This window comes from Phyllostomus discolor, chromosome 4 (genome assembly GCF_004126475.2).
Source record: "Phyllostomus discolor isolate MPI-MPIP mPhyDis1 chromosome 4, mPhyDis1.pri.v3, whole genome shotgun sequence".
Taxonomy (NCBI): Eukaryota; Metazoa; Chordata; class Mammalia; order Chiroptera; family Phyllostomidae; genus Phyllostomus; species Phyllostomus discolor.
The window spans coordinates 204,079,336-204,219,873 of record NC_040906.2 but is presented as its reverse complement, the minus strand read 5'-3'; the positions used below and the strand labels follow the sequence as shown (position 1 = coordinate 204,219,873).

The 140,538-nt window shown below is 56.2% G+C and overlaps 2 protein-coding genes across 2 annotated transcripts; one reads left to right on the top strand and one right to left on the bottom strand.

Annotated features, from left to right (window-relative positions):
- Positions 1–37,913: 37,913 nt before the first annotated feature.
- On the top strand, positions 37,914–84,186 carry EZR (ezrin). Its single transcript, XM_028510038.2, has 14 exons — positions 37,914–38,067; positions 38,945–39,037; positions 63,573–63,656; positions 66,618–66,713; positions 67,644–67,918; positions 68,593–68,676; positions 68,821–68,967; positions 75,878–75,974; positions 79,580–79,743; positions 80,002–80,132; positions 80,641–80,801; positions 81,128–81,220; positions 82,771–83,022; positions 83,207–84,186. Exons 2-14 carry the CDS (start codon positions 39,026–39,028, stop codon positions 83,369–83,371), a joined length of 1,761 nt encoding a protein of 586 aa, XP_028365839.1. The 5' UTR covers positions 37,914–38,067; positions 38,945–39,025; the 3' UTR covers positions 83,372–84,186.
- On the bottom strand, positions 83,612–140,177 carry SYTL3 (synaptotagmin like 3). The gene is made up of 15 exons (XM_036024948.1): positions 139,300–140,177; positions 136,321–136,539; positions 124,508–124,572; positions 111,137–111,188; positions 109,265–109,334; positions 107,425–107,503; positions 106,008–106,132; positions 102,600–102,734; positions 98,329–98,507; positions 93,224–93,326; positions 91,055–91,225; positions 88,788–88,893; positions 87,836–87,941; positions 86,142–86,347; positions 83,612–85,171 (listed from the first exon to the last, which is right to left on the bottom strand). Exons 1-15 carry the CDS (start codon positions 139,407–139,409, stop codon positions 85,062–85,064), a joined length of 1,836 nt encoding a protein of 611 aa, XP_035880841.1. The 5' UTR covers positions 139,410–140,177; the 3' UTR covers positions 83,612–85,061.
- Positions 140,178–140,538: the final 361 nt, after the last annotated feature.

The following is a 140,538-nucleotide window of genomic DNA, read 5'->3' as shown; positions in this document are numbered from 1 at the left end:
ATCGGTTAGCCAAAGACGGGTAAGATTCCCCAAGGGGGAACGACCTAAGACAGGCACGATCACTTGGGAGGCCCCCCAAAAGAAGGACTTTGGGGGCTGCAGCAAAAGGGGGTGATGGACCCTTGCTCCTCGGCTTTGACATAGCCTGAATTCTCATCATCTGGGAGAAAATCTCCTTATCTCTTGGTTGCCTTAGTTCCCTTGCTCCACCTAAGCCTGAAACAATGACAGGGTGGTGCAGCTCTGTGCTGAAAAGGGCGGATTCCCCAGGTGATCAGGCCTAAGAAAGAATTTGTAAAATCCTGTGAAACCTCCTTTGTTTAGAATGCTCTCAGTTGAATGAGAAGGGTCCTAGGAGGAAGTTAGTTTGTTCCTCAAAGTCTTACAGCTCTTTGACCCCGACTCAAAATAGACCCTCAGACTTCCTTGTTTTCTATAGTTCCTTACTTCCCCCTAATGAGTACTGTACTTTACCTGAATTATTATGCAAAATGAGCCCAATAAAAGCAGGTTTGGATGGTAAATCGGCGCGCTCCCCACTAGAGGGGGTGGCCATTCCGTCCCTACTTCTCCACAGAAACTAGTCTGTGTCTGTGCATGTGTTTTTTCTCACGTGTTTTTGTCGAGCCATCCACAGCATTCCGTGATCACTGCTGGCCGGTGACCCATACATCATAGATGCATGCATGTATACATACATACATGCATGCATGCATACGTGATGGATAGGGCAGCTTCCCCAAGAGCATGAAAAGCCTCTTAGGAGGGAGCTGGTTCACACAACTAGGAACAGGTTGTCAAGCCAGGGAGACTTTAAAGGCCTGGTGTCTGGCTCTTGTCTAGCGGTTTCCCCGGCATCTCCAAGGACTGGAAGTTTCTGAGGGGGAGCCAGTGGCATTCATCCTAGAGCTGGCCACATAACAACTCACCTGCCGGTAGAAGTGTACCTTTCAGAGTAATTGCTGTACTAAGGTATTTTAAACTAGGTGTCCAGGACTGGAGTTTCTGGTAATAAGGTGGACAATCTAAATTGAAAACACTTACACTACAAAACACCTAAAAATACTGGTTAAAATATAACAAACATATCTTTTTAAATGCATATGTAAACTAGCAAGACCTGACAGTCTCAGTAACCTTGCATTGGGGAATATTAATTATTGGGGTTTGGGGATTTTTAGGAAGTCCCACTTTATTCCTGTAGATAAAGTTTGTCACAAAGTATGTCAGTGAAAAATGAAACCGATAAGTCAGAATTTCTGGAGTCAGCTGCTTTAGCTGATCCATGTTGCTAATGTCGCTGAACCACAAATAGAAGGTGTATACTATCCCCCATGTTCCCGCTCTCACAGCAAAGCCAGGCCTTCCTTCCTTAATAATCCAGTTCCAAAGCCCTCGGGATGGGTGGCCCGCGCAAAGGTGTGCTGAGCAGGGCAGTGGCCTGGCAGAGTCGGGAGAGGAGTTCCGTACAAAGAGAATGAACACATATTGAGGACTAAACAAATATATTGAGGATGATAGGCGTCAAGCTTTTGAAAGAGGAGTTACAGATATGGGAAGGGAAGAGGCTAGAATGGACCAGGTGGTACTGCACTGGAATTAGAGTTACTAAGATGTGCTGATGGGTTATAACGTGTGTGCGTGTACACATATATTTTCTACTTCTGACTACTGAGAGAGACTAGACAGTGATACCCCCAGAACAAGGAACACACCTAGCACCGAAACCCTGGATGCTAACGCCCAGTCCCTGCTAAAAGCGACCGCGGCTCCCTGACTCCAGAGCTGAGCCAGGGAGACAGAAGATGGATGTCTCATTGGCCTGGAAAGTAGGGAAGCTCCCGAAGTACAACAGAGATCAGCCAGAAGGGCTCAGAAGCTAACTGGAAGGGTTCCCACCCGCCAAATCGGGGACAATTCAAGCACCAAAGTATGTAATGATAGTAAACGATTATGAAACCACTGAATAAAATAGAAAACCGTGAGTCTGTACTGAAATAGATAGACACATAGAAGAGACAGCTTAATTTCCAGTAGCATGCCAACCAGTAAATGTCGATGGAATGACAGAATTAGAAAATCACCTTTGGGTAGCCGTCAGAGTAATAGCTTAAGGAAGAAACTTCCACAGACGCTACACCAAGTGAATGAAAGTTTGGTGGGGAATGAGATGTTTGCATAGTCTCAGATAAGTCCTTATTTAAAACGAAGAGCAAATAAGTAAGTTTTTTGGTAGAAAAACCTGACAAATACGCAGGAATCAAGTGTTGAAGTTCACATCCTCGGTGAGCCGTAGTGCTGATGTCCAAGAACTGCGTTGTGCTCAACCATTTCCCAAAATGGCCCAATGGCGGCATCAAGAGTCGATGAAGATATGACTCTTTTAACGACAAGGACCCCAAATTCATGAAGAACCTCTGCTTTGCCAAGAAGCACAAGAAGGGCTTAAAGGAGATGTGGGCAGACAATGCCAAGGCCAGGAGTGTGCATGCCGAGGCTTTCAAGGCCCTGGCAAAGCCCAAGGAGGTCAAACCCAAGATCCCCAAGGGCATCAGCCGCAAGCTTAGTTGACTGGCCTGAGCGGCCCATCCCAAGCTCAGGAGGCTTGCTGGTGCCTGCAGAGCCGATGGTCTCAAGCTCTGTGGGTCAAAGGCCAAGGCTCAAACCAGGCTCTGTCTCCAGCTCCAGTCTGCTTCTAGGTCAGGTTCCCTGCAGGTTCTTAGGCTCCACAAAAGCCCTGGGGTGGAGAGACCTCCACGTGCCCACATGAGGACAGGAGGACTGGTGTCTCCCTGGGCTGCTGTCTGCATGAGGCTGGTGTCCCCCTGCACTATTCGTACATATAAACGTGAGACCAGCGGTGGCCAAAAAAAATTAATGTCATGATAACGGGGCAAATAAAATCAGGCGCCACCTGATAGATAGGATGCAATAACAAAATGGCATTCCTACCAGCAATGCCTAACCTGAATCTAATGATGAGAAAACATCAGGCACGCCCAAGCTGGAAATATTCTACAAATTAGCTGACTCTGTAACCTTTAAAATGTCAGTGTTTTGGAAGACATGGAAAGATTGAAGATTAAAGAAGTTGAACGGTGAAAGAGGTGCCTGATCCTGGACTGGATCATTTGGCCACACAGAACATTATGGGGACAACTTGCGAGCCTCGGGTGGGGCTGGTGGTAGCTGCAACGTGCCGTTGTGGACGTCCTTGTCTGGACAGTTAGACTGCAGCTACGTAGGGGACTGTCCCTGCTTGCAGTCCATTCATACGCACTAAAGGGGAAAGGGGCAAGGGGGAGTCATGCCTGCAACTTCCTCTCCAATTGTTCAAAAGTTCTTTGGATTATTCTTGCAACATCTTGTGTTTTTGAAATTATTTTTAAAAATTCAGATACTCAAGGACTTCGAGCATGCTGGGGCTAATAGGTTTTTACCGCAGCGCTGCGAATGTTCATTGAGCACGTAGCAGGCACCCACTGGGTGCGGCGTGTCCGGCGCCCCCGCCAAGCCCCGCGTGGCCCCCCTGGGGAAGCGGGCTCTGGGAAGTTCGGTCTGGCAGCAGAAACTCACTTTTGAGATCAAGCGCCTGTTGGAGTCAGGATCCGTGGCCCAGGGAACACAGACCCCTCCTTCTTTCCGCGGAAGCATCTTCCCCGGGAGAAGCCGTGACGAGTCCTAAACCGCCTGTTGCCCAAGGCCTCCTCGCTCACTGCTCAAGGTTCTGTCATTTTCTTTTTTTCTTTTTAAGGTTTTATTTATTTATTTTTAGAGAGGGAAGGGAGGGAGAAAGAGAGAGAAAGAGAGAGAAACATCAATGTGCAATTGCTGGGGGTCATGGCCTGCAACCCAGGCGTGTACCCTGGCTGGGAATCGAACCTGCGACACTCTGGTTCACAGCCCACGCTCAGTCCACTGAGCTATGCCAGCCAGAGCTGGTTATATCATTTTCAAGTATACCCGGGGGCAGATCCAGGTGTTAGCGATGCCCCCAAGAAAAATAATATAAAATTATTAACTTAAAAGTTGGCACAAGACCGCGGAGGGGGGCCGTGCGAGTGAGCGGCCCGGAGACTGAAGCCCCGGTTTCCTGTGGGCAGATCCACGTCTGACTCCGCGTGGAACAGACGGACCCACCCTGCTCTTGAGCATCCGGAAGTCCCGTCACCCCTGGGGGGCGGCGTCTTTGAAAGCCGTGCGAATCAAGATGCTTCTGGGACATTTGTCTTAAGATAAACCTAAGCCTTTGTTTGGGATGCCCCTGTAGGCAGCCTCTTGGTGTCAGCAGAGGGACGGTACCCACTTTCGAAGGACAGCATGTTCAGTGGACACCCAGAGTTCCGGTGGCTTGCTAAGCAGGCAAACCCATTTATCTGGGGTCGTGGTTCATACGCAGACACCATAAAGAGGTCATGGGCCACCGCTGTGGGCTTCCGGTGTGATTCACATAGCCAGTCTGGGGAATGTCACAGGGTGTTAAGCCCACTAGCCACTTACTGCGACCTTTTCCCCACCCACACCACGCAGGGAGCATCACCTACACAGAAACCCACCCAGTGTCTGGGCGCGGGTGGTACTGCCAGGCCTTCCCCCACAGGGACCCCCTGCACCTCCACCGCCCACCTCCTCCTGCCAAGACTCAGGGCCCCGTCCTTGGAGCCCCGTGGTCCTCAGAAGGTGGCCCTCCCACCGAGCTCCTTGCTGCCCACGAGACCAGGTTCTGGCCCTTAGGGTGGCACACAGGGGCCTGTCTCCCCTCCCCCCCCTCAGCCCTGGGCCCTCCTGTATTCTAGCCAGGCCAGACTAGCACCCACTCCCACCCCCCACCCCTGCCCAGGGGGGCCATGTCCTTTCACGCTCACCTCTCTGCCCTCACTACCTTCTCTCGATACGGACCGTCCTCTCCCCTCTTCTCCCTCTGCTCTTAGTCCGCTCGGGCTGTGCTAACAAAAGTCCGCTGACTGGGTGACTCTCAACAACTGTCCCCTCTCCCAGTTCCAGGGGCCGGAATCCAAGGTCAAGGCACCAGCGTGGCCGTGCCTGGTGAGAGCCGTCCTCCGGGCTCAGGGCTGGCGCCTTCTCTCTGTGCCCCCACAGGGTGGCTGGGGCCAGGGACCATCATCTCTGGGGGTTTTCCTTCAACACGAATTTGGGGGAGACACACGTTCGGACTGTAGCACAGCCCAGATGTCCCTCCTCTGGGGGGTCTTCCCCACCTCTCAGAGGCAGACTCAGCGGGGCTCACGGGCTCCTGGGGCATGGAGCCTGCTGTTCCCGCTCTGCCTCCGCCACCTTCCGTTTAGCGACACCTTCCCTGTCAGCCGTCCTCGGCTGTCAGTCGTCCCCGGCGGTCTGCGGGCAGCCAGAGGGGGCAGGGCCACAACTTGCCCATCGCAGCAGACCCAGCACCCGTGTGCTGTGCCTGCCCTGTGGCTGCCCCTCGGTTGTTTCAACTTCAGTTATTAATACTAACATCGGCAAGCATTCTGTTTGCTGCCTGCTGGTCCTCTGAGTCCAGCTGCTAAAATGCATCTGTAACCCGAGGAGAGGGTGGGGCCCCCGGGGCCCCCTCCCTGCAGCGAAGGAGAGCGTGAGGACTCCGTGATCCCCTTGCACTGACATTTGGGATGAGGAAGTCCAGGCTGGTACACTGTGGTCGGCCAGAGGTCACGCTGGGAGCCTCCCCAGGCAGGCGCCGCCAGGGGAGGGGTGGGTGGGGCCCCTCTCCTCAGGAAGGTGGGGCCGTCCAGGTGTGCCAGGAGCAGAGGGGACCACGCAGCTTAGTGAGGATGCCTGGCCTTGTATCTCTTCACCTGTATAACCATGACACATCTTTGCGTGTCAGCCACCTCCTTGAAAGAGCAGCACGACGCACTGAAAAGGGCCCTGTGGAAACGTCAGCATTTCGCACCACATCCACGTGAGGAGGGTGGAGAGCGCGGCCAGCTGGCCTCGGGACCGTGAGCCCTGCCCTCCTCCAGAAGGGGAGGAGAGGAAAACAGGATGGAGAAGGCCAGAGGCTCTGGAAAACACATCACTGCTGTTCAGCTTCTGCCCGTTCCACCGGCGCTCACAGTCGCCCTTCCGGAGGCCTGGCCGCGCCGGAGCTCAGCGGCGCCTGGCACCTGCGGTTCAGCTCTGGGTTTGTCTGTGCAAGGGAGCTGTGTGGGGAACGTGGGTGCACCCCTCTGCAGCAGGTGCCTCCGAGTCTGCACTCAGTGCAGCTCCTGGCCGCCGTGGAGGTGGCCGGGGCGCCTGGCTCAGCGGGCCTCCCTGAGACACCAGGGTCGGGAAACCTGGCACCAGTAATCCCACGCCACGCCAAATCTGGTGGCACCTCGAGTTAGGACACGTCCTGTGTCCTGTGACTGAAGTAGAGAGCGTCTGCCATACGGGGACACTTCATGGTCTTGATGGGTCGTTTAGAACATGTTTGAGTGACTTTTCCACCCATAAGTTCGTCCTGAGCAGGGACAGTAAATTCTGCCCAGGAGCAAGGACAGGCTCTCGTCAGCTACGAGAATGAGACCTTCTGTCCTCTTGTCAAGGTCACCGGTTCTCCTGTCCATCCCCCGGGGGCCACACACGGGGAGAACGGAGCTTCTGCCTCGACCAGGAGCCACCTGCTTTGAGAGGTGCTGGCACGGGACTCAGGAATAAGCTGGAGACACACCCCTCCTTCGCTTCAGCTGTTTATAACCACAGCGATAATAATACGGACAAAGTATTCCATTCACCGCCTGCCTGTGCTGCGCCAGGCCCTACACTAAGCCCTTGACGTAGCATCTCATTTAACCCTCACCCCAGTCCCACAGGACTGGCATTGCTGTCCCCGTTTCTCAGGCCTGCCTGGTGTCCCGGCTACTAAATGGCAGGCCCCAGCTTCCAAGTCCCTAAGCTCACCATCCCTGCCCCTCCCCCGAGGGCACCTGGTCGGCCCATCCTGGTCCTCGAGTCGGGGGCAGCTGCCATCACCTCGGACATCCATCCGGTCGCCCACCGCCTTGCGGGGTGGGTCTGGGATGTCTTCACTCCTCCCGTCACCCATCTCACCACCAGGACCCATCTCCGCCCCGCACGCCCCGGCAGGCACACAGACCCACCCCCTCCCGCATGCTCTGTGGTGCCTCCGGTACTAGGTACCCGAAGCGTGATCCACGGACCCACAGCCGTGGCACTGACCGGGAGAAGAGCAGAATCTCAGGCCCTGCCCCACACCCACACTTTCACAAGACCCTAGGGGACTCCGGTGCCCCCGGCCAGTCTGTAAGCTACGCTTCATCGCTCAGCCGGTTTCATGTGGTTCTAGGGCTGTCCGTCACGTGGCCCTTCGTCCTTCTGGAGAGGTTGTAAGTGAAGTGTGGGTTTGCCTCTATTGCTGGAGATGGTCCGAAGTGCTCCTGGGAATAGATCTGATCATGCGGGGTCCGTGCTCCGGAGTGATCACGCGGTAAGCCCTGTTGCATGGCAGCCCGACCCTCAGTAGCAGCCCGAGGACTCAGTGGCCTCAAAGGCACCAGCTCCCTTGGCCTTCACTCGGGTCCTGGAGGTTGTGTAGGGCCCCGCAGGGAGGTTCCAGAAAGAAATGACACTTGGGTTTTTTTTTTAAGCAGAAAGAATCCAGCCCTGCTCTGGCATTCTCCCCCGGGGCTGTCCCCTCTGACCCCACCTCTCAGGCAGGTGTCCCAGGTGCTCGCATTCCTGGGTGGTAGCGCAGCAGCAGGAGTCAAAGAGGGGCCGCCACCCGCTCTGCTCTGGGCCCTGCCCGGTCCAGAGCCCTGCGTCTGCATGACCATAGGCCACCTCCCTGAGTCACTGCGCTTCTCCGGGGCTGTCACCGCTGTCAGACCCTGCCCGCTCACTCTCCTCGCCTCTCTAACACGTGCCCCAGCCTGGACAGAGAGGCCGTACAGTGGCTCCCTCCCGCTTCCCGCGGGCAGGGCGGGGCGCACCGCGGGCCGCTGCGCCAGCCCTCTGATTCACTCCGGGAGCCAGGGCCTCTCCAGGGAGGGGAGGGGCGGGACCGGGACCCGCGTGGTTCTGGAATGCAGGTGTGGGCTGTTCCTTCAGGAGTGTTTGCCCGCCGGGGAGAGCCGGGGGGAGGCAAGCCTGTTACATAAACCGCGTGGAGCGTGTGTGGTGTGAGCTATGCGTCTAGTGCGTGTGTGTGTGTGTGTGTGGTGTTTGTGGGGGTGTGTATGTGTCTAGTGTGTGTGGTGTGTGTGCGTGTTACGTGGTTGTGTGTGTGTGCCCCCGCCCCCACCCCTGGAGGAGAGGGTGGTCTGTTCCGCAGCCTGTGGCGGGCCCGCTGTGTGGCAAGTTCTCTCTGTGAGGAGGGTCAGCATCTCCTAGGGTGCCGTCCCAGGCTTGCCCTTGAGGGAGCGAGCACACGTCCCCCAGGCAGTGCCGTTGGCGGGCAGTGCCCTGCCTGGCTCCCTGACAGGGCCAGTCCCAGGCTTTCAGGGTGCAGGGCTGTGAAGGGGTGACCCTCAGGTCAAGTCCAGGGAGGCCGGGCTCCACCAGCTCAAGCCCAGCTTGAGGACAAGGGAACTCCGGGGCTGAACTGTGCTCAAACTTTGATTCGAGTGAGCCGTCTGCCCTGGCCCAGCCCAGAACAAGGCCAGGGAGAGGCAGATGTGGGAGGGGGCTGCTGGGTGGCGAGTCCCCTCCTGGTGTGGTGACAGCTCCCGGGTAGGACTTCCCTCCCCTGCGCTGTCTCCAAGTGGTGTCGTGGAAGGACTGGGAGGGGGGAGCCTGGAGCCAGCCTGTGTAGTTTCCCGCGCAGTTCCGCCACGGACGAGAGGCAGAGTCCTGAGGCACGTTACCTAACCTCCCCGTGCCTCGGTTTCTTCCTCTGCGACACAGACAGTAATGACATCCACCTCGTAGGGTCCTGGTGAGGGTTAAAGGGATGGGGCGCAGGTACAGGGTTCAGAACAGTAGCCGGCATGTCGTAGGCACTCAGTAATGGCCATTCTTCTTTGGGAACAAGAATCAGTGTCCTCCTGGCTGGCGTAGCTCAGTGGATTGAGCTTGGGCTGCGAACCAAAGTATTGCAGGTTCGATTCCCAGTCAGGGCACATGCCTGGGTTGCAGGCCATGACCCCCAGCAACCGCACATTGATGTTTCTCTCTTTCTTTCTCTCTCTATCTCCCTCCCTTTCCTCTCTAAATAAATAAAAAATCTTTAAAAAAAATGTTGCTTTAAAAAAAAAGAATCAGTGTCCTAAAGGGTGGGGTGGGGTGGGGTGGGGTAGGGAAGCACCTTGCTTCGGACGCCCAAGAGATAAGGTTCGTCCACAGATTCTGCTGCAGCATCTGAAAGGAGAGAAAGCCCAGCACACGCGTCCCTCTCTGTCGTCAGACGTGACCTACAGATTGCATCATGGTAGCAGAGCCCTCACTCCGCTTCAGGGGAGTAACTCGGCTCAGGAAAAACATTAACCCCAGGGGCTGCCCCTCAAGTCTCTGGGCTTCCCCACTTTTAGACTTAACTCTGTGGTTTCTTAGAATTAAACAAATATTAGCATTCTGAAACGACAACCAAGAGTTTTCCATTGATATTTCCATGTAAAGCACGATTTTATGCAGGAAGGGCCGGTTTCTAAACTAAGCACATTTAGAGGTCGTCTCTTTTTACGATGGCCGTGGTACCAATCACCGCCTCACTGTTTTCGGAGCCTGACTTGAATCTACTTGAAATCCGTGTCGTTGGAAGATGGGACACCATATTCATCTTCGTGGCCCCCTTCCCTCACCACCTCCACGAGCATGTACTCAGCATCTACTGCCAGCCAGGGTCTCCAGTAGGTGCCGCCGAGGCTGTCGGGATGCAGGACATCAGGGTCCTGTCCCGGGGTCTCTCGCCAGCACACGGCACGCACACGCCGCACACTAGGAGAGGCTCAGTGACAGGAAAGCAAGTCCAAAAGGTATCGTGACACACTCACGTCAGGGCCAGCTGACTAGTGTGAAACCGTAAAATCAGCCCCATAATATCTCTGAACATAGACACGTTGTCCTCTGCTGGGGAGCTCAGGGGCACCTCAGTCCTCACCTGGGGGAGCTGAGGGGCTCGGAGAAATTCACTCACAAGCCAGCCGGTGGTGATCCGCTGAGCGAGGGGACAAGCCCTGTCTCCTGGGGCCCATGATCTCTCGGGTGGCATCAGAGAGCAAAGTCCAGAATCTAAAAATAGACTAGCATTCCCTTCCATAAACACGGTTTTACTGTTATATCCCGCATTAGTGTAAACTCCGTGTGTACTTTCTGTACCCAGAATATGCACTGCTCTCGTAAAACAAAAAAGGCACCCTAGTCCTTGGGAGAAAAGGGATTGTTGTCACAAGCAACCCGTTGCCTAGCAGCAAAAACAGCCAGGCCTCACACCTCTCTCCCAGGCTGGGAGCCACCCAGCCGCGCCCTCCTGCTCCTGCCTCCCCAGTGGGAATGCAGGCTTCTTTCAGCAGAATGTGTGGTCGGAATAACTGCGCTCATGGTTCCAGTGTAACACACCCCTCACCCTGAAGTCCCGTCCGCTGCTAAGAATTTGATCACACGGTCAGAACCTCGGGAAAAAGCCACAACATAATAACACAAGAGCCACAAGAGGACCGCTGGGCTGGTTCCTTTTTCTTTGCCTTTCTCTTTTTTAGCTACACTGAAAGTTTCTCAGGAGTGTGGCTCTTTTGCCCCGTAGCCAGGGGTCCCCCGGGTGGCCCCACCCCTCTGGCCGGCACACTCAGGGTGAAAAGGGAATCACGTAGCCCAGTGCTGCTTTTCCAGTCCAAACCCGCAGCAAAAACCACGGTCCGTTTCAGTGCCACATCTGTCGCGCTGCCGGATGCCGCGCCGGAACAGGCAGCCCCTCTTGCTTTCGGGCGCTGTGCGCAGCCGCCGCTGGGCACGCTGTTTGCAAGCGGGTTGCTAACCAACCGGCCGGAGAACACGGTGTGTTCAGCGGCGTGACTCACAGATAAGCGGCCCCGCCCAGGCGGACCTCAAACCGGGCGCGCCGCTCGCTTGCTCGCTCGCTGCAGGTGACTCAGGGCTTAACCCTTCTGCGCACGGGAAGGTTCCCCTCGCCTGCTCGGTCCACGGCGTGGCCCACGTTTCCGGGGGGCCGCAAGGGCATCCGCGGGAAGGGGCCTGCTGGTTAGGGAAGAGGGCGGGACACGGGCTTGGCTGGTCTTAGAGCAGGACTCCCGGTTTCTCCATACACGTTTCTGCTGCCCTCAGGGGGTGCTGATCCTGGGGAAATGCAAATTTCAGCAAATGGAGGTAAAAACATGAATGACACGGCCCTAGCCATGTAGGCAGTTTTAAGAAAAAGTTCGGTATTCCACAAGATTAAATATGTCTTTCCACCTCGTTTATTACCCTGTTGAAACCGGCATTTCTCGTGTCTTTTTCTTCTGGGCATTCCGGGGTTTGGGGCCCTAGTGCTGGTGGGCGGCCTGGAGAGTGGGGAGCATTCTGTACGCCCGGGCCGTGGACAGTCCGTGCAGAGGCTGGTAGACGCTGTCTTGGCCAATGAGGGGGCCACAGGAGCCCCCACACGGATGCCTTCGGCCTCAGCCGTGGAGGGCACACTCCCCCCATCGCCTTGTGACAGGAGGATTTGTCATTGCCTTCCCATCTTAGCTTTTTAATTTTATTTTTATTTAATCCTCATTGTGTTTTTCCCTATTACCCTTCAGTCCCCACCTTTTCTCTGCTTAAAATCCGTTTCGACAGGAGTCCCGTGACTTGTGGTCATAGCGAAGGCAAAAATACTTGATTTGGGCTCTGAGAGGTGGGTATAGTTTCGGTATCACTAATGGCGGGCTGATGGTTTCTGCAAGCATTAAGAAGAATCTGGAGACATAAGCTGACCCAAGGTAAAGAGAAAGTGGTTGTTTTTAAAAGACATTATTATTTGAGTGTTTTTAGGTTCGTAGAAAAATGGGAGGGACAGCACAGAGATTTCCTAGGGACCTCTGTTCCCCACACGTGCACAGCCTCCCTCAGCACCAACACCCGCCCCCCCCTCGCCCCCCGCCACTCTGCCGCCAGGGCACGCTTGTTACAGTTGATGGGCCCACGCTGACACATCAGGTCACCAAAGTCCAGAGTTTGTGTCAGGGTTCACTGTTGCTGCTGTACACTCCGTGGGTTTGGGACAAGCCTGTAGTGACATGTGTCCATCAGTACAGTGTCTCATGGAGTGGTCTCACTGTCCTGGACATCCCCTGCGCTCTCTCTGCCTGCCTGCCCCTCCGCCCCACCGAACCCCTGGAAATCACGGACCCTTCTCCCGTCTCTGCGGGTTTGCCTTTCCCAGAATGTCATACCGCTGGGCTCACGTAGCGTGTAGCCTTTTTCAGACCGGCTTCTTTCACTTCATAATACGCATTTCAGTTTCCTCTGGGGCTCTGCACGGCTAGGTAGCTCATTTCCGTGTTAGCAGCGAAGGGTATTCCATCGTCAAGGTCAGTGACGTTCAGCCGGTGTGCTGCGAGAAGTTTTAAAACACGCAGCACCTAACTAACTGTTCAGACTGGGGCACTGACCCCTTTTCCCTTAGACAGTCAGAGAGAAAAACCACAGCAGCCGACACAACCACAGCTGTCCGATGTGAATGAATCAAAGTCATACCTACACTTTTCTGTCGGATCGGCAAAAAACGTGTTTTTGGGGTGTGCCTCAGAACTCTCCTAGTTGGCTTTGGTGTGCCGTGAGGGGGGAAGGGCTGACAGCCGCTGGTCTGGATGCCCGCCACTCATCCCCCCACCCCCTGAAGGACGTCACGGTGGCTGCCCAGCCCTGGCAGTAGTGGATAGAGCTGCTATAAATATCCACGCACAGGGTTTTGTGTGGAAATGAGTTTTTGGCTCCTTTAGGCACATGCCAAGGATCACAGTCACTGGGTTGTGTGGCGAGGATGTTTAGTTTCGTAAGAAAGCACCAAACTGTGTTCCAAGGTGGCGACACCCTTTCCCGTTCCCGCCACCGATGAGTGAGGCTTCCCGGCCCGCCTCCTCGCGGGCACCCGGTGCTGTCCGAGTTCTGGAGGTCGGGCCTCTGATGGGTGTTCGTTCCAGCTGGCCTGTCCCTGGTGGCACCCTTGTGAGGGGCGTCTTTTCACAGTCTCGCTTGGTCCTGAGGTTTGGCTCATTTTTTAACCAGGTGGTTCGTTTTCAGACTATCGCGGGGAAATGGTTGTCAAGGGCAAGTTGATCTCTCCACTTAACCCCCCAGATATGTCGGCTGTGCCTGTGGGCCCCAGGATGCACTGAGGCTCCGCCTCCCGGAATTGTCCCCAGGCCGGTGCGGAGGCTCAAGGGCACAGGGGTCAGGCCAGGACACCCTGCCTCTGTGCCCGTCCCGCAGGGTGACCTCGGGCTGGTCACTTCCCATCTCTTCCACTTGGGTTCTTTTGCAGAAAAATCGAGAGCACAGTAGCCTTTCTGTCTGGACCAGGTCGCACCGATGGAATAAGGTAGCGCTGGCGGTGCCCTCAGCACAGGGCCCGGCGGACGCTCAGGAGCCGGGCAGGGCCTTCCACGCAGGAGGGGTGGAAGGAGCCGTGGTGGTCACTGGAGACGCCGTGGTGGACGAGGCTCGTTTCCATCCCGGAGACGTTTTTAGGCTTCCGGGGGAACAATCGCTTTAAAAACTCATCTGGGTGCGGTGTGGCCAGCGTTCCATTTCCTTGTTTTCCTGGAAATTCACTTTCTGCTTTCACTTGAACGTGTGGTAGAACGCTGACCTGCACCAAGGAGGAGTCAATCTGTGCAGGGTGCGGGGGGAGGTTAGGCCCCCCTCACGTCTCCGGCCTGCTGCCCTCGGGGCCTCCACGGAGTCTTCAGAAAGGCAGAGCATCTCGTGCCACCGCTCGACCCACCCCACCCCACCTCTGTCCCAGCGTGTTCCGGTGACTTCCCCTTCTCCGAAGACAGGCCCAGCTCCCCAGAATGGCGCACGGCCTGGCGTGGTCTCCGTCCGTTGTCCCAACAAGGACCCCAGCTTGCTGGGCCTTCTCCCTGAATCTCTCTTCCCTCCTCTCTGCCCGGTCAGTCGACCTCCTTTCAGGTCTTGCACATTCACCCTTTCTGCTGGAGAGCTGGCCTCGAAGCCTCAAGTTAGGGCCAGTCTCCCTGAACGTATGACCCTAACACCATGTCCGTCTGTCTTCTGAGAGTCAAAATCTTACACTTATTCGGGCCATTGTGTGACAATTCTGAGCTCTCTGAAGGCACGTCTGTACCTGTTCGCAATGGTGTCCTCAGTGTTTGGGCACTTGGTTGAGGCCCAATAACTACTGTTTGGATTAAACGAGCGAGCGGGTCAGCACTGACTGTTAGCATTTCCAGTGTGGGGGGCAAGCTATGTTTTTTTAAAGATTTTATTTATTTGTTTTAGAGAGGGAAGGGAGGGAGAAAAGGAGAGAGAGAGAGAGACATCAATGTGCGGTTGCTGGGGGTCATGGCCTGCAACCCAGGCATGTGCCCTGACTGGGAATCGAACCTGTGACACTTTGGTTTGCAGCCCGCGCTCAATCCACTGAGCCACGCCAGCCAGGGCTTGCAAGCTATGTTTTGAAAAATAGGAATGTATTAGCGAATATGGGTGAAGTCAGTGAAAATTTGAGGATTACTGTAGAGACAAACTTTGCAAAGCTGTTTATTGTTCAGAAACTCATCTTACCTGTGACAATTAATTTCTTCCTCCCACACTTTGAACATATTTCCTGAATATTTACCTGATAGACTATTCACTACGTAATTTCTCATGCACTTGTAGAGAACTTTTAAGTAAGTCTAACCTTCCCTTTTTTGAAAACAATCAGACGCCTTCTGACTGGGACAAGTGACCAGATTTCATTGCTAGACGAAGGTTTTCCCGGGCCTTCGGGACGTGGGTTGGAACTAACTGAACGAGCGCGCCAGATGGTAGGGCGAAGCTGTGTGTGTGCTCCACAGCTGATCCACCAAAGGGACGTGCACCGGCCTGGGCGGTGTAGAGAGCAATTGGGAGCCCAGCCCTGGAGGGGCCGTGACCTCCCACGGGACGTGGAAATGTAAACAAGTATCAGGCAGCAAGATAAGGGCCCCCGGAGGAATGTGAAAAATGCTGTCGACCTCACACACGCACACAGAAGCCCCAAGCTGTACACAGTGACCCCACCTCACCCTATTCCAGGCAGGAGGGCAGGGCTGGGGAGGAGCCCCACACCGAGGCCGCCAGGACTGCCCGCTAGCCAGCTAGACGGATGACCTTATCGTCATCCCTCCGACCTTTCAGAAAAGGGGCGCTCACACGCCTCCTCATTTTTGTCCGCTTCCACGAGGAACTCCCTCGCTCTCTTCCTGTCCTGTCTGTGCGCGCCTCCCCCCCCCCCCCCCCCCCCCGTGGCCGGCGCCTGTCCCAGAGTGTCGTTACGGCTTCGCTTCACAGTTGGTCTTTTGGCGCTGAGCTCCCTAAAGGAGACAAATTAATATGCCCTAGATCATCTGGCTTTTCAGGGATCCTCCTTGATTTCTAGCTTTCTTTTTTTGTTTTTTTAGATTTTTTTTTATTCACTTTTACAGAGGGAAGGGGAGGGAGGGAGGAGAGATAGAGGATGGAGAAAGTGCTTGAGAGAGAAAACATCAATGTGCAGTTGCTGGGGGTCATGGCCTGCAACCCAAGCATGTACCTGGCTGGGAATTGAGCCTGCAAGACTTTGGTTCCCAGCCCGCGCTCAATCCACTGAGCTATGCCAGCCAGGGCTCTAGCTTTCTTGAAAATACAGAAATAACTAATTTCCAGTTTAGATATTTAAGAATTTAGAGCGAATGGGGAAGTCAGGATCCTAAGACACAGGTCCAGTCTTTCAGTTAGGTTTGGAAAACACATCACGCAGCCAGCTCAGCAGCAGGGAAACTGGGATAGGAACTACACGCGTTAACCCGTTCAACGCCAGCGCTCATCTGGCTCACGGGCATGCTGTTGTACCAGCTGCTTCCATTCCACTGTTTGTGACGGTCGGTATCCCCAAATCGGCCTGGGGCCTGGGGCCTGGTCATTTTTGTTCAGTGAGTGAATGCACGAACAAACAAAAGTCTGGCCAGCATATGACCCTCGACAAAGGACCACACGGTCTCATCAGCGGCTGACCTCCGAACGGCCACCTGGGCGACGGTCGGGTGAGAACTGGGCGGGTTGGAATGAGAACGCACATAGACTTTATAGTGTCTAGAAAGCCGTATGTTAAATATATATGCACATGTATGTAAACCTCAGCTGAGGTGGACACAGTGAAACACATGTTCTTTAAGCCCAAAGGAAGTAAGAATACACACTTGTCACTTAAATACTTAGAGGCTGAGTCTGCGTCAATGTGTCCTCGAGGCTGACGGCGCATGAGCTGTCAGACACCCCCTCACGGGACGCAGGACCTGGTGCTGGTGGTTTGACACCATTGACGCTGTTTTCAGGCCACAGAGCCTTGCCCCTTGCACGGTGTCCCCACGTCCGAGCGGCGACGGCCCCCTAGCTCTGGCTCCCCCGGGCAGCCTTGCTCCGCGGGTCACCGTGCTCCTCGGAGGTGGGCTTGTCTAGGGACGAGGGTCGTCCTTGGTGGCGGGAGGATGCAGCAGGGTGAGTGGGAACGGGGCGTGGGTGCACGTCACACAGTGCTCTGCTTCCTGGTCGTCCCCTCCCCTCCCCCGGCTTTGGGTTTCTGGGCTCCGGAAAGGGAACTCTGCACACCCGCCTGCTCGCCCAGAGCAGGCTGTCGGTGCCCTTGAACTTTGGCCTGTGCCGGGCCTTCCGGCAGAAATACCTCTCCACCCTCAACCGCCCCACCCTTCCCCGAATCACCTAACGATCTTGCCTATTAAATTTTCTGGGCCCAGCACGGGCCTCCCTTGGGAGCAGTGCAAGGTCTCGGACTCTCCGAAGACCTGACGAATCGGGAATGCTTCACGACAGAATCTCCAGAGATTCGCATGCCCCTCCAGTGTGCACAGCAATGCAGGCAGTTTCTACTCACCCTTCAGTATTTTGGCTCAGGGGCCACCTCCTCCGGGGAGCCCCCCCAGACCTCCCACCCCACCCCAGGCTGCAGCAGGGACAGTCAGAGAGCCGGGCGAGGCACCACCAGCAATGAGGGTGCACACCCCATCTGTGGGCGCCTCTGGTCTTGCTCTTCCCCCAGCTCTGCGCTCTGCTGGGGTGGACACGTCGCTCCTGCCGGCATCCCCACCAGCGGCGGCATGTAAGCTCGGCTCGGGTGGTAAATGCCCACACCGGGAGTCCTCGCCCTGCACGTGAGCCCCTCCTGAGCCTGCCCTGGGAGGCCCTGTGGTGGGAGTCCCTGGAAGGTGGGATCACCCGGCTCAGAGGGCCTCCGGGTGCTGGAGCAATGACGAGGCAGTCCTAATGGACGCGCCTGACTCCACGCCCCCTTCCTAGGAAACCCGGGGGGGGTCTCAGTGCAGGTGGTCCAGCTGGGTCCTGCATGAAAAGGCCCCCCGCAGAGCTCTTGTTGAGGGTCCCCTGGTGCCAGATGACAGGCAGGGCCACTGAAAAGGTCTAAGATCACCCTTCGTTCCTTTCCCTGACCCTCAGCCACCCAGGCCCAGCTCCAAGGTCCTTCTCCGTCTCTGTGATGACCACATTCCCCCACACTGCCCCTACGTGTCCCCACCTGGCCCTCCCCTCCGCTCGTTCCACCGCCGCAGAGATCTGCACAGAATACACACCCTCCACGTCCCAGCCACCCCCCCCCCCCCCCCCCGCCCCCCGGTCTACACCTGCCCCGGTGTCGGTGTCGGGACCCTGCACCGAGGAGTCGCCTGCACGGGGGCCCAGCCCCCTCGTCCCTCCCTGGCCCCGTCAGCTCGGCCCCGTTTCCCTGCCCCAGAAGCCAGGGCTCAGGCCTGTCCCCTTCCTGTCCTCCCTGCCTGGAGTACGGGGCCTCTCATCCCACCATAAATGTCGCCTCTGGGGTGTCACCCCGTCTCCCCCGTCACCCGTCACCCTGCTGGAATGGCCTGCAGAGCAGGTGGTGTCCCCCTTTGTGTCTCTGCCTGCACTCCTGGGCCTCGCCCCTCCTCACATGCCAGCTGGGGGGCCCCTGGGGCCCCGGGCACTCTCCCACCCCCATGTCCAGATCCCTCAGAGCCCCCCGGGGTTTGTGCAGAAGCTCTGGGGGCAGTTACAGAGTAAGAGGAGGGTCTGAGCGAGGCAACAGAGCCCTCACGCACTTGGAGCAAGCTGAGTGTGGTGGTCCTCTTCTGAGGGCTTTCAGGCCCTCCCCAGGCCTGGCCTGTGCCCGAGGGTGCCCCAGCCTGTGCTCCACAGGCCCCTGGGCGGGTGCCCATCACTCCGCAGTGCCTGAGGACAGGAGGACAGAGGGTGGGGGCAGGGCTCCCTGTGCCTGAGATGGCTCCCACCGGGCTCAGTGACACCACGGGCCCCCCCACCCCCAGCCCTGAGCCCTGTCGCGCTAAGAGAGGGTCTTCTTCCCCCGTCTTCTCCGGCTGCACTTGGGAGCTGTTTGCAGTGGGCTCCTGGCGGACACGCTGGGCAGCTCCACGCTGGGGCAGTCAGAGACGGGGGCCGGGCTCTGTGCACAGACGACAGGCACGCCACGGGGCCTTTCCACGAACTCATTTATTGAAATTACTTACTTAAGGTTGCTACAATGTTTTCACATTTCCTTCGGGTTCAGAACAGCTAAGAGGACCCTGTGTGTTCACTGTGGGCGTGTGTGTCAGAGGGGGAGCGAGCGGCAGGCGTGTGTCTGCCACCAAGAGAAGCATCCTTCTGTGCTTTGCGTAAAATTTAGAGATGCTGAACCATCAATGGTGTCTTAAACAAAACGGAATAAGGTGAAACTCTAAAGCAGGAAAGACATGTAAAGATTTCTAATCTATCAACTTAGGGCTAAACTATGAATTCAAGACTAAAGTAATAAAAACAGTATGTAGTTTGAATGGGGTAGCGCCCTGTCCGAATTTTGTTCTTTCTTTTTGTAGGTTTTTAAAACCAACCCCGAACTTTTCAAGCACTTACTAAGTTTACGTCTGTAGCTGTGTGATACCAGTCACGGCTTTGCCGAAATCTCTGCGTCAAACTGAGATGACGGTTTGAATAATAAATGTCATTTAAATCGAAACACTGTGCTTACGTCAGGAGATTCTAAAGGGTCTCGTGGGGGATTCTGCACTCTAAGGGGAGGATTACGCTAACGAATTGATATTTAAGTAACGTCAGCGTGAGGTTGTAAAGCTGTGTGCTGTCAAGGGCAGTGGAGGCATGGCTTTAGTGAGAGTGGCCTCACGAACGAGAGGTCGATCAGAACTACTGGAGAAGAAACACTGGCAGATGTTGTGTCCTGGGTGTGGGGACTCGGGGCCCAGCCGCCGTGGCAGCCGGATCAAACCTGGAAGGTGACCCTGCATTTTTTAGCTCTTCCCGCGTGACCCCGATCCTTCCTGGGGACCCAGGGCCCCGGGGGACGGACTGGCACTTCTGGGCCTCTGGGGGCTGCAGGTGGAGCAGTGGGAGCGAAAGGGCCACCTGGGAAAGGCTGGAAGGTGGCCTTGGCCTTGGCCTTGGCCAGCAGCTGCCTGTGGCGATCATTTTCCCTCTGCAGCTCCTGGAGCTGTCTCTCCACGTGCTCGGCCGCCATCTGGGCTGCTTCGGCTCTTTCCCAATGGTATCGGATCTCCCTCTCATAGTAGAAAGCGCTTCTTTGCAGATCCTGGTTCATGTCCCGGGCCATCTTCTTGTAGGTGTCCAGCATCCGGTCGGTGGCGTGCACGCTTCTCCAGTCGCTGAGCAGTTTCTCCTCCATTTCTGAGCAGCGCCCTTCCACCTCGGACAGCTGCTTCCTGAGCTGGGCCAGGCGACCTTCATGGGTGTCGGGCACCATTTGCAGCTTCAGCTTCAGCTGCTCAACCTCGGCGCTCAGGCTTGAATTCTCGCGCTGCAGGGACGCTTTCTCGGCTCGCAGGCTTGCGAGGTCTCCTGCGAGTGCCCCGTTGATTTGCTTCTGCTCCCACAGTTCTCGGGCTCTTCCCTGCTCGTCCTCGTCAGCAGGCAGAAGGGACACATTGAGGTCAGCGTCACGAGGGACACCCCCCAGACCATCTTCCGACCCGTGGACGAGCTGATCCCCGTTCCCTGCTTCCCTCTGTGGTTCGGCCCGCACCGTGACGTGAGCCAAGCGGCCTCCAAGGACCTCGGGCCTGGGGCTGGTCCGCAGCGGGTTTCCAGCCGTGGACACAGATGGGCTGACTCTACCTTGCAGGACCTGCTCCAGGGGTGCCTTTGACGGCTGCAGCCTCTGTTCCTCCTCCTCCCTCTCTCGGATGTCCTGCTCCTGTCCCATAATGTCACCTCGGCACAGTTCTGGGCTTTCCGGGTAACGAGTGTCCTTGTTCAAACCGTCTGTCACGTTCTTCTGAAGTCGTTCTCCATCAGTTCCCGACGCTTTGGAGGTGGGCGTCTCGCCGGTCACATGGGAGTGCTGAGGAGGCTGGCTCTGGCGCGAGGCCCTCACTGAGTCGTCCAGGTCCTGAAGCGACAGCATCCTGCTCAGGTGCCTATTCAGTGCCTTCAAGCACAAGGTCTGTAACCTGAGAGGACCGGCCTCCACCCCGGGGGTCTGGGGGGCGTCACCGGCCTCTGTCTTCGGTCCAGCATCCTCACTCCGTCCTGCAGAGACTTCCTCGTGGGCAGGACATCCTTCGCCCGGTGCCTTCCCACTTCTGGAGGTGTGGCGTCTCCTCGCCTTCAAACACACCGCCACCAGTGCGCCCACCAGGATCAGCCAGAGGAACGCAGGGAGAGCTGGGTCGTGCCTCAAGCCCTCAGCAATCAGCAGCAGAACCGCACACAGGTGCTCCAGGATCAGCTGGAAGGTGGACGCGGTCGCAGTGGCCGGCACCAGGCCCTCCATGCCTGGCCCAGCTCACAGATCTGCCACCGGCTGCCAGTGTCCTGTGGCCACAAGTAACTGCTCAGAACCCCTCGGAGTGTTCTGTCTCTATGGTAAACAGGTGCCTAGCAACCAGGGTGATCAGTTGGGCTGGGGGAGGGGTGGCCGATGGGTCTGGAAAACGGTCCCCAAGAACTTCAACCATTAATAATAATGGAGTTAATAATAGGGAATACTTTTGTATATATGAAATATGTTGTTATTATATTTTCATTTTACCTTTTGAGGTTTTAAAGATTGCGGTTAAAAACTAAGGTAAAAAATGACCATCTTCACCACGTTAAGAGTACAGTACGGCCGTGTTAACTGCACGCACATCACCCTGGACGGATCTCCAGAACTTTCCCTCCTGAGAAACTGACCCTCTGCCCTCCCGGAGCACCAGGCCCCTGCCCGCCCCTCCCGCCAGCCCCGGGCAGCCACCCTCCCCTTGTCCGTTTCTGAGAGGGTGACGGCTTTGGGGACCTCATGTAAGAGGCATCACTTGTGTGCATTTCTTTCTGTGACCGGTGTACCTCCCGTAGGGTTCACTCGAGGGCCTCAGACTCCCTGCCTGCAGGGGTGCCCAACCCCTCGGCGTCTCTGGCCGCACTGGAGGAGGAAGAGCGGTCTTGGGCCACACGTTAAATACGCAAACACTAACAAAGACTGATGAGCACAAAAAAAAAGTTGTTTTTTTAAAAAATTTTATTTTAATCATTGTTCAAGTACAGTTTTCTCCCCCCTACTCCCATTCCAGCCCACCCACCCAACCCTCCCCCCTTCCCCCCATTACCCCCTACCCCTAGTTTTTGTCCATGTGTCCTCCAAATTTGTTCCTGTAAACCCTACCCATTCCCCCCTGAAATTCCCTCTTCTCTCCCCTCTGGTCACTGTCAGACTATCCCCTATTTCAGTGTCTTTGGTTATATTTTGCTAGTATTTACAAAAAAAAGTTTTAAGTAAATTTACGATTTTGTGCTGGGCTGCATGTGGCCGGCGGGCCGTGGGCTGGACGCCCCCGATCCATGTTCACATGTGAGAGGATTTTCTTTCTTTCCATTTTTCTAGGCAGAACGGCAGTCCATGGTCGGTGTGTGTGTGCCCCAGTTGCTCCACCTGCTCATCCACGGGTGGACACCGATGTCGCTTTCCTCACCTTTCTACTGTGAATAACACTGTGTCAGTGTACAAATATCTCCTCGAGACCCTGGCTGTCATCTGTCCACGTACACCCCAGAGTGGGGTCGCTAAGGCATGGGTTTAGCTTTTTTTTTAAGATTTTATTTATTTATTTATTTGTTTTTTAGAGAGGGAAGGGAGGGAGAAAGAGAGAGAGAGAGAGAAACATCAATGTGCAGTTGCTGGGGGTCATGGCCTGCAACCCAGGCATGTGCCCTGACTGGGAATCGAACCTGCAATGCTTTGGTTCGCAGCCCGCGCTCAATCCACTGAGCTACGCCAGTCAGGACGGGTTTAGTTTTTCGAGGATCCACCATCCCGTCTTCCATAGTGCCGCGCCCCTCACATCCCTGCCCACGGTGCACAAGGGTTCCCACTTCTCCACCCCCTCGCCACGCCTGTGACTTTCTGGTTTTTGGGTTGCTCTGTGTTCCGACAGAGGCCATCCTAACGGGAGTGAGGCGATTATCTCCTTGCCGTGCTGATTGGCTGAAAAGGTATTGATATGGTGTCGTAGGAGAGGTGGCCGTGCTCACCTGCTGTCGCATTGCAGTGTCACGAATGTAATGGGTTTTATCAATGGGAGCTTCGGGGGGGGGGGTTTATTGCACACCAAACGCCCTCCAATAGTCTCTGCGCTTACCATAGGGTTTATTGGTGAAATTATCGGGCAGCTCCTGCTATAACAATCATGGTGGCTTCTGACCTTGAATTCAGCACTTTTACAACATTCCGCGCAGATGGCAGAGACCCTGGCCAAGGCACCTGCGCGCCCTGAGTTGCCGAGTTCCGCCTGCCTGGGTGCGTGCAGCTGCGGTAATCGAGCCGCAGTGGAAACCAGGCGGCTGTCGGCACAGAGCTCCGACCCGGGCTGTGCGAGTTAGGGCTTGCTTTCCTCACCCAGGCACCTGCTTCCTAGCGTTTCCTCCTTTCTCTCCCTCTGGCCCTGATCTCGTCCGTTAGAAAGAGGACATCAGGCACTCTTCTTGTTGTCCCAAAGGGACGGGAGCTCTTTATTGATGGACCTCATCACGCTGGCACCGCCGGCGCTGGACGGGCGCTGTGGGCGGGCTGTGCACGCACACCTTCTCCGAGCCCCCCTCGGCTCTACTGGAGGAGACGCATCAGCCGTGAGAGCGCTCTGAGAGCCCTCGCGGTCTGCAGCCTCGCTGTCGATCGCCACAGGCGTCGCCGGACGCAGTGAATGGTGTCTGACTCTGAACCAACCGTGCGGGTCCTGGAGGAAACTCCATCACGGTCTTCTTCCCCGAAGGTCTGCACGTACTTCGGCATGTCTCTTTGGAACAACTGCCCTGTCGACTTCCAGGAGCTCGTGGTGGGTTTCTCCTGGGGAAGTATTGGCCCCTGTGAAGTCTAGGGAGGCCACATGCCAGTCAGAGTTTGTTCTTAAGGAAACAGAAGCACGTGCGTGCGTTTGGTTGTGGGTGAGACGCGGAGAGCATGGTGACGCCAAGTTCAATCCTGGGGCAGACGAACACGGGCCTTAGACATCTCCTCTCGTCCCCAAGAGTGATGTTTCACTCCTGGTAACAAGGAACATCACAGGAAAGCACAGCTGAGAGAGCGCCCTGCAGGTTTTTGCGTGCTTTGGAGGTGCAGCTTCAAGAACTCGCAACGGCAGGATGTAACTGTCGGCAGCTGGCCTGTGGACCACCTCCTCAGTGGATGAGGCGGGTTCTACCAGCTCCGCTTGGTGGAGGGGGAAAATTCGGTCCCCGAGGGCAGCCCTGCTCCTCCCAGACCGAGGCCTCTCCTGGACTCAGGCCCCTGGTTCCTTCTTCTTCGCCGGGCCCCTTCCCTGCCCTCTCTCTGGAGGAGACCCTGGGCCTCCCGGAAATCAGGACGGTCCCCGAACTGGAGGTCCTACTCTGGTCGTTGTCCTTCCCTCCAGCCCGAACCTGTTCCATCACAAAGGTGCTTGCCTGCCTCCCTGGGCTCTGGTCTCCGAGGCCAGCCCCTGTGCGTGTGTACACAGACACACGGGGCCTGGGGAACAGAGGGCAGGGCGGGTGTGGAGTGCCGGTCTGTGCCACCCCCATATCCCCACGGAGCCGGCCGGAAGGGGGGAAGGAGGGAGCCAGGACCTCCCCGCCACCCACGCAGGGCCGGGCAGCTGCCACGTCCTCACCTCGGCAGTTCCCACGACGCCAGGGGACAGATAGACTCCCCAGGGCTTGTTGGCTGCGACGTCCTCCCGCCTCCGGGAAGCTCATAGGTCCAGGTGTGCCGAGGCTGGCCAATTCGTAAACATTTATTAGAGGAAGTGGTGACTACCTTTGTTTATTGAGTAGCTGCCCTGCTCAACACGCAACATTAATAATCATAATCACAGTTTCCTGGGTGCTCACTTTGTGCGTGAAGTGACTCCAATAAATGCCGCAGTAAGCCTGGGTGTCGTGGTTATTTCACCGGTGAGGGAAGGCAGGTGGGTGGCTGGAGGGCCTCGCTCAGGTTTGTACCGGAGGGCGAGTGACAAACCCGGGTCCATGTCACTGCAAAGCCACCCAGCCGTGGGCGAGGAACCCGTGTCCACGCAGCTCTCACGCCAGGCGTGAGGGGTTGAACTGTGTCCGCCCCAAAGTGAGGCTCCAGTCCCCAGCGGCTGAGGCTGTGGCCTTGTTTGCAAACGAGGTCGCTGCAGAGGTGATTCCTTAAGGCAAAGTGAGGTCAGAGGGAAGCAAGGCGAACCCTGAATCCAACGTGACTGGCGTCTTTAGAAGAAGAAAAGAGACAGAGAGGGAGGTGGCCGTGCGACAACGAGGCCCACACGAAGAGGTGCGGACGCAAGCCCAGGAGCGCCCGGAGCTGCCAGGGGCGGGAAGGGACCCGGAGGGACCTGACCCCACAGTTTCCCTTCAGGTTTCCCAGGAAACGCGGCCTGGCGGACCCCTTGGTGTCCGCCTCTGGCCCCCAGGACGGCGCGACAATACGTTTCTGTTGTTGTTTTTTTAAATCACTTTGTTGATGCAATTCTTTTTCTTTAAGATTTTATTTATTTATTTTTAGAGAGGGAAGGGAGGGAGAAAGAGAGAGAGAAACATCCATGTGTGGTTGCTGGGGGCTGTGGCCTGCAACCCAGGCACGTGCCCTGACTGGGAATCGAACCTGCGACACTGTGGTTCACAGATCATTTCTGTTGTTTTAAGCCACCAAGTTTTCAACCCTTTGCGACTGCAGTCCCGGGAACTCATGCACCAGGCGGAACAAGGAGCGTTTTAACAGAGGTGCAGAGCTGGTGTCCCAGGAAAGGGGCTGGGGAACCTGGGGAAGGAAGAAGAGACGCTGGCAGCCTTTGCATGCGGTCCTGTAGGGCCAACCAGTCGGCTGCGGAAGGGAGGAGGCAAGGATGGAGGCTGAGGGCTGGAGCCCAGCTGGGCGGTGGGCAGGCCCAGGCCCAGGGGCCAGAGGGTCAGAGGAGCCTGGGAGAGGGGCAGAGGGAGTGGAGAGAGACCAGTGAGTAACCCCGGGGGTGGGTAGCCCCCCTCCATGGGGGAGCCAGAGTCAGGCTGGGTCCAGGCCCAGGAGCTGTCTTTCCCTGAAGCAGGCGTCCTGGGCTGGACGCAGTGCCTGGCTACTCTGCACCCCAGTCCCGCCAGTCTGTGCACCGTCACAGCCCTGCTCCCAGCCTCTCTCTGGTTGCCCAGTCCAGGGGTGGGCTCTTCCGAGGCAGGGCCCTGCACTGACCTGCCAGGCGCCTCGCAGGGACTCAGTCCTTCCTCCAACCTGAGGTCTGGGCCTGGACCTTCCCCGGTCCTGCACCCTCCCCCCTGGGGTCCCCCCTGCCAGGCCTGCTGCCCGCCGGCCCCCTGGCTGCGCCCTCTGTCCTGCTGGTCGAGCCTCTCTGGCCCTGAGGGTGGCCTGGTGGCAGGTCCCAGGTCTCCCCGGCCACTCCAGCAGGAGCATGACGTGGTTCAGGCCGTAGCTCTGGCTGCTGCGTCCGTGCTGAACTGAAAAATTGATCGCTTGGAAGCTGCGTCTGCCAGGGACGGGTGTGCAAGGAATGTGCAACGTGCAGATTGTTGTGACCGTCCAGGACGGAGGCATGAGCATGACAGCATGGCCTTATCCCGTCTCACAGACGGACTGCGGCAGGACAGGGGAGCGAGGTGACGCCTGGGGATCACGGGCTCTGTGGCGTGCGGGAGAGAGCGAGGGCTTTCCCGCCCCACAGTCTGGCCTTGTGCTTCTGGCGATGCCTGCGCCCCGAGCCCCGCGTCCTCCGCCAGGGCGTGGAGGTGTCAGAGGGAAGGGTGGACATGGGACGGGTGACTTTCAGCCTGTGGGGAGCGGCACCCAGGGGGCGGTCAGTGGGCGGCAGTGCCTCCGTCCCAGACTCTCACTCCTCGGGGGACGAGTCAGAAGAAGAAGGCGTGGCCCGGGCTCCCCACGCAGGCTCAGGGGATCAGGCGGGGCTGCAGTGCCCGGGCCGGCGCAGCGCCCTGCATGGGGCTGGCGCTCCCTCGGAGCAGGTGGCAGAGAAAGCAAAGAGCACAGTGATGGCAGCGACCAGATCGGGGTGCAACATGCAAACGAGAGGTGGAAACCGGGAGCCGGCCAGACTGCCCGGCCCGTCGTGGCGCCAGATCCCACGGCGTTGCGTCCACACTGGCCCTGGGGCTGGGAGACGTCTGGGGTGGACGGGGTGGCTCCAGCTGGGGAGGGAAGGGCCGTGGAGGCTGGAAACGGGCTGGAAAGGAAGAGACGGACCCGCGTGGCAGCGTCAGGGGGTTAATCAGACCCGAGGACGTGGGCGGGAAGGGGGAACACAGCTGAGAGCGATGCACACGCGTGTCCAGTCCACGTGCGAGCGCACGCCCAGGGCCTTCAGGGTGATCTGGCCTGCGGCCTGCAGGGCGGAGACCTTCGCTCACGGGAGTGAGGATTCTCGGCCGACGTGAGGATGCCCGGGTGGGGAGAGGGCGAGGCTGCTGCCCAAGTCGTCTCCACGCTGCGCGCACGCCGGGGCCCTCCGCAGCAAGGGGCCTTCTCAGACGACACAGTGCTGCGTGCGGTGACGCTTCACAGGCTCACGCCAACAACGTTCGCCGCAGTTGCAGTTGTGCAGACATGGAATGCCGCTCTGCGCTCTGTAGCCAACATTTTAACTTCGCGAAGGGCCCTGCAGGTGGGAGGGTCAGTCCGTGAGCCGGCGGCAGGAGACCACTCGGAGCAGCTCAGCCTGCCCTGGGCGGGTCCCAGCAGAGAGCTCCGCGGGAGTCCTTGTTCGCTGCGAGACTTCACAAAGATCCTTGGGGTGGGGGGCGGGGGGAAGGCGCAGTGAGGGGCAGGGCAGCCCTGGGTGTTAACTGACACACGTGCACGACAAAGCCACAGCGCGGTGAGACGCAGGAAGTCGCAGCAGAGGACGGGCCGGCACACGCAGACCCACACAGAACGTCACACGTGACGAAGGGGACACTGCAAGTCCGTGGGAAGGGACGGGCCACAGAGTGAGTTGGAAATGGCCTCTCTGTGCAGAGAGACAGGAAACTGCCCCCCTCCTGCGATCCACGTTTGGGGGGACCCCTCTGCAGGGGGCTGAAGAGCTGTGGGTGGAAGGGGGAGCTAACAGTCCACGGAAGAAAAGGAAGGGGAATGTGTTTCTGAAGCAGGGAAAGAAAGTGCTTCTGAACCGGGACGTCCGGAACACAGAACGATAAGGCAGGAAAAAAGAAATGGAGGCCTTTGAGTAGAAAGGCCAAATCCAACAGCAGGGACCAAACCCACTCAGCCAGCGGAGAACATATTTGCCGTGTCTAAAACCGGCAGGATTAATAGCTAGGAAACAGAAGACACTCTTGCAAACAACAATAAAACCCCAACAAAACACGGCAAAGTAAAGGAATAATGTCCAAATAAGGAAATCTGAGAGGCCAGCAAGCGGGGTGGAGACGCTCAGACGTGTGCGCGGCGGGAGGAGAGCAGACGGCGGCAGTGATGCGGGATTCTGTCGCCACGGTGACAGCGCCGAGGAAGCGTGGCGGGCGGTGGAGGTGGGGACCCCCGGGCCGCTGCATCTCAGTCGATTTCTACACAGTCAGACTTTCAACCAGGCTGACCCTGCACTTGGTTGGCCCGGGACAGCCACGGTTCATGCCTCTGGTCCTGGTGTCATTATCGGTAGTGTCCCCTTCCATGCTCTGACTTGTCCTTGCTTGGGTGACGTTTTATGGCAAACTTCCGAGGACCCAACTCGTTCCCTCGTGGTTATGTGTCCCAGGGAAATTCTCAGGTCCATGGGGGCATATGTGCAATACTTGGGGCGCCTGTGGAGGTACCTGAGTGCCCAGCACGGGAGGGAGGACAGGTGGAGCACGGTGGACGCAGACAAGGGGTACTCCGCAGGTGCAAGGAGCAGGTGTCAGGCGACCCCGCCGCAGCACGGCGGGTAACGAAGCAGAGCCACCGAGCTGGCGGGGAACCGGAAGGGGGCACACGACCTCACCTCTCTCATAGAAATGGGAAGTGCGTGTAAACAAGGCCACGCCCATTTTGCAGAAAGTAACATGTAAACAAAGGCATACCTATTCTACACAGGGTGCCGAGGAAACAGAAAGTGGGAAGAACAAGGAGTAAGTACAAAGCAGAGCTGGATTCCTTTCAGCGGGAGAACATCCTGAAAGCTCTCTGAGGATGAAGGGTCAGTGAGCCGCCCGTTGCTGCCCCTCGGCCGTTCCCACTTCCCGAGACCCCTGGTGCCGTGGGGAGCGGCGGGGAAAGTGCCGGGTCCCAGCAGTCACGCCGACGGGACCACGGCGCTGACCGAGCTCGGCCCTGGGTCAGACACTGGACAGACCAGGGGAGAAAGGACCCACCCAAGGCCCTGCCTCCCAGTGAAACACTCTCACCAATGAGAGATCCTCTGTGATGCGACGAATCATAGGCATAAACACCTGGACCGAGTGTGTAGAGTCATAGAGGGTTGAACATCGGTTGGTGCAGGGCTTGGGAGAATGGAGCCCAGTTCGTTATTTAGGGGAAGTTGCTTCCGGAGCAGCGTCTGCAAAGAGGGGTGAGGCGCAGTTGCTGCGGCAAGGGTCCCGATGGGGATGGGCCGGCGGCGCTCCGAAGGGCCTGGGGGAGAAGGGCACGCTGGGGCAGAGCAGAGAGCAGGCGCTTGGACTCTGCGGGGATCAAAACCACGGAGCCCAGACACCATGCTGGTTGAGAGCGCCCTGGAGTCTCGGGTGAAAAGAAGTCTTCCTTCGTTCCAGCTCACAGAGAGTGTGAGCAGGACGTTCACGGCATTGAGATGACCCTCGGGGACGGTTCTCGTCACCAGGCCTGGAGCGGCGCGGGAGAGAGATCAGCAGCCTCTGTGGTGGTCTCGGAAGATGCCTGATAAATGATGCCCCTCTCCTCGCCCCAGCGCTGGGAGCCGCACTGCAGACACAGCCACATGCAGCCTGGACCTGCGTGCGCGCAGACCCCCGAGACGGAACCACAGCACCGGACACAGGTGGCGTCTCATGGGAGGTGCCCGCCCTACACCGGCTCCCTGGCGGCGTGTAGATTGCGCGAGACCCTCTCTGCTGCGGGGACAGGGAGGGGTGACGTGTCCCCTCGACCCTCCAAGACCGGGAAACAGCCAGTCGTCCACACGGAAGCAGGGTCTCTCTCCGTGGCAGGATCTTCTCAGCGGTGCCTTCCAGAAGGCCAGGGCCAGGCGCCGGGGTCAAGGGGAAAGAACAGGTGACACCAGCATTCTGAGCCTCCGGAAATTCACAAAACCGTTTCCCTGCGTCTCTGGTTCACCCCGTCGGCCAGCGGGCACACACCCTCACGTCGAGGAGACAGAGGGTGGCAAACCCCGCTCTCTGAGACTTAAAATAGCTTCGGATGGTGGGTGGGGAGTTTCGCTTTTCTTTCGTAAGAGTCATCTCAAAGTGAAAGCAAGTCTTAGGAAAGCGTGTCTAGAGTGCCCCGTGTTCTGAGACGGCCAGGTGTCCTCAGAAGGGAAAGCTGCCTGGAAGCGCAGTGACCCTGCGTCCAGCACCTGCCTGGCGCTCACGATCACCTCTGTGGGCTCTTGGAGCGGGTGGGAGCAGGTTGCGGCGGCGGCGACCGCCAATCACAGGCCGGTGACGAGGACATGGGACCTTGCTGGCCTAGATGCACAACGCAACTGTGCTGGCAAGGCGTCGTGCAGGGGCCTGGAAGCCGCTCTTCCTGGTTCAGCATGCAGGGCCCACCATGGGCGAGGGGGCCTTCCCCTTGAGCATCCCCTAAGCGCAAGAGTGACAATTCTCAGAATAGGAAGCACCACCCCCAGCACTGACTTCACGTGTGTGCAGAATGGCAGCCTGCGGCCTGGGCCAGCCGGGGCATCTTCTGCCACGTGCAGACACACGGACAGCGGCCCCCGCTGGCACTGGCACCTCCGGGGCGAGGGCTTGCCCACCATGACCGCGCCCGGCAACGAAGCAGGTGTCACATGGCACCGGGATGAGCCCAGGGGTCGGACAGATGACACAGCATGTCTGTCCACAGAGCACGAGGCCACCAGTGCGCCCAGATGTGCGTGGCCTGCAGAGTGTTTCAAACAAAATTCTAAATCATTGCCAACATGTAAGAATGGGGGGATTTCATGTTGAAATCAGGATTTCAAGCTTGTCTCGAAAGTTAGAGTGTGGTAGGACAGGGCCCACATGCCAGCGCAGCCACAGCTGGCAGCAGAGGCTGGGGGTGGCCGGGCGTCCTGCTCCCCAGTGACTGACTGCCTGCCTCCAGTTGCAGTGTCCTTCCTCCAACCTCCGCCACCACTGCCGCCGCCGGCTTTGTCTAAGGTGACGTGCCCGCATCCCCCGTTAGCGGCGGAGTTGGGGCCAGCTCCAGATGGGGCCTTCCACGCATCCCTGAGTCAGGCTGCCGGGGTCACTGGAGGACCCAGTCTGGGGATGTTGGCCCAGTGACATGGCTGACTTTACGGAAATCCATGGGAATCCGGTAGACCCCACACAGCCAAAGGCCAACCTTTAATGAAGTGTCATTTCGGGGGTTTCATCTGTCCAGCTCCCCCTGTAGCTCAGTGCCTAACAAGGGGTAGGAGCTCCATAAATATTTGTCCAGTGACGTATGTGGCCCGTGTTCCAGCCGACAGCTTTGCTTAGGATGCGACCCAGATGACTTCATCCTGGAACGGCTCCTTGCAGGACTCAGTAAGGCCCGCGTGGGGCAGATAACGTTTATCACCAGCTGCAGAAATCCGTTCGCGCCGTTATCAAACACCTTTTAAAAAATTTTTTTTAATTGCCAATTCTCCAGTTCACGTGTCAAATCTCTGGGACCCAGATGACGCATAAATACCTAGTAAGATACTGTCGCCGCAGAAAATACGCGGGGCTCCAAGGTCGTTCCACTCGATGAAGGTGGACTGAGCTCCCGCCACTCGAAGGCACTGCTCCAGGCACTCGGCCACCAGACCGCCAACCTTGGCCTTGCCTTCAGGGAGCCCACAGTTTGAACAGACGGCAGTCCCAACCGAGGCCCAACTTGTCTGTGCCACGCTGGGCACTGGCTGTGTTACCAAGTTAGCTTTCACGGTCCAAAGAAAGAGGAGAAAGATGAGGATTTACAAGTGTTTCCTGTTTGTATTTTGCAGCCAAACAGCCAATTACTAAGTCTAATGTATTTGAGAGACAGTTTGTTTCACAAAAGTGGATTTTTTTCTCATGTGAAACTTACACCCTGCTTAGAGAAGGCACAGCGACCGGAGGCCTTTCAAGGAAGGGCTCGCCTTGCGGGGACCGGGCAGACAGGGGTGCTTGCTTTCGGTCTCGTTTCTTTTCTTAGTAAAAAATTCTAAAAATAATGCGACAACATAACATTCTATTAAATCTGGATAGTGGGTATGTAGTTGTCATTTGAATTATTTTCTGAAAACATTTTATCATTTTTTTAAAATGACACAATAACATGTTTGTGGATAGTACAGAGCAGACGGACCTCCCTCGCTTCCTGAGAAAGCCACCACGTGAACGTGTTGCTGCCCTGGGCTCCCCTTCGTCCTGCGCTCCGGAGGCACGCAGACCAGGCCTCCCTGGGCACGGGTCCCAGTCACCTGCAGACCAGGTCTCTCTGGGCTATGGGTCCCTGGTCACCTGCTGACTGGCCTCTCTGGGCTACGGGCCCCCTGGTCACCTGCAGACCGGGCCTCTCTGGGCTATGGGTCCCTGGTCACCTGCTGACCGGCTTCTCTGGGCTATGGGTCCCCGGTCACCTGCTGACCGGCCTCTCTGGGCTATGGGTCCCTGGTCACCTGGGCTTCGGGCTCTGCTCTGCTCCTCGCAGTCAACCAGACTGCCGCCTGGGTGTGTGCTCGTGCCTCCCGCCCCCTCCCAGCCCGCTGTGCCTGAAAAGAGCTCAGCGGACCTGCAGGAACCCTGCCTGGTATCGGAATGGATAAACTTTAAGAGAGAACTAGAAAGACTCTAAATGGATGTGTTCCTTTTTCTTCAACGTGTGGTTTACCGTCTCTGGTTTTCAGCGGTGGTTTGCACGGCTGGGATACAGGCAAAGGACGCGGCTCCCTGCCTGGCCTCCTGGCAGACAGCAGGTGTGTGCACGAGGGAAAGCTGACCCAGGAAACTGGCTTGGTGCTGACTACACGGCTCAGGCTTTCCTTTGCTCGTCACCTACTGACTGGACACCTACTGGGCACCAGGCCCTTTAGCTGCTGGGGACATAGCAGTGGACAAGGCAGACGGGAGCTGCTGTGCCTGTGGGGGGAGGGTGAGAGGACAGAAAATAAAGACGCACACAGGCAAGACCACCGTGGAGACCACGGAGAACTCTCCACACAGCAGGGCAGGCAGAGTGGCAGGGCAGTGGCACTCCCCGTGGGGGGGTGGGCAGTGCTCTCCGAGAAGGTGGCACTTAGGCAAAGGCCTGGGAGGGCAGAAAAGGCCAGGCTGGCGGAGATGGGGAAGTGCCCTCCAGGCAGAGACCCCTGAGGCCCAGAACAAAGACTCAGGTGGCTGGAGCAGAGGCAGCGGGCAGAAGGGGAGACAGGAGGAGGCTGCAGCTGGGGAAGCAGGCAGGAGCACGATCCCGCCGGGCCAAGGAAGGGGCTCGAATCTTACTCTAAAACCCACGGTGGCGGGGGTGGGGAGGTCCAACCTGATCCACTCTGAAACGGGCTGTGAGGTGGTTGGACTGGACGCGCCAGGTTGAGGGAAAGAGAAGAATTTGGGTGGACTTGCAGGTGCGGGGCCAAGCGACGGGGCTGATGCGGTGCTGTTCATTAACTGAGACTGGGAGGGTAGCGCTTTTAGAAAAACCAAGAACACAGAAGACACACCACGTCCACGGCTGTTGCTGGAGAGGGAGGTGGGGGCTGTGCACGTGATCTCACCCTCGGTGGCGGGGGGAGCAGGGGGGGGATTGGATCGGAGGAGCTGGGAGGAGAGAGCACACAGGTGAGCGCCCTGCGGTGGGAGCCATATGGGAGAGCCAGCCTCGAGGGAGGGATGGGGAGGGGGAGGACACAGAAACCCTAGAAGCAGAACCTCCCCGGGGAGCGTTCCACAAGTTCCAGGTGGCTCAGGAGGCCTGTAAGACGAGGCAGAGAAGTGCCATGTCTGGGCGTGGCAGGACGGACGTCACCGGGGATCCTGACGAGAGAGGTTTGGGTGAGGGAGGCCGGACGATTCATCTAACCCCTAGGGGGCCGTTCCCGCTCTACATGGAGCAGGGCGTCCACACGGATGGAGTGCAAGGTCCCACCCACTATATCCCCACGCCACATGCTCTCAGGCTGAAACAAAAGCTCCTGGAATGATCACGAATAAGACAAAACGTAATACAAGAAGCCTTGCCATTTGGGAATTTGCTAGTCAAACAGGTTTTGCGGTCATCAGTACCCCTTCACCTAAAAACCGCTATGGCTTTGTACGCAAATTATTGAAAAACCAAGGACAACTAGAAATAGAACAACTAGAGGCCAGAATTTTTCGTTGAAGACCCAAATTGTAGAAAGTATATCATCAAAATAGTACCTCGAGGCTCCTTCTAACCCGTCGTCCTGTGAAGACCCTTAGAGTTAATTCTGGACGCCGGGCAGCGTGGCCGCCTGCCGGGCCGTGTGAGTCCTTGCTCCTTCCCGAGTTCTCTCACCCACGTGCGAGGACCCCGCCACCCCTCCGAGGTCGGGAAGGAACGTGAAATCGTGGCAGGGATTTGCGTACTGGGATCTCGGAGCTTTTAATAAGATCACATGAAACACTCAGTCGGCTTCAACAGTGACCTCTGCCAATGAAAAGCTTACCCGATGCTGCATGGGAAATACCTGGGGTAAGATAGTTCGTTCCACCAAAAGGCACAACGGGCACCAGCAGGGGCACTGCGGACCCCCACTCCACTCGATAAAACGTCACCGCTCCCCAGCAGAGGCCTTCAAGTAGCTTCCCTGTTGCCCTCATCCTCCTCCCCATCATCGGGTCACTGTCCCGAATTTTCACCCACGGTTATGGAGCCCTGAAGAATACCCTAAGTCCTTGTTTGGCAAAGGGCACTTTATACGGCCCCCTGTTGCCTGCTGACTGTCCTCTTGAACTGACTGCGTCTAGAGACCGCCACCCTATTTGTGAGCCTCTCTTCCTGGGACAAGCCTGGCACCAGCACGGAGACAGCTCCAGCGCCATCTGATGGGAGGCTGCAAGCAGGGGAGGAGGATGTTCCCGGTGACGTTCCTGTCCTTGCTGCCGTGAGTCCAGAGCTGCCCCAAGGGCTGTCACTGCAGTGTCACCGGCCTGAAGAGCTCCCGGCAGGCACTTCACCACCAGCCTCACGTGTCCACGTGATCCCCCTCCTCCAGCTGAAAAGCCCAAACCTGCAGCAAGGAGCCCGTCATTCAGGGCCACTCGTCTGCAGCAGGGCAGGGAAGGCTGCCCGAGACTCCCGGCTCTGGGTTTCCTCACTTCCTCCCGTCCTTGCCACTGACCGTCAGACACGGACGAAGCTGTGCCTTACAAAGACAGGGGAGTAACTCCACAAACGGAGGGTGAACGGAGAGGCCACAGAACTAAATGTGTTGGGACCCTGCCACACCCTAAACCAGGGGTTCTCCAATGTTGACGGAGACTTGTTAAAGATGTAGATCCAGGGTTTACCTGAGACTTTTTTTCTTTTTTAAGATTGTATTTATTTATTTGAGAGAGAGGGGAAGGGAGGGAGACAGAGAGGGAGAGAAACATCGATGTGAGAGAGAAACATCAGGGTTGCCTCTTGCGTGCTCCCAACTGGGGACTTGGCCTGCAACCCAGGCTTGTGCCCTGACCAGGAATTGAACCGGCAACCTTTCAGTTCCCAAGCTGGTACTCAGTCCACTGAACCACACCAGCCAGGGGTACCTGAGACTTACTGAACCCCCAATTACTAAGGTGAGACATGAGTGATTTTTTTAAAGATTTTATTTTACTTATTTTTAGAGAGGGAAGGGGAGGAGAGAGAGAGAGAGAGAGAGGTACATCAATGTGCGGTTGCTGGGGGTCATGGCCTGCAACCCAGGCATGTGCCCTGACTGGGAATCGAACCTGCGACACTTTGGTTCGCAGCCTACACTCAATCCACTGAGCTACGCCAGCCAGGGCTGGGACATGAGTGATTTTTATGCACACCAAAGCTTCTATACCACTGTCCTAAACAATTTTTACAGATTCATTAAAGTTGTCTTCTGTGTATGTTGCCGGGGGTGGGGGGAGGCAGAGGTGGCTGTGGTGGGATATTAGGTTCTATAATTAGGGGACAACAAATTACCACTGGAAAATCACCTGAACCTACTCATAAGATACACTAAAAATGTTTTTTCTTGGGAGAGGGCTGCATAGTAACAAGTAAATATAATGTGTAATACTTCCCTAATGTATAATATATGGGAAATGCATATGCAAATAGGACTCTATACTGTTTTGCCTTGTGCAAGGAAAGCAGACCTACAAGTCGAATCTGAGTAAGTTAAACGCTCCCACCCTGTGACCCAGGGGCACGACAACAAGGTCACCCCCGTGCTACGGACGGAGAGGCGGGAGCTCAGGCAGACTCACTCGCCCAAAGTGGCTGCTACGAGTGCTGCGTCTGGAATCCAGACACATCTCTCTGCTTCGGAAACCTGTGATCTTCTCACTTTTCAGCATTTCCCCAAAAGGTCAAGTTCAGAAATAAAGGCCGTGGGCCGCTGCTATTCCAAACCTCTAGTTCAGAAGACGACACGCTGAGATGGAAGACTGGGGGCATGAACCCTCAGCAGCATTAGACCGGAAGTGGCTGGCCAGGCTCCAGGCGGTGAGGGGGGGCGAAGGCAGCCTCCTGGAGGGGGTGTCCGATCGGAACCATTATTCCCACAGGTCACTTAGGTGTTGTTCCTGGTTTCCTTCCCACCGCAGTGCGGTTACCTTTCCATCTTCATCTCAGTGAAAAAGGAAGTCAGCCTTTCAGAGGGAACAGAGCTGTGTGCACAAAGCAGACAAGATATCAGGAAAGGCCACTGCTCCACCTGGACGCTGACATGCCCGGCGCCTGCAGTGGGGGAGGGTCACCGGTGCCCACTAACAGGGGGGCCTCGGAGGCAGCCAGCTCCTGCGGCAGGTCGGCCATCACCAGGAGCCCCACGGTGTGCTAAGCACTTCGCACGCCTGATTCCACCGAATCCCCACCAACCTCCGTGGGAGGGTGCTGCGGGTGTCTCCAGTCCGCACACGGGGAGAGTGTGGTGGTCACTCTGTGCAGGGAGAGATTCGAGCGCCTCTGTGTGCCAGGCACCGTTCTAGGCATCTTACATGTTACCACCTCCTTTGATCCTCATAGCCACCCCATGAAATAGGCGCCATAATCACGCCACAGGCAGTAGTCAGTGGTGGGCCCAGGAAAGGGGTTCTGGAGATGCAATGGTCTCAACCCTTAGTCTACAGCACAACCACCTCAAGGGTTTGAAGACATGGACTGCTGGGCCCCTTAGTCCCAGAGTTTCTAATTCCTAGGTTTGGGGGAATTCCTGGAAATGTGCAATTCCCAGGGGATGTGTGGCACTCCTCATCTGGGCACCCCATGTGGGAAGCGGGGCTCCAGACCAGCTCTCTTAAATCTCGGTGCAACAAACCCTATTGGCCACCGAAGTGCATGTGTTTTTTAAAATCCCTGAGAGCTACTTGCAAAAGTACTAAAAATAAGTCCTTGCATTTCTCCCTCTGGAGATTTTTGTTACAGCTTTGCGCTACTCGAGTCAAACGAGACCACCTGTGTCCTTAAATGAGCGCGTTCAGTGATCGAGCGTCCTCTTGCTCCTGTCCTCCTGGGCCGAATCCGCCCAGGCCGGCCGGCCACGTGCGCTGAGACACAGCTGCCAGATAAAGTCCACCCCAGGCTCTGGGTTCTCAGAACCCGGCCTCGGTCCCGACGCAAGGACAAAATGACCTGATCACGGGGACAGCCGCACCCCAGAACGGCCCAGCACTTCCACTGTGGCCACCAGTCCTCCAGGTTTATTTACATTTTCTTGATTTCCCTCAGTCCGCTGTGGGGCAGGCAGTCTCACACTTTACACCTGCAATCAAATTCGGCAAAGTTCTCCAAGGGCAAAGGGACAAGCACCGAAGAAAGAAAGGTCTTTCCGCTGAAGACAGCCTGCGGGGCGGGTGGGAGAAGGAATGCGCCTCCACCCGGGTCTCCGCGGCCTCAGGGGCGCCGGGCGGGGCGGGGAGGGGCGGACGGGAGGTGGAGGGCGCCGGGGGCGTGGGCAGTGGCCGCAGCCATCTTGCGCGCGGGCGCACCTCGCAGGTCGGGCGGGCGGGGCGGTTAGGGGCGCGGCCCCAGGACCCCGCCCCTCCGGGGACTCTAGGCTGCACCGGCCGCGGGCACACAGCGCCGACGCACCGACAGCGGAGGAGCTCAGCAGACCTTTGCACGCTCCGTAGGTGAGCCGAGCGCGCGGCCGTAGTTGGCGGGCGGAGGGGTCGGTCCCGGCCGGGGGATTCGCGACACGCGCTCCGCGGAGGGGACAGTGGCCGGGGCTCCACGACGGGTGTGGCTGGGCCGGCCTGACGGAGGGGAGGACCGCGCTCGAGCTCCGGGCTAGTGGTCCCCGAGGGGAGCTGGCCTTGGGGTCCCGGGGTCCTGGGGTGTGCGGCCCGTAGGGGCCCCGCCTGGTCCCCAGCGCACGGTTCTTTGGTTTGGCCCAAATGAACGGCAGGTGAGGCTGAACCTGCCAGTGTGGTCGCGCCGGCTGCTCCGCGCGCCACTTCTTTCCTCTGCCCCCCTCGAGTCCCCCTCCCGAAGTGCCAGCGGAGCCCGGGCTGCGCGGACGCGCCCCTGCCCGCGTCCCTCCGCCTCGCTGAGGCGGGCGGGGACAATTTTTAAAAAGTGTTTCTCAAAGGCTTGACGGTTGTGGTTTCAGCCGTGGGGCAAACGGTTGCTTCACAAAGTGAAACTTGTTTCTGCTGGGCTCCCCGCTGGCTTCCTGGAAGCCCCGAAAAGTACGCGGTGGACCCTCGTCCGGACGCCTCTGCGTCCCCGTGCCGCCCCGCCCGCGCTGGGCACCCGGGCCTCCCACCCTCCCGGTCCGGGTCCCGGACCCTCGCGGCCCGGCCCGCGCGCGCCGTCCCCGCCGAGGCCCGCCGCCTGGGTCCCGGCCCGGCACCCCCTGGGCGCGCGCCCGCCCGGCCCGTCGTCATGGCAGATTGGGCGGTGACTCATCCCGAGCGCGCCGCCCGGCCCGCGGGTTCTTAAGCAGCAGCGCGCGGGGCGGGAGGAGAGGGGACGCCTGTGCGCTCTAACGCGTTCGCCTGCCTCCAGGTCCCGAGAGCCGAGCCGTCTCAGCTGCCGCTGGCGACTAGTGTTTCCTGAGAATTGAGGAAAACCCACCAGGAACCGAAAATGCCGAAACCAGTAAGTAACCCAGCCTCCGAGCTGAGCTGGGTCGCACCTTCGGGCTCTATTTCCGAGCGGAGTTACCTGGAGGAGGTGTTGGGACAGCTCTTTGTAAACAGGGTTTTGTTTTTTTTTGAGCTGCCAAGACGGCGGGAGCAGGTCGTTTTGTTCTTTGTTTGGTTGTTTGTTGAACTCAAAGAAAACACAATGAGGGTGCTTTTCTTTTGCGAAACCCCCTCCCCCAGTAGTTAGGGACTTTTATAAAAACTAGAACCCCCTACTACACTGCTTCTGTCTGTTTCAAAAGTGGATTCTAATGCAACTTGGCTTTTGAAAAAGAAGAGTTGTCCAAATCGCAGAGACGGCCAGGTGGCTTCCGGTGACGCACGCAAACTCCAGTCCCTGCAAGTGGCCCGGACAAATGCGCCCGGAATCTGCCCGTGGCGCTTCCCAGGGCGTCTGGCAGAGGAAGCCGAGTCGTGGTCGGCACTCGCCGTTCCGCCGGCCCGCGAGGCAGGCGGTGCTCGGTCGCCCCGGGAATTTGCTGGTGCAGCAGGATTCCTATCTCTGCGAGAGGGCTCGTAATGGACCTGAAGTGCAGGCGAGGGAGGGCGGCCCTGGAGTTCGATAAGGTGCCTCCTCCCTGGCCTCCCGCGGGCGGCGCAGGCCTGCTGCATCCCGTAAACATCAGCTAATTAAAGTGCTGCCTGGCCGCACCTGTCCCTGAGTCTGAGTGTGTCGCCATGTCGGTGAGGTTGCTGGCCAGGCGGAAAGGTGTTTCGGCTGTTTTGAGTTATGGGAAGAAGACAGGTCCTTTGTGCTGGGCGTTTCTTAGAAAGTTGTGCGTCTTTAACACAGGGGAACTGGTGGCTAGATATTGGGGGGAGGATTTACAGTGTTTTAATTGAGTTTTGAATCACGGTGGAGGAAATATCTGGACTCGTTAAAAATTGCAATAAAAGATACATACGGAATTTATTTCTAGCTTTACAAACAAGTCATGGAGTTAGTACTTGTATTTTTCCTACTGTAAAATGTTAGATTTTCTACAAGGAGTTTTTAATTAATAAAATTTTATTTTACTGTTAGGTTAAATAAGTTACTATATTAATATGCCAATAGAAACAGAAGGTAATATAGTTTTTGCCTAAGTCACATCATGAAGATGATTCATTCATGGTGCAAAAAATTCTTTTCCTACACAAAATTCTTTGTTTTATTTTAAAATTTTATTTTTTTATTTTTAGAGATGGGGAAGGGAGGGAGAAAGAAGGGGAGAGAAACATCAATGTGTGGTTGCCTCTTGTGGGCCCTCAACTGGGGACCCTGGCCTGCAACCCAGGCATGTGCCCTGACTGGGAATGGAAATGGGAACCCTTTGGTTCACAGGCCCGTGCTCAGTCCACTGAGCCACACCAGCCAGGGCAAAATCTCTTTTTATTTATTCACTTTTAGATAGGGGAAGGAAGGGAGAAAAAGAGGGAGAGAAACAGCAATGTGCGAGAGATACATCCATCTGTTGCCTCTTGCGTGCCCCCAAACTGGGGACCTGGCCCACAACCCAGGCCTGTGCCCTGGCTGGGAATCGAACTGGCGACCTTTTGGGTTTGCAGGCCATAGCTCAGTCCGCTGAGCCACATCAGCCAGGGCCCTACACAAAATCCTTCATTTCAAACTTGCAAGAGCCACGTGACATCCAGGCTCTTTCCGGTGAAACTGACCGGAATGCAGGCCCTCACTCAGGGCCCAGGCACGGGCAGCCACGCGGAGCCGGCCCGCCGGAAGCGTGGTCCTCCCTATTTCCATAGGAGACAAGGTGCGCAGTTCAGCATTTACAATGTCCCTCAGAAAAAAAGTCAGCCCGCCAGTTTCCCATCCTACTTCTCTTCCCATTTCTCACATTGAACCCGACTTCATTTCATGTTTCTGATTTTATTGTAGTAAAATGTACCTATCGTCTTACCAAACGGAAACTCGGTGCCTATTAAACGCCTCCTCCCCACTCCCCTCTCCCCTGGGCCCCTGGCAACCACCACCTTCTCCTTCCTGTCTCAGTGAGTGTGACTGCCCCGGGGACCTCAGGGAGTAGAATCCCAGTGTTTGCCCTTTCGTGTCTGGCTCATTTCACTCAGCGTGCTGTCCTCAAGGTCCGCCCAGCTTGTCGCATGTGTCAGAATGTCCTTCCTTTTCAAGGCTCCTTCTCACGGCGCGTCCCTTTTAACTTCGTTTCACTTTCAAGGTCTTTGGTGGTGGATCAGAAACTTAGAAAATGTTTTTCTGACAAAGCAAGGGTTGTTGTTGGTAAGGAGTGGTAGTAGCCATCACCCCATGTATTAGGGTCCTGAGAACCAGAATCCCATTTCAAAAGACTGATTTTATATAATGTCTACAGCTATAACTCCAAAACGCTGTTGGAGCCTGGGCTGGGGAGCTCAGGAGATTAGTGTCACCCCAATACGCTAAGGTTGTGGGTTTGATCCCCGGTCAGGGCACGTGCAAGAACCAGCCAGGGAATGTATAAATAAGCAAAATAGCAAATTGATGTTTCTTTCTCCCTCTCTCTCTCTCTCTCTCTCTCTCTCTCTCTCTGTCTCTGTCTCTCTAAAATCAAAGCAGTGTTGGAAGGTCACCTTTTAGGTAAACCACTTGGGAAAGTCCTACCTGCCTACTTTTTGGTGGTGTGGGAGTGGTTTCTTGGAGATTTTGCCTACACACACACACACACACACACACACACACACACACGGAAGCCTTTCTTCACCTGGACTGAATGAGGGCCACCCCACAGGTGGCCGAGAAGGGCCTAGGAACCTGCACACGTTTGGGTGTGCCCTTCAGAGAGGGGTCGCTGGTTCTCGCCGTTCGAGCCCAAGCTGGGCATCTGACACGGGGAGATGGGCACACCTGTGTCCGTGGGGTTTGGGGCCTCCACCTGGCCCTAGAATGTTGGATTAAGTGTTTTTGATTGATTTGTCTAAACTGAGTCAGTGGATGACTTACTCATAAAACAGTCTAATGTATAACAGATACGTATTTGTTGCTTTCTCCCAACACTGCTTTTCCAACCCCCTCTCATTGAAGAGGTGGCGTGCCCGCTGGTCCAGCAAGACACGGGGAGCGCGCACAGGTGGGCGAACCACGTCTGCCTTGGGGGGGTGGGGTTTGCAGGCCGAGCCCTGGGCTCACGCTGCGGGCCTTCCAGGGGAAAACGGGCCGAGGCCCGTTGGAGAAGAAGCCCCCACCTGATGGGGGAAAGGGTGGGCCTGGTTGAGAGTACCTCTTCAGCCGAGTCATGCTCGGGCCCCTGGGAAGGGACTACTAGGTCTGTAGGCTGGGTTTGCCTCCCCCAGCTGCCTGGAGGCACGACTCCTGTGTGACTGGTGGACGCCAGGGAGGCCGGCTGGAGGGCCGGCAGCCCCCACACCCCCTGCTCCACCGCGCCGCCTCTCCCCGGGGAGCAGCTGGGGGTTGGTTTGCAGGTTCCTGGCTCACAGGAAGCAGCCTTTGTGCCCACATTCAGTGGAGGGTGACCCGTGGTGCTCCCGCCCCCCTCCTCCCATCCCCCCACTCGCTGTCTTCATTGTGATGGAAAGGCGGCGCGGGCATTAGAAAGGGAAACCTCTGCGGTCCGGCGTGGGCACGGAGAGGGGGAGGCCGCGGGCGCCGGGCTCTGAAGACTCCTCTGAGGAGCACTGGGGGGGGGGCGGGGCTGAACTGCCTCGGAAGCAGCCGCAGCAGGGAGGGCCCCAGCCTCTCATTCCCGAAGTGCTGGTGTGGAAGTTTCTAATAGAAAAGTAAATTTTCCCTTCAGGGAGACACTAGGGAAGTGTGTTCAGAATTCTGCCCCGTGCCAACATTTTCAAATGGTTTCTGAGCTCGCCTTGGCTCTCTGGGAGCACACAGCCTTTTCCACCGCCACGGTAGCAGGGTCGGAGTGTGCCGGCCGGGTCTCCGCCCGTGCACCCGTGGAGGGGAGCCCACGGCATCTGTCTTCTGCCCACCCTCCTCCCTCACCTCGGGCCGAGGGCCAGGTGGGTGGCTGAGACTTTCCCACGCGGTGGCGGGAGGTGCTGGCTGGGATCAGTCACAGGTCCTTGTCACACCGTAAGGCACCATGAGGCCGTCGGTGCCTCCCCTCACCAGTTCGGGGCCTGCTGACCCCAACATGCGCAGGCACGGAAATATAGCTCCCCCCACCTCTTCGTGGTGGACGTACACTCTGCGTCGGGGTGTGGGGGGGGAGACCACCAGTGATCACTGGTGACCTGAGTCTGCAATGGTGTGTGCTGGCCACGGCTGGGGGCAGTGCTGGCCGGGGAGGCGAGGGAGGCCCCAGGGAGGAGACGGCTGTGCTGAGCAATGTCGAGAATGAAGGAGTCTTCGCTAGGCGGAGGAGGAGGCGGCAGCAGCGGCGGGGACAGGACCAGGCTGGGGGCGGCCTCTGCAGAGGGCCCGTGGGCGAGGGGGTAGGGCGAGTTCAGGGTTCCCGATGAAGGCCAGCAGGCAGAGAGAGGACAATGGAGGCCAGTCAGGCAGAGCCTTCCCTGTGGGCCGAGTCGCCGGCCGTATCTGGGGCTTAACTCCAGGGGAGGCAGCGGAAGGAGGAGACGTGACCGGATCTCCCTCTGGCAAGGTCACCGCAGCCGCCGTGTGAGAGTCCGCGGGAGGCAGGGCGCCAAGGGTGGGGATGGCGGGCCGTGGGGGTGGCCCTGGGTGGCGGTGGTGCAGGTGGGGAGACGTGGACATGTGTGGGAGGTGAGCGTGCCGGGCCCGGTGGTGGGCGGGCGGGCGGTGTCAGACGGACTCCCGGTGTCTGGCTTGCACAACTGGACGGCTGGTGGTGCCATTCGCTGAGATAAGGAACCTGGAGGAGGCCCAGGCGTGGGAGGGAGGGCGGAGGGTTTGGTTTGTGCATTCGTAACCGCCACCGATGACAGAAGCCCTGGCCTTTTTTCATTATTATAGCCACCGCCTCCCAAAAGGTACACAGACACCAGACTTCTGAAACTGCAGTGTGAGTTGCATCCACGCAAACAAAGTAATCCAGCAGCTTCTGAGGTTTCTCCTGAGTGTGTGGACACACACACACGTGCAACACACACACACAGTTGAAAGTTAGGGTTAGGCCAGTGCAGTGTTCTTAACCTTGGGGGCCATGACCGTGCGGAGACTCAGAGGTTCCTGGGTCCCACCCAGTGCCGCCCAATGTCCACCCCTGCGGCCAGCAGGACGGGGCACCTGCGCTTTAAAGAAGCTTCCCAGGTGGTTTTGAGGCGCCCCAGCGTTGGGGGGGGGCTGTTGATTTCCCCAGAAAAAGGGCAGGTTCGATGTATTCGTTTCTCTTGGACCCAAGCCGTGCGGCAAAGCCCCCAGATGGAGCCGATACTGGGGGTTCCGTGTGTGAGCAGAGACCAGAGCGTGTGGTGTGCTGCGGGAGCAGCGAGGCCCGGGCCGCCCCAGAGCGTCCCCTGAGGCTGTCCCGGGAGTGGGCGGGGTTTCGCAGTGGCTTTCTTCAAGTTCCACCTTCAAGGCCACGGGTGCCCTCGTTGGTCTTGGAGCCTGGCCGGGCTGGGAAAGGGGAGACAGCGGGACGGTGTCGAGCTCCAGAGAGGCAAGGCCAGCCGAGGCGGACGATAGCATCTCTCTGATTGGAGCTGCTCTGTGCTGGGAGCCCGGGCGCAGGGCTTGTCTGGCCGTGGCCAGGGGCTCCCACTGTTCCGCTCTCGGCTTTTAAAGGGAAAAGGGGGTGGAGGCTTTCTGTCAAAGGGCAGGGAGGAGAGCGCCCGGTGTGCTTGCTTCTCTCTCGTCTTTGGCCTTGGTCCTGCCACACTGACCTCTCCTGTTAGTGCCGGTCCTAAATCGTGAGATGCCAACTTCTCACAGCAATCTGAATAGTCGTATTGATACCTATAGTTTGGGAAGGTAAAACAGCATCACTCGTTTTAGTGAATTATTATAATTTTTCTTCATCTTTTACTACTTGTGTGTATCTTTGACAATTTGGAGATTCTTAGGATGATTCAGTATGCCCACTTTGGTAGTGTTCAGTCATTTTAATTCTAATCTGAAACAGTAAACTTCAAAGGCTGCTTTCAAAGTCAGTGAGTGTGTTTTGAATTATCTCTTATGCGTTTCCCAAATACTTTATAATTAGTTTTTAATTCACGCACTAGATGTGTTTGCCACTACTAATTAAATACAGAATATTTATTGAAGAGACCAGAAGGTGGAATTATTTTCCTTCTGACATACTTGACTATCCATGCCTGTGGACATAAAGAATAAAGATCTTACTCTAACCCCTGGCTGGCGTAGCTCAGTGGATTGAGCTCGGGCTGCGAACCAAAGCATCTCAGGTTCGATTCCCAGTCAGGGCACATGCCTGGGTTGCAGGCCACAGCCCCCAGCAACCGCACATTGATGTTTCTCTCTCTCTCTCCGTCTCTCTCTCTCCCCCTCTCCCTCTTCCTCCCGTCCCTCTCTAAAAATAAGTAAATAAAATCCTAAAAAAAAGTATACTTAAAAAAAACTTGCAATACCTGACTATTTTTAAAAAAGATTTTGGAAAAAAAAGGTCTTACTCTAGACTTCTGTAAATAGTTTTTTTAAAGAAAAAACATCAACATTGTGGTATAAGGTGACTAAGGGACTTTTATTAAAATGAAATGCTTCCTATATAGTTAATGTGTATATTTTTCCAAATACAAATGTAAATAGCCATATAAAGAGCAGTTTCATAATCAACTACTTACCTGTACTTTGGCAACCCACTTTGCTTCTGTGCATCAATGTTGCCATCTGTAAAATGGGGGTGAGGTTTTTAAATGAAAAGAACGTTACATAAAATAAACAGAGACAAAGCTTGTGTCTGTGAAATTCAAGTAGTGATTTATCTTCAGGCAGTGTGAGTGTTCCATATTTCTTGTGCACTTCTGTCCCTGGAAATTCGTTGCACAGACTTTGCGGTGTAACCTGCAGCCAACACTAAGGGTTCCGGTTCCCCGTTTGCTGTGAACCAGGTGGTCCGCCCACAGGCCTTTTCAAGAGAACCACTGCCGCCGGGGGCGTTGGGGCTTTTGGTGAAAGGGAGCCCCATGACCTGGTCCACTTTGACCCGCCGTGTCCTCCAGGTGTCACCACTCCCTTGGGGGTCCCGTGGGTCCCTCCCTCGTTATTGAAACCCTGTTGTGTGCCATTACATGCTATATGCTGGGGCCATGAGGAGGGACCCCTCAAAAAACAATGTATTTATTGGAAACTGTGTGTTTATTCTTATATGCTTAAACTTCAGTCACCTTTAAACTGCTCTCCATTTGATGCAATACAGCTTTTTCGAGACTTTTCCCCCCACTGCTCAAAGCAGTTTTTTAACTCAGTGATTTTGATGCGTGTTAGTGCTTCTGCCGTTTTTGTCTCACCTCTTCCCCATCGGCGAAACATTTCCCTTTGAGGAGTTTTTTTCACTGGGGGAAACAAACAAACAAACAGTCACTCGGGGTGAGATTGGGTGAATGGGGAGGGGGAGGCACAGGGTTCTGTAGTTTTTGCTCAGAAACTGTTAAACACTCAGTGCGGTGTGGGCAGACACACTCGTAAATCACCCATCGTGAAATGGGCAAAATCATTGAAAGAGTCTTCAAGACAACTCACTGAAGCTGAACACAGCCTCTCACAACACCACCAGCTGGCCTACTGATACAGATGGGTTCCTACAACACTCTCAATTAGCCAGGGACGCCTGTACTTTAAGGAAGCCACCCTCCAGAAGATAATTTGGATTTTTTTGTTTTATTCTTCTCATATAAAAATAAGGAAGATAAGTTTTGCCTTTCACGGATTCTCAGTCTAATAGGGGAGTCAGGCCAGTTAACAGAGAAGGGCGTTACCAGGTAAGTTAGGTGGTAGGGTGCCCACAGAAGATGAAGTTCTGCCCTGCAGAGCCGGGAGGTACAGGTGGACATGCAGGGATGCCTTGCAGCTCACCTGGGCACAAGGGCGTTAGGCTGGTGGCAGCAGTCAGTTCTGGTTTCCTCTGAGGATGACCCACATGCCATTCTCTAAGCCTTTTTAACATTTTAAAGGTAAATGGCAATGCTGTTTCATAGGAAATGAAAACTACATGAACATAATTATCTTTTTTTAATCTCTTATATTTGAGAAAGCAAACCTTAAAAGCGAGATGGAAGTTCTGATCTTAACCTTACTGTTCTTAATAAAACAGGAACAAACACCACCTAAAGATGAAACCGCAGTAGCCAAATATGTCAGATTTTGCTTATCTTTCGTTAAGTTTGAAGTCACTTTCCACATCCTAATTTTTTTTTCTATTTTTTTTTTTTTGCCCGAGAGAAGGTCAGTGTAAAGCTGTCTATATCAAAAAAAAAATTGTCATAACAGATATTGCAAACAGTTGTTTTTACTTGAGGACAAGGAGGGCAAAAGCCAACTCTGGTGGTGGCCTGCTGTCGTGCAGGCTCCCGGCTAGGAACGGCTTTCACATTTTTAAAAGTTGTTTAAAACAGCAGGAACAGTAATACACGGCAGACCCCGATCATGGCCTGCAAAATCCAAAACATGTATCTTGCCCTTTACAGAAAAATCTGCCAACTCCTGCTTTAGGACAAAAATAATTATTATGCCAAGCATTTGTTATACCTTATATATATTTTTTAGAGAGGGAAGGGAGGGAGATAGAGAGAGAGAGAGAGAAACATCAATGTGCGGTTGCTGGGGGCCGTGGCCTGCAACCCAGGCATGTGCCCTGACTGGGAATCAAACCTGGGACACTTTGGTTCACAGCCCGCGCTCAATCCACTGAGCTACGCCAGCCAGAGCTATACCTTATATATATTTTATGACCCAGCTGATAGTATTTGGAAGCATACCACTTGACTGTTCACAGTTTAAAAAAAAAATAAAATCCCGGGCTGTGAGCCTGGACTCGCGTGGGGAAGGCTCTCCAAGAAGCAGGAGGCGCAGTTGGTGCCGAGGTCAGATTTTAAACAACAAGGCTGGTGTCGGTGGCCCTTGTTTCCGTTGAGAAAGTCGTAGTGTCTGGTGTCACACTTTCTAAGCCGTTGTATGATGACAGGTTTTTGGCATATGCTTAAAAAAAAAAAAAAAGAAGCAGTTTGTACCTGATACTTGAGTTGGAAGGCGAAGGATACATAAGTAAGTTGTTTTTTTTTCCCCCACCGGTGGCAATTTAAAGTTAACTTGTGGCCTGCCGTCCTGTGTGTGTGGGTTTCCGATGGTCTGGCAGGTGGTCGTGTGTCAGCCCCTAGTGTAGGCCGCCCTGTCCCAGCCCCCCTCGCTGCCCACCCTGCTCCCCAGCTCTGTTTTCTTTCCTGGAACTCACTTCTGCCTACAGCAGTGTCACGGATGCTCGTTTCTTTGCCTTCTTCGGTCTTGTACGGCTGCAGCAGCGGGGCGCCCAGTGGTTCGGGAAAGAAAGCACTGTGGTCTGCTCCTAGAACAAACTAAATTCTCGCTTCATTGGCAGATGAATGGAGGGGGGGGGGGCAGGAGGAGCGAGCGGGTGAGCATGCTGCCCCTCAAGGGGGCGCTCTTGGGCGAGCGTCCCCGCCGCCGCCTCCTCCTCCGGGACCCTGGGTCCAGGGACCTTCCCCGGCGGGTCCGAGGAGGCGGGCGGGGCGGGGCAGCGCGGGGACGCCCCTGGGCCTGGCCCCCCTCACCGCAGGGGACAGAGCAAACCCTGTAGACAACCCCACTTGTGGTCACGAAAGCCGAAGCTGATGAGTGAACTCCCGTTTCTCAGGACCGCGTCCTTGCGTCCTTGCGCCCCGACTTGGCCCGACAGTCCGCAGACGTGGCCCCGCTTCTGTCCTTTCGCCACCAGGGCGGGCACCGCTGCATCCCTCCGTAGAATTCATTCATTCATTCATTCATTCATTCATTCAACTCACTCATTCCTCGTTCGGGACCGCGGCGGGCCGGGGGTTTGGGCCCTGCAGGTGCCGTGAAGCTGCCGAGACAGTGAGGGGGGAGGGGACGGCTCGCTGCCCTGCGGAGAGGTGCGGGCAGTTCGTCCTTGGTCTTAGCTAGGTGACAAGGTGGAACCAGCGGGCAGAGCGGGTGTGCTTCTGTCTGCCTCCCCCCACCCCCGGCCCATCACTCTGGCACTGGACGAGGAGGAGCCGGGGTGGTGGCTCTCCAGGAGCTCGTCCTCACCTGGGCTTGGGCGGCCAGCACAGCACCGTGCACTCCCCACTTTGGGCCTCCGTCGTTTCTCGGGCCCTGGGGTGGGGTGGGGGCGGGGGCGGTCTGTGCTTTTCCAGATACTGTTGTGCCTGCTGCACCATCATGGGCCGCATCTCTAGGCTCCTTGTGAACTAGGCCCCCAAAGGCTGTCCAGCCTTGTTCCTTGTGCTCTTAAAGAGGAAACCGGACCACACCCCTCGGTGAGAGCCTGGCCGTGACCTTGGGGTGAGAGCCGCCGCTGTGGAAGGCTGTGCATGTGAGTGCTGACCGTGAGCGTTGCGTCGCCTCGGTTACTCGACGACCGGGTGTTGCTGCTGCTGCTGCTGCTGGCGGTATCTGCTTGCATCACACGTTGCTATCTGGGCGAGACTCCTCCTACGTGGGACTTCCATGGGGAGAGCAGGCGGGGACACCTGGTGTTGATTATTAGGGAACTGGCCGGACAGGGCCGTGCGGAAATGTGGTGTGGTGGCCGGCTGCACAGTGCATTGCCTGGTCTGGACAGATGCCCCGTGAAGATGTTTTGATGCAATGGGGGGAAACTGAATGCTGGTTACATGGGGACTGTTAAGGAACCGTTCTAAGTCACGTTGGAAATAATACTGGTAGGAGTGTGTGTGTGAGGCTGCAGCAGGACTCCACACTGATGTTTTTACAAGCGAAATGGTGTATATGGCGGCCTTCAAATACGCCAGCAAAAAAAAAAAAAAAAATTTTATGGTGGTGGAAAGCAGGTGAATCGAGAATGCTAGAAAGTTAATGGAGTCAGAGCCGGGCGAAAAATACACAAGGACTCGTTAAACCGTTTTCTCCACTCACGTGAATGTTTCAGACTTTCCAAAATGAAAAGTTGGTTGTTGTTGTTTTTTTTAAAGCATATTGTAAGGGTGGACGGGAAAGATGCTGTCGCATGTCCGAGTCACCGAATGCTGGAGTCCAGGGAGGGCCACAGCGGGAAGGGGGGTCCCCTTCCCAGGCCCGGAGGCCAGAGACCCGGAGAGGAGGGCTGAGACCAGCTTGGGGAGCCCGTGCTACCCGCAGTGGGCCCCGGTGCACCCTCTTCCGTGGGTCCCTGGGGCAAGAGCCACGGTTTCTCGGAGACCTTGGGTGTTCTGAGCAGTGAGGGGCGGACTGACGGAGTCCCACCTGGGCCGCCGCTGCCTTCACACGTCGGCTTCATTCAACAGCGACCTGCAGGCGCAGTTGACTAGGAGCACGCAGAACGGCTTGTTCCCAGCCAGCTCTGCCCTCACTCTGTATTCCCACGACTCTTGGGGTGGGGGAGGGGAGGGTGCTGTGACCCAACTGGAAACAGGTCATTGTCTCAATAGCAGCATTCTCAGAGCTGAGAACTGGAAGTGAGCGTCACAAATGTGGGGCCTCACTGGGTGGAATTCCGTGCAGCCACTCTCAGAGCTCAGTGTAGTGCGGGGCTGGGCCTGGGCCTGGGCCTGGGTGGGAGGAGGTGGGCCCTGAGCCTGAGGAGACACACACACACACACACACACACACCCCCAGAGCCGCAGGACTTGGGTGGGTGATAGGCCTGTAACGCACACGCCAGAGAGGTTCCTGGTCCCACCGGGTAACTACACACAGTTACAATCCCATCCTGGATGTGACAAAGCATCAATTAAAGAGTTTTTTATTTTCAACTTAATAGAATTTCAGAAATACAGAGTGATTTAGAAGTTTTATTGAAGTTTGCTTATTCAGCAGGCTCTGTAAGCTTACCGATTTAGTTTAAATTTTTTAAAAACCTGCTTGGGTCTCTCACTCTTCATTTATGATAGATGGCAGACGTAAAGACTTCTTGGTCAAGTTCAAACGCATGTTGTCTAAGCTCCCAGGGGAAATGTTCTGCAGCCTGTTTCTGCACGTGTTAACTGGGGGTGGAGGTTCCCATTGGAAATGGCACAGGATTTGAGTGTGGTTTACTTTGCACGTCCTTCCTCAAACAGCAGGCTAGCAGGGGGTGTGTATCGGCATTCGCTTTTTCACAGCCTCCCACGACCTCTACACTGGATTAGAAAGACTCTTGGCAGACTTCTAAATTTACAAAGAAAATAGTGTATTCCAGTGGGTAGCGAAGTTTAGTCTATGTCTTTAATTTCCTATGCTTTATGGGCCTGGAATTAAAAACCATTGTAGCATGTGGTAGCCATCTCGGCCTGGCCCCTTGCTCTGTCTTTGACGGGACCCTGAGTTTGTGGGCGTGATTCACTTCACCTCAGCGAGCTGAATTGGTGAAGTGTGTATGACTTGTCCGGGAAAACTGAAATCACTTGTTATGGAATCGAGGCGTCAAGCTCATCAGATAAAGAGAAAGTGACCTTGAAGGGTCGTTTCTTTCTCCTGCCTTGGGGTGGGGAAAGGAGCAGGTAGGTTATTTGTTTCTGAAGAGTAATGGTTCCTTCTGCAGAACGTAACATTTTTTATTATTTCTTTGCCCTTTCCTGTGTAGAGTGGTGTCCGCACGTTCTGGTTTCGTCCCCGTGTTGAAAGTACACACGGTGTGTGACATGCCCCGTGTGGGGTCCGTCTCCACCTGGAGACGCTCACAAAGAAAGGTCTCACGCATGGGCAGCCCGTGGGCGTCATCACTATTGTCCTTCCCTGCGACTGGCAGGCAGGGAAGTGCCCTCCAGGGTCCCTCTGCAGCACGGACCTGGCACGGGGGTGACAGTCACGGCCCTTTCGTTTGTCAGAACCCCGGAGAGCAGTGTGGGACCGCCTTGGTCCTCTGCTCCCAGGAGCGGCACCTGAGCCCGAGATCAGCACGGACTGTCCCCAGCGCACTTTATAGTGGGGGGGGGGGACTGGCCGCTTTTACATGAGACTGCCCGGACCGGTCCCCTCCGGCTCCCAGGGCCAGATTTCCTCCGGTTACAATGAGTGCCAACAGGACTGGTTTGTCCGCTTTTCGCGTTGGTGAGAGGCCTTGGCTGACAGGAAGTGGGTCTGCGGGCCAGAAGTGGCTTTCTTGCAGAGGCAGAAGGAGCTAATTTAGAAAGATTTGGGATTTCATTGCATGCTCTTGAAATTATGGGATGAATATTAGTTGATGTGGGCGTTTCCTTATGCATAATTTCATGTACTTTTTCACCCTGGAATTTGGGAATACAAACTTTTCAGAAGTTTAAAACCATTGACTATATTGAAAGATACAATTTCAGGAATATGAATAATGTTGGGGGTTTTTTTAAAGATTTTTTTATTTGTAGAGACAGAGAGAGAGAAACATCAATGTGGGAGAGAGAGAAACATTGATCTGTTACTGGGGACTTGACCCCACAACCCAGGTATATGCCATGACTGGGCATCGAACCAGCAACCTTTCGGCTTGCAGGCTGGTGCACAATTCACTGAGCCACACCAGCCAGGGCAGGAATAATGTTTAAGAGCTATACAAATATAAATATTTTTAGGAGCTGATTACCAGAAGTTGAGAAAGTAGTGTAAACCTTTCTGGGCCTCAGTTTCCCCAGATTTTAAAAGAGGGTAGTCCGGCTAGGGTAACTTGACACTTCTCACCAAGCGGTCCTGTTTAAAATGACCCTACAGAATAGTTACATCGTATCACCGTGTTAATTATGCTGCTCATAACATGTATTTGTAAAATAAGTGTCATAAAATGTAACAATGTTACATTTTTATTTTGGCCTATTATTATTATTACTGATTTTAAAGAGAGGAAGGGGGAGAGAAAAAGAAGCATGATTTGCCGTTCCACTCATCTGTGCATTCATTGCTTGATTCTTGCATGTGCCCTGACCAGGGATTGAACCCACAACCTTGGCATATTGTGATGACTCCAACCAGCTGAGCTACACAGCCAAGGCTGGCCTCTGTATCCTTAACTTGTAACGTAACCTACCTGAGAAAAGTCATTTGGAAATTCCAAGACCCAACTTTCATGTTAATACTCTGCCCTGTTGATATCTACTACACACTAAGAATTTAGCTTTTACGTTGTGAGCTTAGTCTAATGGTGGTGGAGGACAGCAGCTCAGAAAAGGAGGTGAGGGTGTGTGGTGTTCCTTCTCCTGACAAAGTGACCCTCAGAGCTCCTTCAGGTGGCGTGGAACTTGTTAAGTGAGGTGGGTGCCCACGCCACAGTGTCACAACTCTCTGTCTGGGTGAGAGGCATGGGGCTGAGCGAGGGGGGCTGGCACACCCACCCCCGTTCCTCCACGTTAAAGTTCATGCCCACACTTCCTAAAGCGAAATAAATGAGGGCCATGCTTAAACCGAACAGAAACTCCCCTGGACAGTCACTTGGTTTACGAGCATTAAGCTGGCTCCCTTGAAGTTGAACTCTGTAGTTTGGACCTTGCTTTCCACTAGTAATCAGCACATTGAGCAAACCCGAACCCATGGCTACATTTTTACACCTCCATCAAGGGTGGGGCGGGGGAGGAGGGGAGCGGCCAGGAGTGTTCCAGCGTGAAAGGGTCACGACGGGCCTGAGCCAGAGGCACTGGGTGGTGGTAGGTCAGCGTGGTTTCTGGACAGGTGCCACCCGCCGGGAGAGCCATTCTGTCCCTGCCAGCCCCCGTCCACTCGAGTCCTAGCTTGGGTTCTTCTTTCGGGGACACAGCCACCATCCCGAGGGCCGGGTTTGCCGGGAGCTCTGTGCTGGGCACCGGGAGGCCAGAGAGCAGCTGTCCTGGCACCACACTGTCCCCCTCGGTGACTTTCGGGACCTCCTGTTCCCAGAAGCAGCGTGACCGCCCGGCCACGGTCCCCAGGGGACTTACAGGAAAAACCGAGAAAATGGGCCAGCACTTTGACCATATGGGAGTTCCCCAAGTGGACTCTTGTCACTCTGACATTTGATGGCTTTATTATTCCCGCTGCCGGGCAATAAAAGATGGGAATGTCATCCTGGTGTAGAATGATTATATGAAAACTCGATCAGCACATGCGCGTGGTCTCTGTCCGCTGGCTGGGCTGCAGTGCAGGTGAAACGAGGGAGGGGTTAACCTTGGAAGAGAAGACAGTGTCCAGTGAAGCGATTGTGCATCATTTACACTTAAGATACAGAGGAGCTTGAACGAAAGGAATAGCAATATTATTGGCATTTTCCATTAGTTTACAGGACTAATTTATTAGGCATTTTTATACTGCTAGGCATTATATTAGGCATTAGTGATGCCACAGGACTCATTTATTAGTGAGGCATTTTTATACTGCTAGTCCACTTTCTCTAAAGGTCAAGAAGCCTCAAGGGGTCCGGTGTTAAGAGCTAGAGCTTAAACAGACAGGTATCCGAGGAATTTCTGCCTTTAGGGCCGGCCCGCCCTGGGCCACAGTGACGCGAGGCTGCTGCTGCTGGTGGGACCACTGCTGCTGGTGGGACCGCGTTTGAGGAAGGACCTCTCTCCTGAGGCGCAGTGTTGACCAGGTCTCTGCCCGTGCCCCAGCCTCGTGTACGGGACCTCACTCTGTCCAGTGAAAAATCGTGTTGTAGGGACCACATTTCTCTTCTACTTCTCTCTGAATGAAGGTGATGTTTTGATATGTTGATGAAGACCGGCCTTAGCGACACTTTGGCTTTTACTCGGACGCCTCCGTTAGGAGAGTCACACACGACAGGGCGCTTTGGGGACCGCCGTTCTCGGGTGAAAGTCGGATGCTTCTAAGTGTGCGTTGACCAGCAACCGGAACCGTGGGACGCACAGTCCTTGGCTTTGCAGTGGGAACTACTTTCATGTAGTCTTGTTTACGTACACACTGTTACGGACAGCAGCATTGTGAACTATAAGACAAAGGATCGTTCTAGTGATGGATAGAAACAAAGTTATCTTTTAAATAGTAACCTTCCCTGTAACACCCTGGGGAGGGTTGGTGATGTGGAAAAGAGCTAAAAACAAAAATCCCACTTGCCTCCGGGACTGTCCGGCGTTGCCCCCTCCTTGGCTGAAGTGCCGGGGCTGCCCTCTGCACTTGGCCCGAGAAGTCGGCTGCCGAGGGGCGGCGTTTCCCAGGGGGCGGCTCCGTGTCGGCCAGCCCTTGTGAAAAGCGACCGCAGCACGTCTCAGCTCGCGCTGCGGTTCACTGAGTTTACTTAGTGTTGTTCGGGGGCTGGCGTTTCTCTGTCCGAGGCAGGGGAGCAGGGTCCGGAGAGAGGACGGAAAGGGGGACCCATCCTTTGGGACCCTGAGTTCCACTGCGGAAAACCTTCCTCTGTGGGGTCAGGTCTGTACTCCGCGAGTGTGAGTGACACTTGAGTGAGCCACCATTCTTCCCATAGTGGAGCCTACATAGAAGCAGCAAGTACCTTCGATCAGCCAGAAGGAGTCGGGGCCTTTGGCAGGTTCAGGGTGCTGCCTGGTGCCTGAGCGCAGCGGCAGGGCAGTCTGGGTGCGGCCTCGCCTGGGAGCCGGGGCAAGTGGCAGAATCACGGGCCTCGTGCCAGCCTCCTGAGTCAGGATCCCGGCCCCGGGCTCGGGAAACTGTTTCAACAGGCTCTCCCGGTGGTTCTGCTCACTCAGGTCAGAGAGGTGCTGCCTTGGCGGCCCGCGCACTGCTGGCCCGGGGAATGGCACCCTAGGGGCGCTGGCCCTGTCCCCCAAGCCCCCCTGCTCAGGGGCAGCAGACTTCCCTGGAGCAGGCCTGGGGTTGCCACGTTTGCTGGTGCAGCAGTGAGTGGGGCTCGGGCCGGTTTAAGTCACCCAGCAAAGCCTGAAATAGGTAGGCGGTGATCAGTGAAACAGGCAGGGGCTTTGGGCACTCACATCCAGCACCAGCTGTGGCATGCCCGGCGCCACTGCAGTTAGACGTGTAACCAGAGATTCGGTCCCTGCTTACGGTTTCAGGAGAGAGCGTGATCTGCTTGGGAGGACCCTGAACAAGAGCTGGGTTCTCACCTCTGCTTCCGGGGCCGCCCCTCGTTTCCGGTGCAGACGTGGCTGGGACACAGGGCGGCTCCGGGAGAGAGTGGGCGTGCCCACCGGCTTCTCCTCAGTTCCCTGGTCAGCGGTGCCTCCTTCCTGGGGGCACGGACTGTCTCTCCTCTACCGGTTGAAAACAGTGAGCTGAAGTTGAATATTAGTTTCTAAAAAAATTTATTTTCTTTCATTGTTTTCCCCTAATTTTTTTTTTCCCTTACCAATGTGGCCGTAGGTCATCTAGTGCACAGCTCACTGACAGAAGCAGTCTGACCAGGCAGCGGAAGGTTGCCTGGCAGTACGGAAAGGGCCAGAGCTCCGGCTGCTGCGGCAGGGTGGTCTGGGGGACCTCGGGCCAAGGGCCGCACTCTGAGTGTATGAAGTGTCCAGAACGGGGGAATCTGCGGGGACAGAACTCGGGTGTGTGGAAGCCAGGGCTGGGGGGTGGGGGTCACAGGAGTGGCTGCTGGTGGGCACGGGGTTCCTTCAGGGGTGACGAAATGTTCTAAAACCAGGCCGTGCTGTTGGTTGTGTCACTCTGTGAGAATGCGGGGGGGAAACAACCCACGGAACTGCACATTCTCAATGGGCACACTGTACGGCTGTAGATGGTATTTCAACAAAGCTGTTATTTAAAAAGAACACAGTAGCCCAACATGAGAGTCAGGATACAGTATTGTCTCCGTAATTGTTCAGTTGAGTGAACCGAACCGGCATCCGAAGACGCGTTTCCAGTTCATTTCTGGTCCGTCTGCCGCGAGAGCCGTGCCTCGCCCCACGCCCCTGCTCTCCCCCTCTCTGTGGGAGAAGCAGCCTGGAGCTGCTTCCTGTCGGTGCGTCTCCGGGTACTTGAAAGTTCTTACCCAAATGTCTGAGAGCTTCTCGGAGTTGCTGGAGCGGCACCTTGGGAGGACGGCCGGGACGCCGGGACACAGCGCTGACGTCTGAAACGATTAGGAGAGGCCAGGCTCCTGGGGTAATCTCGGCGGTGCCTGGAGAGCCCCGCGCCGGCTGGTTTTTGAGTAAATGCAGGTGCGATAATAGTACTGGGGATTGATTAGTCTGTTATCATGGAATCCGGTGCCTGCAATCCGCACGTGCACGTGTTACTGTCGGACGTCTCCTGTCTGTTTTAAATGGTCTCCCCGATTGCTCAGGGAGCACGCAGAGAAACCGCTGCAGCCCCCACACACACCCCGCACACACCCCTGCACACCCCCGCAGTGCCCTGACCACCCACCCGAAACCCCGTCCGGGGCGTTGTCCACGAGGACGGGAACGCGGTGGGATGGCCACCTGTCCGTCGGGTGTCTGGTGGGATTGGTCTGGAACGTCTCCCTCTTGGCCAGGTCTTGAGCCCAGTTTGAATTTATTCTGTAAAAGATATGGTCGGAGAGGTAATCTTAAACCAAGTTTAAAGCGTTTCGGGAGGAAGCGGACACCTCCCAAAGGAAATATTGCCCAATATTTATTTACCAAAATGAGGAAAATAATAGAGGGAGCTAATTTGACAGCGAAAAATTCAGCCGTCGGCATGGGTTAGAGGTAAAACAAAATATTTCATTGTTACCTCAGTGTCTTTTTTAAAAATAAGCTCTTAGAAGGCATTTTAATAATATGCCGCTTTGAAAAAGTTACGCTGAGAAGACTCAGAAACCGTGCTTTTCGGAGTGTTCTGGAAAAGACTGGTCCTCTCAGGCAGTCCGCAGAAAAGCAGCCCCTGGGGGCAGAGCAAGCTGGGAAACTCAGACCCTGGCCTCGTCCTGGGATTTCACAATTTGCATGAACACAGCAGAGACGCCCAAAAGCCTTTCAGTGAAAGAAAGAAAAGAAACAGAGAACCTCAACTTCGGTGACCTTGAAATACCGCTCTGCTGCCGCCCCCTCCCCCACCATGTATCACCTCTTTGTCACTGTGTCTCTACGTGCAGATACTCATGCAGAGAGCTGAAGGGCACTCCAGTGATTTCTGAGTTACAGCATGCTGGCCTTGGAAGGTCCAGTGCAAATTACAGTCCCTTCTAGCTACGATTCGGGTGGGAGGCAGCCTCCTGCCGACTGGGGCCTGCTGGGGCCAGCCCTGGGGGCCTACCCACATCCCCGCCCTAGGGCCTGCCTGTCTCGGGGATCCCTCCACTGCTGGAGGGAGCCAGCAGGACGTATTGTTACTGGGTTTTGTAAAAACAAGAAGACTGGGGTGTAAACACCTCTAATTCTCTTTTTTGTTGTTGTTGTTGTTGTTGTTGTTGTTGTCGTCGGAGAGGTCAGCTGCATTGGAGCAGTAAGACCTGCACTGCTGTGCTCCCCTGGGGGGCGGGGAGCTCTCTCCCCTCCTGGAAATGTGAGTGCGGGGGCCGAGCTTTTCTTTTGTGCAGGATGGCCGACTCCTCTGTTACTTTCTCAAGGTCCTCCTGGGCTCGCAGCTCTAATCCTCAGCTCTAATCCTCTCACCAGGCCTCTGGACTTTAGACCTCACATTCCAGAGCTAGAAGGACTTCAAGGCATCAGGGCCCAACCGTCTTTTTGCAGAGACGGGGTCTCGGCCCAGGAAGGGAAGTTACCTGTGTGAGGCCCTCAGGAGGTTACAGCGCCAAGTCTCAAACCCAGGGCTCCTGGCGGCCGTGCTCCCTGCCCGCCGCCGTTCAGGGAATCTGGCCAGCCCTCAGAACCACTTGAGTGGCTTTAAAAATACAGGTTCTTGGGCCGAGGCCCAGAAACTCAAGTGTTTGTAAAGCTGCTGTGGGGACTCGAGTGACTGGTGTGTGACAGCTACCCAAGGTCCATCTCTGCGTGTTCAGCCGTACGTGGCCCAAGGGCTGGGGCGGTCTGACTCCTCTCTGTGTCCCCAGGGGGCGTCTGACTGGTGTTTGTGAGTGCACGAGCCGCAGGACGCCAGGTGTCTAGGAGCCAGGGTGGGCTGGGGCGGCAGGGAAGGGGAGCTGGGAGGGATGGTTCAGCAGTGTGCAGGACAGTAGCCCTTTGTAAGAACAGGCCTTCGAAATTAAAAAAAAAAAAAGATTAAAAGATTTACTTTTTTAGACAGGAGAAGGGAGGGAGAGAAACATCCACTTGTGGTTGCCTCTTGTGTACCCGCCACTGGCTACGTGGCCTGCAACCCAGGCAATGTGCTATGACTGGGAATCGAACCGGCAACCCTTTGGTTTTCAGGCCGGCACTCAATCCACTGAGCCACACCAGCCAGGGCTCAAATAAAATTTATTAAAAAGTAGATTATTAAGCCAGAGGGAGGATAATCAAGACTATGATAATTAGGTTTTCATTATCTTCATTAACTAAGGCAAAGGAATGTTTATGTGTCGAATCCTGATCTTAAACGGTATGTGCATTATATACTCAGGTGATCTAGAGCAAAATACCTGTGAAACTCTAGACATTATTCTTGGGGTGGCGGGGGAGGGAGGGGCATGCACAGCATTTTGCTTAAATTTAAGAAGTTTTACCAGCCCGTTTTGCTCTTGTTTTAGAAATAAAACTAAATTCCTAGTTCTGTTTTTAGGCATGTGTCTGTTGCATATACTGATATTTTAGTAACAGATCAGAAATTTACTTCTACTGAAGTGAAAATACAGCTCACCTACTGTGTGGGGCAAAAGAAGAAAGAGTTTTCTGCTGACTGTAGTTGGCATGAAAAACACACACATATTTGCTGGAACCCCGTTTCCTTCGAGGGGCTTCAGGCATCTTCAGTTCCAAGTTTTCCTGACATGTGTCTAAAATAAAGTCGTTTTATTCTAAAATCCTGACATAGTGCATCGCTGTAGAAACACCTCGTTATTTTTTTCTTTTATTGTCCAGTTCCAGTTGTCCCTGTTTCCCCCGTTGCTCTCCCCTGCCTCGTATTTCCCCGCAGCAGGCGCTGACTCCCACACCTAAACTCACGCGCGCATTCCCGTTGCACACGGTGGGGTGTGAGCACGTCTGGCTCCTCGCGCGTTCCGACCCTGCAGAGCGCGCTCTGCGACCGCGCGTCCTGGCTGCAGGCGGAGTAGCCTTTGGCGGGGAGACGGGCGCAGTTACGTCATCGTCTGCGCCGTTGCTCTCGCGGTTCCGCGCATGCGCATGCGGGGTGGCAAACTTGGACTTGAATTACCACCGCCCCCTCCAGACCAAGCAGATTGGAACTTTGGAAGGGTTCCACTTTCAGAACTTCGGAGTGGAAGTTAAGGAAAGGGCTCCAGTATTTTGGCAAGCCTGAGACGAATGATCACCGCCTTTCAGGGGGTGGTTCTCAGTGACTGGTGCACGCGCTACCCGCGTGCGGTTTGCCTCCTCGCGATCCAGGCGGACGTAACAAGAGGATAAACATTGCAAAGCGTGTGCGCTCTGCCCCACTCTCTCTGCACGTGGTGGTGGGTGGTGGGTTCAAGCCCGTGGCCCTCCGGCCTGTTGTGGGGCCAGCTCTCACCCAAGTACGTCCAGGTCACGGAGGCAGTCGCTGACCGTGGACACTTGTCACAGGGACTGTGAAAAGCAGAGTGGGGATATAGATAGGTCTCTTAATTGCCAGAGCCTGAATTCTTTTAAAGCCCCTGGATAAGTGGACCAAAAAAACGGAAGCCAGCTTCAGCCATCTCTACAAACGTGGGACCGCTGAGCGTGCTCATGACTGAGGCACTGCCGTGCTGTCTGGGGTCCTGAATCTGGGTGGGAGCCTCCCCTGTCTCCCAGAGCACTGGGAATCGTGTGGGCGGGGCATTACTGTTAGACGGCCCGGTGATGGGGACGCCTGTGTTGACTTTGGTGCCGCACATCCCGCAGTCCTGGAGATGGTCTCACAGAAGGAAGGCTTGGGCCGCCCCGAACGCCAGCCGCGCCCCGGGGAGAGACACCACTCAGGTGATGACCATCGAGTGACCCTGAAGGTCAGCAGCCTGGCCATTGGTCAGGAACGCTGTCCAAGCACATGTTGTTCTGAGCTCACAAACTCCGCCCATCTCAGCCTGTATCAAAATCGTGCAGCACGCCCTGTAGCTGGCACACACACACATGGATTGAAATTAGCTTGGAAATAAAGCCACCAAAGGTGCTGAGATCAGGATATTTGAAAGTTAGACAATGTGAGTTTTCTGCGGTCGAGCCTGGTACCAAACAAAGCCTCCACAGCAAACACGTACGCCACAGTGGAGCAGAGCGGTGCCATTGAGCTTCTTGACCTAGAGAACCACTGAGAAACCTAGATGTTTAGAATTAAGTACAATCATGTACAAATGACAGAACATTCAAAGCAAACGTGGAAAATGAGGTGTAAAAGCAAGGATTATTTTCCGTGGGAGGAGATGACTTGACATTTTATGTACATTAAACGGATTGAGGTTTGCGCAGCTCCCAGCCTGGCCGTGGTTCAGAGTTGCTATCTGCCTCATAAAGCAAAGTGGAGGGTTTGTCTTCAGGGAGGACTGAGTGTCTTCTCCTCTGAAAACGCCTCCTACATAGTTGGGAAGAAAAACAAATGTCTTTTAAAGTAGAAAGATACATATACACATACATATATATATACACATACATATATACTTAAATTTTAAAAAGTAAGATATTTAAAATATATATAGGATTGTCAAAAATTCAGTCCCAACAGTAACATATTGCACACTTGATAAGTTATACCAGAAAGAGGATTGTAGAACAAGCACTGTGTGTGAACATACGCACGTACTGATTAAAGCCAACGCGATTGTGTGATCTTAGGGGAGTTTCTGAACATAAGTGTCTGGGACACCCCGAATGAGAGCTGGGCACTGCTCCCGTTGACAGGGCTGGTGGGCCGAGCGGTGGGGAGAGAGCCTGTCTGCTTCCCGGGGCTCGTCCCGTGTTACTAGGCCCTGCAGTGTCAGGAGAACCTGGCCCACCCTTTGGTGTGCCATCTTCGAGGGTCTGTGCCAGCCCTCACGGCTGCCCTTGGGTGCCGGAGCACAGGGGAAGGAGTCTGGAAGGGCCAGGCACCCTGACCTTGGCAGAATGGCTTGCGTGGGTGCTGCTGGCGGTCGGATGGAGTCCTCCTGCCGGCAGGCGTAGATGGTACAGGTCATGCGGACCTCTCACTACGCTTAATTTCTAGGAAGGCCGCTGCCTTCCTATTGACTTACGACGTCCGCCCTCAGGGAAAGGATTCCATTTGCTGGGTATCTGCTCTTCCAGAGAGTCGTGTGAGGTTGGAGTCACGGATCAGCCTGACTCGGAACTCCAAAACAGGTTTTTCTGAATTCCTTTAATCATTTTGCAAAGTGGTTAAAAATTGGTGTGATGGCCACTTTTTTTTTCTGTTAATTACTAGCTTTGGTTTTGGGAAGTGACATTTTCTCACTGGTGGCAAATTTAGAAATGATCAAGGTTTAGAACTTAGAGTCTGAAACCTCCTGGTCGTAAACTCTGGTCTTGTATGTTCGCGTTAACCGGGGCTGGGGCATCTGGTTCAGTTTCCACATTGGTAAATAGCGGAGAGAGAAGGCGCACCTGAGGCCCCGCATCTGCCAGTGGCCGCCCACCTCCCACCCCCGTGTCCGCTGCAGTTTTGAGTGGGATGTTCCGGTGGGCTTAGCTGTCAGTGTGTGATCTGGTTCTGCGTTTGTTACTGGAATATTTGACTGCAGGGCTGCTTTTTGCATCTCTAAGATGCTCCCTTATGTTATGTTGTGCTTCATAGCAGCCATTTTGTGATTTATTTTTAATTTAATACCTGGGGCTATGTGTATTAATCTCAGACACACAGACACACAGACAGATATCAGTGTGAAGGAAACAGTGATTGGTTGCCCCCACTGGGGATTGAACCTGCAACCCTTGGGTGTTGTGGATGATGCTCTGCCCACCTGAAGAAGTCAGTGTGTGCCTAATCCTGCACCGCAGCAAACCTCAGTGCTGTAATTTGTGGGCTTGAGATCGGAGGGGAAACTTTGGTTAAGACTAGGAATTGGTACCTCGCTTCCCTTTGCTAGTAATGTCCACCGAAGACCCTTTCAGACACGCCGGTGCGCATACAAGCCCCCCCCCCTCGATGACTGCAGCCCTGAGTGCCAGACAGAAACGTGATTCATAAAGACCGATTTGTTCCCGAAGTCAGAGCTGACACGAGGCGTCGTGCATGCGTGTGCGCCATCGAGCGTGGTGCGGGGAAACACGCTAACCATCATCGAAGCATTTTTGTGGGAAAACGGCCTGGACAGGAGCGTGGATGCACTTGATTAGAAGAGGGCGTGGCGTGCGTGTGCATTCCCGCTGTGTGCGGGTGCCGAGCCCGATCGGTCGTCTCCCATCCGCTGTGTGTGTGCGCGCGCACGCACATGTGTGGTGAGCAGCGTGAGGGAGGAGCACGCTCGTGCATATTGCTGGGTAGCTTGGCGTTGGGCGGGGGGGAGGCTCAGGAGGCGACTGAGAGAAGACGCTCTGTGTGTGAGTGTGACGTGTCTCGTTCTGTCTCCTAGATCAATGTCCGAGTCACCACCATGGACGCGGAGCTGGAGTTCGCCATCCAGCCCAACACGACGGGAAAGCAGCTTTTCGACCAGGTGGGCTTCTGTGAACTCGAGGGAGAATTCTCGTTTAGGAAAGAATGTTTACATCAGCGTAACTTGTTTGCCAAGCCTATTCCTTGGCTCGCCGCCCGCTTCTTTGGTAGAACAGACCCTCTTCCCCCTGCTGGGGGGCCCACACTGGGAGCTCCCCCGGGCACCCCTCCTTCACAGCCCCCCCAGGGGGGAGCTCAGGGGATACCCATGTCTTCGGCAGCACAGAGGTGCACCCAGGGCTCTGGCCGCCCTCTCCGCCCGGGGTCCTCGTGGTCACCCTGGCTGTTTCCTGCCATCTTCTGGTCTGTGGGCTGGGTGCAGCGGGGGCCAGACACCCGCGTGGGCCACAGGTTCTGGGGTCGCCCTCTCCCCAACCCAGCCCCCTCACTGAGCTGGCTCAGACCCTCAACCCTGCGTGGGACATACTCTTTCGGATTTCTTCTTGCGGCCTGAAGGCGAGCACGGAGCGTTGTAGAGAGAACAGTGAGCCACCGGCCAGGCTGCGATGGCCTGTCCAAGGGGCAGGTCGTCAGAGTGAGACCGGCTGCCTCGGCTGAGTCAGGGTGGCTGTGGGGCCGGGGGTCCAGCAGGGCAGCGACAGGACGGGAGGCGAGTTTGCAGGTCCCTTGCGCTGCACCTGCCCCCCTGGGGCCCCGGTGGGGGGATGCCGGTGTTCGGCACCCTGGAACTGGCCTGGAAGTTGGGTGGGCGCTGGCAGGGAAAGCCTCCCGGGAGCTGGTGGGGTTCTAGCAGATGCAGAGCGAGCATGTGGGTGACTCCTCTGAGCTGCACCGGGCCTGCCTCGCTTTCCCCCACCCCACCTCCACCCAGCCACCCAGGGTGACAGGTGACAGGGTGTGCCCGTGCCTGCAGGGCGTGTGGACAACGCCTCATCTCTCCCTGGCTCTCCCTGTGCTAGGATTTCCAGGTCCCTCCCTGGCGCTGCCTCACCCAAAGAGGATAAAAGTATTTACTGCTCTGGGTGGGGCTGGACTCGGGGTGAAATTCTAAAGGTTTCTCCGAGGAATGACCCCTGGCCGTGGGCACCGGGGTGGGGGTTGACTGGGAGTGGGGGAGGGGTGGCCAGGGGAGAGCAGTGGGGGACACGGGGACATCTGTAGGAGAACAACAAGTTTAGAAAATGTGAACACTAAATAAATAGATAAATAAATAGGGGATTCCTCCCGAAAGGCATCCTTGAGGTGAGTTTGGCGGTGCCAGCTGCCCTGCAGGGAGGCACAGTGGCTGAAGCACAGACGTGGTGGGCGGCCGAGGTGCCGGTGGCGGCTGTGCCTGCAGGCCCCTGTCCCGGGTTGCACGGAGCCCTCGTCTGTAACGAGTGGCGGCTGACCTCAAGCGACTGACTTGTGAGGCAGAGCCAGGAAGGTCTGTGTCTGGAAAGTTGGAAAGTTCTGGTGTGTCAGGCCCTTAGCTCCCCTCGCCTCCGCCTCCCACCTTCCCTCCCCGGGCTGCTTTTCAGAGGTGGAGATGGCGTGAAGAGGCCACTCAGAGCCTGCGGGGCTCGCCCTGCTCTGGGGGGGGGGGGCCTGGTGCAGGGGGGTGGAAGGGAGCGGGGCTCACCCCGGCTCCTTGCTCTTGGGCCTCAGCACCGCACACCTTTTTCTAACTGTGCACCCCTGTGCCAGGCAGGGATCTGCCAGGCACCCCACCCCCCGACCTCCCCCTTACCCCCCGACAACAAAGCCCCCTGAACCACAGGCTGAAGAGAGGGTGAGGCCAAGCCTCACTGTCACCAGCACCCCCAGCGTGTCAGCCAGCCCCCCGAGACAGGCATGGGATCCCGCTGCCCGTGAGAATGGAGAGGCGGGCTCTCACGGAGTTCACGTTTAGTTTTCCTTCCGTTCCGTGTCGGCCGCCACAGAAACAGGACATCGGGGTTCATTGAAGACTTGCCCGTGAAGCGCCGTGGAAGGGTCAGATCTTCCGCCAGTCACGTCCGCCCGAGGCGGACCAACAGGGTCGGTGAGGGAGCAGGCCCAGAGCAGGAGTTTATTTTGAATTTCAGATTTTACTTTAGGAAATGCTCCAGATTTCCTGATCTGTCACTCTTCTAGTGTGTTCAGTCCTTTTCCTCTTTCAATGCGATGGAAGCCCTACGTTTGAAGGGTGGGATTTAAGACTGTTCAGCGAGGCTCCCGGGCTAGGTTTCGGTGGCGTTCGACAAGTATCCACAGCAAGTCCCCGTTCTGTTTCCAAGACACATGAGTCAGCGGGGTGGGGCCAGGGGAGCCTTTTCTCCTGTCCCCATGGAGAACTTCCCAGCGCGAAATCCTCTCTGTGGCCTGGGGGGGCGTTCCGCCTTTCTGAACCAGAATTCGGGGTTTCTGGAGGCCGAGCGGACGCTAGTCACCCCTGGGCATGGGTGGGTCGGGCACTCCCCGCCCCCCTCCCTGGCGGCCTTCCACCGCCTGTCTCCGTCCCGCTGGGACTGCCAGGGCCCTGTCTGGGGGGGCCAGGGTCGGCGGCGGAGAGGCGGGGTGGGGAGCCAGAGGAGGCCCGAGGGTTCCCTGGTTTCACAGTGGTAACTTCAACCCCCTTTTCACATGGGCACACCTGCCAGGTGACATTCACCCCTGTGACACACCCTGCCAGGTGACATGCACACCTGCCAGGTGACACGCACACCTGTGACACGCTGGGTCACGCATGATTCTCTGTGCGCGCTGTCGCTGGCCTCGTTGTCTTCACTCTGGAGAGCGTGGCGGAGCACAGAGGAGCAGCGGTGGGGTTTCATGAGCTCCGAAGGTTTTGTAAGGTGGAAGGTTAACTTCGACCGCTAGAACCTGGCATTAAAAATAAACCGCCCGTGGCTCTGGGGTAACAGCGCGTGTCAGTGCCGGGCTGCTGGAGACACGCGGGCCGGGCAGGCAGGCGCAGCGTGACCGTTCAGAGTCTCATGCCCGTCCCCCCTCCCCGCCCCTGCCCCCCCCCCCCCCACAGGTGGTGAAGACCATCGGCCTGCGGGAAGTGTGGTACTTTGGCCTCCAGTACGTAGATAACAAAGGATTCCCCACCTGGCTGAAACTCGATAAAAAGGTAAATCCAAGTTGACTCTTGGCAGGCTGTCGGCTGGGTGCTGGTGCCCTGCGCTGACGTGGGAACTGGGGCACCTCGCCTGGTCCCGGGTTTTGGTTCCTTTTCGTTCGTGTGAACATTTCTGCAGCTCCTGCAGCTTCTGCAGCTGGAGAGGTGGCAGCGCTCCCGTCACGGGGGCTGCAGGTTGGCAACCAGGTCTCTGCTCAGGCATCGGAGCGCATGAGGGCTACCTGTCAGCATTTAGGTGACCTTGGTGTTGTTTCCAGTGAGGCCGTTAATCCTATAAACCATGAGTCACCCACCGTCCCGTAAGGGCCTGCCACCGCTTCGTCAGAGCCTGTGGCGGGGCATCTCCCAGCTCCAACGACTGGAGATGTCCATGAGCGATTGTCAAGAGAAGCAATCACCTAAATTCGTTTGCCCCAAACAATTTGGGAAATGTCCCTTTTCCAAGCCCCTGCTTTCCCCCCAAATTATGTAGCCAGTCAGGAGGGCAGCTGGAGCCGAGGAAGGGGGAGGGGCGTGAAGCATTGTTGCCAGTAAGTTTCAGGGTCCAGGGCTAGACCTGCTACGGGGTCGGGCTCCCAGTTCGAGGGCCAGCAGGGCAGGTGTGTCCAACCTGCGAGTTCCCCGGAGTCGATCGCGGTGACCCTGCAAGACCAGGCCTGCGCTGGTGGCCCTGTGGGTCCCCCCACCTGGCTGTTGCTAGGCCGACTTCCAGCTAACTGTGGGAGTGATAGGACTTTTTAAAAGGTGGCTCTTTTTTTTTTTGCCTTATATGCTAAAAAGGTGACTTGCAAGGTAAACACTACCTTTGAAAAAACTAGGCTGAAGGACCCTTTTTGAGTCCGTGGTCAGACACACCTGGGTTTGGGGAGGCGGGTCTTCGTCTTCCAAACTCGCAGTGAGCGCGTGGCTCGTGTCGCCCAGGTGTCGGCCCAGGAGGTCAGGAAGGAGAATCCTCTCCAGTTCAAGTTCAGGGCCAAGTTCTTCCCCGAGGACGTGTCCGAGGAGCTCATCCAGGACATCACCCAGAAGCTCTTCTTCCTCCAAGTGAAGGAGGGCATCCTCAGCGACGAGATCTACTGCCCGCCCGAGACGGCGGTGCTGCTCGGCTCCTACGCCGTGCAGGCCAAGTTCGGGGACTACAGCAAAGACGCGCACAAGTCCGGGTACCTGGGCTCCGAGCGGCTGATCCCGCAGCGGTGAGCTGGCGGCCCGGCCGGGCCCAGGGAGGGGAGGGGAGGGTGGGGAAGAGGCAGCAGACGCACAAGGGCTCTGTCTCGGGGGCGGGCGCTCCTTGAGGCTGGGCGCTGGCCGTTTCCTCGCCTGTGTGTTGGCGGTCACGTGCTCTGGCCACCGGCAGGCCCTGACCCCACACAGCGACTCCCCTGTGGCGGCAGTGGCCTGTCCACCTGGTCAGGGCCCGTCCGGGCCGCAGCGGGGAAGGGGCCGCGTCTCGTGGGAGCTGAAGAGCGGCTGCGTTGGTTGAGCATCTTCTAACGCAGCCCCATTTCTCGTGGCCGCACGGCTTCGGTCTTCCCGGTGTGGAGCAGTCTGGCCCCCGGGAAGTCTGTTTCTGTTCACAGTTAGTCCCACAAATCGCCCCTTTGGGCAGAAGAGGCTTCTTGAAATAAAAGGCCCTTCTAAGTGTTTTTCTAGCGGGACTGGGTCTGCGCTGTTCCCGATTCTAACCCGTCCAAGTTCTGGGCTGCCATCTGCAGGCGGCAGCCTGTGGGGAGGCGGAGAGACGGGGGCACCTTGCAGTGGTTTTATCCAGAGGAGAAGCCGAGGTTTGTGTGAGGGTGGGTGGCGGCTGCCGCTTACCTGTCACAGCCCTTCGGGGTGACGGGGCCACTCCCTCTTGCTTTGCGATCAGCGTCATGGACCAGCACAAGCTCACCAGGGACCAGTGGGAGGACCGCATCCAGGTGTGGCACGCGGAGCACCGCGGGATGCTCAAGTGAGTGCTGGCTGGCGGCCATCCCACGCAGCACCCCCTCCCCGCCACCCCCCCCCCACCACCACCACCCTGGGCACTGGGGAGGCTGCTCTCTGGACATCACACACACACGGGCATGACCCACATTTCTTCTCCCCCAACTAGAGACAGCGCCATGCTGGAGTACCTGAAGATTGCCCAAGACCTGGAGATGTACGGAATCAACTATTTCGAGATAAAAAATAAGAAAGGGACAGACCTTTGGCTTGGAGTGGATGCCCTTGGACTAAATATTTATGAGAAAGACGACAAGTGAGTTGAACTTTGGAACCACCTCTCGTGGGTGGGGGAGGCGGCGGCAGCTGTGAGTGCGGGCGGCTCTCGCAGTGTTTGTCTGGCAGCTCTCTGGCCCGTGTGGGGGCCTCCGGGGGCTTTTCGGCCGTGATGCGGACGCCCCGGCGGTGGCTGTGTCTCTCCAGCCACCCTCCTCCCCGGTGCATGCAGCATGTGCCAAGGGGTCCTTGGGGGACCACCAGGGTCGGTGACCCCGGCCCCAGCCCCACACAGGCAGCCTGGCCGAGCTGGGCGGCAGGAGGTCTGTGCTGCTCCAGCCAAGACTGTTCCCGGGGCTGTCAGAAACCCCTCCCTCTGCGGACAATAGCCTTTGTGTACAGACTGCGGAGCCCATACTCAGGAACCCTGGGGGGTCTCCCACTGCCCCGGGCGGTTCTTCTGTCCAGTTCAAAGCCAGCAGGGGACGGTCCGCGGGGGCCTCCCCTGGACTTGCTGTGCCCGCTGACACTGACACAGGCCTCCCTTCTGCGAGAAGCTGGACACACAGAAAAAATCCTTACGACTCAGTGAGGGCGAGCTCTCTGGGGCGACTCCTCCAGCTCAGAGGCCCAGCCAAAGTCCAGTCCTTCCCATCAGGAGCTGCCCTGGTCACTCCTGGGACAAGAGGGGAGCGGCTCCTGGTTGTCCCCGGAAGGTCCCTCTAAAGGGCTTCCCCGAACAAGCCTCCCCCACACTCGTGGGGTTCAGGGTCCCAGCAGAGTGTGGCGGCGGGTCTGACCAAGGGAGCCAGGCCAGGTTGCTCCTGAATTCTTTATGCCAGCCAAGCCAGACCCCTCGGCCCTGGGTCCTGCTGCCGTGAACTCGGGGCAGAGCAGCCCAGGGCTCCGGCACATTCACAGGCCCTTGCACCCCAGGCAAGACCACTGCCCTGGGTCCCCTGCTGGCTCTCTGCGCCTCCAGGTCCCCTCGGCTCCCCCACACATCCTAGTTGTGCCCCATCTGCCCCACCTGCGGCTCCCCTCCAGCACCCCGGGCCCCCACCAAAGCCCCTCTCTGTCATTCATGGGGGGTAGCACTGATTTTAACAGATAACTCCGCATAAGGAACATCTGTGTGCCCGGCCACGAGTGTTCTTGCCAGAATCCAAAGGGCAGATGCGGTCATCTGGGCAGGGGCCTGGGTCCCCCCGTCCTCAACCCGCCACCTAGTGCCCGGATCAGACGGTGGTGGGCCTGGGCCCTGCGGGGAGGATCCCAGCCGGGCACCGTGGGCTTGTCTGGGGGTCTTGGGAGCGCTTCCGGAACTGGACGCGAGTGCCCGGGAGCTCGCGGCGGGCCCCTCCCCGAGCGTGCTGGGTGCAGGGGGGCGCGAGGTGGTGGCTGGTCTGCCGCTGCAGGGCCGTGTCTGGGAGCCGCGCGCAGGGGTTCCATGTGGGAAACTGCCTTCTCTTTGAACTCCTTTCCCCAGCGACCAGATCTTGTGACCCAGCCACCACCAGGGAGACCCGTCCCGACAGGTTCTTCAAGCTGCGGGGACGGCCACGGGCAGGAACTTGCCCGAGTCAGCCTGTAACTGCCCCCAGCCTCCCTCCCACGCAGATGTGCGAGTTTTCCGATTAAAATTGGAGCTGCGCGGCTCCTTCCGCCCTCCTCCTGCACCCCTTGCCCCCCAGTGCGGCAGTGACACTGGCCGTCCCCTCAGAGGGATCTTCCTCCCACAGAAGACTCGGGCCGTGGGACCAGCCCCCACCCGCCCGCCCGCCTCTCTGCCTCCCGCTGTGGAGGGCATCCCCGTCCATCATGGAAAAAAACACTCAAGCAGCTATTCACTCCGTCAATGGGCCCAGCGTGTCCTCTTAAACAAATATTGACGACTCGGTTACCAGGGTAAGCAGGTGCCGTGACTCAGGTCTGAGGAACGCCGTGACAACTCCTAGCTGGTCAGTGGTGACTTCCTACCCTTAGCAGGGGTCAGAGGGCAGCGCTGGAAGTCCTGAGACCATCCGAAACGAAAGAAATTGCGTCGAGGATGCAAGTTGGGTGACCAGAGACTTAGTGCACCCTGCAAAGAGACAGCTACATCTTCCTTTTACTGAGATGTTTGTCCCCGTCAGCATTGAGTAGCGTGCTCGGGCTGGGAAACGGCTCTTGGGGTCCCTTCCTCACCGTCCACTGACCACTGAGGGGGAGCAGGCAGGACTGACAACACTTGTCTCTCTCTCGCTGTGAAACCTCGGCTTAGGAGGGAGGGAGGAGCCGGAGGAAGTGGGTGGGCCGGGCACCTCCCTGAACAGCGTTACCAGCCCAGGAACCAAAGGGCCATTCATGGCATCTGTCTCCTGGCTTGTCCCCCACCCACTCATCCCTGCACCCCGGGGCCCACCCTCCCTCTCGCAGACACGGTTCCCAGTGAAATAAACCGCAGGCATCTGCGTACTGCCCGAGAAATGCACGTTATTTACCTAGAGTGCAGTGGGTTCCGTTTTTCATTCGATGTAACATTTAAATGCAATGAAATGCGCAGTTCTCAAGTGCTCACGTACTGAGTTCGTGCAAACACAGATGCCTGTGAAATCCAGCCCCCTGTCCACGTGTAGAAGGACATTGCCATCCCCCTCGGGGGCCTCTCTTGAACCCTGGAACCGTTCATTTTGAAGTCGTTTCAGACGTCCCAGAGGTTTCAGGCATCGCGAGCACGAAGGAGCCCATGGGCCCTCCACCCAGCTTCCCCAGACGTGAACATCTCACGTGGCCCCGTCTGAGCGTCCCTCAGGAGGCAGCGCTGGTGGGAGCCTGCTGCCCGCATCACCGTGGTAGCCCGTTGTCCACTGGCCTCCTCCTTCCGTGCCCCGGGATCCCCCCGGCTCAGCACCCATGCTGGTTTGGCATACCTCCCAGTCTCCTGCCATCAGGAACAGTTCCTGAGTCTGTCTGTCTGTCCATCATGACCTGGACGCTTCTTAAAAGTACTGACCGTTGATTTCCTAGAAAGTCCCCAGCTCGGATCTTTTTTCCCGTGATTACATTCACATTTTGCACTCTGGGTGAGAACCCCGAGGGCGTGCCATCCATCCTGTGTGCGCCTGCCCTCCCCCCCAAACCCCGGGGCCTGCATGTCCCCGGTGGGGCCGACTCTGACCCCGGTCCGGGCGGCGCCTTCCAGGCTTCCCCTCGTAAAATCGCTGTCCCTCCCTCCCCACACGTGCTGACGAGTGCGCTCGGGGCAGGCACTTGGAAACGGTGTAAATATCCTGGTTTTGATACTTTCATCTATTAATGCCAGCACCCTCGCTGAGTCTTGCACGAAACAGTGTTCCTCTGGTGTTTGAGAAACGTTAGTTGAAAAGAAAGCATTCGTTTTGCATGTGTTACTGGGGTTCTAGTGTAAGGAGCCTGTTTCTCTCCCCGTTTTTTAGTCATTTTGTTAACGTGGATTCATGGGTGTTTGTTTTGTTCTCTGGGCTATATGCTAATGCTTACTTTGTTGCTCAAATTGTTTGAGATTTGCCTTTACAGACCCTCGTGAATTACCCACCACACCCCCTCGGTACGGCCCATTACTTCTGGGGCCCTGTTTCCTTTTCTGTTCCAGAATATTCCAGCGTCGTTTCGTGCTTTTCCCCGCTCCATGCCTGGGACCGTCTGTTTCTCGAAAGAGCTCTGGTCCCTGTGGTTCAAGAATCTCACTTTTTTACTTTTATTTTTTTAAAGACTTTATTTTTTTACTTTTAGAGAGAGGGGAAGGGAAGGAGAGAGAGAGAGAAAGAGAGAGATATCAATGTGTGGTTGCCTCTCACACCCCCAAACTGGGGACCTGGCTCACCACCCAGGCATGTGCCCTGACCGGGAGTCAAACGGGCGACCCATTGGTTCACAGGCCCATGCTCAATCCATGGAGCCTCACCAGCCAGGGCTATTTTTATTTTTTTGAAAGACTTTATTTACTTTTAGAGAGAAGAGAAGGGAGGGAGAAAGAGAGGGAGAGAAACAACAATGCGAGTCCGTCCATCAGTTGCCTCTCCCACGTCCCCAGCCAGGGACCCGGCCCACAGCCCAGGCATGTGCCCTGACTGGGACTCAAACCGGGCAACCTTTCAGTTCACGGGCCGGTGCTCAGTCCACTGAGCCACACCAACCAGGGTTCACTTTTTTTTTTTTTTTTTTACCGTGCAGCCTAAGCAACGAGCAACTCATAATATAAATCCTTTAGAAATGGCCCCAGCTGGTGTGGCTCAGTGGATCGAGCACTGATCTGCAAATGAGGGGGTCGCCTGTTTGATTCCCTGTCGGGGCACAGGCCTGGGTTGTGGGCTGGGTCCCTGGTCCCTGGTTGGGGGCATGAGACAGGCAGCCACACACTGATGTTTCTCTGCCTCCCTCCCTCTATTTCCCACTCTAGAAATAAATAAATTAAATCTTTTTAAAATAATCCTTTATAGATCTTTTCTGTGGGTCCTTTTCTGCTAGGTCCTATGGGTGAACTCTTTCTTTTTTGTGTGTGTGTGTGAGAGAGAGAGAAATCCTCGTAGACGTTCATTTCCTGACTGTGGTCAAGAGTTGAAGGAGGCTCTTGGACTCCACTGGGAGTCGGGGCTCCGTGTCGCATCCTCACGTTGCGACCCTGCCGTGGAGAGTGTGCATGCATGGCCGTGAACCGTGAACTGAGCTCCCAGAGCCCGGAAAAGGCAAACCCTCCACACTCACCGGAAAGCAGGCGGCTGGGGGCTGTCGCGGCAGGAGCCCAGTCCCACAGAGAGGGGTGCCCGTCTGCCCGAGGGGCTGCGCGTTCCCGGGTGGGAAACGGTTTCGAGAGGCCGGAGAGAAGGTTCTCGCCCCCTCAGAGGCCGGGGGGTTGACCATGTGGCTGAGAATCCAGCAGCCATCCTGCGGGCCCTCTGTGGTCACGCGTGTGACTCCCGTGTTTTGCAGGGCAGCACCCCGAAACAGCAGGGCCCTCCCCGGCGCCCCATGCAGCCCCAGCGGGTGGGTGAGGATGCAGGTGGGGGCAGGGCAGGGCTGGGGGTGCCCTGAGTTCCTTCCGAGCGCTCAGGGCCCCTCCAACGAGACTGCCTCTTGGAAAACCCCTGTTCCCCTGCCTGAGGCGAAAATGCCACCACACGCTCCCCACGCGCGTGTTCGAGTGTGAAGAGCGGTGTTGGCCAGGTGGGCCTCCGTGGGTGCTGGGGAGGGATCCCAGGGTAGGACAGGGTAGGACAGGGTAGGACAGGACCCTGCCCCAGGGTAGGACAGGACCCTGGGGAGGATTTGGCAGTTAGAACCAGACCCGCCGCCCGGGCAGTGGTGCCCTGAGGTCGTCCCCCGCCGTGTGTGACCGCTGTGTCCCAGGAGGGCCATCTGTCTGTCGGGCTTAGACGGCCTCTCCGGCGTTCAGAGGCCGCCCCTCCCCCGGCGCTCGTGCACACAGACACACACCCTGCCGGGACATGGCTTCTGTCATCACAGCGAGGCCGGCATGACCCCTCGGGCTTTGTGACACGTGTTGAGGGCAGGAGGTTCCTGCCCCCCTGCTGTTTTCCAAATCGGAGGTTTTTGTGGCATCCACGCAGGGACTGTTCAGGACACAGCGGCTCTGAGTGCTGGTGTGAGGAGGGTCTGGGTTCCTTCCAGAGCGGTGCCCATGGTGGAGCGCGCCGAGGGGATGGGGGGTTGGGAGGTGAGCAGAGCCAAGCGGGCTTCCCCGGGAGGGCTCACTGTGACCAGCATCTCGGCGGGTCGCGGGCTGCCCCCGAGCCGGCAGGACGGCCGGGGCCTTGGTGCGGCGTGTGTGCTCGGTCTGGGCCGTCTCCGACCTTGGGGGCGACATGGGAGGAAAGCAGGCATCGCAAAGAAGCACAGGAGCAGGATCCATCGCAAGCCCTCAGCGCATCGGGAAGGCACAGTCGTACACGTGCAGGCGCCCAACGCCGGAGCACCCCAGTATGCTGAGCAGACCCCAACATCTGGAGGAAGAACACACCCCACAGTGCGGGAATAGCAGGGGCCTCCGGCACCCCACTTTCAGCCACGGACAGACCCCTCGGGCAGAACGCCAGTGAGGAAACGGTGGGCTTGAACCTTACCGAGCCCTCGTCCCGAGCCCTCATCCGATTCCGTCCCCGGGCAGCCACCGTGCTCAAGGTGGCGCGTGTCTTTGCCACGAGAAAGCGTGCCTGCCTGGCTTTGGGAGAGCTGGGTAATGATGCGAGGACTTAAATGGTATGAGGAGAGTCGTCTGTGCAGCCTGAGAGGCGGTGGGCTGAGGGGGGGACCGGGAGGGGAGAGAGGGAACAGGCCTCGGGGTGCAGGTCCCCATTGGGTGGGGGAGAAGCAGGAGGGAGTGCCTTCCGGGCCCCTCAGTGACCGTGTGTGGCGGGGGGGGTGCGGTTGAGCCAGACATGGGCTGGAGTGGGCACCGCGAGGATGCTGAGCTGAGGACTGCGGGTTTCACCCGGTGGAAACGGGGGAGGGGGTGTGGACGCCTGTGAAGCGGGAGGTGGACTGACTGGAAGAAATGTCACCTGCACAGGGAACGTGGTTGGGCCGCCTGCACCCGAGGGGCGGGCGCAGGGCGGCGGTGTGCGAGTGGCCGGCAGAGACGGCCGAGAGAGAGACGTCTCGGACCAAGTGTGCGCGGTTGTGTGTGGCCAGGAAGCGAGCTGGCCTCGAGGTTCCCTGCCAGGGGGGCTGACTGGACACCATGCAGTACCTGAAACTAGCCTGCGTGGAGGGTCCTAGGGCCTGAGCCTTGCCCGCGGCCGCCTGACCTGCCGGGACGGGTGGGGACTATGTGGTAGTGATGTGTGACACATGCTGGGCTCGCTGTGCACTGTGCAAAACTGAGCAACGAGAAAAACCCTGAGAGTGGGTTTGCAAACCACTTGTGGCCGTGCAAGCACACCTGACCATCTCTCTTCCCTTTTGAACCTCAGGTTGACCCCAAAGATTGGCTTCCCATGGAGTGAAATCAGGAACATCTCCTTCAATGACAAGAAGTTCGTCATTAAGCCCATCGACAAGAAGGCGCCCGTAAGTCCGTCCACCCAGAGCCTGCCCGGGGCACGCTGCGTCCCGTTCTCACGGCTGGGGGTGTTCGCGGGACGTGTCGGGTCTCTGCCTGGGTGGCGAGGGGCCAGTGAAGCTCGGAGTTGTGCATACGTGCATGTGTGTGTGTGTGCACGTGTGCATCGGGGGGATTGCCAGCGGGTCCCAGCGAGGGTCAAGGACCCCTCGTGACACCAGCTGGCCGCTGCAGTGGGCGGCTGTGGCAGAGGCCAGGCTGTCTGGGAGAAGCTAGTCGGCTCTGTCACCTGTTGTCAGGGGTCTTCATTCGTTAGGAGGAAAAGAGCCATTCTGCGTCGGTGACTTTTGCCACGTGGTGCGCATTTCCTGGCTTGTGGACGTTCCTGGGAGACCAGCCGGCCCCCGGACTGCGCCGCAGGGGCGTGGGGTTCCCACAGTGTCTCTCGGGCACCCGCCTGGAGCACGGGCGGTGGTGGCCGCTGGCCTCAGACCCACCATGACTCTCAGAGCGGTCCTGCCAACCTGCCCGTGCCCATGCTTGGGAGGGTCGGACTCCGCGCCCCCGGAGTGCGGCTGCCCCCACGGTCCCTGCCCCTCGGCTGCCTCTCTCGTGCGGACGCAGCCTCCGGGTTCCTCAGACCCCACAGCCCCTCGAGTGATCCTCACACGGGCCCCTTCCCGTGGACCCTGGGGCCCCAGAGGCGGGCCTGGAGGGCCGAGGCCCTGGGAGTGTTAGCTGGACACGAGGCTTCCCGTCCTGGGATCTGAAGGGTGCCGCGGTGTTTGCTCGTGGCTGCAGAGGCTGCTGTGTTGTGGAAATGCACTGTGGTTCCATCATTGATTCTCCTGACACTTGAAGTTTTAGCCTTTCTTGGCCCAGATTTCGCTCTCTCTCTCTCTCACACACACACACACACACACACACACACTCACTCTGTAGTGTGGTGAAATGGCGAGGACTTTGTTGTCTAACCAGAAATCTGGTTCTTAAAAAAAGTTGCCACTTGAGAAATTCTGTTGCCCTCCTTAGAAAGTCTTTTTTTTTTTTTTTTGGTGAAAATGTTCTCTGCTCTTAGCAAACCCTTGGCCCCCAGTCCGCGGGCAGCCGCACCGACATTTGAGGTGAAAGCAGCATCGCACACAGACTCCTGAGCACTGTGATGCCAGCCCCGGCGCGTCCCGCAGCGCCACGAGCGGAGGTCACTGCGCGCCTGTGCAGCGGGCGTGAGGTTGGGTGGTTCGGAGGGTGAGGGCACCCCGGTGGCCCTGGGGGCTGCTCTCTGCTCAGGGGGATATGGTGCTGATTTTTTGGAATCTTTTTTTTTTTTTAGGTTTTATTTATTTTTTAGAGAGGAAAGGGGGAGAGAGAGAGAAACATCAATGTGCGGTTGCTGGGGGCTGTGGCCTGCAACCCAGGCATGTACCCTGACTGGGAATCGAACCTGCGACACTTTGGCTCGCAGCCCGTGCTCAGTCCGCTGAGTTACGCCAGCCAGGGCTGAGAATCTTTTTTGATTTGTCTGACAGAAGCAGGAATTCTAGACTATGCTTTCTAAGAATTAAGTTGTTGTTTTAATTTGAGGTAAGTTTAGCAAGGCAAAGGCGGCTGTAATGCCTCTGCCTGGGGCAGCCAGCGTACCCTGGCTGCACGGGGTCCTGCACGCAGCCGTCACTGAAGGGGGAACACGGAGAGGGACATGTGCTGGTTTCCCGCTGCGCACCGGACACCGGGCCAGGACGGCGTGAACGGACAGGGCCCGCCCTCGTGCAGGCTCTGTTCTCGAGGAGGATGGGAACGAGGAGAACAAGTCACGTGCTCTCGGGCAGTGCATGCAGCGCTGCAGCTGTGATTAAAGAGTGACCCAAGGCATTTGCTGGTAAAAGGACACAGGAGACCAGGGGCACTGTGGTCACTTCAGGCGGCTGGGGCGTGCGGGCCCCACAAGGAGGCAGCCTTCACTCGGACCCCGTGCCCCGGGGTCTTCGGGGCTTGTCTCTGGGAGATGGGACGCCAGCAGGGGGTGTCACCTGCAGCTCCCGGCTCTTGGTTTTTTTTTAAACCGACTTTTTCCTACGGAGGAGTTGCTGCTCGTCGGCCTCCTTGCCTTGCCCCAGTGCCCAGGAGACGCGGTCGGGACCCCGTCGGGCAGTGTGTGCGTGTCTCTGTGGCAGAGGCCACTGTGTTTTCTCGTGTGTGGCAAGAGCTGGGCGGGTAACAAAAGTACCTGCTTCTGCCAGCTGGGCAGGCTCCTCCCTGGGAAACCGGTGACTTAATAACAACAAGGTGTGAAACCCCAGGGAGCGCCCCACCCAGGAAGTCGTGGGCTCTTGGGAAGGGCCCGGAGCCGAGCAGGTCCTCCTCGGGCGTGCGGACCAGCGGGCCCAGCACGCACCTGTAGTTTCCCAGGGTGCCCTGGGCCGTGTCGCTCTGCACCTTTGTTTCGGCTGCCGCCGCCGCCCTGGCCCAGGGGCCAGCACCCCGACGGGGAGGCCCGTGGTTGGGAGGAGAAAGGGGAAAGGAAGAGGAAGCAGGCAGGTGTTTTAAGTAACTTTCGGCAGGAGTTTCTGCACCATATTCCCCTCTCTGTCACCTTTTGGTCATGGCAGTAGCGAGGACCCCTGTGTCATCGTGCCTTGGACCTGTGTGGTCACCAGCTGTGCAGTTCTTAGAGTGGCCTTCCTCTTTTCAAAGAGGCTTCTCTGGTAGCCAATCTGTAGGGCGGCCAGCCACCCGAGGGAGCGTTTGTGTGCCTGACAGTGTGCGTCACAAGCGCTGGTGTGGTCAGAAACACAGACGCGTGAATGTGAGCCTACCCTTGGGGGCGACCGCCTGGTGGGCAGAGACCAAAAGAGTTAGCGGGACAGAGTGCCAGCAACGCCGCGGCCGGCACCAAAGGCAAGGGCGGCAGGCACGGAAGAAGGGCTGGTTTACCGTGGAGGGGGGAGGTCCCGAGAGCGCATGAGGCGGTGCCTTAACGTCGTCCCCTGACAGCGCTGTGTCCTCGGGGACGTGGCATTGGACATGGCATTCCAACCAGGAGGGACCATGGGGGGAAATGCTCACAGGTGTGGAAGGGCACGGGGTAGGTGACCTGGCTTTGTCTGGGGCCAGAGGGGCGGTCTTCGTGTGCACCGGGCCACGGCGTTGGAACCTGGTCCCGACGCAGACAGGGTGGCATTGAGGTCCGGAGGTCGCCTGATTGGTGTGCGAGTAGACGTGGGAGGCGGCAGGTTGAGACAGAGGAGACGGGAAGCTCAGTAGGAGAACGTGGCCGAAGTCCAGGCAGGAGCCGGGGCTGTGGCTGCGGGACCTGGGGATACTGAGCTTCCCGGGGCCACGCAGCAGCCCTCGCTGTGGGGCTTTGCTTCCACGCGTGTGCCCGTGCACCCCCACACACGCGCATGCCCACGCGCAGCTCCCTGCGCTCGTCCCACGGCCCCCAGAGCGCCCTCTGCTGGCATCTCGCCCGTGGGGTCGGTGGCTCTGCACAGAGGCCTCTGCCGCCCCTGCCCTGCGCTCCGCAAACCCCCCTGGAAATGGCGTCCGGCCCTGCGTGCAGCCGGGTGGCGGACGCGGGAGCACCCGAGTCAGCGCCCGTTTCCTGCTGCAGGACTTCGTGTTCTACGCGCCCCGCCTGCGCATCAACAAGCGCATCCTGCAGCTCTGCATGGGCAACCACGAGCTGTACATGCGCCGCAGGAAGCCCGACACCATCGAGGTGCAGCAGATGAAGGCCCAGGCCCGGGAGGAGAAGCACCAGAAGCAGATGGAGCGGTGAGCGGGCTGCGGGGTCCGGCGTCCCCATCTGGGGCGCCTCACTGTGGGCCGGGGGGTGGCAGAGCCCAGGTGGGAGCACTCGGGGGAGCAGGGGACAGCAGGTGACCAAGACGCAGCTAGCCGCTCCTTCCGATGGCTGCGGTGGAGACGGGCTGGCTTCAGGCTGGTGGCAGCTGGGCGTGTCGCTGGGATGACCGTGTGTCCGCCGCGCATGACTCTGCCCGGTCTAAGCCCCCCGCGCCCTCCCCGGAACAGGCAGCAGCTGGAGAACGAGAAGAAGAGGAGAGAGACCGTGGAGAGAGAGAAGGAGCAGATGATGCGGGAGAAGGAAGAGCTGATGCTCAGGCTCCAGGACTACGAGCAGAAAACCAAGAAGGCCGAGAAAGGTGGGCCCGCGCTCTCCCGCGGCAGACCCTGTTTGCACAGACAGGGGCACGCACACCGCCAGGGAGTGTCCACCCGGTGCGGCAGACGGAGCAGAGGGACGGGGCGCAGTGGGTGTTGGGGTTGGAGGTGGTTCCGGACTCGGTTGCCATCTGTGCTAAATGCTTTGTGGGCATTATCTTTTTAAACGCCCCTCTGCCCCGGGTGGTGAGTACTGAGTTGTCCCATTAAACCTTAAGGGGATGTTAAGCGTCAGCAGGTGGGGTAGGTTCCCTAAGATCACAGGGGCAGTGAGCGAGCGCCTGGCGGGGGTCAGGTCTGGGCATCCCAGGAACTGCGCCCTGTAAACACAGAGGGCAGGGGCGCAAGAGGTTCCCTCACCCTGAGACTCGGTCCACCGCCCCCGCCCCCACCCAGTGCCTCCTCTCCCCGCCACCGCCACCGCTGGGCTTTGGGACGGGACGGTAGGTCAGTGGCTGGTGTGAGCAGCTCTGGTGCTGTCCCTTCCAGAGCTCCAGGACCAGATTCAGAGGGCCCTGCAGCTGGAGGAGGAGCGGAAGCGCGCCCAGGAGGAGGCCGAGCGCCTGGAGTCCGACCGCCTGGCCGCGCTGCGTGCCAAGGAGGAGCTGGAGAGGCAGGCGGCAGATCAGATAAAGAGCCAGGAGCAGCTGGTAAGGAGTCCCCCTGGGTTTCACGGTGCTGAATTATGGAGATGCCGCCCCTGGGGACTGAAAAAGTGACACCTGCCCGTCCATGATTTCTGTCTGGGCTGTAAAGTGATCTGCCTGCCCGTGTCGAGTCGCTGGCGGGGAGGGGCCCTGCTGGTGGCGGGGCCTGGGCCGCCCCAGCGGTCAGGGAGGGCGTGGTCTCTGACCCCCGGGTGGGCAGGCGGCAAGGAAAGCAGGGACACAGCTGTATTGCGAGGGAGGCCGTTCGTTCACCAATGGCCTCTGTTGAAAGCGGTCCAGAAATCATTTTAGCTTCGCCCCCTTCGCAGGCGGCGGAGCTGGCCGAGTACACCGCCAAGATCGCCCTCCTGGAGGAGGCGCGCAGGCGCAAGGAGGACGAGGTCGAGGAGTGGCAGCACCGGGTGAGTGCCCGAGTGCGGGCGGAGCTTCCGGGTGCGGCCTGGGCATGCCCCGTGGGGGCGGGGCTCGGCCCCGGGCCTGCACTAGACCGGCAGGTCGCGTCGAAAGCCTTCAGAATGTGTCGCAATGCTCTGCCGATACCGGTTGTCCTTCTTAGACAGAAATCCCCGCAGGAACGGGCTTGCCCCTGTGCACCAGGGAGCGCATTGTCGGATTAGCAGGGGAACAAGGAACCACTGTTCGCCTCCACCCCCTGTGCTCTGGCCACCCCGAACCGCTCAGCCCCACCAGGCAGCCCCCACCGGGGACCAGCTTTAAATCGGGTTAAGCGGGTACCCCCAGCAAGGAGCCACAGTGCCTGAGAGAGCCCTCTCCAGGACGCTCCCGACTACTGGGACACGCACACTGGCACCAGGGAACCACCCGGAACTGGGGCGTCTCCAGACTTGGGGGAGGGTCTGGGCTCCCGCCCTCGTTTGCTGTGCGGCGGGGTCAAGCAGCCTCACATCGATCTGAACCTCATTTCCTTGTTGGAGCTGGGTATCAGCCCCCCACTGGCAAGGCTGCTCCGAGGACCCTGCAGAGAGGGTTAGTGAATCGTAGCCTTCGTAGTGAGATGAGAACGTGCCCCACGCCGGGTCCGAGAACCTCTCTCCGTCCGTGCGGCTTCCCGCCCACAAGGAAAGCACAGGCCCTGGGGCTTCGGGTGCGGCACAGAGAGTACAGGCCTCAGCCCAGATGGGGGCGCTCCTCGCCCGCCCCGCCCCTCGCCCTTTCCACACTTCATCTGTAGCAGCCCCTTCTGGGGACGCCGGTCCCCCCCTCGCTACTCTGCACCCCGCCCCCACCCCACATTCTGTGCGGCAGACTTCATCAGTCCTTAGGTTTTTGGAGAAAGTGCTGCTTATAAAGAATTACATGGGACAAGTTGGTTATAAAGCAGGTACAAACTAAACTCGTCTGTGCGGCCAGGGCAGCAGCCATGCAGTGGGTGTGACTCAGTGCACGTACCAGAGAGGTTGCCGGCAGGACTGGGGGGGGGGGTAAGAAACTCCCCGCCCACGGTGCTGGCGGGCCGGGAGGAGCTGGACGGACAGCGGCTGCACAAGGGAAAGGGGTGAAGCCACGCACCAAGACGCAACAGCGGCTCTTTCCAGCAGCCGGAGTATTTTTTCCCTAATAATTTTCTTTCTTCAGAAAGATGTGCAGTGAGCATAACTAGGTTGATAGAAAAAAAGAAGTTACGACGCTTAGAAAAATGTCAGCCCCTGGCACGAGCGTGTCTGTGCCGTGGACACACTTGGTCACTCACTCACTGGAGGACCGGGAGCCCCAGACCCGGCCGGGGGCCTCGCGATCCGCCGCAGTCCGCCTCCGCTGGCACGTGTCGCCTTCGGCCCGCCAGCAGAAAGGGAGAGGCCGGGGCGAGAGAGCGGCAGGTCCTTACTGGCAAGGAGAATGGGCTCCTTTGTCAAGAGACGAGACGGTGGTTCGCAGGAAGTGGGACAAATGCGAGGTTCTGTGCGAGACGCTCTGTCACTTGCTTTCAAAGGCCAAGGAAGCCCAGGACGACCTGGTGAAGACCAAGGAGGAGCTGCACCTGGTGATGACGGCGCCCCCGCCACCGCCGCCCCCGGTGTACGAGCCAGCCGGCTACCACGTCCAGGAGGGCCTGCAGGAGGAGGGCGCGGAGCACACCGGCTACAGCGCCGAGCTGTCCAGCGAGGGCATCCTGGACGACCGCAACGAGGAGAAGCGCATCACCGAGGCCGAGAAGAATGAGCGCGTGCAGCAGCAGCTGAGGGTGAGGGGCAGGGCGGCGGGGACCCCCGCCTGCATTCCCCGGGACTTCCTCGGCTCCCAGGTGGCGCAGGCAGCCTTTGGACAGGGCAGTGGGGCGGGACTCCCACCGGCACCCACTTCTCCCGGGGGGCGGGGCGCGGTGGGGGCTGTGCAGCCCGCCTGACCCACGCTTCCTGCCGTTGCAGACTCTGTCCAGCGAGCTGTCCCAGGCCAGAGACGAGAGCAAGAGGACCCACAACGACATCCTGCACAACGAGAACATGAGGCAAGGCCGGGACAAGTACAAGACGCTGCGGCAGATCCGGCAGGGCAACACCAAGCAGCGCATCGACGAGTTCGAGGCCATGTGAAGGCCCGGCTGAGACCGGGCGGGGGGCCTCGAGCCTGGGCCCCGCCCAGGGTCACGCAGACTCTGAACTTGTATTTGTAGTTCTCCAAATCTAGACCCCCTCCTCGCGCTCTGTTCCTTTAAAGAGAGAGTAGCTGTTTCCGTGGGAAAAATTCTGGGGCTGGGACCAGTGGAAGCTTCCCTGGTTTATTTTCCCCATATGTATCACTGTGCCAAACGGGCCTGATTTCTGTCGTTGTTGTTGTTGTTATTACTGAATCACTTCTGGTCTTGTGCTTGGAGCAGGGCTGACTGAATTAAGGAGGGAGAGATGCCTGTGAAGTCTGAGTAACAAAAATCCCATGCCGGCATGCGCGACACGAGATTCCCTATAATTAAAGAAAACCGCACCGTGGCTTCTATTCTGTGCCATACTTTTTTCTGTATTTGAAATTAGCTCAAACTGATTGATCTGTACTTGATTCTACGAAGGACGCTGCGCTGCATGTGTCTGTTCCCGGAGGGTGCGCGCGGGGGCTAACGCCCTCACACGCGTGCGCACGGCGGTTCCCTCGCTCGCCGACAAAACCCTGCGGTGGCCCGGGGCGAGCGCCGCGGGAGGGCGCGCCGCCCTTCGACCCCCTTTTCTTGGTTTCCGTTTTCTCACAGCTAGAAGGCGACATGGCTGGACTTCCCTAATTGAGGATCAGCTTTAGAGTACAGTATTTATATATAAGCAACAAGATGGGTTTGTAACATTAGTTTAAAAGAGGAAAAGTTTTGTTCTGTATATTTTGTTACCTTTTACAGAATAATAAAAGAAGTACATGTGAAAAACCCCACGGCACTCGATCTGATCCGACGGGAGGGCGGCAGCAAGCTGGCCGGCTGCTGCGCCCACACCCGTGACAAGGGCCCTTGCACACTTTCCGGGCGCTTTGTGCGGAGAAACGGGTCTGCCGGTTCGGTTTTCCGTCCACACGTCTGGTTTGGAAAGTGCGCATGCGCTGCTGATTCCGGCTCCACCCTGCAGGCGCGCTCTGACCTGGCGATCGATCGCTGGCGCCCCCATAGGAACCCGCTCTGCCCCTGGGGGACCGTGAGCCTGTCGGCTCCCGCTGCTGCCGCTCTGCTTGTTTATTCCCTCCCTCGCCTGCTCGGCGCTGTCGTTTTTGGCAAAGGTGCCGTGTGCGCGGATGAACCCCCCACCGCAGACGTGAGCGGCGAGGCGCAGCGGTGTGACCCCCTGCCAGCTCAATGCCTCGTGGGCTGGGTGTCCCTCTGGGGGCCCGTAGAACTGCCCCACCCACAAGGGGAGTCTGCCCCCCAGGTCTCCGTGGGGCTGGCTGCCCTGCCTCCAGAAACTTCTGCAGTAGAATGGGAGGGATCAGATACGCGGAGGCTTTTTATTTTCTCGGAAACTACATCACGGGGCCTCTGTTTTCACTGATTGGTAAACGCTGGGAGGCAGCGGTGGTAACCAACATTTATTTGAAATTGGGCCACTTCCCACACTCCTCAGGTAACACTGATCACTGCTCTAACTTCCACGGGCACAGAGGGATCTGGAAGGCCCTTCCAGCTGCACCACAGAGCTGCCGGTGGAGAGGTGTCACCCTCCAGAGGGCCTTCCCCGCCACGCAGCCACCATGCTTCGGCCGAGCCGTGCGTGCGCCCGCCACCAGGACCCGCCGCTCACCGGCACCTGGGCTTCAGTGCAGGACAAGTGTCATGTCGGTCCACAGGTTGGGGCTGGAAAGGACCTTCTGCCACTGAAGCTTGGAGTGTGAGCCCGAGCCAGCGCCGCCGGCGGGGTCTTCCCCTGGGATGTGCGTGAAACAACAGGTGTTAGGAACACGGGGCCTGGACACCCCCACCCCGCCTCTCGGCTCGTTAAAAAGGAGGACCAGCAAAAACTGCATAAAGTCGTTTTCCCCTTGCCTTAAGACCATATTAAATCACCCGCCACTGGTGAGCAGGCGCCTCCCCCTACTCCCAACAAAGCATGTCCAGAACAGGACAGCTCGGGCCCCCTCCCCAGGGACTTGGGGCATCAAAAGTCCGAAGCTGCTGGCCTCCCTGTTAGTGAGGAGTGGGCAGGTGGGGTGGGCCAGCTCCTAACACTTCACCAAGTGCGGGGGTTCCAGACAGGGGCCAGGGTTGCTCAGGAGAAGGGGCCCTTCACAGGAAGAGGGTTTGCTTTGGACACTCGTAAAACAAAGTCACTTAATAGTGAGTTCTGGTGCCCCGGTCCTCGGTCGGCCTTGGAGGGGAGTGCAGGTCCTTTGCTCGTCACAGCATTTGGGGGCCACAGCTGGCAAGCAGCAGGAGGGCTGGGGCCCCCAGTCCCACAGGGTAGTCCCCCACAAAGGCCTGCCGAGCAGCACAGAAGCTCTGCCCTTCCACCCCACTCCCTATAGACACTGTCTGAACCGCCAGCGGTACGCATTAGGAAGACATTTTCCTTTAGGGACATAATTCTTTCATGATTCCTGCCAGGAACAAAACACACACTGTGCCCGGCCCATGTTGAGGCCTCTTAGTTTTCGTTTCTTTAGCAGATCTTAAATAAATCTGCTTTAAATTGTTGAAATACTTGGCTGCATTACTGGTGCAGGGCACAGGGAGAACTGGCCGGTGTTCCCCACCTGGGGCAGGTGAGGCGGCTTCGAGGCCAGTTAAGCCACCACCTGCCACAGAGGAGCGTGACTTCTCTCTCACGGGCACGTGTGAGACGGTCTCTGAGCACCCAGGATGCACCAGGGCCCAGGAAACATCTCAGGCAGACTTACTGGAACCCAGCCTGGCCTCTCCCAGCAAGCGGTCGCTCACGCCGAAGGCAGCCTGGTCCCAGACGGTCAGCTCCAGGCTGGACTGCCTCAGCTGGGCAGGGCTCACCCCGTTGAAGACAAAGGAGTGCTTCCACTGGGGACACGCCTGCTTCTTCAGGACGGGGGACTTCAGCCTCAGCTTCTGCTTGTCCGGCAGAGTGAGGCAGCTGCGGAGGCAACAGACAAAATCAAACCCTGGGTGCCTGGCCTGCCCACAGCCCCCTGCCCTCTCGGGGCCTGCTCGGCTGTGAGGCTGTTAGTGCTGAGAAAGGGGCTGCATCGACCACACAGTACAAACTCAGCCCAGGGAAAGAGCAGGAGTTGTAGGGTTGGCTAAGTGACCTCCGGCTGGCATGTTCTGTTTCCAGCCAAATTCTGCTCCAGGTGCGAGGGTGGTCCTTACCTGCACCCCGCTCCTCCGCTGTCTACCACCAGGGGCAGCATACGTACTAGACCTGCTGCCACCAGGGACCAGAACGCTGCCCCCATGTTCTCTATCTCATTTTATCCTCATGAGAATAAATTCAGAAGGGCCAAGGACCCATACAGATAAACGCCAGGGTCAGGACCAGCTCAGCCGTAACCTGACCGGTAGGCAGGCTGCCATTTTCTCAATTTCTCACGGCAGCACCGGCTGGGATTTAGCAATCCCACCTCACAGCGGTGTTCGCTTTACTTTTGAGAACAACACACTTGTAGTGAATAAAAATGAGAATGAGGTCCGAGGACTCACCCACCTTGCCGTTACTCTAGGGGAGATGGAAAGCTGGGGAAGTACTGGGGGGGGGGAGCAAAAAGCCCCAATTTATCTTGTGGAGGGCAGGCCCTTGGGGTACAGGCACCCCCTGCTAGGTGAGTGTTCTGGGACCCCATCGGTATCAGTGGACCAGCTGGCGTTGTTGTGAGAGGCTGCATTCGGCCTCAGCACTTTTTTTTAAAGACTTTAATTGCACTTGCCCATTTCACGATGGGTGATTGACGAGCACACCTGCCCACACCGCACTGAGGGCTCAGCAGTATTTGACCCAAAACGGCCTGACTCCCTGTTCCCCGCCCTCCCCATTTGCCTGATCTCACCCTGAGCAACTCTCCTTTGTGTCCCTGGATGAAAAAAGCCCTCAAGGGGAAATCTCTTGCTGATGTGGAAGAGGTGAAACGAAAACCAGCAGGAGCACTAAAAGGCATCAGAATCAATGAGCTCAGAAACTTCTGAGCAGCAGGAAGAAAACCTCACGACAGGTGTATTGCATCCAACGGAGAGTACTTTGAAGGTGACTGACGTTTCAACATGTAAGAATAAATACACAAGGTTTCATAAATAAATCCTGGTTTGGGGGGGCCCCCCGTATAATCACAACTTTTCCCACGGCCCAGCTGTCTGTGAGTGCTAACTCGCTGCTACAGCAGGATTGGTGAGACCTGGGTTCCAGGTGCAAGGGTGATGCTCCGAGTCTGGCCTCCACGAATTCTTGGAGATCAGAGCCCTGAACGTGACAGGTTGGGTTTCTGCAGGAAAGCTAAAGTGCAGCAAGTTTCCAGTGGCTACACTTCTTGGCATTGTCTGCAGCCCCGAGGACCACACCGCATGAGGACCATGCCGCATGCATGCATCACAGCTGCCCAGTAAATAGTACTTGATTACATCTGATACCTACCCCTTAACAAAGGAGTTTAGGGTGCCATCGGACCGCACAGGCAGATTCTGGGCTCCCAGCACCACCAGACACAGCTGACCGTCACACGAGGGCTCCTCTCCTGTCCCTGGAAGCAGAGCCGGCGTTTGAGTCCGCCCTCCAGCACGCTGCGCCGGCCCCCTGCCCCGCCCCGCCCCACCCGCAGCTGCAGGAAGATGTGTGACGAGAGAGCTCAGAGAGAGCTCAGACCCCGAGAGAGCAGCCGGGAAGTGCAGCAGGGCCACCACACTCATCCCCCCACCCTCTCCACCCCCGACGCAACAGTCAGCATGGCGTGCCGGGGCAACAAGCTGCCAGGGGTCGAGACCAGCCCACAGAGAGGAGGGTGCCCAAGTTCTGGCCTAGTGGGAGCCAGCGGTTGGGGGGAGGGGGCTCGCCACTGGTCTGCTGGTGCAGTGAGCTCTTCCGGTGCAACGGGAAATCGCTCAAGCACCGGGAATCGCAGGTTCTCCCCATCTTCACGCCCCACCTCACCTTCCTGCATGCCCCACGTCACTGACGTTAGTTAACAAGGACGTGTCACTGGCCCGCTCTCTCGCTGGGCAGCAGCGGCTCATGTGAGTGGGAGCCTGGGCCTGTTCACATGGAGCCTCGAGGCCTCCGTGTCTCCCCAAGGGCCAAGAGGGGCTGCAGTGGGGCTGTGTTCACAGGGCGACCATCCAAGCCAGACCCTCGGGAGGAAGCATGGGGCCGGGGTCCTGGGGGCCTTGGAGAGGGTCCCTCGATTCCCTTCCGAGCCCTGGGTTCCGGAGAGCCTGTTCCCAGGTCTGGCTACACGGCTCTGGCGGGATCAGTGGGTGGCCGACAGGAAGTGCTAGGGAACTTGGCCCGCCCCTCAGCCTGCTTGCACTCCCGGCTTTGGGAACAGGGACCCAGGGACAGATGCACATTCATGGGGCTGGAGGCCACCTGCCTTCTTGAGCCTCCTGGAGCTTGCTGGTCCCTGCAGGGAGCACAAGCTTGGCCCGGACCGTGAGTTCGCCATGGTTCGGAGAACTGCTGTCTTCATGCTTCTCCGCCTGTGGGCGAGAGGCAGAGCTCAGAGGCCGCATCCCCAGCCCATGCCCAGCCCTTGCCCAGCCCCCAGGACCTCCTGGGACCCTCTGTCTGCCCCAGCTCTGTCCATAAATGCCCCCTCCCCCATTCACCTTGCCCCTGCAAGGTCTCACAGGCCTTGGAGAGCCCTGGGGAGGCGTGGACATGCCCAAGGCAGGCTGCTCGTCCTTCCATGTGTGGGGGCCTCGCTCCCCCCAGTGCCACCCGCAGTGTGGGAGAGGCAGCCCAGCCGCCCAGCCGCCCAGCCGCCCACCCCTCCAGACGCAGATGGGCCGTCAGGCAAAGGGGCTCCAAGCCCTTGCACATTCCCATAGGGTAGGTACCCAGAACCCGGACACAACCTGAGTTTGCAAAAGTAAATAAAACCAAGACACCCAGGGGTTCCACTCAGGTCAGTAAGGATTTGAGCTCCCCTCCCGTACCAGGGCCACCGAGGGCACCGGAGACCGACAGGGGTCCAGGCTCAGTGCCCAGGGCACAGGGGTGGCCCTCCAGTCTGGGGGACTCGGCCCCTCCCTGTTCCCGACTCCCCGAAGAGGACGCCTCCCTGCCCACTCCGGTCATTTGTCTCGTCACGAGTGATTGTGCCCCAAAGGGAGAGAGGGCAGGGCTCGGAGAGTGCAGACCGCCCTCCACTGGCACTCTCTCGTGAGCCCACGGGGCAGGGGGCATCGGGAAGGGCCTCCCTCCTCAGAACCACCAGCGGCGGGGAGCAGGCACCCAGCGAGGGCTCTGGAGAGTGCAGGCCACTGTGGCCCCCCACCCCGCACAGCTCTCCATGGTCTTCTGGCTGCCCTCGGGGCAGGAGGGGGCAGGAGGGGGCCCTTGGTGCCCAATGTGATAATACTGTCACCACCCTGTGCTTCTAGAAACCCACACCCACCCCAGGACAACCACACTGCCCCTCCTGTCAGCACCCAGGCAGGGGGCAGGCCTGTGGGCAGACCCCCCAGATCCAGCGCCAGGGTCACAGCAGGAGGGGTGCCTGAGCCCGCCACTTCCTGCTTCTCGCCGCTTGCCAGCAGAGGACCAGTCCCCGGGCAGCCCCTCCGTCCAGAGTGTGGGATCTGAGGGGCAGGAGCCGGGCAGCGCGCCCAGCACAGGCCCCTGTGCATCCATGTCCCTGTCCACGGAGCACCGGGGAGCCTTCATGGGAGAGCGGGACTTAAGCAGAGTCTCGGGCAGGCCTGGGGCCGGAGAAAGCATCGCCAGTGGCTATTGTGGGTGTGGACCGAGGCTCTGGGAAGAGAAAGCGCCCACCCCGGGGCTGCGCAGACCACACAGGGCCAAGAGTACAGGAGGGGGAGGGGACGGCCCCAGCTGAGCGCCTGCGCAAAGGCACAGTGACTGACGGGTTTGAGGGCGGGGCTGGCACCTCCGAGGTCCTTTCCTAGGAGACAACGGAGCCCACCTTCCCTCCCCCTTCACTCCCTCAGATGGACTCTCTTCTCCAGTCTTGGATCCTGGCACAGAAATGAGCAGCGCAGCCGCCCGAGGACCCCCACCTCCCCGCACCGCTCTCCCTCCCCGCACTGCCAGCGCCTCGAGGCCGGCCCACCCCCACCCCGCGCTGGACCCAGAGTCCCCCCTGGTCAGCGCGGCCTCTGCCCTCCCGACAGCGTCCGGTCCAGGCGTGCGCGCCTGTGGTTCTGGCTGTGCCTGGGGTGGGAAGTGTAGAAACCACGCGTTCTAGCCCACACGAGAAGCTGTGGGCCCACGCGCGCGGGGGGCAGGCTGACGGGCCGCAGGTCGTGGACTTTGGCCGCAGCGCCATGAGAAGGCCGAGGCCACCTCAGCTGGCACTGAGCGACCCTGAATTCGGGGGAAGGGCACAGACCAGCAAGGCCACTCAGGAGCGCTGGACACCGGGCCTGAGCCGGGAGCCACGTGGGCCACACGGCGGACAGGGCTGCGGGCCCTGAACAGACCCAGCAGGAGGGAGTCGCTGGGCCGAGCCCCACCTGGAGAGCTCAGGGTGGGCCTTTCCTCCCTAGAAAGCTCCTGCCTAAGAGCCTGGCAAGTGCCACCGTCGTTTCGGGCCCCAGGTTTCCCAGGCAGGCATTCCCATCGCGGGTCCCCCTGTAAAGTGGGGGTGGGGTCGCCCAGCCCCAAGCCAGACATCACCTTGGCCCGCAGCGGGTGCCAGCGGAAGGCCTGTGTCGTGCTGTCTCCGAAGTCCCACGAGGCCAGAGGGATGATCACTTCTCCGAGGAACACCCTCCGGGCGAGCGTGCCCAGGTGCCACACGGACACCTGCAGGCGCCGGGTCGCCAGCTGGGCGGGCTCCACCTGGTACTGCAGAGGCGGGACAGGGGCGTCAGCCTGGGCTCCCGGGCCCACCCCTGCCAGGACGGAGACAGCCCCAGGGGCAAGCACTGTGCTCAGAAAATTAGACGGGACGCTCAGGTTCTAGAGCCTCATCTGCCATTCGACAGCCCCTCCACCTGGAGTGTCACACTGGCGTCCGCCCCAGGCTGTCTGGACCACCCCACCCCTGCCCCTCCTCGCCTTGCCCCCGGCTGTCAGGCCCCGGCGTGCTAAACAGGTGGAAATACTGATTTCTGCAAAACTCCGAAAGATCTCTCAGCTTCTCCACCCTCCTGTGTTTTCTGCCTCGTAAGCACTTATGTAAAGAGTGTGTCCGGCTGTTCTGAATTTAGAACAGGCTGGGGACACTGATTCTTTTAAATGTCTCTGGGACATTTTCCAGGACAACCAAAATATTCACAACATACTGGATGAAAAGTAATGTGTAAAACTTTTAGGTGATTTCTCCAAGATTCTGCATCCATTTTAAATAAGTTAAACCTTAAAAATCAAATTGTATAATTAAATACTCATCTAAAATGTAGTCCATCCTCAATTTTATCTTTCCATAAAATGTAAAATGTATATCTACCCCTGTTTAGCACAAAATACTGTAATTAAATTTATAGGCAATTTTAGATATCAACTTAAAATGTGTGAAGGGGACACAGAGGTTTTCAAAATTCTGGGGTTTTTTTAAAGATTTTATTTATTTTTAGAGAGGGAGAAAAAAAGGGAGAGAAACATCAATGTGTGGTTGCCTCTTGCATGCCCCCTACTGGGAGCTGGCCCAAAACCCAGGCATGTGCCCTGACTGAGAATCGAACCAGTTACCCTTTGGTTCGCAGGCTGGCACTCAATCCACTGAGCCACACCAGCCAGGGCTCAACATTCTTTTAGCAAGTCTGTGAGCAACACCACTTGCTACCAGAGGGTCCCAGACCAGCTGCATCTCAGGCCCCAGCCACACCTGCTGAATCACAGTCCACTCTTTTTTTAATCCCGAGGGGATTGCTACACACACACACACACACACACACACACACTTTGAGAAGGACTGCTAGTCTGCTGTGGGTTCGATAAACCTCAGGCTCCCCCAAGTACCGAGGGTGAAGGAGGGTTCTGATCCCGAGCTCAGGGGGTATGTGAAGCACTTCGCCACAACAGGGGCAGAGAAAACAATGGCTGGTATTATTTAACAAACGGTACCCTTGTACCAGCCACTTAGATAAATGCCCCTTGTCACCAAGGGAATCAAACCAAGCCCTGTCCTTCCTAGTCTTGACACACGGGGTCCCCGGGTTTCTCCGCCCCAATTGAATGCGTCTCCCTGAGTCTGGACTGTCCCCCCAGGCCGGAGCCTCCCACGCTTCACCTGCAACCCCCACACATCGAATCCACCACCACCCCCTCCTCTGACCCGGGCCGGGCAGCCTCTCCCTATCTCTGCCCTCAACCACAAATCAGAGTTGCCAGCGCCGAGGAAGGTGAACACCCAAACAAGTCCTCTAGAAAATTTTTTTCATAAAATGACTGGTTTTGTTTTTTTTTTTTTTCTGAAACCAAGAAGAAGCCTGAGTTTGCCAGGTCTCACACTCAAGAAGCACTTTTACAAAGACGGTGGTGACCTGTATTGGAATCCACAGGGCATCTGCTCGAGAGCGCCTCCCTGAGGGCTATAAAAACACGACAGGGCAAACTGATTTTAAACACGGAGAGGCACCGGGTTCTTTTCATTGCTGTTGTTACCATTGTCTTGGAAATCATTAACCGGAAGTCCCGCAGACTCTGCACTTTTCCTGTACAAAGGCTGACATTTATTTTTTTACCACCTCGCCACTGATTGACAGGGCCCCGCAGAACGCACCAGCGCCTGCGCGCAGGTCTCATGCACGCAGCGTCTGCAAGCAGCCGCCGCTGGACTCCGGCCCCGGGCGCCCGGCCCCGGGTGGGAAGACAGCACGTGACTGTCCGTCCCGCAAGTACCTTCAAGGTCTCCTGAAAGGTCGGGTCCACCGTGTTCTTCTGGACGCCCGTCTTGCGCTTGCCCTGCGACGATCTGTCAGGCAGCAGATAGGTCTTCACGTACCTGGCGGGCCGAAGGCAGACAGGGCGGGGGGAGCTCAGGGGGCGGCCGGGCGGGAGGAGGGGACCCCTGCGTCTACGCTGCGCACTGCGGCCTTGGGCGTTGACAGGAAGCGCTTGGTGGCCCCCGCGGACAGTGAACAAGGACATGCTGGGCACCCAGCTTGTTTACACTGTCTCTGGCCATCCCCTTCTGGAATGTTCCTGGGGGAGGTGACGCTGCCTGCTTTGCTAGTGCCCCAGCCCTGGGATCTGCACGGCTGTCACCTGCCACTGGGGAGTGACCGTGGAAGCAGGGGCTCTCGGGGCTCCGCTGTGGCGGGTCCTTGGATCCACCAGGATGGAGAGGCCGAGTGCTGACTGGTCCTTCCTCCACTGCCAGCCCACCCCTCCCCCCGAAATACGTGCAAATGGAAAGTGTATGCCTTACCCTCGGCTCTTCCCTCCAGGGACCTCCCAGCCTGTCCCGTCTGCTGAGGCCCCGTGTCCCTGAGCCCTCTCCGCTGACCCCGGGGAGCCACGTGGCAGAGGCCGTCTCTCCGCCAGCACTCTGCCCAGCCCCCGAAATCCTGTTCTAGGTCGATCCCTCCACTCGGTCCCGAGCCTGCCCTTCCTGGCCCCTGCTCGTCCAGGCCCTGTCCCCACAGGCTAGGACCAGGCTCAATTTTCCCAAAGCAAAAAAAAAAAAAAGAGCAGCCGCCCTTCCTTGAGCTGGGTCCCTCCCGGAGCTCCAGGCTCGGGCCTCTTCCTCCCCGTCAATCAAAGTTCTCGGGGAAAGTACCCCCGGCTCATTGCCACCGCTTCCTCACTGTTCATTACTCTTCGCTGATTGGTCGTTGTAAGATCTCACACGTGTAAAACAGGATGCATAAAACATACCTACATCGCTGAAAGGATTAAAAGAAAACACACACCCAGGCATCCGATTAGTTGCCTGTGTCGAGACGCCGGCTTCCTCCCTCACCTGCCCACGGGGTGTTCGGTCCGTGGGAGCGGAGCACCCGCATCTCGGAGCGTCGCTGCAGGGCCGTTCCTCCCTAAGGCTCCGTCGGTGTTCCGCTTCACGCGTCTTGGTGGGCCGTTACTAGGTATATGCACATTTGTAATTTTATGCCTCCTTGATGTATGAAACCTCTCATTAATATATCACGTCCTTCGTCTTGTGGAACCTCGCTGATCTAGTTTCGTCTGACACTAGCGTAGCCACCGCTGCCCTCTCTCGCTTGCTGTCCACACGGAGCGGCTCCTGTTTGTGTCACTGGGTCTGCAGGGAGCCTCTCGTCGGCGACACACAGTTGGAGCCCATGAGTTTTATCCATTCGGCCGATTTCCATCTTTCACCTGGAGGGTCTAGTTCATTTACAGGTACAGTCACGACTGACTTCCGGCATTTGTCACTCGTGTCCATGTTCCTCCCCGAGTTTGTGTTCCCCGTTTCCAGCATCGTGATACTCTCGCATCTTTTTTTTTAAAAGATCATTTATTTATTTTTAGAGAGGGAAAAAGAGAGAGAGAGAGAGAGAGAGAAACATCAATGTGCAGTTGCTGGGGGCCATGGCCTGCAACCCAGGCATGTGCCCTGACTGAGAATCGAACTTGCGATGTTTTGGTCTGCAGCCCGCGTTCAATCCACTGAGCTATGCCAGCCAGGGCTACTCTTGCATCTTTAGTCGGCTATTTTACAGTGACATATTTAAATTCCGTTCTTATTTCCTTTTGTATGTGTCCTAGAACGGTTTTCTTTGTGGTTACCAAGGGGACCGCACTTACTACCCTAAAGTTAGACACTCTGATTTGAATTTGTAGCATTTGAGCTTCGATAACGTCCAGACTCAGCTCCTTTTCAGCCCCACCCACACTCTCTCCACCGTCGATGCCACACGATGACACTTTCCACACTGCATGACCAAAATCACAAACGAATTCTTTGACATGCACTCATCTCGTAAATTCTGCCAAAGACCAAACGTGACATTACAAAGCAAAGTTACCATAAGAAGAGACTAATAATTTTTTACTGCATTAGTCTCTTGAGTCATGGGAGAAACAAAAAGTGGAATTACATGCAGGTACTATCCCCACAGTAGCACTAGCTTTTATCATTGCCTGTGTCTGTACCTTTATTGAGACCTTTATTTCGGACCAGTGTCCTTTCATTTTCCCCTGCGGGACGCCCCCCAAACACCCCTCATGGGTCTAGCAGGGACAGAGCCCACCCGCCTTTGTCTGTCTGAGAATGTCTTCATTCCCGGTCACTTTGGAAGAACAGTGTGGCTGGATACAGCATCCTGGCTGTTGGGTTTCCTTCTTCCAGCACGTTCACTACACTGACCTTCTGGCCTGTAAGCTTCCTGGTGAGAACCTGTGGACGATCTTCCCTACGACTCACTTCTCTCCTGCTCTTGTAGGATTCTCTCTTGTGTCTGCCTTTCAGGAGTTTGTTGGTGATGTCTCGGTGCGGGTCTCTCTGAGTTCATCTTACTTGGAGCTCAGCGGGCTTCTCTGGTGTTTGTGGTCATGCCTTTCATAAAATGTGGGACGTTTTCTGCCATTTCTTCAAACGTTCTGCCTCTTGCTCTCTCTTCTCCTCCTGGGACCCTCACTTGCCTCTGCTGGTCCACTTGACGGAGCCCCTCAGGTCCGTGAGATTCCGTTTGCTTTCCTTCGATCTTTTTTCTGTCTGCTTTGAAGACTCAACAAGTCCCATTGACCTTGCCTCAGATTCGCCGGTCCTTCCTCCCATCAGCTCATACCTGCCTTCCAGCCCCACCAGTGAATTTTCCATCTCAGTTATTTGTGTTTTCAGCTCTGGCGTTCCTTGGTGGTTTCTTTTTAGGTTTTCTATCTCTTTATTGATACTTCCGCTTTGCTCATGCATCATTTTCTTGACGTTCTCCACATCTTCCTTTAGTTCCTTGAGTGTCTTTAAGACGGTGTTTTAAAGTCTTTGTCCAGTAGACCTGCCAGCAGATCTTTTTTTAGGGTTTGTCTCTTTTGATTTATTGTTTCCCTCAGAATGGTCCATACTTCTCTGTTTTTTTGTATGTCTTGTTATTTTGGTTGAACGCTGGACATGTGTGTCTAGTGATGTGTTAGCTCTGGGAATCAGAGTCTCCCCCTTCCCCAAGGTTTGCTGACTTTTGTTATTGTTTGCTTATTGACCCTCACCAAGGATCAGCCTGAGATGTAAATTAATGGTCTTCTCAGGTTTTTTCTGAGCCTGTAGCTTTTCCTAGGCATGTGTATTTATTTTCTAATTTTCCATTTATACAAGGACTGTCCAGAAGGTATCCAGCCATGTAATATGAAAAGTAAAGACATTTATTGAAGAAGACACAAGATACAAGAAACACTGTACACAGAACAATGATGCCTCACTCCCCTTCAAAGCAGGCACCTCGGGACCTCACACAGTTCTCCTAATCGCCATCAGCTGTCCCATTGTGTTTTCCCGAATCTCATCAAAGGCCTGAAGGTGATTTTAAAGGTGATTTTAGTTTTGGGAAAAGCCAGAAGTCACTGAGCACCAAATCTGGGCTGTAGGTGTGCTGAGCCACCTGGTGATTTGATGTTTTGCCAAAACACTGCACAAGATGTGATGCATGAACAGGCGCCTTGTGGTGATGAAGCTGCCAATCACCAGTTGCCCATAGGTACAGCCTTCCGAATCATCTGAATAGTTTCCACAGGGGAATAGTCAAGCTTAACACACAACCTGATGCAGATCCGTTGCTCTACTCACTCAGTCATTTTGAATGTAACAGTCACACAGTGCACATGCGCACTCAGTGGCGTCTACCACCCCCACTGACTAGTGCAGTGAAGTCCTGATTGTTCACGCATGCGCACTCCAGTCCACTCTCCTTGGCTGCCAGGTTACATCGATGTCGTGCAAACTGTTCTTGTTATGTTAACAATGCTTGAACTTTTGCAGGACAGACCTTGTATGAAATTAATTTTGAATGCCCTAGACTGTAGTGTTTGGCTTCCAAGAGGAGAAAAATGAGAAGGGGAGACAAATAAGGGCACTGGACCTTAGAAACCCTGGGAAGTCACATGGGTCAGAGGATGGCCAGGACAGCCACAGTGGGTGGAGATGAAACAATGGCTGTGTGCCTCTCTGTCCCTACCCGCTGTGGTGAGAAGCAGCAACCAGTGATGGGAAAACACAGCCCTGCCAGCTGGAGCACAGGGTCCTTTTTGCCCAGCCCAGCTCCCACAAGCTCTGTGCAAACTCCTGTAAGCTGCGTGCAAGCTGCTCCAGGACACGTGCCTCCAAGGGGTTGGGGGTGGAGGGTCGGTACCTGGTACTGTGCCAAGAGCTGAAACTGACCATCATTAACTGCAATTTACCACGGAAGCCTTCCGCTGCAAGCCGCAAGCCTTCACAAGACTCAGAATCGTTACATCAGGCGCTTCTGCCAGTGCAGTTATTGTCTCTATGGGCAGAGGGATTCCTGATGCGCCCTGCCTACTCTGCCATCTCTCAGAGGCAGGAAGTCCAGAGAAGGGAAACCCTCAGTGGCTGATACGTGGATAAAACGTTGATTGGCTTGGTTACTAATTAAGGAAATGCACGCTAACATAATGATGCAATACCAGGCTTATCTCTCAGTTGGAAAAAAATCTAATCTGTTTATGGATTGTGTGAGGCAAGATTTTTATTTTACTTTTCCTATCTCAAAAGTCAAATTTTCCAGCACCATTTGCTGAAGTTCATCTTTTCTGCAATGATTTCTAATAGCCTCTTGGTTATGGAAGTTCCCACAAACGCTAAGGTCTGTATCTGGACTTTTGATTCTGCTCTACAACCTGCTTGTCCAGCTTTGCATCAGTGACACACTGTTGGAATGACTGCCCCTTTATAATAATTCTTCACGCAAGTCTGTTTCTTTCATGCCTCTTTTTATTTTTACAACTGTCTTGGTTATTCTTGGACTTTCTGTGTAAACTTGAGAATCAATATGTCTATCATCTTAAGTGGAAGCGTAGCAAAAGAAACTTACGGATTGCACTTCTTCTTCCTTTCCTCTCCGTACGCCAGGTTCCTACAGGACTTGATGCAGACCTCCAGAGAACGGGTTTTGAAGCAGTATCGGAGGGCCAGCTCTACTTCTCCGGTGACGTCAGCATTGTCAAAATTGCCGATCTCTGTGCAAGCGCTATTAATGCTAATTAAACTTCCCTGGAATAAAAAGGACAGATATAATAAACGACTTCACAGTTCATCGATCCTTCCACCGTTCTGATTTCCAGATATCAGAGGAATCAAAATGCACAGGGAGCATGCATCCTGACTCACGTTAAGTCAATAATGTGCTGGCTTGCTCTTTGCCAGAAAAGTGGCCACACACTCTGTTCTAACAAGATGGGGAGCCCTCGGAAGGTCCTGTCTTGCCCAGACATGATCTCTGCCTAGCAATCAAGGCACACAATCTTAGTCTTTAAAAAAAAATCTTAATCACCTCATGAGGACATGTTTTATTGGTTTTAGAGAGAAAAGGAGAGAGAGAGAGAGAGACATTGATCCATTGCCTCCTCCTATACGTGTCCCAACTGGGATCGAACCTGCAACGTTTCGGTGTACAGAACGATGCTCCGACCAACGGACCCACCCGGCCAGAGCTGAGCTGGCCTTTTTAAATTTTGCTGAAATGCTCCCCAAATAGTGCTTGCTTTAATTTCGCACTGATTTAACTATGCGGGATGTTGAGTGTTCCCCTTATGTATTGCCCATTTGTGTTTCTACTTTGGTATTAATGTGAGATTCCGTAAGCTTTTTTTTGCCCCCAATTTCCAGTTCCTTAGAGAAGGGAAATGTGTCTCAGGTGAGGGCCACGCCTGTGGGCAGAAGCAATCCTGGGTTGTTTGCTTTGTGGGCGTTTGGTTTCCTCAAACAAACACTGCTTGGGTCTACAGGGAACCGGTTAGGATTAAACGCTGATGATTCAGTCTCCTGGCGGGGGTGGGGGGGGGACGCTGGGGGTACACTCGGAGAAGACTGGAAGAGAGGATGGAGGACAGAGACAGACACTGAGGTGGATGCACGTACCCGCACCCCCTCACCCCCCAGCCTCCTCCCCCCACCCCCTGACTGGTAAGGCTTTCTAGGTGTGCAGGGGCCCCAGGTGAGTGAAGCTGGATGGGGGTGGGGTCAGGGAAAGCACTCCGTTTAAGGGGTTGGTCAGCCCCGGGGACTGTACCAAAAGCCTGGTCTTTGACTCCCGCCATAACCCTGTTTTCCCTTCGGGAAATGATAATGGCACACAGCAGACTTTGAATAAATCATAGCTGTGACAAGTATTAATCCGGCCTTTCGGCAAATATTTAATGAGTCCCTCGTAAGGGGCAGGCACTGCTCCGGGCACTGGGGAGTCACAATAGGCGGTCAACTCCAGATAAGCCGATTGCATAGCCAAGGTGATAAGAAGATGATTAAACACAGAGCAGGTGAGGACAATGGGAGAGCAGGGGGCTGGCCACCCCGAGAAGGTGACCCTGGAGCAAAGACTTGAAGGAAGGCAGCGAATGAGCTTGGAGCCTGGGGGAGGGAACGGCCACAGAAGCAGCCCCAAGCAGGTGTGCGCCTGACGGGGCCAGGGGCCGGCGAGGGCAGTGAACAGAGGGGAGTGGGGACAGCTGGGCGGGGCTGGCCCCGTGACCCCGGGGCCCACCTGTGGGGCGGTCTCTGCCTGTGGGCTGGTTTCCCGGCACACAGACACAGGACTCTGGCCCAAGGGGAGCTGAGACTCCAGTCTAGTGGGACCCTGGGCAGTTTGGGGACAGCTGCCCCTCGGGGGTCCTCAGAAGGGTTAGCCTCTGCAGTCAGTCTTGTAAAGGCTCCAATGGCTGGGACCCATGGGGTCCTTCGTCACCTGGGCAGAGGCAAACAACCCGGGATCTCACAAGAGCCTCCCCGAGGCGGCCCCTACGGCCTCCCCATCTCACACCCACCAAAGGCTTCAACCACAGGAGAGAATGTTCTAGAGAGGCCCTTGCCCACCTGGCCCTCAGCACCTTGATCTTCCTGAATGATTCTCAAGTATAAATAGCACCTCGTCCTGAAGCAAGACACCACCACTGTCCAGCACATGCTCCCTGAGAGCTGCCCGGCAGGGCCGCCCCAGACCCACAGCCTCAGGGCACCCGAGAAGCAGAGCGCCAGGCCCCGCACCGGCAGCCTGCCCCCTGTGTGTCCCGGGGCAGGTGGCTGTGCTCGGCCGGAGTTGGGAGGGACCCACGGGAGGATGCGTGTGAACCGCATGGTGTTTGAGAGAGCCCTGGTCCGTGACCGGTGCGGACACACCCCCATGTTGCAGGACGGGGTGGGAACTGGGCCGTGCTTCCCAGGAAGCATGCACCCCTTGGGAAGGGGGCCCCTGACCCGGGGCGACCCCAGCGCGGGCGTGGCGCCCAGACCAGGGCTGCCGACAGAAGTACAAGGGGAGCGGACGTGCAGGTGACATTCTCTAGGGGTCACATTTTTAAAAAAGGAAAATAATTGTAATACTGCAGTATATTCATGAAATACATCCAAACAAAATACTATCGTTTCAACAAAAGTCAATATAAACATTAGTGAGATGTTTTACATCTTTTATATCTCAGTTTGGACCAGCCATACTTCCAGCGCCCCGCAGCCCCCGGGACTAACAGCTACCGGCCCGGACCGAGCGGCCTGGGGCTGTGAAAGAGGCGGCCTTGGCGGCGGCCGCACTGTGCACTGCCCTGCCCGGCGTGAAGCCGCCGGGGCCCCACCAGGGTTTCTCAGACGTCACTGCTTTCTTGTGACATCGCAGGCCCTGACCTGGTAGGCGAGGGTGGGGCCAAGGGTCTGGCTTCTGACGAGCTCCTGGTGACTCAGAGCTGCAGAGCCCACGTTCGGAGCCGTGGGGGCATCACAGCGGAGCCGTGACAGGGCAGCACCAGGGTGAAGGCGAGGGATGGGAGCTGCTGGCGGGCAGTGGACGTGGTCAAGGACATCGGCTATCCTTCCCTGCACGGGGTGCCTGCTCCTGCCAGGGTGTCCGAGGTGCCCCGGGACATTCATGTGGACAGGGAGAAAGCGTCCCCTTCTGAAACGAGCACCATTTCCCATAAGAAACACAACCCCCGGGGCACAGAGAGGTTCAAGGTCTTACTCCGGGTCCGCACTCCTCACCACTGAAGGGGCGCGAATGCGAACCAAGAAGTCGGTTTCTAGAAGCAGAATCCCTAGCCTCAGTGTCACGCCATGAGTGTTTTGCATTCACTTCACGCTCAAAGCCCTCCCGGGACACAGAGAGAACAGCTCTGGTGATTGTGTCCTTGAGGACCACTCTGAGGGTCACAGAGTTTCCGTGGCCAGGTAAGATCACTGAGAGAGCGGTGGCTGTCGCCGAGGCCACGCGACCCTCCCCCGGAGGGCCTGTCAGTCAGACTACCACACCACAACTGCAGGCAGGACGTGAGCACCGGTTTCATGCTTTTGAGTAAGAAAATGAATCAAGCGAAAGCCTGCCTATAAAGACACCACGCTGAGCACATCGCAAAGCGACCTGGGGAAAGAAGACCGGCGGTGGGATTAAACTGCCTGATTTCAAAACTTCCAGCAAATCCGTCGTGATCCGGACAGGGTGGCCTTGAAGTTCGAGGACAGGCAAGGGGGAGCAGAGCAGGACAGAGAACCCGGAGAAAGTCCCGGAGAAAGTCCCACACTTTTTCCAACAAAGCCCCTGCAGTCCATGGAGAAATAAGAGGGGGGTTTGTTTATTTGTTTTTGGAATGGTGCTGGAATACCTGGGAGTCCACAGGGGAGAAAATGAACCTCCACCTCTAGCTTACACCATGCACAAAAACGAGGAGCTGGATCGGACCTACGCACACAAGCTAGACTTTGTGACGCTTCTAGAAGAGAACAAAGAAGAATATCTTCACGACTAGGGAGTGAGCAGCCAAGACAGAGAAATAACCACGAAAGAAAAGGTTGGTCAATTAAACTTCGTCAAAATGAAAAACTTCTCATCCAAAGACACCATTATCTATTATTAATTACTCTCTGTACGTACGTGAAAATGTTCACACTGAGATGTTTACAAAAAGAAAAACCACCACCAAGGACAGCGAGGTTTGCCCAGCTCCCAATCCAAGTAAAATAATAATCTTTTCAGGCCCTCTGGCCTTGCTCCACTTTATCCCACACGGGACAGCACTCCCGCCGACCCTTGCCCACCAGTCCGATTCCATATCGTGATGACAAGCACACCTAGTGTGTCAAGGGCAACAGCCAGAGGCTCACCTGTCTCGAGCCTCCTGAGAATAAAGGTCCAGGTGTTGGATGGGATAAGAGATTCTCTTGCTTCAGAACAGGGTTAGCAGGGCGTTTGGGACTCTCTGGACTGAGAGATTGGAGGATGTCTGGCGCACTGATTTTCTGGAAGAGAAAATACAAAGTTAATACCACAGTCTGCACCCCAGTCGGCCCTTGTTCCAATGGGGTGACGTCAGCACGTACAGCCTGCGGCCGGCATCTACTGCCGGATGCAAACCCCCGGGCGCTGAGCGAGGGGCGCCCTTCCTGCGGGCAAATGCACGCATGCGCACGCCCTTGGGCCCTCGGGCAGACCTCATCAAGCTTCGGGGCGTTCGCGGACAGAAGTGGGTGGGCTGCCTATGGGTCAGTGAAAGTCTTTAGGAAATCCAAGTCCAGGTTCTGGGCCTAATAATGACCCTGGCATTTAATCCCATGAGATAGCATATTCACCGAATAGGCAGAGTTTTAGCTCAGAGAAAAAACAGGAGGGAAATCAAAATATATCCCTAAGTCTTATAAAAATACTTCTCATAAAAAATGAGCACTGCTGGGATGCATACAGCTGTGCTCTCCAGTAGGGCAGCCACCAGCCACCTGTGGCTACTGAGATTCCAGTTCCAATTAACTGACAGCAAATAAAATGAATACATTCAGGTCTTGGGTGGTACTGGGCATGTTTTGAGGGTTCGGTAGCCTCCTGTGGCCATGGCCAGGGCGTTCTGCCGGTGCCGGTACAGACAATAACCACACGGGCAAGGTGGGCAGAACTCTTTCCAGCTGGAGATAGAAAGTTCCTGAATCAAGGCGTTCGTTGGTTTGTTTGTTTGTCTTTGCTGGCTTAGAAGTAGGACTTGAAAGTACCATGGTCACACCACAGTCTTAATTTTCAGGAATAAAAAACTAAGTGAGAAGTTCAGAGGAGAAATGAAAAAAAGGATTGCCTCCGAATCACTGTTTTTGCCCTCCCTCCCTCCGCAGGACATCGGCTCAGTTCCGTCAGACGCGGGCTGAGCGGCACCCCGTCCACACCCACCACCCTGGTCCACACCCACCACCCCCGTCCACACCCACCACCCATGTCCTGGGGGCGGGGCTTAACGCGAACGCTCACTCGGGTATCGGAAAAATACCCGGGCTGGGCTTGGCCAGTAAGACACGCTCTGAGCAAAGTTAAATCCCGGCTGAAAGGTAGCACCCCTCTCCTGGGGCCATCAGAAAGATCCACGTTCCTTTCATCTGAGGACCAAGCGCTTTCGCGGCTGAAACCCGAAGCTGCTGCCTCGCTTCTCTGGCTGCTCAGCCTTTGAGGCGTGGCCAGCAGGTGGCGGTGTGCAGTGAGCGCCAGGCCTACGGTGAAGTGTGGGGATGCCTGGGACGCCCCATCACGTGGCAATGACGTCAGAACCGGGAAACAGGCAGGTGCCCGAGCTTTGCCGGCGCCTCTCCGGGCAGATGCTACAGGTGTGGCCCCTGTCTCGGGCTCTACCTGGCCCTGCCGCATCCTACCACGGTGCACTCTCGGCCATCTCCCTGCCCCGTGTCCTCACCTTTGATGGGACGCTAGTAGCGCAGACCTCGCAGGGCTGTTTTAAACCTGGGCAGTGGGGCCTGGGACGCCCTTGACCCCTCGTGTTAGCCTCCGAGGCTCCGTCCCATCCAGACGAGGGAGAGAACCGTGTGTGCGTCCAGAACCGCCTTTCTGGACCCTTCCCTTCAGCAGCACCTCCCATGCCCTCCTTGCGCCGGGCATACGACCTAGGCGTGAAGAGTCTGGAACCTGGAATCCCACAGACCTGGGTCTGCCCCGGCCCCGCCTTTATGAGCTCCGGGGCGTTGGACAAGCTGGTGCACCTGGTTCACCTCTCACTGACACTCAGGTCCTCGATCCTGTCACGGGAGGAGTGCCACCTCTCTCGGGGTTCCTGCAGGACTGACGTGTGGCAAGCACGGAAAGATCATCACTGTCCCCCCAAACACGGTGCTCCCGGAGCACACGGTAGCCTCTCCTGTCTGCCGAGGCGGGCACAGCCGCCAGCCGGGGCAGGCCTGCACCCTGGCAGGCCGACAGGAGCACGCTTGTCTGCACCTGGGGGTTGCAAAGGCCTCCCGCATGCGTGTCCCCAGTCCGGAGCCTGTGCCTGCGGCGCGGTCCGAGGGCCAGCAGCGCCCGAGCTCCTTGGAAATGCCTCTGACATTCTGCGCCTCACGCCCGCCCCAGATCCACCGAATCGGGGTCGCTGTCCAGCTCCCCGGTGACTCAGAACACCCCGAGGTTCAGCCGCCAAACCAAAGCTGCCCACCACTCTGTGGTCACATAACCGGGGTCATGTGACCTAACATCTCCAAGCCTCAGTTTCCCTCAATGTAGCAGAAGGGAACATGGAGCCGAATGCCTGCCTCATGGGGCGGGGTGAGGATGGAATGGGACCATCCAGGTGAGGCTTTTAGCTCAGAGTCCGGTGCAGAAGGAGAAACGCTGGCAACTGAGACCCTCTGTGTGGATACTTTAGACAGCAGGCCAGCTTCCACATTGTCTCAGGGGTCCTTACCAGAAGCCTGCGCCCTGGAAGGACAGGGGGCAGCCTGGGGCTTGGGGGCTTGCGGGCCCTGCCCGGGGTGGAGGGGAGCTGAGACAGACAGGACTGGAAACCTGGAGTGTGTCTGTACAAGTTCCCGAGGGACAGGGAGGCCAACCGCCACCCTTCGCCTAAAGTACAGCCTGTCTGCGGACCTCTCGGACGGGGTCGCAGGGAAGAGGGGCCCGTCCAGCCAACCGGCACAGTCACGGCAGCCCTGTCGACAACCGGCCAGTGGCACCTGCTGGGTCACCTCTACGGGAGCAGCACCCAGGGGTTCTGATCTAAAGCGTCTCAGGCGTGGGGACCCTGGGGGGGAAGCCAGAGCCATTCTCTCCCTCAAAGTCCTTCCTAGCTGATACCTCCCCCGTGGGTTAGAGACACAGGGGAGAGTCGCCCTGTGGTTGTGTCCGATCACGCAGCACTGGTTCCAGCCTTGACAGAGGCCAGGATGGGTCTACGCAGAGGGTGCTGGAAGCAGGAAGGAGGGCTCCTCTGACTCTCGGGGAGGGACCCGCAGACCCTGGCACGGCCGGGCAGTCTCAGCCCCACGGGGGCCGTCGCCTCGGCAGCGGTGACAGTGAAACCAGCAGGGAGCTCCGGGCACAGGAGGAAGCCCCCAGGCTCGAAGTTGGGCCAGAGTCTTGCCCTGTTCTGAACTGGTTTCCGAATCGACCTTGGATTCTCACCTTCACGCGGCCTCCGCACAGAGAGGGCTCTACCGTGAGGTCTCCCAGACTGCTGGTGTTGAGTTATAGAAGGAAAGGAAAGATAAGCCTCCAGAGAAACTAGGCTAGAGAGCAGTGTTGCGGAATACCCTGGCCGTGACATTGATGGCGGTGTCCGACTGGCTCCTCCTCTCCGGCCGGCCGGTGCCCTGCTCGGGGCTCGTGCTCAGGAGCTGCTTGTCGGAGGTCACATCGTTCTGGGACTTGGACAGCTCTAGGAGACAAGTGCCAAGGGTGACAGGTGGGCACGCACAGCTGTGCCAAGACCCGGGGGGGGCCCTCCTTGGGGAGCCCCTCAACCACACAAGGCCGGGGCCGTGGGGGCAAGCGAACAGAGGGGCGAGGGTGGTGTGCGCCCAACACCAAGCGCTGGGCCCTGGGGCAGTGTGGACAAACCCGGGAGTCCCCAGGCGCCACGTGCTGGGCTCGGGGCCACTGTGGTCTGCACGGGGCAGAGCAGCTGGGTCCCTGAAAGGTGACTGCAGGACCACTGCCTCCATGGGCCGGGGGCCACCCTCAGGGCGGGAGTCACAGGAGGGCCTTCCGGGCCAGCCTTCCTTGCACCTGAGCCACGTGTCAGGGGTATGACCGTCCGAACACAGGGAAGGTGGCCCAAGCAAGCAGCCGGTGTTTTAGGGGTTCCTTATGAAGATTTCACGATGAACTACAACTTATTTTGACTTCTCGAAGAGAGGTGTCCTTGTAACTATTTCAGTAAGCGACACCTGGGACGATGCCCTTAAACTGGGCTGGTTTCACCATGTAACGGCAGTCTGAGTAAAGGCGGATGAGTGCCCACAGGGAGAGAGCGACCCCAGCACTGCCTGCCTTTCCCACCCGCCCCAGGCCCTCGTGGCTCTCGAGCAGCGACCTTGAACTGTCTTTGGAGCCGTGCTGCTCACAATGATGGGCCTCATGTCATTTCAAATGTTCTAGGGGCAGCATTTAAAGAAGGAAAGGGGACAAGGTGAGATCGCTTTAATATTGTATCTCATTGAATGAAATGTATGCACATATTGCTAAAATATATACTTGATCTTAGACCCAGAGCCCCACGGTCTTCAGAGCGCCCCCTGGAGGGGGCGCTGTGTGGGGCAAGGCTGTGGTGCTGCAGAGAAGTCGGCCTTGGTGTCGGGGGAGAGGAGCTGGCCGCTGAGCGCCAGTGGCTGTCACCATCGGAAACCACGGCGCAGGGCCCAGCCAAGCAATGGGGGTGATTTCACACCTCCGAGCTCTTAGAGCCAATGGGCCACGGAATCCGGCTGCTCCCCGTGCTGGGCAGCAGGGGACAGACTGCCACCGGACACAGTCACCTCTCTGCTCCTCTGAAAAGCAGCTTTTATTTTGACTGGCTTCATGAAACGGCCCCGAAGGGCCCACAGGAAACTCCGAGGGGTAATTCCAATCGCACGATCGGGCTGCCCCAGGCCGGGAAGGACACTGACCACCACCCCCAGCCGCTGCAGAGGACACAGCCGACAGGCACAGGGAGGAGTGTCCACTTACTTTTCATGTGGGTGGTGACGGACAGGAACAAGTTTTCCACGGACTTATTGAATCCCCTGGGCTGACTGAGTTCCTGCAGCTGAAACGGAAATGGGAGGAGAGAGGAGGAGAGTTACGTGAGGCACCCCATGTCCGCCCCAGGGGCCTCCAGGCTGCCATCCCCCCAGGACCAGAGGCAGGTGCCGGGGTGCACACGTGGGTGCGTCTGGGCGTGGGTGCTCGGAGGGGGTGTGTGTGTGTGTGTGTCTGGGGTGGGGAGGGCCGTGCTCTCTCAAGGGGCTGCTGTCCCCCCAACTCCGCTCTCCTCCTCTGAGCTCTGACACCGCGGTAAGGGGAGGGGCTTCACCCAGGGGCTGTCCACAAGAAGATACCAAGCTCCGAGAAACAGTGACTGACGTTTGGTTGTCTTAAAGAGTGTCCCCGAGCAGCCTGCTTCTCCCCCACCCCCCAACGCCATGCAGAGTGTGTGTGTGTGACACGGTTGACGGTGGTACCGGCACAAGGTGACCAGCCTGAAGCCACGGGCTAGTTCTGCCTCCAAAAGTGGAGAGAGAAGGAAAAAGGGAGAGAAAGGGGAGAGAAAAAGGAGAGAAAAAGGGAGAGAAGAAAAAAGAGAAAGAAAATCACTTTCCTCTGCAAGTCTCATCCATCTGTCCATCTGTCTATCCACCCATCCATCCATCCATCTGTCCATCCACCCATCCATCCTTCCATTATCCACCCACCCATCCATCCATCTGTCCATCCACCCATCCATCCATCCATTGTCCATCCATCCATCCATGTGTCCATTCATCTAAACATCCATCCATGTGTCCATCCACCCATCCATTCATCCATTATCCATCCATCCATCTAAACATCCATCCATCTGTCCATCCACCTATCCATCCATCCATCTAACCATCCATCCATCCATGTCTATCCATCCATCCATCCATCCATTCATTATCCATCCATCCATGTCCACCCATCCATTTGTCCACCCATGCATTCATGCATCCATCCAATCCATCCGTTTGTTCATCCATCCGTATATCTGTCCATCCATCCATATGTCCTGAACACACTGGTGCTCAAATTGCTCTGGAGAATTTAAAATCTCAAGGAGCAAGTAGAGCAGGGTTTTGAAGGCACATTTTCTCTCGCCAGCAGAGGCACGTGCCCTTCTGCGCACAGTTATCCCTCGCATTCCGAGAATGCTAACAGCAGCGACAATAACCCAGGCCACACGTCTCCATGGCCGTGTAGTTTGCAAGCACCGGCGGAGGCATCATTCCTTTCACGCCTCACACCAGTCACGGAGGGGGGGCCAGGTGCGTGTAACCAGGCCCACCTCCGAGGGGGGAACCCAGGGAACGCTCCCCAGCCCACAGGGCTAGTTACATTGGGCAGAAACGGTCCTGGCCTGCACCCGCACCTGCAAACAACCAGAAGACACACACGCATCTCCAGAGGCACCCCACTCTCAGAGACCACGGCATCAGCGTACCGCCCTTTGCAGGCCCTGAGCCCCGGCAGAGCCCACACTCAAGGGCACGGGGCCCACAGGGGAAAGAGATAGGGACAGAGTGCAGGTGAGGACGTGGGGTGCAGGTGAGGCCATGGGGTGCAGGCCAGGCCTGCTGTTAGTGCAGATGGCCCTGGAGTCCCCCAAGCCCAGCGGCAGCTGCACAGACACAGGGTGGAGCCACGCACTTTCCAGCCCCGATCGGCCTTTCATTCTCTGCGTCGCTCACGACGGGTCCGGCCGTGGGTGGCTCCCTCTCCCACGAGGCCCTCTGCCCAACCTCCCAGCCCCCCTTTCCTCCCAGGGAGGCCCCCAGAGCGGACACCTTACCCTGCCAGGGCTGCTGCTGCACCAGCTCTCACTGAGAGGAGGCGGGGTGGGAGGAACCACGGAAATTTTGCTGCTGAGGAAAAGCACAGGAACGGGAAATGGGTTGTAAACAAGGTAAGAGCATCTCACAAACACACAGGATCCATCCCATCCTCTAAATCAAGTTCTCTACCTTTGGTGTTTTTTTGTTTTACTTCCTTATTTTTGAGCAGAACGCCCCTTGGACCTGCTGCTGGGTGGAAGGTGTGAAGACCCGGGACCTGAACGTGGAACCGAACAGCGTGCAGACCAGGGGCCGGTGTGCCGCGCCACCCGAGCGTGTGCCACGACAGCTGGCGGGCTCGGGGGTCCGGCTGGCGGCCAGGCTGCTCTGGAATCCAGACGCCGCGCGCATGGTGTTCCATATGGACGCGCTTGTCTTCTCAGCGGAAACCACACAGGCGGGAGCGCCAGAAACTCCGTGGATGTAAAAATCGACCGTGGGAGGAATTACTGGGGTTGGCCAGAAAGTGTGCTTGGTTTTTTCTCTGTGGCGGCTCTGGGAGCACTTCGTTGTCTTGAACTTCATTAGAAACAATTTTGTTAGATTGTATTGTGATAGCTGTCATGTCAGTGTGTGTTAAAAAAAAAAAAACTTATTAGCCCTGGCTGACGTAGCTCAGTGGGTTGAGCGCGGGCTTGCAAACCAAAGTGTCACAGGTTCGATTCCCAGCCAGGGTAGATTCCTGGGTTGCAGGCCATAACCCCCAGCAACCATTCATTGATGTCTCTCTCTCTATCTCCTTCCCTTCCCTCTCCAAAAATAAATAAATAAAATCTTAAAAAAAAAAACAACTTATTGAGATTGGTGAATTTTTGTGCAGCCATTTTCATATTGGAAACGGAAGGAAACACATAACACTTTCAGCATATTATACCTTAATTTTTCAAGAAAGGTTGAAATGTAGAGAAAATATTTGCGCGTTTGTGCCGTGTATGGAGAAGGTGCTATGAATGACCAACTGCGTCCAAAGTGGCTTGAGAAGTTTCTTGGTACTATTGACATTTTGGCCAAATCACTCTCTGCTGTGGGGCTGCCGTCTGATGCACCGGAAGATGCTCAGCAGCACCCTGGCCTCTCCCCACTGGAAGCCAATGGCGGGAGACAGCCGACATCCTCAAAACATCCGAATCAACCACGTTATTGGTGCAAATGAAGAATATGTCTTTTAGTTTGAGGGAAAAACTAAACAGACTATTTGGCCAACCCAGTAGAAGCTTGTGTGAAAAGAAGTCAGGAAAAAGTGGGGAGTAAAAAACATGAAAAAGTCCTGAGATTGGAAAATCTCACCGTGGCCAAAAAAAAGAACTGCTGGAGGAGGGCGGAGCTTCCAGTAACCCTCAGTAAATCCGGAGGAACCGGGCGTGCGAACGCCGCCTGCGTCCAGAGCTCCAGGCGTGCGGGAGTCTGGGTAACAAACCTAACACCCTCTGGCCCTGGTTCAAGTCCACCCGTGTTTGTCCCACAAGTGTCTCCCCGTGTCAGGCCTGGGCAAGATGCTGGGGAGACGAATGATTCATAAATGCAAGGGCTGGGTTTAGAATTTCGCTTACCGTGCCATCAGAAATAATAGTTTGTTTTCTTATGACACTTCAGGAGAATTTAAGAAACAAAGTGTGTGGTGAGAAAAGACTACGCTAGCTTCTAGAAGAGTTTCCACAAGAACTTGAAAATATCTGCTTCAATTTTTTCCAGGCACTTTATCATTTAAAAAAAAATTACACTCCAGAGCAGTGACCTCTGAAAGTCAAGTGACCGGCCACCTCTCGAGCAGGGCCTTCCTGTCCCGGGGCCTGCGGGCCCAGGGCGGCCCGTCTTTCCACAAAACTCACCTCAGTTCCTGATAAGATTGCAAGAGCCTTGCTCCCGCGGTCTCCTGTCTGCCTGCAAGAGATATCAGGAAAGGTCAGGACTAGTAAGAATATAACTTAGAGGATGCAAGTACAGGAAGCAATACATTACAGTGGCTATTTTTCTAGTTTCACTTCTTACAACAAAAACGTAAGACGTTGGGCTGACAACGATGCCGTGAGGTTGGATTGCGGTGATGGCTGCGTGATTGCAAATTCACTGAAAATCATTATTCACTTAAAGAGGTGAGTGTAACGCTTTGTGAAGTACACTCCACTAAAGCCGCTGTCATGCACACACACACACACACACACACGCACACGGGAAAAGGCCCTCAGTGCTAGGAATGGCGGCTCTTATTAGAAGTTGGTGTTGGAGTCAATTTTCTAAATCCGGAGAATTTGGAAAGTAGTTCAGGCTTCCAAGCTCCTCTTTGTTCTTTGGAAATGTTGTATAACTGAATGACTGACTAGATTCCTTTAAATGGTCCTTGTTCTGGAGATTAAATTAATCTTTTAAAAAATGTAATCTACTTATCTCTGGCCGTAGAGGCTAATTTCCTAAACAAGGCAGCATCCAGTATAGTGCCCTTTTTGTTTCAGGGAGAGGGGATTGATGACGTAGTAAGGCCCCCCAAATAAAACTTCGAGTGCTCAGAGTTGGGTGGCCACCGCGTTTCCTGGCCCAGCGCAGAGGGGGAGGCCAGAAGGCGGAGCCCCCTGCTCAGGGCAATGTCCCCAGAGGGCCCACACTGCTGATGTGCAGACCAGAATCGCCCCGGCCTGCAGTCCTAGGATGTCCCTCTAGCTCCTGCTTCCCTTGTTCTGTTTTTCTTTTTTTTTTTAATTTTTAAAATTTATTTTTAGAGAGGGGAGGGAGAGAGGGAAGGGGAGAGAGAGAAACATCAATGTGTGGCTGCTGGGGGCCATGGCCTGCAACCCAGGCATGTGCCCTGACTGGGAATCGAACCTACAATGCTTTGGTTCACAGCCAGCGCTCAATCTACTGAGCTATGCCAGCCAGGGTGTTGGAGGTTTTAATCCACTCCAAAGAAAGGAGTGCCTTAGAGCCCTCTCCAGAAGACAGGAAGGGGGGGGGGGGGCAGGGCCAGAATCAGGACCAACAGGAGGTTGCGAGGGGGCGGGCAGCACCTGATACCAAGCTGGGAGGCAGCTGACCCCCGACCCACCAGCCAACCCTGACCTGTGCAGCCCCACGGTCCTCAGCTGGGAGGGGCGCGGGGACGGGCCAGGCGCAGCCACCATCTCAGATTCTGAGCCTACCTGCCCGGGCACATTTTTCTGGGGTTCCTGGCAGTGACCCTTAGATTCTAAAAGGAGGCGGTGTGCCCTCCCCCGGTGACACACGCTCCCGGAGACAGAGCGGAACCGGCAAAGCCAGCTCGCAGGGGTGAAGACGCCTCCGCAGGGCCCCGGGAAGAGAAGGTGCAGGCCAGAGGCACAACGACAGCCAGCCACCCCTGCTGCGTCACGGCGGTGGTGACAGCACAGGGAAGGGGAAAAAAATAGTGACATTGCTTATCCAGCCGGCCCCGGGCCACAACACAGAACCCAAGGCACAGTGAGTCCCGGCCCTGAGCCCTGCCGCGGTTGGGCTGTGTCACCGTGCCCTGTGGCTGCTCTGCCCTCAACTATCATCATCATCATCATCATCATCATCACCCTGACCTTGCACTGTCTGCTACAACAGCGTCCCTGAGGCACAGCCTCCAGAGGTACAGCCGGCCCCCCCAGGTGCAATGCTATCGCTCTACCTCCTGAGGCCCTCCAGCAGCCCTTCTGCCTTGTCGAGGGTCCGAGCCCTGCGTGCGGTCCTGGGCCCCCACACCCCGCCTGGGCTCCCCTCTGAGGCCGGCTTCCCACCCCCTGAGGGCCTTGTCTTTTCGGCTACAACCACAGAAGGGCTCCTTACTGCCCTACTCACCCTGGGCCTTGCTCACTTACTGCTGCTCACCCCCACTTCCTCTCGTGGGAACTGCCCCTGCACTTCCACCTGGGCGGGATCTCCGCCTTAAACCTCAGCATAGTCCCCCTCCGCCTCATTTCTGAATACCCCGCCTGAGGTCCAGGGAAGGCCTGGCTCCCAACTGGCCGGGAAACAGCTCTCTGCTGCCCCCTGCTGGCCACTGCACCCTTGGGCCCGTGGGGTGGGTGCACCCTTTTTGTGAAGGTCGAGAGTAAACACTGTCCCAAGTTCGTAACTGCCCTGTGACACCGGTCACAGACGATATTACAGGGAAGATGTGTCTACGTGTTGACAAAACTTGGGGACACTGAAATTTGCATTTCATATATCTTTTATGTGTCACAAATATTCTTTTCACTTTTTGGACATTTAAAAATGTGAGACCCAGTCTCCGCTCAAAGAATGTGCAAAAACAGGCAGAGGGACAGGTCTGGCTGGCGGGTCTCCGTTGGCCCCCAGTCCTTGCTCCTCTGGGTGTGGGGCCAGGTCTCCCCCAGCACCGGTGGGGGGCTGGGCAGCGACGTCGGGCCCCGCCCCCGCCAGCCCTGCGGATCCGAATCTCCCGCCTTGTCTCCAGAAGCTCCGCCCACGCGGCTCTGTCTGCTTCACCGTTTATTTCCCTGTTCCTTCTCCTCTGTTCCTCAGTTGTCTCTGACCAGAGGCCTCCTTAACAGCAGTGAATATTTACTTTTGTTAACATTTTAAAGTAAATTCCTGTAACTACGGGCAGGAAATGCTCAGAGAAGGGTGTCCCTCCAGGTCCCCCGGAGGCGGAGGCGGGCTGCTTGGCAGAAGGCCCCCACCCCGCGCTGCTCTGGCCGCGGGGTTAAGGAGGTGGCTCTCCTGGGCACCGCGGCGCAGCAGGGCCCCGGTGGGAAACGAGGGTCCCAGGCCACATGCTGGAAGGCCCCACTGACACTTACAAGCCGCTGACTGCACGGGGTCACCACCAGGTGTCGCCCCACTGTTACCAGTGATAACCGAGGCTCAGAGACCCAAAGTCACAGCTTACAAATGACACCGCCTCTTGCCTAAAAGCCGGGCACACGGTGGGGGCGGGGGCAGCGACCGAAGCAAAATGGGGTGGTGGATGGGTGACTGGTGCATGATGGGGGGGTTACATTCTACTCATGCTCGTGTTTAAAAGTTTCTGTAATAAGCCCTGGCTGGTGTGGCTCAATGGACTGAGTGCTGGCCTGTGAACCAAAAGGTCCCAGGTTCAATTCCCAGCCAGGGCACATGCCTGGTTTGCAGGCCAGGTCCCCAGTGGGGGACACAAGAGGCAACCACACACTGATGTTTCCTTCCCTCTCTTCTTCCTCCCTCCCTCTCTGTCTGAAAATAAATAAATAAAATCTTTTAAAAAAAGTTTCTGTGATAAAAAACAAGGGGAAACAACAGAGGTGCATAAACCGACCACAGAGCGACCCGGCCCTGGCACATCTCTCCAGGTGACGCTGCTCCCAGGGAAGAGGGAATGGCGCCTCCGTCACCCCGCCCGACCCTGGCACTCGCAGGGGGATGGGGGCCTCGAGTCCTGCCCAGGGGGATCTTGGCGGTGAGTCTCCCTCCCAGACATGGCCCCTGTAACTTCCCCTCCTACTGTCGGTCCCCAAGCAGCCCGTCATAAGAGGAATCACACCCCGACAACGGCAGAGCTAACCAACCCAGCCACGGAGCAGGCGAGGCCCCGCCCACAGCCCTGCCCCCCAACGGGTGCTCACGGAGCAGAGCCGCATCCTGGGTAGGAAACCAGACCCCGGAGGCCCAGGTGTGGCCCAGAGCAAAGCACAGGCAGGGTCCCCACACGGAGCATCCCTGGGAATGAGCCAATGGGCCCCTTCCTCGAGGTGGCTTACCTGCACCCCTAGGGGCGGGCTGTAATGCACAGTGTGTGTCAGAACACCCCGTGCTGCATCTTCCAGAAGAATGCACACGCAGGTGCAGGGTGTCGGCGCCTTCCCTTCCCCTCTAAAGATAATATGCGGGGGAAACACACCTGAAGACCCCCTCCAGTAGGCACTCGAGCGAGGCCTCGACAGAGAGCTCTGCTGAATGGTCCCTGCAGAGCCACCTGCCGAGGTCAGGGGCTGGGGGGGTCTCTCCCTAGTCCTTACAGGAAGCGGACGGGTGATAGATGCAGGGCCTCTGCCGGCGTCACTAACAATTACTGCTCTGAAATTCATGGCCCTGAGTGTCTGAAGGCCACCCAGCCAGCCGGTTGCTGTCCCGACAGCTCTGTGATCAGACAGACCTTATCCAAGCTGCCCGTGTAAACGAATAGAACTCTGAAAAGTCACTTGAGAGACTAAATCACATGCACTCCTGGGAGGAGGCAATGGTAGTTACTGTCCTTCACGATGATCAGACAGAGTAGCGTCCTGGGTGGTTATGTGATGGGCCACCACCCACCATCAGGGGCTCTGCTGGGGGGCAGCCCTCCCAAATTACTGCATTTCCCCAATCACAGCAAAGTGAAAGCCGCCGTAGACTGTTTGTACATTACATTCAAGCAGCTTTAACTTGAAAAAGCATTAATATTGAAAGTATTAATATCGTCATCTTTCTGCTTTTAAGCTCAAATACCAAGCAATAAATGTCACGGTTGTAAATACTGTAAAATATGAGCACTTACAGCCAGGAGCCAGAAGAGGGCACTATCTTTACACGCTTAGCAAACACCAAGGGAATGACAATAAAGATCAGTTTGCATTTTCAGATTTCTAGGTATCGGTGGTGGAGAAAATGACCACGGCAATTGTGCGTTAACTTTGCTGCCTCACCAGGGGCTCTCAGACTTGAATGCATAAAAAGAATTACTTGGGAACTTGTTAAATACACACTCTTGGGTCCCACCCGGTTCCATTGAGTCAGGAACTTTAAATTTAAAATTCTTCACAGCTGACCCTGGGGCCCAGGTCCCAGAAGCCCCTGTGGGGACTGCCTGAGGGTGGAGGGGCGGGAGGTGACAGCACCAGGTGCCCAAAGACACACCTGCAGACCCCACGAAGGTCCCTACGTTCAGGTCATTCCAGTGCACCACAGAAAAACCACAGCTATGGCACAGAAGGAACTGTTGAAAGATGACAAAACTAAATACTGAATTTTAAAATCTTAGAGGAAAAAAAGCCAGTCTATAATCAGAAAAAAGAACTTTTTAAGGAAAGTAAAATATTTAAAATACTTTATATACCACCTCCGTGCAAAATAAAGAATTTTGGTTCAGTTTTCTTATTTTTAAATCTTCTTTAATGGCTGGAAAATTAGCACAACAAACTGCCACAGTTAATGGTTAGTATTCTTCTTTGTGTTATTACTTATACCTCGTCCACTTTCCAGGACAGTTTGGGAGCATTTATCTGAAATGGCACATCAATAAGATCATTAAAATAGAGATAAGTCAGGGCATATTAAAAGTCGAATGACAGAAGGCATAATGATTCCTGGAATTACTTTAATGGAACTCCAAATTTAGCTGGCTCTAGGTTTCTAAGTGATGCAACAAGGAAAAGAACTGTAACCCCTCCTTTTCAGTGCCTCCCAGGGCTGAGCTCTGACGGTGGGGGGCCCTGCCACCGAGAACATCCGCTTCATCCCCAGCCGCCCTGGCCTCACTTTTCCACTGACTTCCCGTCTCCCAGAGCTCCTCTTCTCCGGAGCCAAACATCTGGTCCGGACAGACAACGGAGGGCCACAGGGGAGCCGGGCAGCCTCGGTGTGGCGCCCAGGTGACGGAGAGCCCCAGAACTCGGGGCTCAGGTGCAGGGTGAGAGGTGTCCAAAGCCGTGCAAACAGACGGCCCTGGGCTGTAAACCCGTGGGAAAGGGACTCGCTGCGTAACAGATGGTACCGGAAAAAACTGATGATTGGGAGGGAAAATTACATCAGGCCTCCTCCTGCATTGTAAAGCCTTAAACGTAAATAAGATTATAAAAATTAGGAGATACATGTGGCTATCTTACCTATCAGAGGATGAGGAAGACGTCTCTAAGCATGAAAGCAAAACAAAGTTGTACCGAAGGTAGATTTAACTACAAACAAGAAAAAAACCTCTGTATGTCAAAAAAAAAAAAACAAACAAAACACAAAGACACACAATACAACCTACAGAGCTGAAAAGGGCTTACAGCTGTAACGTTTGAAAAACATCTGGAGAAAGTCAAGGTAGTAGAAGTATTCAACCACACCAGTAGTTAGGTGGATGCAAATTAAAATAACAAGAAGCCATTCTGGGCTACCACTGTGGCCTTACCGTACTGACAAAGCTGTGTTCAAGGGCAGTTCCTCCTGGTGATGGAGGCCCACGCCTTCTGGAGGCAAGGATCCTAACGTCTCTCTTTCCTTCTGTTTCTAGAAATATCCAAGGACATGCCAAAGACTTAACTACAGGAGGCTCACTGCACTTTATGTACTATTTTAATAACATCATAAACTCCAAACAAATGTAACAGCAAAACTGGAAATTCCCTAACTTTCCAGCAACAGTGATGATGTTTAAGGACAGGGAGATTGGGACTTCCGGTCAAGATGGCGGCGTAGGTCAACCCAGCTCACCTCTTCGCACAACCACATCAAAATTACAACGAAACTGTTGGACAACCACTGTCCAGAACCCTCAGAAACCAAGCTGAATGGAAGCCCTGCAACTATGAAATTAAAGACGAAACCACATCAAGACTGGTAGGAGGGGTGGGGACGTGGAGCAGGCTGCAACATGTGGCAGATAAAAATCGAGGAGGGGATCTGAGGAGCAAGGGGTCCCGGCCCTACACCACACTCGCTAGCTCAGGGTTCCAGTGCCAGAGGGAAAAGGACCCATAACTTCTGGCTGTAAAAATCCAGTGGGGATTGAGGCTGTGGAAGACAGAAACTTCTGGAGTCCCAGGCAGTTCCTCTAAAGGGCCCTTGCCCAGACTTACTCCAGCGCAGAGGAAGCAGATTGAAAGGCATCAGAGACATATGGGGAGGAATGAATTACCCAGCATCAAGGCAAGAGATGGGGGGCAGCTTTCTCCAGGACAGAAGGGCTGGCAGAGGCCATTTTTCCTTCTTTGAGCCCTCCCCCACATGGAGCCACAGAGCTGGCAGCTGGCACCATGTCTGAGATTTCATCAACCCAGCTCACACCGTCTGCCCCACCCTGGTGATTCCCTGAGGCCCCGACCCACCCAACTTTCAGGCCCACCCAAGCTGCTTCCAGTGGCTTTGTCATACGAATTCAGCTTGTCTTGTCTCAGGCTTCAGATTTTCCTAAATTCTGTCTAACAAACAGCAACTAACTGGCTTTAGCGAGCCCCTTACCTCTCACTAAGTTTCCCCAGGCCTGGCCTCACAAGTTCACACCTGGGCACCTCCAAACCCAGCATAAGTAGCAGCCACCTGCTGATCACCTTGCACCTCATGCGGGGTGACCCGGGACAAAACACAGGCAGTGGTTGACCTTAGATGCACCAAGAGCAACCAAGGCTCCACTACAAGAGGAGGGTGGACTCAGTCCACACGAATGGTGCACCTCGAGCACCCAGCTTAGGTGATAGGGGAGGCTGTGCCACTGGACCCTACAGGACACCTACTGCATTGGACCACGTTACCAAAGCACAGAGTCAAAGCAGCTCTACCTAACACACACAAACACAGGGAGGCTGCCAAAGCGAGGAGACAAAAAAAACATGGCCTGAACGAAAGAACAGATGAAAACCCCAGAAATGGAACCAAACAAAATAGAGGTGAGCGATCTGTCAGATGCGGAGTCCCAAACACTGGGTGCGGAGAGGGTTTTGATGGTTGCCAGACAGGAGGGTGGTGTGGGGGATGGGTGAAGAGCTGAGGGGATTAGGAAATACGGTTAGGTGGTTCCAGAACAGCCGTGGGGATGTAAAGTACCGCACAGGAAACGGAGCAGCCAGAGAAGGCGTATGCACCATGGACATGAACCATGGTGGGGGACTGCCTGAGGAAGGGAGTGGGGGGGTGGTTTGCTGGGTGGAGGGGGGCAATAGGGCAAAAATCAGGACAACCGTAATAGCATAAACAATGAAATATCATTTAAAGAAAGGATAGGGAAAATGCTCTTCATAAGTTATTATGTGAAGAAATACCAGAATATAAGTCTCTGTATAGAACTTGATCCCGATTATGCAGACGTATTAGTTTGACTCACATAAAGTTTCCTCTGTTCTTCGTTTTTTTTACCTAAAAATGTACACGTCCACCCACAAACGTAGGTACAAATATTCACCGAAGAACAGAAGTGACATATGCCCAGTTATCAACAGTAGTCCTCAGGGTGAAGTCCCTGTGTTTTTAACGTTACTCGTAATGCTTTTCTTCATGTTTCAGTTTTTCTAATGAATACGTAATACTTTACATTCAGAACAGAATCACAAACGTCACTGGAAGTTGTGTCTGAAGGGACAGGCCTTCCTGGGGCCAGCGTGTGGCGAGAGGGCGGCCCGAACACCCCGCCGGGTAGTGCCGATGGGCACACTTCCCAGGGGATCGGGCAAAGCATGTCAAAGCCTTGCAAGCGTTCACACTTTTGACCACTCCCGCTTCTTCTAAGAAGCTGCCTGGAGGAAAGAGACAGAGGTGCCAAGGTGTTCGCCACAGAGCCACCTGTGACGTGGAAACCTGAATACGACTCCCTGTGGTATCTTGTGCTGTCGTCAACATAGGTTGGAGGAAGTCTAAATAGCACAGGCAAATGTGTAGGCTAAACTGAATTTTAAAAGCAAGCCAGAGCCCTGGCTGGTGTGGCTCAGTGGATTGAGCACCGGACTGCGAACCAAAGGGTCACTGGTTCGATTCCTAGTCAGTGCACACGCCTGGGTTGGGGGCCAGGTCCCCAGTAGGGGGCGCTCGAGAGGCAACCTGCATTGATGTTGCTCTCCCTCACTTTCTCCGTCCCTTCCCCTCTCTAAAAATAAATAAATAAAATCTTAAAAACATAAAAGCAAGACAGAAACCGATAGTCTGATCACAAATACAATCAGTGGTTCTTGCCTCCTGACATGCGCACCTGCACCGTCCCCTCCCTCCAGCAGAACGCTGCTGAGTGACCACAGGATGGAGCAGCAATGGCGGGGCGACTCCTGAAGCCAGGCCGCCACAGACACTGATGGAGACAGAAAACACGGGGCAGAACGGAGGTTACCGGGGACTTTGGGGAGGAGGGGCAGAGGAGGGGTCATTGCTCAGTGGGAGCAAGAGTCTCAGCGGGGGAAGACGGACAGGTTCTGGAGACGGGCGGTGGTGACGGACGCACAGCAGGGTTACTGCCGTTGAATCGCACACCTAAAAATGGCTAAAATGCCAAAGTGTCACAGGTTCGATTCCCAGCCAGGGTACATGCCTGGGTTGCAGGCCATAACCCCCAGCAACCACACATTGATGTTTCTCTCTCTCTCTATCTCCCTCCCTTCCCTCTCTAACAATAAATAAATAAAATCTTTTTTAAAAAAGGCTAAAATGGTCAATTTAATGTTAGGTGTATTTCACCACAACAAATATAATTTCTAAGGCACTGCAGGGCTCTGTCTCCGTCTGTCTAGGGTCACAGGGTGGAGGCCAGCCCCGGGTCACAGGGGCCGCTCAGAACCCCTGAGGAGCGGCCCAGTGTGGAGGGACCTGCCTCCCGCCCAGCCCACGGCCCTGACTGGCCAGGCGTGCCCTCGAGCCCCCAGCCAGGCCGCCCCTGCCTCCCCTGCCGCCCCAGGCAGCGTCGGTTGAAGACAGCCACTCAGCAACTCGGAGAAAGAATAGCGTTGAGACTGAAGCCACCCCGTGTGGGAGGAAATCTGTTGAATTTGGAGGAATCTGGCTCTGGGGACCTGCTGCCCGGAAGGAAGGAAGGAGGCACGGACGTGGGCTGTCTGAAGCCCCCGTGGCTTAAACATCACCTTCCTTTCACCTGCACTTGGGATGGGGAGGGCCGGACCGAGCCCCGAGCATGCGCACACACGCCTTCCCGGCAGCGACACCAGGTGGTGCGCGGATCGCAGGTGTGCGGGGAGGAGGCAGCGGCGGAGATCCAAGGTGGTGGCCGGCTCCCTCTCGGGGCCCACGGGTGGGGGACGGGAGTCGGGAGGCGGAGGACGGGGTGGAGCTGCCGTTCCTGCCGGCGGTGGCCCCGGTGCCGCCTGCTCCCTGCCGTTACCAGCCCCCCCCCCCCCCCCCCCGGGCTCCCTCTTTGCCTTTCCAGTCCTCTGACAGCACCTGTCTGACCAGTCCCTGAAGGAGATTCTTCGTTTAAGCCACCACCCGGCGTCTGCTTTCCTAACGGGCCCTCAGCCGATACAAACCACCAACCAACTCAGTTCAGCCGGCCAGGGACTGAGCCAGGTTTCCTTTGAGGGGCACAGACGCAAGTCGGGCCGCCCCCCGCCACCCCCCCTCCGTTGCAGCGGAGCCTTCATCACCTGACCCCATGGCCTCTCCCGCCGCCCCACCCCGCCGCCCCCTGGTCTGGCTCACAGAGCCGCCCGGGACCCCGCCTCTCCTCATCTCCCAGGCCTTCCGAGCCCAGCTCAACCAAAACCCAACAGCGGGAGCATGAGACACCTTGGAGTCTGCGGGAACAGGGCAGGGGAGGAAGGGTGCAGCCCAACCGAAACCCAACAGCGGGAGCACGAGATACCTCGGAGTCTGCGGGAACAGGGCAGGGGAGCAAGGGTGTGTTCATTTCTTTGTTGTTCCTTTGTTTGTTTTACCCCTTGGAAGAAACGGTGAAAACAAAGAGGACGATTTATGTTTGAACTTTCACTGCTCGAATTTCGTTCTTCTTACCGATGTGTTCATTCTTGTGGAACACGCCACAGGACGAGAAAGAAAAGAGGTCGGTCTCACCTCTCTCCTACCCCCCACTTATCTCAGGCCAGCCCCCAGGCCGCCGCTTCTTCCACTCAGGAGAGGAAGCGTGCCGACGGGTAGGGCTGACCAGTGCCTGTGAGCACGCACACACACACAAACACAGTGCATATACACAGGAGCGCACATGCCACACATGCACATGTGTGCACACACCACACATAGGAGCACATGCCACACATAGGAGTGTGCGTAGCACACACATGCGCACACAGCACACTGGAGTGCACATACATGCACATTCATGCACAGAGTACATGTGGGGGCACATGTGCACACACACAGGAGTGCACACTGTGTGTGCACATGTGCGCGCACACAACACACACAAACACACATATCACATGTGGCCAGGAGTGCGCACAGCACATGCATGCACATTCACACATGTGGTGCACATAGGAGCACATATCATGTACACACTAGCGTGCACACACTAACACAGCACATACACCTGCACACACAGCACGTACCCAAATGTGTGCACACCGGAGCACACATGTGCACAGCACAAGCACACACTATGGAGCTCATGGGAGCACGCATATGTACATACACACACACACAGGTTCTGGCCTGCATAGTAATTTACTGAATTGAAATAATGATAATAAAAGTTCCAAAAATGTATTTTAAAAAACATCCAGGAGATGTCTTCACAGCATTGGTATTGAGAAATCACAGAAAAAAAGTACAATGAAGGTTTAAAAATAAATAAATAAAAGGACAAAAAGCTGACAGGCAATGAAGACAACCACAGAAACCGCAGAACGCTCCGTGACCGAAGTCGTCCGTGAGAACGGTGGGCGTGCGTTGAGTGTGTCCCGCACACCACGGAACATCGTGCACCCACTACTCGGTGATGTGAATGTCATTACACTTGGCGGGTATTTCTCTACAACCCCGAACGAAATCACGGAAATTTCACTCGCTACGGCCTTTTGCTTGTGACCTAGACCCAAGTGAGAGAAATGAGGGTCTACCTGCCACTCGAAGACACCAGCCCCGCAGCGAACACAATTTAAAGAGACGGGACAGCGCCCCCGATCTGGATCTGGGAGGTGACCCCTGTGCCAGGGCTGTGCCCCCGCCCCGTGCACTAGGTGGGCTGACAGCCCGGGAGCCCTCGCAGGGGGAAGGCGCCTCAGCCCTTGCAGGGCCCGGGGCACGCTCCCCGGGCGCCGCTCCCAAGCAGGCATGCAGTGCATCTGGAGCGTTAGGCTCCCCTGGACCGGCAGTATTTAAACACAGAGAAGTGTTGACGAGGCTGCCGGGTCCGGGAGAGGGGCCAGAGCGGAAGCAGGGCTGAGAAGGCGGCCTGCAGGAGCTCCCACACTCGTCCCACCCTCTCTCCTGAGCACCCCCGTGAGTGCGTGCTGTGTTTTCCTCCAGATTTCTAGCAGACCCGACAGACGCACCTTTTGTCTCGAGTGGGAAGAGTCAGGACCAGAATCCAGGGGAGCATTTTGTGACAGCTGAATGCAAGCCCCTGTTGGCAGCACCTTTCGTAAAAGCCAAGCGCCCACACTCCAGCCAGGGCCGCCTGTACTTGACGACACATTTTCGGTCGATATAAACTGCTCCACCTTGAACCGTCACTTCTGGTGGGTGGGGGAAGAAGCGTTTCCAGCAGCCGCATTCCCTCTGGGGCGGTGCTGGCCCCCCCGAGTGCAGTCTCCCCAGATACACACCACTGGGGGGCACCCGCCCACATTACCCCCCACAGACGGACGCAGTCCACAGACCACACTGGCCCACTTTATTTTCACGACATGTGTGTGCACCTTTGTCTGATTGGTCACTCTGCTATTGCACGGCACACACCTCCGACACGGCGCCTCCGTGGCCGCAGCACGGTTAGCTCTCTCCACGGATTCCAGTCCCAGCTACTGGTCACACCGTCACACCGACGGTGCGGGTGTTTCATGAGACATTCCTGGCCCCAGACCAGACACGCCCTTCCACTCTCATAATCGTGACATGTCTGTTCATAATCTCAAGCGTCTGTTCAGTTCTAAGACTATCCGCGTGCTGTGGCCTTGGGTTGCCCAGGCGGCTGATTATTCTGGCCAGGCGTTCTGAGCAAGGGGCTGTGCTCGGCGCTGGGGGGGGGGGGGGGGGGGTGCTGACAGGGCTTCGAAGCTCGGGTGCTGCTTGTGGAGAGAAGGAGACAGAAGCACGCAAATGATGGCACCATCCACGGCACTTCCGACGATTTGGGGGGACATGCAGACCGGAACTACTGGAGTCTCGGGGGCGGGAGACATTGCTCCCAGAAGCAAGGCGTCAGGGGAACGGCGGAAGGGGGGTGGGTGGGGGGTGCTGCCCTCAGAGGTGGGAACCGCAGGAGAAACCGACAACGAGTGGGCCAGGTGGGCGGGAGCTGGAGACCTGTCTCCCTCGCCCTGGAAAGTTGTTCATAGTCAAAAGCTTTAAGCCAAATATTTTAAAACTACGAATATATCACTTTTAATTTTAGTAAAGATTTTGAGAGCATTTACCTTCCGTTGGAAATTTCTTGGCTCGTTCCTCAAAGAACCATTCTCCAGTTTTGATTCTCACGTTTCTGAAAAGCAAGCAGAAGGAAGCGTCAGCTGGGGGTGTGGGTGGTGCTGGGCGGGACCCGTCACAGCGACGGGGAGAGTGTCACCCAAGACCCGTCTGGCAGAGGACCTCGGAGTCCCAATGCCTGGCCCAACCCCTAGCTTTGCAGGTTTCCTGGAGAGGCTAAGGGATTCGACTAGTTGGCAGCAAAGTGGGGAATCCCTGCGTGGGTACCTCTTACCTTACGTGTTACATGTCCATGTAATGCACACACCTTAATCTATGCCTGTGCCCAACACGTGGTAATGCCTAATGTTTTCTGAATAAATATACAAGGAGGATGAAAATTGCCATCAAAATAACATGTTTAATTGAGTATACAGAGGTTGTATTATAAAGTTTTTTTAAAGATTTTATTTATTTATTTTTAGAGAGGAAAGGGAGGGAGAAAGAGAGAGAGAGAGAAACATCAATGTACGATTGCTGGGGGCCGTGGCCTGCAACCCAGGCATGTGCCCTGGCTGGGAATCCAACCTGCGACACTATATTATAAAGTTTTATACCTGAAATTTATATACTGTTATTACCGAATAACACTTAATTTTTTAAAATAAAATTAAAAATAGCAATTTACCGTGTTTATGGTGGGAAGCAGTGGCATGAAGGATAAGCTACAGAACAGATGCTTCAGTGTTGCCTGTTTGCTCAGGTCGTCCTCAGCTTAGTCCAGGGTGAGCCTGCGTGAACCCTGACCTTTACCAAGAGCCACCACAGAAGGCTCCTGGAAGGACTTGAAGTCTGGAAATGGGGGCCCACGTACTTCCGTGGAGATCTGGGGGGAACGTGGGTCCTGGTGGGGCACAGGAGGGATGATGGGAAATGGCTCCTCGGGCAGCCAGCCGGTCTGGCAGGGACTCCCTGGGTATGCCTCCTTCCTTCCGTCTTAGTCACACAGAGGACAGCAGGGGGCGCTCTGTCTGTGCCCTGCCTCTGGACAGTTCCCAGATTTCTGGAGAAAGCACCCTCCACCTCCCAGAACCTTGGAAAAGCAGCACCTTCAATAGCCCTAGGGGGCTGTTACCTTCGATAGGAGGAAACAGGGTAAATGCACGGAAGTTGGAAGTCGTTCCCACCCTTGAGATAACGGGCCACACAACCTGTCAATTCCTGGGTTGTTTAAGAAACAAGGAAACTTCCACTCATGGGGGTTCCCCTCTATCAAGTATGTACTGAGGGTGGTTCTCCTTCAGGTTCTTTGAAGTTATATGCAAACACCAGGGGACTCTTTTAAGTGAAGGCTTATAAACTCCGTTACCGTGAGCAAATCCACAGATACATGCCAATACGCATGTTTTAACCTAAAAGAGTCCTGTCCTCCGCTACCGAGTTCCAGGCATTGTCAGGGACTCGAACCAGCGTTCTTCCCTTCATCGCATCAGAAGCTATTCCGTCCTCTGGTCAGTGTGTGAACGACTCTTTCCCATGCTGAGTGACCGGAATGGGAGGTCTCACCACAGCATTTACAAACCATGGTAATCGGTCACTACCACGCAGAGCCTAAAATACATAAACCGTTCACCATGCCCTGTCTCCAGAGAGACAGGGGGAGTTGGCAGCCAGAAACCCAGAAACGTGAACAACTGATCTGCTGAGCCGGCAGAGAACCCTTGGAGGAGAACTCAGCGTCTCAGCGGACGTCCTCCTCTGGCCCTTGAGGTCAAGCAGAAGGTCCCGACGGGGGGAGGTTTGGAGAGATGAGCAGGGCTGTTCCGCTTCTGAGGGGGCCTCCTTCGTCCCGAGAAGCAGGGCAAGGTCAAACCATCGGGCGAGGAGGGTAGGGCAGCAGAATTGATGGCGGCCACCAGGAGCCCCTTCTGATAAAAGCACTTCACTGCCGGGGTCCCCTTCCTCGTGGTGGCGACCCGTCTTGGCGAACCGCACTCCCACGCTCTGCAGCTCGTCACCCCGGGACCAAACACATCACAGCGCGAGACAGGTCGGGGACCGGGCAAGGCCTCGCCCTGGACCAGGGACCAGAACCCAGCACCAACCAGTGGGTGACCCTCTCTGCAGTCCCTGGGCTGGCCGGTCACGGGCCGCCGTGGAGAAGCGTGTACACACACACACACACACACACACGTACACACAGAGTCACGAAAAATGAAAAATGGGGAAGGGGGTGCAGAGAGGAAGGCGAGAACACCCGAGGAAACCACCATTGCAAGTGATTCCTCCAGCCCTGCCTTCCGATCCTGGAACAGGAGGCAGGCAAACTAAATGCTAGGCACCTCGTGCTAGTCATCCGACGGAACCTTCTAACTAGTCACCGTGTGGTAGTCATCCAGTGGAGCCTTCTAACTAGTCACCGTGCATTAGTCATCTAATGGAACCGTCTAACTAGTCACTTAGTGCTAGTCATCTAATGCACCTAACTAGTCTCCTAGTTCTAGTCATCTAACACAACCATCTAACTAGTCACCTCATGCTAGTCATCTAATACAACCATCTAACTAGTCACCTCGTGCTAGTACTAACATGACCATCTAACTAGTCACCTGGGGCTAGTGTCTAACACAACCATCTAACTAGTCACCTGGGGCTAGTCATCTAACACAACCATCTAACTAGTCACCTGGGGCTGGCCATCTAATGTAACCGTCTAACCATCTCACCGAACCCCAGCTGACGACTTGCCAAGTTCCAGCAGGAACGCCTTGGCCCGGAGACAGACACGTGGCCACAAACCCACGGGCCTCCCGGGCTTCCCCGGGATGGAGGAATGCGGGGGAAAGCACCCCAGTCCTGGACCGTGTGACCGCCAGCCCCTTGCCTGTGAGGCTGCATCTCCGTAAGTACCTGCTTACCCAGGAGCAGCTGTTTCGTGAGCGGTGACCCCTCAATACCTTTCAGCGGGGCTCCCTATGCACACCCGCCCCGAGTTTTACCAAGAGGCCCCTTACTGCTCCCACGGTCTAAGGCGGCTGTGCCCACCGTGCCGCGGCTCTATGCCCACCGTGCTGTGGCTCTGTGTCCGGCTGGGCCCGCCCAGGGGAGCCCGACTCAGCGGCTGAGGCCAGCCTTCCTTAGCCCTTCCCAGACAGGTGTCAGAATCTGGCGACAAGAGCTTCGGGGAGCATTCCCTGAGCTCAGTCTGCAAGAGGTTCATGCGCTTACATTTCTCAAACAGAAGCATGACTTGCTCCCTTAAGACTTTTCAAGCCCATCAGTGTACCTTGAAAAGTGACACCAGGGTGGCAGAGCGCGCAGAGGAGAGAGTCAGGAGAAAACTGGGGCCCTCGGGATCCCACCCGCCCACGAGCTGCACGAGGACCCCTGGAATTGTGGCCACGGCTCTGGTGCACGGAAACGCTCAGCACATGCCCGGCGGTGCCAGCTGCCGTTTCCGTAGCCTGGCGCTGGCTGCTGCTGCCGTCACGTGAGCAAAGGAGAGATGCCGGGGAAAGCACTTTGCAAAGCTGAACACACGCATGCTCAACCGTACGGTGAAGGGAAGCCCTTGGAGGGTTCGGCCTCGTTACACTCAGCAAGTGGTGAGCCGAACGGTCCCGCCGGGTGCGTTTTTACTCTGCGTCTGGGTTCCTCGCATCGGAAGGCGGCTGACCATCCACGCCGTGTGCTCCAAGAAGTCAGCGAGCGTGACGTCCCTGGAGTTGCTCAGTGTACTTCCACCGCTCAGCGGGGAGAGGTGGGAGACTGACCGGTGCGTCAGGATTCTTCCAGTGGCTGGAGAAGCTCAGTCCCGGGGAGACCTGCTCCCCAGCCAGGGCCCTGGTGGCGGAGAAGCACCCAGAGAGCCCGGTGGCTCGTAAATGAAGAAGCCACGTGTTGTAAAACCAAGACCAGCCTAACGGCTTTGCGCTCACTTGTCCGATTGCTAGGAGATCCCCAGCTAAAATTGGTCCTAAGCATGCCTACCATTGAAAATTGTTTTACTTCAAATAATCTTGCATCTTAGATGGTTTTTACTTACAAAGCAAAATAGTAAGGTTTTTTGGGGGGTGTTTTTTTGTTTTTGGGGGTTTTTTTTTGCACCAGCCCAGTTGATCTGATTGTCTGATTACAACATCTTCCAGGAAAAGAGGCCGATCATTGTGATTAAACCCCCGGTAACTGGGAGAAGAGTCAGAACATCGAGATGAAGATAAAGAAACGACTTTATCACGCTGCCACCACCACGCAGGGCAAACGCTGATAACTCTCCTTTCCTTGGCCTCAGAGAGAAGACGGCTCCCCTCTGTCGTGTTCGGTGTGACAGTCACAGCCCCACGCACAATGAGGGCCCGTGGCAAGGGCCAGGACATACATGTGGGTTGGCAGGTGAATGAACGTCCCCACGTCTGCAGGGAGCACCTGAGAACGAAGGGATGAGGCAGGACCCAACCCTGGCCCAGCCCCGTGACAGCGCGCACTGAGGTCACGTATGCATCCCGCCCTCCAAGTGGGTGGGGCGGGCTCACACACTCGGGCTCCCAGCAGCACCTGCCAGTGCGGGGAGCAGGCTGGGGGGTGAGACAATGAGGAGGGGCGAGCACTGAGGCGAACCGGAGCACCTGGGACCCCGTGTAAGGCACTAAGATGACAACTGTTAGACCTCGTGCAGCCGAAGAAACAGGGTCATGAGTTTGCGACCCTCGGTTCGTCCTTTCAGGTCACCAGTCAGTGAGAGTGAGAAGAATTCTGCAGCCGGACGGAGCCGGACTGGCCGAGGCCTCCACGGTGAAAATCCACTGACAGGCTGCATGTCCCCCTGGGGCCCCCGCAGACCTGGAAAGGGGTCCACCACCATCAGAGTGGTCACGAGGGGGGCAAAGGACAAGGAGCAGCTATTCTCGGCTGGCCACACCTCAACCCGGACGTCTGAGGCGTCAGCCGAGAGCCTCGGACACGATGCCACGGGCGGAAGAAACGGCCCTGAGGTCCAGGCAGCGCTTCCTCGGTGCACCAGGGAAAGTTCCAGAAGGCAGTTAGTCTTCGAAAACATGTAAGACCCGCCTCCACCTCTAGGAAGAGGACACAGGAAGACACCAGGGGAAACCAGGCCGGAGCACAGAACCACAGGCCGGAACAGGGGAGATCGGGGGAACGCACAGCGCGGACCAGAGTGAACCGTGTGGGCGACGGGACGGGCGCAGCCGAGGGCAGTGGGGCTGACCGAGCAGGGGCACCTCCCCGGAATGCGGCGGGAAAGAAGAGACACTGTGTGCTGGGGGAGGAGGTAATGCACCCGGAGGACAGAGCGAGGCCGACCTGGGCATGAAAAGTTACGCCTGAAGGAGCCAGGGCACAAGCAGTGGTGGGAACGATCAGGCCTGATTGCAGAAAACGGTCCTCGTTGGAGAAACAAGCCAGCCCCCGCCGCGGGCACTCACTAGTGACCGCGAAAACAGAACAAAACAAAAAAACAGACAATAGCAAGTGTTAGTGAGGATGTGGAGAAACCGGCCCCCTCGTGTGCTGGTGGGAACGTCTTACACACAGCAGTGCAGCCACTGTGGCACACGGTGCGGCCGTGCCTCCAAGCGTCAGACACACAAACGGCCTGTGATCTAGCGCTCCCTCGCCGGGGGTTACACACTGGAGACTGATGTTACGTCTGTGCCGCCATTACTCACAGCAGCCGAAAGGCAGGCACAACCCAAGCGCCCATCGACGGATGAACAGATTAAAAAATGCGGCCTATACATACCACTGAATGTTACTCAACCTCAGACAGGAAGGAAATTCCGACACATGCTACAACACGGATGAACCTTCAGGTTCAGGTATGATGAGTGAAATAAGCCATCACAAAAAGACAAATACTGTACTATTCTGTGAGGTCCCCGGAGGAGTGAGAGTTCACAGAGACAGGAAGGAGAGGGGCAGGAGACAGGAGCTGGGGAGAACAGAGGGACGGGGGGGTTGGCTGGGGACAGAGCGTCTCCCTGGAGAGGTAGAAAGTTCTGGAGACGGATGTTAGCGGTGGCCACGCAATGACAGGAAGGTGCTGAATGCCGCTGAACTGCACATGTAAAAATGATTAAAAGGGTAAGTTTTATCTCATGCATATTTTACCACAATTTAAAAAAATTAAACAAGCATACCCAAGAGACAGTTAGCTCAAAGGAACTGTCTTTATTTCATAAAACTCAATGTGGAGAGACTCATACCCAAACAGGTACTAGAAACTGTTTTTAATTACAAGGGTATAGGGAAAAAACAATCTATTTCTAATACATAAAAACCAGATGATAAAGAAAAAAATATAAAAAATGAAACTAGCCTCAGAGGTCTCTGTTACATTACCTTCCAAAGGACAGCAAGAGTGCATTACTAGGGTCGAAGGTTCGATTCCCAGTCAGGGTACATGCCTGGGTTGCAGGCCATGATCCCCAGCAACCGCACATTGATGTTTCTCTCTCTCTCTCTCTCTCTCTCTCCCTCCCTTCCCTCTCTAAAAAATAAATAAATAAAATCTTAAAAAAAGAGTGCTTTAGCATTACTAAGTTTTGAGGTGAGAAGGTTGGGACTCCAGATTCACCACCCACTGGAGGCATCGTTGCTCATAGGGAAAGGCCCCTGAAGGCCTCTGCAGACACGCAGGCCTGAAACACACCCCACCCACACACTCTTCTGGGGGCAAGTCCTCAAATCAAGATAAAGAAGCTGCAAACTGGGAAATCCTTGTCTCAGAAGGTTGGCAATAAGCCCTTGGGTCAGTTAAAATATAGGGTTGGTTTAATAATTGTGGTGAATATAATTATAAAACAATGCAGGTGACAAAAATAAATATTGGAGGAGATCGTCTAAAAGAAAAAGTAATGCAAAAGAATATAGATATTTTAAAGTGATTAGCGAATAAATAAGACTGTTTATAAAACCTTTCAGTCTCTGAATCTGCCTACTCCAGGCACCGCAGGTAGACAGAATAATACAGTATCTGTCCTTCTGTGGGTGGCTTAGTCCGCTTAGCAGGACGCTCGCAAGGCTCACCCATAGTTTAGCGTGTGTCCGGATTTCATTCTCTTCTCTGGCTGCACGACATGCTGCACTGTTTATACCCCACGTTTTGTTGGCTCACTCGTCTGCTGAGAGGCGCGGGGCCGCTCACACTTTGTGGCTGCGGTGAATGATGCCGTGAGGAATCTCGGCTCATGGTTTAAAGCACAGTTTGAAAGCTACGACGTTGCACGAACCAACGTCAATGTCTTCGTGCTGTTGTTTTCAGGTAGAGGAGGCTTTTGTAAGACATTAGCTCTTAGGGCCGGTCAGCATTTGCTACAAGATTCAAATACTCGTTTTCTAAATAGAACTCGACACCAACTCAGATGCCCCAACCACGCAAAGTCACGTGTAATGTGCCTCCTGCCCTTCCTCCGAGCACAGAGGTAACAGACTTACCGCCCTTAGCGTGTAGGGCCTGGTCACGCATCAGGTTAAATTAAACGATAATAACAGTTCCACTCTTCACGAGTTTTTACCATTTTAAAAGGAAGAAGGAACAGCTGCTCCTTACCTGTGGACTTCATTACCTCAAATTATAAAAGTACTGTTTATGTGAGCAGCAAAGTACACAGCAGAATTAGGCAGACTTATCGCTTTCCTTCTAAGAAGCAGTTTTATTCATTTCTTTTTTAAAAAAAAATCATTATGTATTGCCCTGCAGCAATCATCCAAATTCCAGCCCGAGCACTGAGCATGCGGCAGGAATGCCAAGGTCAGCACCAGTCTGGAGGCGAACAATGGGAGTCCTTCTCCACGGGCACCAGACGCAGCACAGCAGAGAAAGTGGGAGCGGTCCAAGAAGCTCCCCGCAAATCGACCGCCCCGCCTGCCATCATCTGAGACCCCACGTGCACAACCTCTGCTCTAATTATGTTACAAGTAGTAAAATGTCCCTAATGAAACAGAGGAAGCACGCCCGTGAACATCTGAAGCTGAAGAATAAACGATTTCTTGGGGTCAAAGCCAATTACACAGCAAGAGAAAAGCCACTTTTTTGAGGGAAAAAGTCCCAAGCAACCGTCATTCCTCAGCAAATCCGTATGGAATTTGATGTTACTGCAAAGTGTATGATTTCGAAGGGAAAAAAGATCAATGGACACCTAAGTCTTCAAGTTCAAGCTTTGTTGTAAATTAAGCTAAAATAAACAAGCAAATACAAAGCGTTGGGCCCTCCTTGATGTTTCAACATCGTTGTTAATTTGGGCCACGTCACTGAAGAAATGATCCATACATTCTAATGGGGAAAGTCAACCGAGAAGCAAGGAGAAGTTGATGTTTCTGAGTCTCCCTTCTCTCCTTCTTCTCCCAGGTCACCCTATTCCGACGGCTCCCACTCAGGACGCCACACGGCCCTCGGTGCCGGAAGCCGTTTCCAACCAGCTTCCTTCTTCCCACGCCTTCCCCCTTGCCTTGGTTTTCTGTTCTCTCTGATGCCTCTCCTTGACTCTCACTGTTTCCTTCCGTTCTTCCGATGCTCTGTGAGCAGGTCAAGCACACAAAACCAGTCCCCAGAACCGTTTTTGACCGTTCCCTCTCTTTCACCCCCCCCCAACTAAGTTCTGCCGCCCCTGTGCTGAACTGTCTGTCACACCCGCCATCTGTACCGCCACCAGCCTCATCATCGCGTGCCTGGGTTCAGTTCAAGCACATCCACATGGCGGGTCACCTTATCTCCCCCCTACTGAGTCCGCCCTGCCCAACAGCCAGCTTCTGTGTGGTTTCCTTCCGGCAAAACACACATGCCCCAGATCCAGACCCTTCTGAGTGGCTTTGGAGAGCCTGCACTTGTGGGGGAGTCTCTCAGCGGACAGGAGAGGGCGCAGGGCAGGAGGGGGCGGGGCTCTGGGGACCCGGGTTCCAGGCATGCTGAGTTCATGGCCATGGGCTAACTGTGTGGTATCTCCAAGCCTGCACAGCCTCATCTGTAAAGTGAGGACAACGGTGGTGGCTGCCCGGTCAGACTATCTGAAGATCTCAACGAGACATTCGCTATAAAGAACGCTTAGCCCAGCACCTGGCATGCGGTGAGTGGTTGCCATGCATTCCCGAGTCACTTCCTCTCCCTGACAGTGTCCGACCCCGTCTCTGACCCTGACCCTCTCCCAGGAATGCCCCAACCGTGGACGTTCTGTGAAACCCGCCCTGAGGGCAGAACGCTCAGCCGACCCCTGACACGATGCCACACAAGACCCAGGCCCGCACATGCCTTGCACCGTCGGCAGCGACCTGTCAGCCGGATTGGCTCTCATTTATTTTTCTCATTGCTGCCCTAGAGCTGCCCCCTTCCTGGCTTTAGGACCTTGTTTCCCTCGTCCCGTCCCCACACAGATCCACTCTGTGTGGACAAGACTCAGGCTGAGGGAGAATCAGGCGGAGGAAAAGGACTGGGCTCAAAACCCTTCTCCAGGTCCCAGTTCAGCTACGAATGTCAAATGCTCGAAAGGTTCACCCTAAAATAGGACCCAGCCCGGAGCGGACCGACCGGAGGGAGCAAAGAGAAGGGAGCGGGGGGGGGGGGGGGGGGGGGGGGCTGTCAGCAATGATTTAGCCCTCCCGTACTGTGTCCTGTGCGGGCGCCCACAGGGTTAGGCAATTGTCTTAGGGGTTTCAAAAAACATCCTTATTTCAAAAGGAGGAAGCTGGGGTTAGAGGAGCCACACTGGGTGTGCTGGAGGGCAAAGTTTCAATACCCAGGGTGCGACACCTCTCGGACAGAGATTTCAACACGGCCGGCATCCTCGGAGATGGGCTGGGCCCTGTCCTCCTGTTTTGATTTTTCGCTTATAATTGAATTATGAGGAGAAAAACATGCTGAAGAATTTAATATCTTACCAAGCAATGTTGATCACCAGACTTCAAATACAGGTGGTTGATTACACCAGAGGAAGATCTTAAGATCTGGTTTTTGTTTACCCTTACCCGAAGACATGGTTATGGATTTTTAGAGAGACAGGAAGGGAAGGGGACAGGGAGGGAGAGAAACATGAATCAGTTGCGTCTCGCACGTGCCCCGACTGGGGACAGAACCAGCAAACCGGGTAAGCGCCCTGACCGGGAATCGAACCTGCGACCTTTCAGTTTATAAGATGATGCTTCAACCAACCGAGCCACCCGGGCCAGGGCAATCTTAAGATCTTCGGAGAGATTATTTGGGACGGTCACCTCTCCTCTCAAGAGCCCGGACCTACACGAGTGCGTGGGTGGCCAAGGCTCGTCTCAGCAACTGTTTTTGCTTTTTCCTCTCGAGCTGGGCAGAGCCTGAGGGCAGCGGCTTCCACAAACCAAAGGACCCTGAGATGAGATTCTTGGAGGGGGCTCTGAGGGGAGTCGGTGCGCCTCCTCAGGCCGCCGGAGAAACGGAAGGTGTGCGGCTCTGGACTGAAGAAATCTGGCTGGACAACCTCACGTTTCTCTGGGAGGCGGGGGGCGGGCAATTGCAGTGATCAGGCCATGCAAAGGGACTAGAAATTTTAGATTAGTGTCCGGGTGTGCAATCACCATGATCCCTGCTGCGGGGGAGGGGAGAGGAAACCCAGCCCCGATGCACACCTGTGAGCACCTCTGCCGGCCTCGGCCAGGCGCTCCACCCTGCGGCGACACTGAGATGCATTTCCAGACCTCCAGGCCGTGACTGCACTCGGAGATGCACAGCAGGCGACCCCTGCTCCTGTCCCCTGGGTCCCACGAAGACCTGGGGCGCGCTGTCCCCAGCAACCAGAAACACACTCCCTAGGATGTTCAGGGTTCAGGACTGATGACCAACCTGTGCTTGCTCTGAACAGGGGGAGCCGAAGCCCAATGTGGGTAGCTCATTTTCCATTTTCGAAATGGGTAGTTCAAAAACACCAGTTCTGCCCTGGCTGCTGTGGCTCAGTGGACTGAGCTCCAGCCTGTGAACCAAAGGGTCGCAGGTTCAATTCCCAGTCAGGGCACATGCCTGGGTTGCCAGCCAGGTCCCCAGGAGGGGGCGCCACAAGAGGCAACTACACACCAATGTTTCCCTCCTGCTTTCTCCCTCCCTTCCCCTCTCTCTAAAAATAAATAAAATGTTTAAAAAGAAACAATTCCATGTGAATTTTTTTTACAACCTCACAATACCAAAAGACTAAAGTAAATGTCGGTTCGGTCTATCACTAGCGGGAAGCATACCCAGTTCTTTATTGGAGGGCCCAATAAAGGCTCGCTGAGCTCCTTCCAAAAGGCCTTATTAAGGCCGCACAGGGTCATACTAATGCCCCCTGCCACCAGGCACTCCCCTTCTCCCGGAGGAGATACGTGGAGGAGATACGTGAAGCTCTAAGAAAGCTAAGGCACCTAACTAATCAAAAGCCCAAATGAAGCCCTGGCAGATGTAGCTCAGTGGATTGAGCGCGGGCTGCGAACCAAAGCATCGCAGGTTCGATTCCCAGTCAGGGCACATGCCTGGGTTGCAGGCCACGGCCCCCAGCAACCACACATTGATGTTTCTCTCTCTCTCTCTCTCTCCCCCTTCCCTCTCTAAAAATAAATAAATAAACTCTTAAAAAAAAAAGCCCAAATGAATCTTAGCTCCCTATGAGCCCATGCTTAGCCTTTGCAAACAAACTTTGGTAAATTAAAAAAAAAAGCATAAAACCTTTTTTATACAATAAAATAGATTTTTGAATTACAGTGACTTCCACGTCTCCCTAGGTGGTAACTCCGGGGCAGACTGTCCGTACAACACAGGTACCTACTGGATGGGAGGTGGTCCCGCCCCACCTGCGAGGCGTCCCGCCGTCCTCACCTGCCCTCGTAGCACACGGTGCACCTCCAGACGCGGGTCCTGCCCGGGAACACGCGGCACTCGGAGCACACGCGGTGGCTGCAGCCCTGGCACACGGCCCCCCGGTTCAGCAGCAGCCCCAGCGCGCGCCGGCAGCGGGCGCACGACTTCTCCGCGTACTCCTGGCCCCCTCTCTTGGCGCCTCTCCACCGCAGCTGCTGCAGGCGCGTCTTCAGTTTCCTGCGGCCCAGAGAGTTCAGTAAGAGCCGGTTGCGTGGAAGCTCAGACGCCAGACACCCTCCTCCACCGCCAGGGCCCCAGCAGTCCCTCAAGGGTGAGAGAGAAGGGGCTTTGGCGTCCAACCCCCTGCCCCCCACCAGCCCCAGGCCCCACCACGGCGGCTGATCGAGAGGCTCAGAGGCTTCCTCAGCTGCGGAACAGAGAGCACCTCGCCTCCCGGGTGGCTGTGAGAGTTGAAAGGCAAAGCATAAACAAGAGGCTTGGCCCAGAGAAGTGAGCTGCTACCTTGTTCTAGGTGCTTCCCTTCATGCCCAAAGGGCGCTCTAATGGTGAGCAAGAACAGCGAAAGAAGAGAGCGGAAGAGAAAAGCGCAGAAAATGACACCCATTCTAACATGCAAGGCGTGCAAAGACGTACACACACACAGCAGACATGCCTGCTACCGCCACTAGTTACCTGATAAAATTATTTCACTGGTGCTTTATTTTGCTATTTTTTTATGGGCGCTCCAGCCCCCTTGCCCTAGATAATAGCTCCAGTGCAAAAGGGCCCCCAAGACGCCCCGTTAACCAGAACACGGAAATATCTCTGCTATCTGCTTCTAGAAAAGAGAAGCCAACTGCAAGATGCACGCTTACGTCTGACTTCCAGGACTGGCCCCAGAATCCGTACCCTCAGGAGCAGAGCGCCCTCAGCACAGCTTCCGAGTTCTTTGCTGACACCCAAAATGAGGTTTCTAAGTCACCGAAAGACCTTTAATCATCCAAGAAACCGCCCCCCCCTGCCGCCCCCGTGGTCAGGGTGCTCCCCTTCTCCGGGGAAGAGAGTGTAAGCACATTCAGAGAGTCTGGGGACGCCTGGTGAGGACAGACCCCACTGACCGGGACAGTTCCCACTCCTCAAGCCTTTGGCCGTCTGGAGGTTCATTTTCTGGGTGCACTGGTCCTGGCAGACTCTGGGAGAGTCCTGCCCTTGAAGTCAAACCAACACCCAGAGCCTGACCCACGGCTTTGCTTCCGGGCCTTGAAGCAGGAGACTGCAACACCGTCACTGGCCAGCATCTAGCACCCTGGTTGCCAGGAAACGCCTTTTACCAATTAGGTGGAATACATAGTAAACCGAGGCAGGGAGGAGGGAGGAGACATGTCTCACACGCTAACTCAGCTGTCCTGAGCCTGGTCTGATACTATTGCCCGGTGTTCCAGCATCACAAGAAACAGTGTGTTAGCAAGAAAGAAGGGAAGTCCTTGAAATTCTATGTAGCGTTTCCACTATCTGGGAAAAAGGCCTTGAAACTGTGCTTTCATTCCAAGGCCTGAATGTGGGAGAGGGTCCCTGGTGCCCAAAGGAGGAGCCCATAAAACAGCTTTGGTGAATTGCCTGCCTCTGGTCACTATCTGTTTTACAAGATAGTCCCTGATGCTTACAGAAAGAGCCCATAAATAACTCTGGAAAGTGCCCCAAATTTAATTAACTGCCTCCAGTCACCTATTTGTTTTACAACAGGCTGACCCAATGGAGTCTGGAGCAAGATAAGACAGACCCCATTCATCCCTAAGTTTGGGTAGTCACGTTCCCCCAGGAAAGCTGGCGCCACATTTACCCGTTAATCAATGTGTGACTTTTTCCCCTCTGATCCCACCAGCTGTATAAGTCCTGAGAACAGATGATACACACACTCTCTCTCTCTCTGTCCCTGTCTCTCCCTGTCTCTCTCTCTCTCTCTCTCTCTCTTTCTCTCTCTCAGGCTCAGGGGGCTCTTGGCTCTCAGGCCACAGGGCGCCTGGCCACCCGGCCTCAGGCTGCCCAGGGGCTTGCCACCCTGGTCTCCAGCCTCTCTTGCTTTCCTCACTCTGCTTTGCCCTGAAACTTTGCCTTGCACCCCCCACTCTACCCAGCCCTGTTCTCTTCCATGGAAACGGGCCACTAATGAACTGATTACACACGACCAGATTTGCTGATATGCAATTCTTTACATGCGTCAGCAAGAAGAACCAGGTCTCTCCCGTCAACAGCCTCACGTCCCCCGGGAACACCGACAAACAAAGCCACAACAGCTGTTTACTCTCCTGAATCTGTTCCGAGACGGACGACAGCTGACAGTGGACAGCGCTTGGGCACAGCCCAGCCCTGCTTTATCAAAGGTTAACGAACGCCCCGCAGCCCGTGCGGCCGGCTGGGAGACGGAGGAGCAAAGCCACTCCCTATTGACAAACCAGTGGGAACAGGCCCGGCAGGTTCCTGTCTTACTCTCCCCTGTCCTCACAGCCAGCCTGGAAGCCAAAGAAGCCCAAGCAAGCAAGCAAGCAAAAAAAAAAAAAAAAAAGAGGGAGAGAGAGAAATAGATTCCAGCAGATAAGTTGTTTCTAAGCTGCTTTTTTGCTTCTCTTTGTGCCTTCCGGCATCACCAAAGATGACGCAGGAAACCGCAAGCTGGAGGGCTTGCCCGGCAGCGGCCCCAGAGTCACAGTCACTCGTGCAAAGTGGGCAAATCCATCACAAAAAAGACGCCACTTGAAGTGCAGGACGAACCGCCTCCCAGGTCCCTTCCCGTCTGGGAAGCAGAGCTGGCCAGGGAAGGTCCTCTCGCCCCACCGCCCGTCGCTGGGATGCATAGCAGGGCAGAGGCTGAGGAGCAAGCGAGGGGTCGAGGGGTCGCAGGGCAAGCTGAAGTTCCTGGGAGCGGGCTCCCAGCAGAAAAGCCAGAAGCCCACGGGATCCCCACCCCTACCCCCCACCTCCGGCCGAGGGGCAGCGTACCGTATCCTCTCCTCCTCGACGTTCTGAACGGCCCGGTCCCGGTACAGGACCGGGAGGATCACCTCCCACTCCGATTCCTGGAAGGAGCTCAGGCTGGCGTCTTGGGCCATTTCCCTCTGGTTCCTGAGGCCCCAGGCGACCTTTCACTCCATGGGCGCGCGCTTGCGTCCTGTGTTTGGGCACCGAGTCCGGCCGCAACCGCACGTGCCCAGCAGCACTCTGCTCCTATCTCCCTGGCAACTGTGTGGCCTGTGGCTCTTTCCTCCCTTTTTTCACTGTGTCACACTGCTCAGCAGAGAGAACCCCGAAAGGCCGCCTGTCCCACTGTCGGAGGCTCCGAGAGCCTCAAGCCGCCCGGGAGGCGGCTTCACCAGGCGGGGCCCCAGCCCCGGCCTCTGACATCCGTCTGGAACAAAAGCGTGTCTTCCTCTGAGGCTGTGCCAGAGATCGCTCCGAGTGATGCCTGGGTCCAGACGGATCGCTGCTGCGGAGCAGAAGGGGCCTCCGATCTGAGGGGCCTGGGGAACAGCAACGGGGAGAGGACCGGTGACTCACAGGAGGTAACCTTCCCCTTCGGGCATGTGTAGGGCCCCAGGGAGGCCAGGGACAGCCCAGCCCAGCAGCTCACAGCCTGTAGAAAAGACAATAAAAACAGCGTCCGTTTCCCTGGCCCGAGAGTGGCTGCAGCGTTATTTCAGAAAAGACAGAACGTTCTCCATGGACAGGCGTTTGCATTTTCTCCCATGGTGACATAATACGATTTTAAATTTTATTAAATTGGTCTTCCCATGTTTCTAAAAGCCTCAATTCCCAAACTTGGATTTTCCTAGTCTGGAGTCTGTGCCTCCAGGGATTGGACATACCGAGGTCTGGGTTTCATGTGCATCCTCGCACCTAAAAACACGTTAGCAGGACAAGCCCTCAACTGCTAGCTGCCATCGTCACAATGAACTTGGAACCCCCCCCCCAAAAACTGACTGTTTTGAGAGGTGTGACGGGACGTCAGGCTGCCCATGCGTGGGGCCCCCTTTCTGTTCAGTGCTTTTCGAAAGCTTGGCCTACGTTTTTCCTACTCTTTTTCCCAATCAGTGACGTCGGGTGGCCGTCACCTTCAATCTGCCCCTCCCCCAACCAAGGAGGTGGCTGTGGGGTGATAAAACCCTGGGCAGATGCGGAATGACGAAATGCAGAGATGGTAGCTGATGGAATCAATATACTGTCCAGAACGCCATTTTGTTG

Bases quoted from the DNA above. Each gene is read 5' to 3' on its own strand.
- EZR (XM_028510038.2), top strand. The intron at 66,714-67,643 runs GTAAATCCAAGT...CGTGTCGCCCAG, and splicing joins GGCTGAAACTCGATAAAAAG to GTGTCGGCCCAGGAGGTCAG. The intron at 79,744-80,001 runs GTGAGCGGGCTG...TCCCCGGAACAG, and splicing joins CACCAGAAGCAGATGGAGCG to GCAGCAGCTGGAGAACGAGA.
- SYTL3 (XM_036024948.1), bottom strand. From the start codon at position 139,409: ATGGCCCAAGACGCCAGCCTGAGCTCCTTCCAGGAATCGGAGTGGGAG. The intron at 111,189-124,507 runs GTAAATGCTCTC...TATCTCTTGCAG, and splicing joins CAAGAAATTTCCAACGGAAG to GCAGACAGGAGACCGCGGGA. The intron at 86,348-87,835 runs GTAGGTATCAGA...TTGCCTCCGCAG, and splicing joins CTAAACTCCTTTGTTAAGGG to CTGCCTCACTCTGCCGGACA.